This window comes from Onychostruthus taczanowskii, unplaced genomic scaffold (assembly GCF_017590055.1).
Source record: "Onychostruthus taczanowskii isolate IOZ18803 unplaced genomic scaffold, ASM1759005v1 scaffold64, whole genome shotgun sequence".
Classification (NCBI taxonomy): Eukaryota; Metazoa; Chordata; class Aves; order Passeriformes; family Passeridae; genus Onychostruthus; species Onychostruthus taczanowskii.
In genome coordinates, this window is record NW_024504122.1 from 4,351,035 (window position 1) to 4,492,077 (window position 141,043).

Below are 141,043 nucleotides of genomic sequence, written 5' to 3' on the forward strand. Positions count from 1 at the left end.
GAAAACATGTCCACAGGGCTGAAATTTTCCCAGATTGCCATGGGAAGAGACATAAATCCAGATGAGAGGGAAGAGGATTGGGAGTAATGCTTGTTTCAAAACGACGAGAGGTTTGAGCAGACAGCCCCTCTTCGAGAGGTGCCCAATCCTGGGAACAATTCCTGGTAAAACATTTCATGGCCCCAAATATTGTTCCCTGTGAGGGTGGGCAGACCCTGGCACAGGGTGCCCAGAGCAGCTGTGGCTACCCCTGGATCCCTGGCAGTGCCCAAGGCCAGGTTGGACAGGGCTGGAAGGAGGGTGGGACAGTGGGAGGTGTCCCTGCGCATGGCAGGGTGTGGGGTGGGATGAGCTTTAAGGTCCCTTCCTACCCAAACCATTCCAGGATTCCATGGACTGGCATCAATGGGTGATGTGCCAGGGTGTTCCTTGGCACAATCTCTGGCCTGTGATGTCACTGATGTGCCAACGCAATGCCACGTGCTCTGCTATGGGCAGGCTTTTCCCTGGGGCTGGCAGAGCTGTTTAGAGTTAGGAAGGGCTCAGGAAGTGCTGAGGATTTTCAGGTATTTCCATGCTCATTTGGGAATGAAATCTTTGCCATCCCCTGGAAATGGAAGCCTCTTTGATGCTGAGGACAACACGGATTCTCTGCCTCATTAAATCCTGGTACAAACCTGCCCCTGCTCTGTCTGGAGCTGACTCCCACTGAAATTCAGCCTGCCAAGGCCATCCATGGAACTGAGGTGCCCCCAGCCTGCCCTGCCCCCCAGCTCTATTTCCCAGGACCATTCCAGCAGGACAGGCGGGACAGCTCCCAGGGGAGTACACCTTGCCTGGTGCCTTTTTCCCCCACTAAGCTGCAGCATGCTGCAGGCACCCAATCAGAAATTGGAATTCTGTTGCTCTCCATCCCATGGGAATTCTCCTCCCTGCTGGATGAAAACAGCCCTTCTCAACCCCACCAGGATCTGAGGATTAGAGCAGAATAAAGGGCTGGAGAGACACAAGAGGAGGGGCTTTGGAGTTTATTTTCTTTGTCTGCCCCTCCAATTTCCAGCGGGTGATGCTGCCTTAAAAGGCAGAGTTTCTGATGCACTGGGGAGGGGAAAGGTTTATTTTGGGGTTTCCAGCACTGATGTGAATTTCAAATCTCATTCAGCAGCAGCTGACTCGCTCATTAATTGATTCTGCTGCAAGGCTCTCTTGTTATCCTTCACTGCCTTTTCCTCCTTTGCAGGAAGGAAAGGTGTCCCTAGTGGATTTTGCCATCATTTCCAAGGAGAAAAGCTCTGTCCTGGGACCCCAGAGCGTCCCCTGCTCCCCTTCTCCCTGCCCCTTCCTCAGCCTGTTCCTCTCTTCCCTGTTGTGTGTCACCCATGTCCTCCCCTGCGCCCATCCTGAGGTGCCACCTCTGCCTCGAGTCTCCCATTCCACTGCAGTCTCCGCTTTTCCCTCCATGAGTTTTCCCTCCCCTTGACTTCCCACCCTTTCCCCTGCACATCATAAATCCCTCAAACCCTCCTGGCTGCCCTGCATTGGGAGTTTAACAGCGCTGGCAGGTCAAAGAGCAGGTAAGACAAGAGAGGCAATAACCCAAATCATTGTCTGGTATCTCATAAACCCAGTTTATTTTGAGCTGCACTGCCCTGAAATGCCTCATTTTGTCCCTCCCTTGCTCACTTGTGAGGTCCATCCCGAGGCATAGAGCACCAGAGGTGCTGGAGTGATGCTGAATTCCAGAATACCAGTGTGGTTTGGGTTGGAAGGGTCCATTGTCATCTCTGCCATCTCAGGGTTATCCAGTGCTTCATCCCCACCTTTCCTGGAACAAGAGCCAAGTGGAGCATCCCCAAACCCACAGCTGAACCTCACATGTGCCCTTCCAGGTGCTGTTCATAGGGCTCCAGCCTTCCCTGCACAGCCTTTCCCTCCACATTCCTAAGGAAAAGCCCTGGGACTCCCAGCACCATGGTGTGTCCATCAGGGCCTGCCTGATCCCAGGATTTTGGGAGCTTGGGGAGCACGAGCTGTGTAAAAAAACAGAGCCTGAAGAGGCATCAGCAGCCAGGAAAATTTTGCTTTCAGGGCTGGGTTTTGTTAGAATGAAAATGTCTCTAGAAAATGATTTTAATATTTCCCTCAGCATTTTCTATTATTCATTAAAAAATTAAAGCCGAGGGTTTATCTGAAGTGGTTTTGTGAGAAGTTCAACAGCCTGCACTGGAAAAACTTGGGGGGAAAAAGGAGTAGTTTAGGAAAAAATATTCAATTCTCCATCAAAATAGGGCTTAACTGGGGAAATATTAAGCAGCTGTAACAATATTGGATCAGGAGGGAAATCGCTGCAGACAGAAGCTCATTTCTCAGAGCTGATTTTTCATCAAAGCTCTCCCTTTTCTTCTGCCTCAAAATTTTAGTTGAAAATATGAATTCATATCCCTACAGGAATCAGGAACTTTGTGAAATCAATTTGGTTTAGTCAAGAATCCAACTTTCCATCCAGGAAGAGTTTGGGCAGGAGATCCTTGCCCATGTCCACATTGCAAGTGACACCCTGTTCCCATCCCCCAGACCCCTCTCCTGCACATCCCAGGAATTGCTGGTGAATTTCTTCAGAAATACTGTGAGTCCCCAAAGAGGTTATTAAGCATTTCTTGGATTTTATTCCCTCCTCACTGTTCTCCTCTTTTTTTTCCTTGATTTTTTTCTCTTCTGAGCATGATGAAAGTTTCACCTGGCATCTGGACTTCCCGTTTTTATTGGGATTTGGGGACATAATGAGCATTATAGTCTCCCTCAAATATTGATCCTTATCCAGTGAGCTGCATATTCATGGGAGAGGCCCAGAGGAGCTGGTTTTGCCATAAATCCCTGAGCAGTGTGCTGTGTACGGAATAACTGATGGCACCTCATCAATTCTGCGTTGGTGCGGCTTTGGGACGGTGCATGGGGACACAGGAGTTGTGCTGGCTATTCCCAGGGAATGCCTGGGAATTACAGCATGGACATGCTGGGACAGCTGCATGAGTGGGGTGCAGGCTTTTCAGAGCTTTCCCTGCTCCCTGCATTTTCCCTGATCCTGGACACTCAGGATGAATTCCCAGCACTTGGAGGCAGCGGATGGCGAAGCCCTTAGCAGTCAGCAGGAAGAATCCCCACGGATTCTCCACATGCAGCATTCCAGCTTTCCTCAACATCAAAGGGCCTCTCTGCTCCATTCCTAATTTGGCTTTTTCCAACAGCAAAACCATCCCCATTTTCTGATAGGAAGGCAGGCAGGTGCTGCCGAGGAAAATGCTGACACTTCCGTGCTGAAGTGCAAGGTTTTTCGTGGAAGCTGTGCCAAAGGCAAGGGTTTGGTCAGCTGGGAACCCTTCGCTGGCACAGCCGGGTTTGGCCTCGGGCTCTGCGTGCAAGGGGGCTTCCAACAAATCCCTAATTGGAGAATTCGGTGCTGCCTGAGCAAAAAGCAAACAGCAACTGCCAATTTCTCCAGGTCTTAAAAGCACTGGAGAGGGAGATTCCTCTCAAGGATAATGAGCCATGGAATATTTGTCACAGAGCTGAGCAGCTGATGTGACACCGCCGAGGCTCAGGGCTGCTGCTGGGCCGGGCAATGTGCCCTGCTTGTTAATGAGATGCTGCAGCCGGGGGTTCCCAGGGATCCCCTGAGCTCAGGAGAGCTTGGAATGAGTGCCAGCCCCTGCCAGAGCCTGGCTCCTCCCAGGAGCAGCAGTCCCACAGGGAGCAGTGATGTGTTGTGGTGCTGTGTGCGCCACGGACACGGGGGCAGTGGGAATGTCACAACCTTATCACTCTCTGCAGCTCCTGAAAGGTGGCTGTGCTCAGCTGGGGCTGGGCTCTTTCTCCAGGAACTGACAGAACCAGAGGACACAGCCTCAAACTGCATCAAGGGAGATAGAGGTTGGATATTTGGAAAAAGTTTTTCATGGAAAGAGTGATAAAGTTCTGGAATGGCTGCTCGGGGAGGTGGTGGAGTCACCATCCCTGGATGTGTTTAACAAAGCCTGGATGTGGCACTGGGTGCCAGGGTTTAGTTGGGGTGCTAGGGCTGGGTTGGACTCAATCTTTAAGGTTTTTTCCAACCCAGTGATTCTGTGAATCTGTGAATGCTGTGAACCAGGACACCTCAGCATCTTCGTGGTGGGTCTGCCCAAGCTCTCAGGCTTGGATTGTTTTGGCTCCCAGAGCTGCCTTGGGGCTTGGAAAGAAGCGTTTGGGAAGTTGTTCCTCGGAGCTGAAGGATTGGCCATGGCTTTTGGGAAACTGCCTTTGGAAAACTGCCACTTCCAGGTGATCCACCAAGCCCAGGAGGTGAAGACACCTGGAAGAGCTGCTGGGGGTGGAGCTGAAGGGAGAACATGCCTAAAAAATATTCCAGAAAAATTGGAATTTGTCTTCAAGAAGCACTGCCAAATCCATGCAGCAGAAAGGCTCAGGAAGGGTCCTCCAGTCCCCAGGGAATCCAGGGCTGCATCCTCATCCTGCTTGGAGGAAGAACTGGGGACTCATTGGCTCAAGCCCAAGGGTTTTCCTGTGGTCCTGGATGGTCTGCACACAGGTGTCTGTACTGGAGCCATCTCCAGGTAGGGAACTGGATCCCACTTTGGTGCTTCTGTCTCTGGGAAGGTTTGGATTTGTCAGACTGGCAAACAGGACAGCTCCCAGAAACTCTGCCAAAGCAACACCAAAAACCCTCTGAAACAAAGAAACAAACAACATTCCCCAAACACCAACCAAATAAACATTAAAAAAAAAAAAAAAAAAAAAAAAAAAAAAAAAAAAAAAAAAAAAAAAAAAGGACACAAGCAAAAAAAGAAAGAAAAAAGTGACTCTAAATTGAAAGAGTGCAGAGATAGGTGGGATGTGCGGAAGGAATTGTTCCTTGGGAGGGTGGGCAGGCCCTGGCACAGGGTGCCCAGAGCAGCTGTGGCTGCCCCTGGATCTCTGGAAGTGTTCAAGGCCAGGCTGGACAGGGCTTGGAAAGGAGTTGGACAGGAGCAGCCTGGGACAGTGAAAGGTGTCGCTGTCCATGGCAGGGGGTGGGGATGGGATGGGCTTTAACAAACCTTTTCCAACCCAAAACATTCTATGATTCTGTAAAACAACTTCAAAAGAAAACTCTGACATCACCATTTTCAGTTTGGGCTGGCTCTGTCCCAAGAAACCTTGATGCCAGTGAATATTCCCAGTTCAGCTCCATCCCCACTCTCCACACAGACATGAAATCCCTTCCTTGGGAAGCTGGAGCACTCTCTGCCCTCTGAGAGTGGATTTGTGTCTTTGTTCATTCTCACCAGCCTTTTTTAACTGATTTTTTCCTGAATTGCCACATAATCCTGTTGAAATGAGACAACCAGGAAGGCCCTTGGCCTGCAGGGTGCAGATCCCTTCCTGCTGCTCTGCTCCTCGTTCCTCACCCTTCCAAGTTCCCTTTGCTTCCTGCTCATCAGAGCTCACCAAAGCCCTCACAGCCTTATCCAGCTCTTCCCCTTCCCAACCAGGAGTTTTTTGGAGCTCATTCCCCTACTCAGGTGGGAAAGTTTGGTGATTATTTCCCCATCTTCTTTATTTTGCTTTTATCAACCTTTATCCTGAGCAATAAACTCCAAGCCTGTGGTTGCTGTTGATTCCTGCTCCTTTTCCCACCAGCAGCCTCAGATTTGGCTGCTTTCTAACACACATCCCATGCAAATGGTGCCACCTTTTAATTTGCTCCTTTTCAGCTAGTTTAGGAATATTACACATCCCAAATCCCAGCAGAGACTTTTGAGGAACACTCCTGGCAACAACTTTCATTTATTGCTGCTCTTGATTCCTCTTCCTTAACCTGTGATGTGTTCCCACCAAAGCCAAGGTTCCTGAGGAGCTCCAAATGAGGGAACATACAGGAGGCCTTTGGGAAATCCATGATCACCCTCCTCTCCATGACTGCCAGCTCCTTCAAAGGGCTCACATGTCTGAGGCATTTCTCCCTGCTCTCATCCATGCTGCACTGCAGCTCTTCCCAGTGTTCCCAGGGCAGCAGTCAGACTACTCTGTGCCTCCCAACTTCCCTGGGAGCTCCTTTCAGACACTGGCATCCCCTCTGCCACCTCCCTTCCCTCTGGCACTGGGGCCAGAACCCCAGCAAAGGGTTCCCAGGCAGGGGAGAGCTCAGCAATTCCATATCTGGGCTCCTTGACAAGGCTGGGGCTCCAGCTGGGATGGACAGTTTGTCATTATTCCCTTGATAGATTCAGTCTAAAATCCCCTCTTCTGGCTCCTCAGCTTCTCTGATTTGTCTCTCCCACCACCCAAAGGCCCTGGCCAAGCATCATCTCCATGTTCCAGTGCAAAGAACCAACAGGAACAGGGATTTTCTGCTATCACTTTTCCATAACAATCCCTCCACCACCCTTGGGTCACCTTTGGCTCCTGAGGTCTTCATCAGGTTTCCTGAGCTCCTCTCCTTCCCAGGATCTGCTGGGGAAGGACTGACCAGAACTGAGGATGAGACAAGGCTTTGCCTTGTCCTGTTTTTTCTCCATGGTGGCTTTCCCCCAATGCCCATCCAAGGGATTGAATGTCCCAGTGAGGACCAAAACAGGCCCTTGGTGTGGCTTTGCAGCCACGTCTGGGAGGAGCAGAGCTCAGCACCTGCCTGGATTTCCTGCCAGTTCTTGGAAATGGAACATATGGCAGAGCTTTGGGAAGAGTTTAAGGAGTTCTGGGTATTTTCTTTTAATTTGTCATTTTTTCCCCCCATGAATTAAAAAACATTGGTGGTGAAAAGGAATTCTTCACTCACTGCTCCCTGCTCCCCTTGGCACCCTCCTGGGACCCTTCCAGCAGGGCCCGGAGTTGCTATAAACCCAAACCAGACCTTCTCAAAATAGAATCATGGAATCATGCAATGGTTTGGCTGGGAAGGGGTCCCAAAACCTGTGCCATTCCAAGCCCCTGGCATGGGCAGGGACACCTTCCACTGGCCCAGGTGCTCAGAACATGTGGCTCATCCAGAGCCAGCTGGGCTGAGGGACACAGGGGAGGGGAGGGAAATGGGAAAACAGCTTCCAACCATTATATACAACCCCAAGTCCAGGATGCCATCATCCTCTCCATCACAATAACCATAAAAATGGCCAAAGTCCTTTAAATGCTGGGAAATCCTTTCCCCTCTACCACTCTTGGAAAACCTTTCCCATCTGCCAGACTGGGAAAACCTTTCCCCCTTCCAGACTGCCTTTAAAACACAACAACAAAAAACCCCAAACCCTGAGCTTCTTTTTACCAGGCCCATGTGTAATTGGTGTTCCAAAATTCCACAACCCACCAGTAAATGTCCTTAGAGGAGCTCTGTGCCTGTTTCTGAGCTCTGAGGGTGGACAAGCAGAGCTCCCTGCGCACCACAGCTGTGATTTCCTGTTCTCCCCCATACAATCCCTGTCCCCCTGCCCACTGCCCAAATTCCTGGAATAAAGATTTGACTGTCACGAGCAGGGAGCTGCAAGGGCTGCTCCACGCTGGCACCACATGGCCCCCATTCCTCAGGCTGCTCATTAATGCTTAACAAAGAGCTCTAATGAAGCCTGAGGAATTGGAACTGGAAGGGCACCACCTGGACTGACAGACACCGTCGTGGCATTCCAACACTCCACTTCCAGAGAGCTCCCAGGGTGAGGGGGTGGAGCTCCAGAGGAGGACAAGGGGAGGATGTTCCCACATCCATTCACACATTCCCTTGGGGATGCAGCTTCAGGCAGAGCCAGGAGATTCTGGAAGTGGCGGTGGCAGAACATCTGCTCCCAGCGTCATGTGGCGAGCAAGGACCAGGGTGCTCCAGTGGCCTTTATAAAATCATGGAATGGTTTGAGTGGGAAGGGACCTTAAAGCTCATCTCATTCCACCCATGCCATGGCAGGGACACCTTCCACTGTCCCAGGCTGCTCCAAGCCCCATCCAACCTGGCCTTGGGCACTGCCAGGGATCCAGGGGCAGCCACAGCTGCTCTGGGCATTCTGTGCCAGGGCCGGCCCACCCTGCCAGTGAACAATTCCTTCCCAATATCCCACCTAAATCTACTCTCTTTCAGTTTAAAGCCATTCCCTATGTCCTGTTGTCACACCATGCCATGTCCCCAGTCCTTCTCCTGGAGCCCTTTCAGGCCCTGCAAGGGGCTCTGAGCTCTCCCTGGAGCCTTCTCCTCTCCAGCTGAGCACCCCCAGCTCTCCCAGCCTGGCTCCAGAGCAGAGGGGCTCCAGCCCTTGGAGCATCTCTGTGGCTCCTCTGGGCTCCTCCAGCAGCTCCAGGTCCCTCCAGGGCTGGGGCAGCTCTGCAGGTGGGGTCTCACCTGAGTGAGGCAGAGGAGCAGAATCCCCCTTCCCCTGCTGCCCACACTGGGGACTCAGCCCAGGCTTGGGGGGTTGCAGGGCTGGGGCAGGTCCAGCTCTCACCCACCAGCACCCCAAATCTTCTCCCAGAGCTTCTCTCCAGCCATTCCTGGCTCCTTGTGGATTGCCCCAGACAGGGGCAGGATTTGCTCTGTGGCAGAGCAGAAGGACAAATCCTCCCAGTGGAGAAGGGGCTGTGGGGCAGCCTCAGCTGCAGGTACAGAAATTTGCTGCCCTGGGATTGACCCAGCTGCTTTTTCTGCTTCTTGATTTTGGCCCAGAGAAGGACCTTTGGCTGGGCACAAGGGGGTCACTGCTGAGGACCCCATGGCTGGGTGATCAGTGCCTTCTGCCTCCTGCATGTCCATACTCTGGCTTTTCTTACCACCTCCATTTATTTGTGGGCTCAACTTCCCTTCCTGAGTTATTCCCCCAGAGCAGACCTCCCCCCACAGCATTTACTCCTCTGGACAAACCTGCCCCATCAAAGCAGCAGTGGGAGCACTGAGCGCAGCCCCGGCAGCGGGAGGAGCTCCACACAGATTCCAAAATGTCACTTTGGAAGTTCTCACTTCATCTTTTTTAGCTGTGGAGGGGAAAGATCCTCCTCAATGCAAATTAGCACTGCAGCAAAGATGCCAAAGCTTCTTTGCCTCCCCCAGTCGTGGTAAGATTCAAGATTGCTGCATGATTAAGCCCTGGCAGCTTTGCCTCCCCTCCTTTTTCTAAAACAAACATTAAATTATGAAAATAAATGTAAAAAATCCCTTCTGCTCCTGCAATCTGGATGTTATGGATCCAATGGACCGGAGTCAGAATATAGAAATTCAAAAGGTTACAGAGAAATATCAGCTCTTCATCCTTCATTTCACAGCCTTTAAATCAGGATTAAATGATTGCATTAAGGCAGCTGAATATTAGAGAGGGAATTGGCTGAAATTTTGCAGGAATATTTCTAGTCAGGGAAAATGGAAATATGGGGAAAACAAAATGTTTTGCAAATCCATATTTGTTTTGCAGCTTGTGCATTTATTAGAGACACTTGGGCAATGTCACATTCCTTGGGTTCCCATCATTGTGCTTTTGAGAGTTTGAGGTTAATTAAAAAAGGAGAGAGAGAAAAGAGGATGTCCCAGTTTTCAATAGAAATGTATATGGTTTGTCAAGCTAATTTTCACTTTAGCCGTAAGAAATTCTTCTTTGAGTTTGTGCTTTTCCAAAAATTTCAGTTTGGCTTTAGCTTGGAACTGAGTTCTGTGATTCTGTGAAAGATCTGGGTTTGTACAGAATTTGAGTTGCCACCAAATCCTCTCCTTTTGTGTTTTCCAGCTCCTCAATTTGCATCCCAAGTTTGGGGAGCTTTTGTCTTTAATTGCTCCAGTTTATTTTAATAAATACTCAGTCAGCAAATCAGTCAGAGGCTCTTCTCCTTCCTTTCTTCCTTTCATCTGCAAAACCCAGATGACATCTGCATCAGGGCTGGGAACTGAAGGACACAGGAAGGGACGTTCTCCACTCCCTGCTAATTTTTCCTGAGAAAAGCCCTGGAAAATTGTCATGTTTGACATTTTGGAATTTGCTGAGGATGAGCCATGTGTGGGTTGTTGTCCTCCCTCCCCAGAGGTGCTCAGCATCTCCCTGTGCTTGGAATGCTGCCCATAGATGGACCAGAGCTCCACTGGGAGACCCTCCATGGAGCCCCTCCTTGGAAAGCTGCAGGTGTGGAGGGATATCCCAGTGGAAAATGGGTGAAATCAGATGTTTTGGGGGAGGGGACCAAGGGGATGGACACCAAAATTCCCAGGAGGACTTTTCCAAGTAGTGTTCAGTGAGGGAATTCCACAGCCAGTCCATGGCAGAAGGTCAAGGCACTGGGACCATGGCACTGCTCCTCTGCCTCCCTCAGGTCTCCCTCCCAGGCCGGAAGGAAGGAGAGATCCCAGACTGTGGATCACAGCAGATGCCTCCCATCTCTTCTTAAAAGATTTCCATCACCCAGGAAGGCAGGGGAGTGTTTCCATTTCCTGGGCAGATCACAATGGGAAAGGAAAAAAAAAAAAAACAACAATGGAAAAAAGAAGGAAGGAAATGTGCAATGCCTGATTGGGTGAGTAAAGCTCCTGGGGCTTATCCTGCATTTATTGTGGAAATAAAGTAAATATTTCTCTTTCCCAGGAGCAGACAACCTTCTTTCATGCTCCCAACCCTCCTGACAAAGCTGGATTTCCAGTTGGGAAACCCAACAGCCATGGCTGGGATTTGGTGAATCAGCCACTGAGGGGTGGGGAAAGACAAAGAGCCCTCAAACCCTGGCTCCAGGTGGGAATTCCCAAAACCTGGCTCCAGGTGGGAATTCCCAAACCTTGGCTCCAGGTGGGAATTCCCAAACCCTGGCTCCACGTGTGGGCCCCCAAACCCTGGCTCCAGGGGTGAGCCCCCAAACCCCTCCCAAATTCCAGGTGGGATTGTTTTGGGATGGCAGCTGCTCAGCACCTTTGCTTTGTGCTCCCCACCCCTCTCTCAGCCCCAGCTTCACCTTGCAGAGACCAAGGACAGCCTGGGACAGCGGGTTTGTGACATGGACACCAAAGCCAGTGCAAGTATCGGCCTTCCCAAAAAAGATTCCCTTTCTCCTGACCTCCAGCTGTGCTCAATTCTTCTTGCTTCCCTCCTTTTCCAAGTTCAGCAATTCCCAAATGCCCAAGTGTTCAGTGATGTTGGCACAACCCCGTCCCTGTGGCTGCCCATGGTGGCCGTGTCCCAGCACTGGGGAAGCACCACAAAGCACGACCCAAATCTATGAATTGCAGTAGCTGAGGGAAAATCTGCTTCCAAACATGGATTCTGGAGCTACAGGTGCAAAGCTGGAGTGGGAGAAACTGGGCAAGGAGCAGCTCCTGCCTGTGTAGAGCAGCCCCCAGGGATGGAGTGACCGTGCCCCACCCCAGTGTTCCTCCAGCAGGAAACTGGGAGCTGGGGGAGCAGCAAGGAAAGGAGAAATTCATCAGCCCAAATTTATCCTTCAACAGCCTCAGCACATGGAGCCAAGTGGAAAAAAATCCAGGTTTCAGCAGGAAGATCACTGGTGTGGCTGCTTAGAGACCTCCCTGCTGGCAGCAGGGATGGATTGAGGGATTCCTGGCAGGGAGAATCCCTCATTGCTGATCATGATGGGACTCTGGATCATTTCTGGGATGGAGACTTCTCCATTTTGCCCCAGTGTCTGTGCAGATGGATCCTGCTGGGTACCTGATCCCTCTGGGACCCACGGACATCCAGAGGGAGCCCCATCCTCCCCCTGCTCTGAGGGTCACATCCCACCCTCCTTACTCTCCTACTCCCCATCCCTGTTCCTTGAGCAGCTGTGGCTGCCCCTGCATCCCTGGAAATGTCCAAGGCCAGGTTGGACACTGGGGCTTGGAGCAGCCTGGGACAGTGGGAGGTGTCCCTGCCATGGCAGGGGTGGCACTGGATGGGCTTTAATGTCCTTTCCAACCCAAACCTTTCCAGGATTCTGTGTCTCTTCCCCATTCTCAGTGTGAATTGTGTCCATGCAACCTCTGGGCTCCCATCCCAGCTCCAACACAAGCCAGGTGAGAAGCTGGGGATTAAAATTCTCCCTTTCCTACAAATCATAACAAAAACAACTGCCCCAACATAAACAACCCAATTCTTGTCAGAGAAAATGTTTCATTTGGCATTTTACCCCAAAAGGAGCAGTTTCACTTCACCAAAATCTCTGTAACGTTGTAGTTTTGGGTCAGCCTCAGGCTATTATTTTTTTCTGGCTCACTGGCCAAATCCAGGGAACAATTCCTTGCAGATCCCTGCTCCTGACAATCCGACAAAGCAGCCTTGCCCCTGATCTGCAAAGAGCAGAAGGAGGTGGAAGATCTGAGCTGTCACCACCACACCTGAAGTGCTGCCAGCTCCCCCCACAGGGCCCAGGAGCACAAGGGATTTTACAGGAAAGTGAATTATTCTCTGAGCTCCTTCGCTGGAGCAGTGAGGGCAGTGGGGCTGTGATTCAGAGAATGGATGTGGTTTGGAGATTCACGGAAAAGCCGGCGTTAGGGAAGGGAAATGAGATGCAGGCAGAGCCCACGTCAGCATTGATGTTTCCAGGAAAAGCAGAGCAGCCCTCAATGAGAGCCCAGCACCTCCATTCAGGGCTGTTCCCCATTAGACTGATTACAGAGGGGATCTAATCACCCCGGATCCTGGCCCAGAGCTATCGATAATTAAATATTTGCAGTTTCTTAGCGACATCCTGGGGATTTTTTTCCACTGCAGGACAGCTCTGTGCCTGTTGCTGCCATTGTTTCAACCAACAAGGGCACATAAATCTGAGAAATTCAGGAAACAGGGAGAAATTACATTGCCAGTTCAACGTAACAAAAGGAACAACATTTTCCAAGGATTTCAGCTGCAGGTCCCATCTTTTTCCTAGCAAATCCCACATCCCTCCTTCCATGGGGGGATTCCCAAGTGCAGAGAGCACAGAGGAAGCTCCGTGTCTGCTCAAGCCCTGGCACCTGTGCAGTGGTGATGGGGATGCAGTTTCCAGGCAGGATGGGTGGGAGGTGGGTTTTCCTTTTCATGGCTCATTCTGGGACTGATTTCCAGTGGTTTCCACTGTGTCTCCTGGGGTTTTTAGTGTCATTTCTGTCTCCATGGAAAGGGACTGTGTGAGGAACCAAATCACACCTTGGAAGGAAGGACTGACACCAGCATCTTCTCATTTTTATATCCACAATCAGGAGCTAATTGATCCTGGTTTGTGGAATGCTGGCAGCAGGATGTCCCCAGCGAGCAGAAAATATTTGGGATTCAGAGCTGGGGAAGCAGCCTGGCATCCCACACAGCATGACCTTGCTCCTTCTGCCTGAAATGGGAATTCATGGCACAATTCCCTCCTTCCCCTTCCTTGAGAAAATGGAAGGATTGGGGTCTGAAATGGTAATTTATGGCAGAATTCCCTCCTTCCTTGAGAAAACTGAAGGACTGGGGTCCACCAAAGCAACACCCAGGAACACGTGGGTGGCCCTGCCTTGGGCTATAATTCAGGAATATCCAAAATTTGCTAAAATGCCATCTCAGGTTGCTGCCTAAAAAATTTCTCACTTTGGGCTCTGTAGCCCCAGGGCTCTGGATTTCTCTGCGAGATCCAGCCCTTCCAGCCCGGGCCCCGTGGTGCAGAGTGTGTCTGGTTTTCAGAGGTTCTAACAACAGATCCTGAGCTTTTTAAAGAGCTCCTGTTATCAGGAACGGAGTCCCTGCGTCATTCCCAGCCTCAGCCTCCCATGTCTGCAATTTCCTACCCCTGGATCTTGATCTGTGCTTATCTGCAAAATTAGACATTGTTTTGCTATCGGGAATCTGCACCCTCTGGGGGGATTTTTGTGCTGTACTATTATTCACAAACTTCACTTTAATAAACTGAAGGATGGAGCTGCTTCTGTTTGGCACACTCGGTTTTCCAAGCCTTGACTCATCCTTGTGAGGCTTTGTCTCCTTTTTGCAGCATGACAACGTGTTTGAACAATGTGGATATCAACTCTGGGAGCACAGATTATCTCTCCCCATTGTTGGATGCAGAAATCACAGCACCTATTTCTCTCCACTTGGCATTTCCCTATGAATAAATTCCTGGCTCCTGTTCACTATCCCCATTTCCTTATCTCAGAGTGAGCTCCCATTAAGTTGTTATCTCTCCTCATCTCCCAGTCATTGGTGGGGTCATGGCTTTATCATTTCTCATATCACCAATCTGATCTGTGCTGTCTGTGCCTTGATTGAGGCTCTTGTGTCTGGTGGGTTTGGATGCACATCGATCATGGAATCACAGAATATCCTGAGCTGGAAGGACCCCCAGGATCATCCAGCCCAGCCCCTGTCCCTGCCGAGACCCCCAACAACCCCACCCTGGGCATCCCTGGCAGTGCTGTCCAAAGGCTCCTGGAGCTCTGGCAGCCTCGGGGTCGTGCCCATTCCCTGTGGAGCCTGGGCAGTGCCCAGCACCCTCTGGGGGAAGAACCTTTCCCTGATCTCCAGCCATTCCTGTCCCTGTCCCAGGGCAGGGATCAGAGCTGCCCTCGGGAGGAGCTGCAGCCACCGTGAAATCACCCCTCAGTCTTCTCCAGCTGAACATTCCAAGCTGCTCCATAAGGAATTGATCCTTCCTAGCTGACCTGGACTTCTCAGTGTTTTTCCTGTAGCTTCCTCCAGCTCATCTGGGAAGGAGTTGAAAGGTTTGGGGCTGGAAACATCCCCAAGGCAGCAGAGGGTGGGGGGCAGCTCCGAGCTGGGGCTAGGCAGCTCCGTGCGGATTTGCTTCCCATTTGGAATGACACCATGGGGAAAGAAGTGACTTCTCACCCTCTTCCTCAGTGGGAGGAGGATTTTGAGTGATTCCTGTGTGCATCTGGGGCTGGGCAGCTCCATGCGGATTTGCTTCCCATTTGGAATGACACCATGGGGAAAGAAGTGACTTCTCACCCTCTTCCTCAGTGGGAGGAGGATTTTGAGTGATTCCTGTGTGCTTTGAGAGGAAGCTGCCAGTTACTCATATCACACCTTTCTCCTGCCCTGCTCTGTGTTCTCCATCATGGCTTTTGCCAGGGTATTCCATTCCTCCCATGCCAGTTGGAAAAGAGCAAGTCCCAGAGCACCTGGCCACTTCCCTCACAGCATCCCAGGCTCCTGGGGGCGGGGGAATGAGCCACATGACAGCTCAGAAGTGACACCCAGGCCCTGGGGCTGCAACCTGGTGCCTGTGGGGCTCACAGGGAGCTGCTCTTTTCCGAGGATGAAGCCATGGGAGCCTCAGCTCCTCACCCACACCAGGCCATGGCTAGCTGCTGCACAGAAAATCCACCCAGCAGCTGCAGAAATCCCAGAGGAATTCCCAGCTTTGCTCCAGGTGGGATATCAAGACAGGCTGAGCAGCTTTGCTGAGAGCATCACCCCTGGGGTTTGGTCCATGCAGGCCCAGCTGGATGGACACGCACAGGGCTCAGGTGGTCACAAGAACATCCCAGCAGCGCCAGGAACTCCCCCAAAATCACCCAGACCTCCTGAATTACCACTTGGAAAGAGGACACAAAACAGCAGCTACCTGGGAGAGGATTTTGCAGGAACAAGCAAGGGGAGGAGAGATCTGTGGTCAGAGGTGCAGCTCTGTCCCCTCCAGCTGCAGCAGCCCTGCAAACCCAGCTCCTGACACCAAAACCACACTGGGACAATACTGAAATCATGATCCCATCACATTAGGGAAGAAATTTGCTTTTAAGAGTAATAATGCACTTTAAAATAGAAGAAAATTGGTTGGTAAAGGCCCCCGTGGGCAAGGCCAGGAGCAGCCCCTGGCCTGTGGGTGGGCAGGGCTGAAGGCACAATCCCAGGGGTTTGTCCCTGTCAGGAAAATTAACCCACAAACATCAGAGGTTTACGTCTAAAAAGGAGACAGAGGAGCCCTGTAACTTCATTCAAATAAAGGGAGAGGCCTTGGTGCCTTCCCCTGGGGTCTCTCCAATTTTTGGAGGATGCAGCCTCCTTTTTATCCTAGCCATGTGTCCCTTCTCTCTTTCCCCATTTCTGAGGCACTTGAGAGGTACAGACTTCCCAAAACACCTCGCACCTAAGACCCCTTCTAATGCATAATCCTCCCTTTTAATTTTTGATTCTTATGGAATTTAGGGGTTTCCCCAATTGTTTCCTTCATCTTTCAATATCTAATTTCATTTATCAGCAAACCAACAATTTATTTGTAAAAGCAAATCTTTTTTCCATTCATCAATCGGTGGAATCCTTCCCATTGTTTATCTGTCAGTGCTAGTTTTATCTATCAGCAGACCCACAGCTTGTTTGTACAGACAAATCTGTCACTCCTCTCAGTCCCTCATCCCAAGGCTGCTCCTGCCTGGGACCTGTGGTGGCAGTGCTGGTGCCCTGTCACACCCTCCTCCCCACAGGGGACACCAGGGCTGAACTTCTCCCATCTCCCTCTCTCACCGATGGCCATCCAGCCCCTTTTTATGGCTGAGGGAGAACAGCTGCTCCAGCAGGACATTAAATCCCCCAAATGCTCTGTCTGCATGGAACGCTGCACCTTTGGAGGCCGGGGATGAACTTTGCGCCACTTTAAAGGGGGCAGCTCCTCCTCTCCTGCTCTCTGCTGCTCTGAGGTTCTCTCTGTGCCCCCCCAGAGCCCTGCCCCAAGTGGCAGAGACACCCCAGCAGCCCCACAGCTCCTGTGCCCAGGAGAATGTGGTGGTGTGATCCATTCCCACCGGCCTTCCCTCACTTCCCATGGTTTCCAAGTGCTCTTCCCCCAAAGAACCCAGCCCAGGAAGTTTCCTGCTGCCTCCCTGCTCCCCATCCCTCCCCACACAAATGAGGCCTCCTGAGCACGTCTAATTCCCATGAATAATTTATGCAAAGGAATAAGTTCCTGATGGCAATAAACAGGATAAATACAACTCCCAGAGACCACATTACCGAGCAGAATTCATTTTTACACAGATATAAAACTGTTATGATCGAGTAAGGGGAGAAATAATCTCCATCAATAACATTCCCTTATTTCCTCATTGTTTTATTTGCACAGGGCTCTGTCTCCATGGAGTGCCCCATCCATCCAGCTGTCCTGGGGATGCCTAGGAAGCTATTTCAGCCAGGACTGGACTAATCATTTCTCATCAGCACCCAGACACTGGTGGGGGCTGTTCTTGTTTCCCTCTCAACACTAGATCACTTTGAGAACAAGCAGGGTGAGACCTAAACTTATTTTCCAGGTACTGAAAGCCAGCCTCATTTATAAAATTCCATATTTTCCTGGTTAATTCCACACTGGCACTCAGTGCACAGGACATAAAACGTCATTATTGGACACCAGGAGTGTTTGAATTCCGAGCTGAAAGTCCCTGGAAAGGCTCAGTGTCACTGGTGGCTTGATTAGATTTTTGCAGATGGCTTTTTCCATTTGGGTCCAGATTATCTTTTCCCATTATTTCCCAGCTTTTTCCATTTGATCATTCACTAAAGGGTTTGAGAGGCTCAACAGACACCTTTTGAGGCAGCATTTACTTAGCAGTGGCTGCATCCTCCCTTTCCATAATAACCATTCCCTTCCCATGGATGTGGGAAAAGAGGCCTTGCGTGGGTAACTGCTGCTTTTCCTCATTGCTCACCTGATTTTCGGAACTCCAAAAAGCACAGGCTGGGCAGCAATCACCTGAAATTTCTGTGCTTTCATATTTGGCAGGGATTTGGGACTGGCAGTAGATAAAAAAACAAAACCAATTTGATACTTTGCAACTTTTTATCCTGAGCTCATATTCCAGCAAGGACAACACTTCCTAATCAGCACAAATGAGCTCCCTCAGTGGGAATCTCTCCTGCTCAGCACGGAAAACATCAGGTCCCTTCGGAGGGGAAACACCTACCTCGGCAGCTCTTAATTGCCACTGTTAATTGCGGGGCTGGAAGCGCTGCCTGGCTGCCGTGATAAAGGCGAGATGAAAGGAGAACAAAGGCAGAGGCAAAGTGCAAAGGCGGGGACGTGGGGACAGAGCCGGGGACAGAGCCAGGGGACAGAGCCGGGGACAGAGCCGGGGATACAGCCGGGGACAGAGCTGGGGGCACAGCTGGGGACACAGCCGAGGCACACAGCTGGGGACACAGCTGGGGGCACAGCCGGGGACAGAGCCGGGGGCACAGCCGGGGCACACAGCAGCTCCCGGCAGAGCAGCCCGGCCCAGGAAGGTCCCGGTGCAGGGGCTGCGGTTGGGGCTGCACCCAAAGCATCCCTGGGGCTGCAGCTCTGGCCCCCGGCGCGTCCTTGGCTTCTCCTCCCGCTCTTCCGAGCAGCAGCTCCGGGATCAGCTCCAGCCAAGGCCGCTGTGGGAAGGTGAGGAGGAGCTTGGTGCCACAGCCCAGCTGGTTCTGACCTCACAAGGAATGGAATCACAGGATCATGGAGTCATTAAGGCTGGGAAGGATCTCCAAGGTCACCAAGCCCAATCTTCAGCCACTGAACCCTGTCCCCAGGTGCCACATCTGCTCCTTCTTTGGACACCTCCAGGGGTGGTGACTCCACCACCTCCCTGGGCAGCCCCTGCCAAGGTTTAACCACTCATTCAGGGAAGGAATTTTCCCAATGCCCACCCTGCGCCTGCCCTGGCCCAGCCTGAGGCCGTTCCCTCTCCTCCTGTCCCTGTTCCCTGGAGCACAGCCCAACCCCCCCGGCTGTCCCCTCCTGTCAGGAGCTGTGCAGAGCCACAAGGTCCCCCCTGAGGCTCCTTTTCTCCAGGCTGAGCCACAGGATTGCCCAGCTCTGCTCCCGCGGTTATCCCAGACCACCCTTCCCATGGTTTGATCCCATGTGGGAGATAAATGTCATTTAATGCCCACAGCTATGGTCCCAGAACAGGCTTTTCCCCAAAAGAAAGCATTCCATAGCAATTATCTGGGATGCCTAGCAGGATCAGTTTGCCACATTGTGCAGGTTTTGGGAATAAATTTTCCTTGGTTTGTCTCCACCAGCAGTCAGAGAAAAATCCTGGAAATAAACTGATAAGAAAACCAAGTTGGCCTCTGACTGGTTTTTTTTTTTTTTTTTTTTTTTTTTTTTCCCAATTACAGCATTTTCAGGAAGCAAAGAAATCTCTTTGCAGTTCCTTTCACAGGAGGGTTTAATTTTCCCCATGTGGAGTTTCCCTCTCATTTGAACTTTGTCCACTTCAAAACCATGGGCAAGCAGAGGACAGCTCCTCATGTTTAACAAGTGAAGTTTTGGTTTTAAATATTCATGATTTCATAAAGGTACCTTTGGAAAAAAGCTGATTTTATCAGGTGAGAGCCAATATCCACATGGGAGAAGCTCAGTTATCACCATTCTCATGGGGTTTTCAGTGGCCAAAGAGAAGAAAAAAAAACCCACTCAACAAAGTGCACTTTCAAAGTCTTGTGAAGTTTTCTTTTTGTTTCCTTAAAATAGAAGCAGAGAAGGGAAAAAAAAATTGAAAATTAGTGTCAGTCCCTCAAAGCAATTTCCTTCAGAGAAACACTGGCTCTTCAATTAAGAAAGACATTTATTTTGGGAGTTTTTTCATGTTCCTCCGATGAGCAGCGTCTAAACAAACACTTGTTTCTGAGAGCAGGACAAAGCAGGCAAATCCACAAACACTGGGTTTTTTACATTCCCACAGCACTGGTTCTCGTCCCTCTCTGTCCTCAGCCACTCTAAAAATCCCAAGGGCATTTTCGTGGGGGAAGAGTGTTTATGACCCACTTCAAACCAAAAAGTTCTGATCTTCTGGGACATTTCCTGATGCCACAACTTTTCCATGCAGAGCAGGGATGGATTTAACAGCCCCTGCCAGGAATCTGCTCTGACCCTTTGTTTTTCCTTCCCTCCCATTTTGTGGAGCTCATCTGGGCACTGGTTTTACCACCAAGGAAGCCTTAGCCACTTGGGCTCTTCCACACCAGGATTGGATTCTGGATGGTTTTATGTTAAAATAGAGCCTAAGGTGGTTGGTCTGTGTTGTCTTCTGGAGGTCCCTGCTGCTCTGGGCTCCTCTCTAGGAGCAGCTCAGGTTTGTGTGGCACCTTTAGTTCCTCACCTCGTTTGCAGCCCTTTGAGGGTGAGCCAGGCTGGGAGAGCTGGGGGGGCTCAGCTGGAGAGGAGAAGGCTCCAGGGAGAGCTCAGAGCCCCTTGCAGGGCCTGAAGGGGCTCCAGGAGAGCTGGAGAGGGACTGGGGACAAGGCATGGAGGGACAGGACACAGGGAATGGCTTCCCACTGCCAGAGGGCAGGGCTGGATGGGATATTGGGAATAAGGAATTGTTCCCTGGCAGGGTGAGCAGGCCCTGGCACAGGGTGCCCAGAGCAGCTGTGGCTGCCCTGGATCCCTGGCAGTGCCCAAGGCCAGGCTGGACACTGGGGCTTGGAGCAGCCTGAGATGGTGGGAGGTGTCCCTGGCCATGGCAGGGGGGGCACTGAATGGGCTTTAAGATCCCTCTTATTCCAAACAATTCCATAATTCTGTGGAGCTCTGAAGGCTCCTCTGCCCCTGCAGGTCTGTCTGAAGGGCAGGATGGGGACAGGAGCTGCTCCCTCTCCCCAGACAGCCCCACACCTGCCCAGGGCTGTGTCCCAGGGTGAGCATCCCTCCCACAGCCCCTCCAGGGACCTGCTTTGCAGCAGAATTCAAAGCAGCTTTTTCATTCTCCGAAAGGATGATCAAAGCCTCCCTCCCCTGAGCTGGTTCCAGCAATATTCCTCATCAAAAAGCAAGGGAAGAAAAAAGGACATATTTGCCTGTGGTTGTCTTCTAAATAAATCCCCCTCTCTCAGGAGGCTTGGGGCTGCTGTGTCACCCCCAATCAGCTCTGGGGCTGCTGGTAAAATTCTTCTTTTCTCTTCAGCACCTCCAGAAAAAGCATCCCGCTATTGTAGGAATTGGAGATGTTTACATCTGCTTAACTTCCCTCTGATCTCAGGACTCCTGTAACATTCCAGCTCCCTCTTTACATGTATCATTAGCTCTCTACAGATGACTGAGAAAAGCCTCCTTGCAGAGCTGAACCCAGCCCAGCATCCCAGAGCATCCCCACCTTCCTCTCCTCTGGCCTCAGCTCCCTTTATTTATTTCTCTGGACAGGCTGGGGAAGGATTCCCACCCTGGTTTGAGGGAGCAGCTCTTGTGGCAGTGGCTGCAGCCAGATCCTTCCCCTCCTCTGTAACCTCTAAGGCTGCATGGACAAATCCGGCAAAACGTGACATTCCTACTAAAATTCCTCTTCCAGGAGCACTTTGCTGTTTATTTTCCGGGCACCTGCCTGTTCTGGAGCCCTGCATCCATGGAAATGGCAGTTTCCTTCCATGCCTGTGCTGATCAGGCAGAGGGAAAGCCCAGCTCTGCCCTCAAAGCTGGACAAGCTGTGCCCAATGTCACATAAATGCCCTCACAGGACATTTGTAACCTGCCACGGAGCACAAACAGGTTTAAAATACAGAATTGCAGGAGCCCCTGGGACACAGCTTCAGCCAGGGCTGTTCCTACTCAGGTGTAAAATTGAAATGATTTAAATGCAACAGACCTGAGACAAAATACATCATGCAAAAGCCTTGTTCAGGTCCCTTGGACCCAAAGCCTTTCCATGATTTTATGGTGCACTGAGGGACATTTTTAGAGTCATCTGCATCCACACCACCAGGCTGGAATATTCCCAACTCCTGCTGCTCCTCAGGGATCCCACACTGGTGTGCACCAGGGTCCAACCTGGCACACATCCCTTGGGAAGAGAAAAGGAGCTGAAAAGTTGTGTTTGACTCTTTCCTCTGTTGGCCCAGGAGGTGCAGAGGGACCCCAGAGCTTGGTCCCACCGAGGGCTCTGTGTCACACCTGGCTGGGCTCTGGGAGAGCTGTCCTGGTGTATCCAAGCCTGGTGGAAACATCTCCAGCGATCCATATGGGGCACCCTGAGCGTTCCCTGGCACACAGCCCAGCACCCAACACCCCTCCAGGGATATCCTGCAGGAATTTGGGGACGGCATCTCCCTGTGATTCCTGCCTGAGGGGAGCTGCATCACCCCGAGAGCACGGGGAGCTGTCCAAAGCAGAGCTCCAGTTTGGCTGTGAGCTGACAGCACACTGCCCACCAGTAACACCAGTAACACCAGTTACAGCACCAGTTAACCCCATAGCATCAATATTCCTTGGAACTCACTAAGCAGAGAGTGTCAAAGGAAAAGCATCGTTCTACCACTCCCACCAGTGCCTCGTTGTCCTAGGGTGACGTTATGATGCTTGTATCCCCAGTCGTCGTTCTGTTTATGCTGGCTATTATGTTCTGTTCCTTCAAGACTGGCTCTGAAGAGACAAGTTTTGTCTTGGTTTGTCATCAGCCTGCTCCCCCACTGCTGGCAGGACACAGAGACGGGGCAGTACATAGTGTGGCTTTGGCTTTTTCTTGGCTTTTTCTTTGCTCTTGCTCTTGCTTCTGCTCATTAGTTAGTTTAGCTAGCCTGTTCGAATTTTCCCTGGGCTGTTTTTCTTTCTTTCTTGGAACCGCTCAAACCTGCTCTGGATGGGGACCTGGGAAACACCAAGAGTTTGCATCTTGTGGCTGCAGCAGCCATCCCCAACGCCGGAGGGAGCAACAACAGAGCGACCACTCCCAGGAGAGACTTTCTGAATTTGTCATCCTTTTCAGATCGGTGGAAGTGTTGTCATCTGGTATTGTTCATTTTGTGTGCTGGGGGTGTTTTGCCTGTTAAACAAACAGGTTCTTTCCACTTCTCTCCGAGGAATCCTTCCTGAACCAGTTGGGGGGAGGAGCTGTGTGGGTTTGCTTTCCGGAGAGGCCCCCTTTGGAGGTTTTCTCCCGAATTTCCCCTAAACCAAGACGCTCGTATAAAGCCCAAATAATCTTTTTTTCCCCTGTACTGGATGCTGTGAAATCCCACCCCAAGGTGCTGGCCTGGCAGTGACATCCAGCACCATCCCCTTCCCCTGCTCCCTGCCAGAGCTGGAGCCTCCAGCAGCTCCAGGTGCCCTGCCCCAAACCATCCAACACTCATCTGCTGGTGAGAAAACACATTTTAATGGAGCAGCCCCACTCTGCTCCTGGGAATTATCTCAGTCTGCAGAGCTGCCTGCTTTTATCTGTACATCCATCCTGCCAGGCTCGATGTTATCTGCAAATTCGCATTTATTTTTAGATAATTGATAGAAAAGTTGAAAAGTACAAAGGCTTCAGTGTTTCCTTGCAATCCCAGCAGAAATGTCCCCATTCAGTGACAGTTCTGTGTTGATTACTCATGTTCAGGAGTTTGTTGTCACTTCCCAACCCATTTCACATGGATTAGGTAATGCCCAAATATTAATGTTTAAAAACAGAGGATGATGTCAGGTCCCTTTCATGGTTATATCTGTCAGCTCCAAGCTGAGAGGGACTTCAGTGGCCTGGAGTCCAGTATTGTGTCACTGTGTCCTGCTTTAGTCACACCACACACAAAGGTCCTTGAACCTCACAGCAGCTCAGAAACAAAAACTGAGGTCCTGGAAGTGTCCTAGGCCAGGCTTGGAGTAACGTGGGATAGTGGAAGGTATTCCTGCCCTGAGACAGGGTTGGAACTGGATGAGATTTATGGCCCCTTCCGACCCAAACCACTTTGGGATTCTCTGATCCAAGTCCAGCCAGGAATTCCCTCTGCCTTGAGGACTGGAGCTGCATTCCCACTGCTCCTCCTGAGGCAATTCTCATGGTGCCCAAGCAGCAGCACAGCCTTTCTGCAAGTCCTTGCCCTGCCCCTGTGCTTTCTCCAGCACGGTGAGTGGATTATCCGTGGGGATCAGGGAGTGGAGTCCTGCAGGGATTGTGCTCGGCAGCTTCGCTGCTGCCCTGTCCCAAGAGCTGGGCTGTCCCTGTCCCCGGTGGCGCTGCAGCACCAAGGGATGCCTGGCACATGCCAGCCTCCCTGGAACGATCCCTCCCCATCCTGCCATCCTCCTTCTCCCCATCCTGCCCACCCAGCAGGGAGCAGGGATGAGGCAGCTCTGCCGGGCTTCCTCTGCCAGCCTCCTCTGCCTCACCGCAATTAACTCTGCCTCCTGTCCACCGGCTCCTGGAGGTGTAACAGGGGCTGTGCCAGCGCCTGGCAGCGCTCCAGGACCAGCTCCCAGTGTCAGGATGCAACAGGGAATTTTTAGGTTTTTTTCTTTATCGTCAAGCTCAGCTCCAAACAAACCTTTAATTAATTCCTCCACCAAGTTCTGCTGAGCTCGTGGCCTCCAGTTCCTCCGGGCTGCTAATTAACCTGATCTTCTCCCTCCCTGCTCCTTCCTCGTGACTGTCAGTTTGCACTTGTTGAATCCTAATGCCTTTCCCTGGTGCAACAATCTGCTCCTGTTCCCCAGACGCCTTCGCCCCCAGAGCACAGGCTCCACTTCTATTTTGCCTCTATGAGCTCATGCTCCAGCTGCCTGAGGAACAGCAACAGCTCCCACTCCTTTGCAGCAAAATTCCACTTTTTTCAACATTTCCCCTTAGTGTTGGGAAAGGAAATCACCCAGGGATTGCAGTTTTCCACTAAAATTTTCATTTTTTGAAGATGTTGTCTTTTGGGTTTTCTCAGTGACAGTTACAGTGCTGTGGATTCATGGAATCATGGCATGGTTTGGTTTGGAAAAGGCCTTAGAGCCCATCCAGTGCCACCCCTGCCATGGGCAGGGACACCTCCCACTGTCCCAGGCTGCTCCAAGCTCTGTCCTGCCTGGCCTTGGGCACTGCCAGGGATGCAGGGGCAGCCACAGCTGCTCTGGGCACCCTGTGCCAGGGCCTGCCCACCCTCACAGGGAAGGATTTCCTCCCAATATCCAATTTAAATCTCCTCTTCTCCAGCTTAAATCCATTCCCTGTGTCCTGTCACTCTGTGCCCCTGTGAGAAATCCATTAGCATGTTCCTGTTGCAAATGTTTCCTGCAAAAACTTGAGGAAAAGAAATCCAGACTCTTATCCAGACAGATTCACAGATGTCCACAGGCATTTTGGGCAAAAGCCCATTTTTTGGGGAGGATTTTCTTCCCTCAGCTCCATCTTGACCAAAAGCCCATTGATTTCAGGCAGGAGGCACCCAGGCTGTTTGCAACATGCAAAATATTTCTTGAGGCTGAAAAAAAAGAAGCTCCTGAAAGGAACTGAGATGTTTTGCAGACATTTTAGTCTTTGTGTGACTCAGTTCCCTGAAACTGATGTGGGAGCACTGAGCCTTCCAAGCTTCCATGTGTGGTGACTCTGGGCACAAAAATGATTACAAAGCTTCCAGCTTTCAGGGGAGGTTCAGGTTGGATATTTGGAAAATTTCTTCCCTGAAAGGGTGGTCAGGCATTGGCACAGGCTGGCAGGGCAGTGGTGGAGTCACCAACCCTGGAAGTGTCAAAAAAACGAGCAGAGGTGGTACCTGGGGGCTGCTGGGCATGGTCAAAGGTTGGACTTCATGGTCTTGGAGGTCTTTTCCAAACTCGGTGACTCTGTGATGGTTTCCATGATTCTGCAACACCCATGGGCACCATGTGGCCATGGGAATGCTGAGGGTGGTGCTGGGGGGGTGAGCTTGCACCCCAGGAGCAGGGAGTCCAGTGGGGGATGTGGCACCAGGGGGACACTGAGGCACAAACGCCGTCTTTGCTCCATGTGGGAAAGCAGGGCTCTGGACAAAGGGGAGGGAAGGCCAGGGTGCTGCTGAGGGCACATGGACAGGTAGGATTGCCCACCTGCATGCCCATGGGAAGGGCCTGGCACGGTGCTGCAGCTGGGGAAATGACCCCAAAGGAGAAGGGAGCTGGGGGATTTCACACCGAGCCCAACGTGCTTCACAAGAAGAAGCAAAGGGGATGCCCTGGGACCTGCCCTGGCCTCCAGTGTCCTCTCTGCTGCCTGGCACTGCTGAGATCACTCTCAGAGGGGCAGAAGCAGAGCAGGGAACAGGCCTGTGCTCCTTGCCCTTGGCAGAGCACCCAGGGCTGGCCTGGGGGACAGGAGGTGGCTTCCACCCACCTCTCTCAGGGACTGGCACCTCACTGCAGGCTGCTGTTACTGAGCTTCTGCTTCCAATGTCAAACCTGAAATAGAACCAATCACACAGCTTTTTTTTTTTTTTTTTTTTTTTTTCTGTTAAACACACAGTTTTTGTCTTGTCAGTCCTCCTGAGGCAAAAAAATTAAATTCGGAAAAATGCTGATATTTCCATTGGGTCCAACTCTTCTGACCTCAAGGATTACTGGGATGTTGGGTGGCTCAGCTCCCTTCTGAGACTGAGGCAGGAGCACTGAGACTTTCAATCTGCCCTGGGACATGGCACTGGGAGCAAAAAAATGCTGGAAAGGCTTCAAGACACTGATGTGGCCATGAAAATGCTGAGGGTTGGTGTGGGGTCCAAATTCAGGGAATGAACGTGCACCCCAAAACACTCTCATCAGAGACACCTGCGAAATCTGCCCAGAGCAGCTGTGGCTGCCCCTGGATCCCTGGCAGTGCCCAAGGCCAGGCTGGACAGGGCTTGGAGCAGCCTGGGGCAGTGGGAGGTGTCCCTGCCACGGGAGGGGTGGGAGCAGATGTCCTTTAAAGCCCCCTCCCAACCCAAACCATGCCATGATTTTATAAATGCTGCCTGTTAGCTGAATGTTTGGAATGGAAATAATAGAAATGTCACAATTTTGAGGGTTTTTTTGTTGTTGTTGTTATTCTTGTGGCTTTTGGGTTTGGTTGTTTTTTTTTTTTGTTTTTTTTTGTTTTTTTTTTTTTAACTTCTATGTCATCCTCAGAGCAGTCCAATCATGGATATTTTGTTTGCTGAAAAGGAGGAGTTTGGGAGCAGCTTCCTGGCACTTTGCTGCTCTAACAACCCAACAACCCAGGTGCATTTTGGGCAGCTGAGAGGTCACCAACCCCAACCCTGGTCTCCAAGCATCTGGAAAAAAACACTGCCTACAATGCTGATAAAATAACTTCCCTATTTCCCAACGTTTACAAACCTTCCTGGCTGGCGAGGAAGCACTGGGCAATGAGCAGCAGCCCATTTTTAGTGCTGTATCCAGAGCAGAGCTGGGGGAAATAGGCCACACATGAAATGGTGCCTGTGGGAAGCAGAACAGAGCTGCTCTTCCACCCCCGGTGCTCTCCAGGTCGAGTGAGGTGAGGCCACGGGGGAAAACAATGAGATCATTTCATTCCTTGTCTGAAGGAATGTTTGCCAGGAGTCTGACCCCAGGCAGGGCAGCCCTGGAATTCCTGCCTCATCCCACCACAAGGTCGCTCCCCAAGCCAGGCTTTCCAGCTCCAGCTGCCTATCCCGAGGGGGGAAACATCTCCAAAATCCACTCAGACCTGATGTATTCCTCTGGTGGTAAGACATGGAAGGAAACACAAAGGAGAAACCATACACGAGTGAATGTATATATTTGGGAAAGATGCTGATTGTCACTTAATTCAGAATTTAAATTGTGAATATCGTGTGAGCCAATTTAAATTGTGAATATCGTGTGAGCCCTGGATGCAAACACATTTTGTGCCCAAACCCCACTTCTGCTCTCACCCTTTGAGGCCACCTGGGACATTTCACTCCTGAGACCCTCCGTTGTTCTCTGAGCAGTGACAACACATGGCTGAGCCCTTCCTGGAGGGAGTGGGGTGAGGAAGAGCAGCTCTGCCTGTCTCTGTGACACTCCTGTCACTGGGGGCTATGGTGACCCTGCTTTGGCTGCATTTCGCTCTTGCAGGGGGAAGGAAAGGTCCCGGGAGCCCTAAAGGAACAGCTTCCCAGGGTGCAAACGCCTTCCCGGGGCTGCCCCCGTGCTCTGGGGAACCTCTTGTGCCCAGCACAGCACCTGGGCTCCATCCCCGGGCAGAGGCAGCACCCCGGGGGCAGCTCTGACATCTCCAGTGGGCAACGATAGGCAAAGCAGACCTGGAGCAGGGGAGAGGGGGAGGACAGCTTTAAAATAAGGTTCTTGGGGAAAGAAAAAAAAAATAATAAAAGGCAAAAAAAACCCACCCCACCACGCCCCCTCTCCAGCTGAAATGCTTTGGAAATGTGAGAGTTTTTCTGAGGCTGAGGGATGACAAAGAAAGAGCCCGAGGGAGAGGGGCTCGGTGGGAAGGAGAGAGCCCCGTGGAGCAGCAGGGCTTGGCCACGGCCCGGGGGTGCAGAGGGATGCCCTTATCCCATCACAGCCCACTGTGCCCTTTCTTTCCGTGTTATTGTCTCCTGTTCTACAGCCATTAAACCCAGCCTGTAAATAGCTCGGCGTGGTGATTTCCTAATTGAGTTAACTTGGCTGCAGTGGCGGTGCTGCTGAAGGATGGGGCTGGTGATTAGATAAGAGCCTTGCCCCTTGCAGAACGAACACCACATTAAGGGGTTTTTCTAGGTCAGGCCGGGCTGCTCAGCACAGCTCTGGCAGAGCCCAGAGCCCGTGGCCCCAGCCCAAGACAGACACTCATTACAGCTAATGAAGGGCTCTGCTCTCCTTCCCCGGGGAGCCAGAGTGGAAAACAGCAGCATCCTCAAGCTGGAATAAGTGTCCTCTGCCACAGAGTCCAGGCTGGACACCTCAGGGTGCTGGGGCTTGCCAGGCAGGTGGGGAGTGAGGGGTCCCTGGGCTCTCCGGGTCTCTGAACTCCCTACAGGATCGGTCCCTGGTCATGGACCTCGGAGCACAACAGCTCTGGGGTGTGATTGTCCCTCAGGGCAAGCCCCGCTGGTGCCTTTCCTGCAGACCCTCTGTTTCTCCCCAGAGGTGCCAGCCCCACACTGACCCCAGCCAAACCTTATTCCAGGAGTAGAGAACACTGGATCAGATTGTTCTGCCCTGAGTCACATCTCAGATGCATCTCCAAGTTTGCTGAGATCCAGACCCACATCAGGAGGACCCACAGCTCCAGGTGCAGGCCTTGGTGCCCAGATTCCCTGGGATGCCCACAGGAGAGCTGATGGAGTTGGTAAATCATGGAATCACAGAATCAAGTAATGGTTTGGATTGGAAGGGACCTTAAAGCCCATCCAGTGCCACTCCCGCCATGGCGGGGACACCTTCCACTGTCCCAGGCTGCTCCAAGCCCCAGTTCCAACCTGGCCTTGGTCTCTCCACTCCCACAGCCAGGAATTTCTTCCCAATATCCCACCTAACCCTGGGCTCAGTCACAGCACCAGCAGCCCAGGCGAGACATGAAATGGGGGATGCTGTGGTGTCACTGACCCAAGAGGTTCACCCCTCCACAGTCAGCCCAGAAGGACAGTGGGGTGGCAGCAAGCCCTGGGGTTTCTCAGTCCCTCATGTTCTCCAGCTCAGAGTGACAAAGAGCTGGAGGCAAACCCTTCATCTCTGACATCACAGAACTCAGAACAAAGGCATTCTTGTTCCCTTGGTGGTGCTGAGGCACCTAAACCTGCACTATACCCCAAAGGAGTGGCCAAGGGAACAGCAGGGCTGGGGACAAGCCACGAGGAAGGACTACCACAGCAACATTCCTGGATTCACTCCTCCACTGAAGTGCTTCCAACCTGGAGGAGATGTCCCACAGCAGAGCAGCTCCATGTCACACCCCAACACCTGCACTGCTCCAGGGCTGAATCCAGAGCCTGCTTCTGCCTGGCTGAAAGCACAGAGGGAGCTGCAGGACATCTCAGCTCTCCCTGGAGCCTTCTCCTCTCCAGGCGAGCACGCCCTGCTCTCCCAGCCTGGCTCCAGAGCAGAGGGGCTCCAGCCCTTGGAGCATCTCTGTGGCTCCTCTGGGCCCCTCCAGCAGCTCCAGGTCCCTCCTGTGGTGGGCCCCAGGGCTGGGGCAGCTCTGCAGGTGGGGTCTCACCTGAGTGGGCAGAGGGACAGGATCCCCCCTCCCCTGCTGCCCTCGCAGGCGATCAGCCCAGGTTTGGGGGGTTTCAGGGCTGGGGCAGAGCTGCCCCCTCACACTCAAACACTGGCTGGGCAGGGAACATGAAATAAACCCCTTTTAACAAGAACTGAACGTTTTAAAGAGTGAAATCGTGTTTTCCCTGCAGGCGATCAGCCCAGGCTTGGGGGGTTTCAGGGCTGGGGCAGAGCTGCCCCTCACACTCAAACACTGACTGGGCAGGGAACATGAAATAAACCCCTTTTAACAAGAACTGAACGTTTTAAAGAGTGAAATCGTGTTTTCCCTGTCAGCCCAGAGCTGGAATTGGCAGCACACGAGCACCTGCCAGGGCTGGGCTGGAGTCATTAGCAGGATCAGAGCCCTGGCAGAGCAGCAGGAGCCTGGACTCGCTGACCTAATTTGCGTCCCTTCCAGCTCCGAGAGGCCTGTGATGTATTTTTAATGAAGCACACACAATAAACTGCTAACATAATATTAGAGGCTCACTTCAAAGCTCCACCAGGCAGGGAAATCAAGGTGAAAGTTTCTGGATTCATCATTATTATGTGTCACTCATCTTCACTATGACAACCCCTGGGCACACCAGATGCTTCCTCTCCAGCCTTTGGAAGGTGGTTTAGAGACCACTCTCCTCCTCATTTTTTTTCTAAGCAAACCAAAAATAACTGGAAAGTAGAAATCTTGCCTAGACTCTCCTTATACACACATGCATTGTTCCAGCACCACAAAAGGTTTTGCAAGCAGCAGAATTTAGCAGCTCTGGAGAAAGATAAGGCCCCTTCAGACCAGTTTTTGGCCACCTTGGTGGCTTTTTGTTCTGCTCACCCATTCTGAGCTGGAGTCTATGAGGTTTGGGATGTCAGGGAGCAGCAGGAGCAGCTGCTCCCTCAGGGAAGGCCAGGATTAGAATGCCACAACTTGAAAAGGCCCCTCCAGCCACACCTTTTCCCACAGGACCTGGATGAGATAGCAAATCAAGGGATGGTGGCCAGGTCAAACCAGAAGCCCACAGAGTCCATGGGAAGCCATGAAATGAGTCCATGGAGAAGCCAGGAGGGAGACAGCAATGGCCAGTGCAGAGCAGCACTCCCCAGTATGGCCTGGAGGCACCAGCCTGACAAAACTGGAGCTCCTGGGCCCAGGGTTTGGGTGGAGACACCGAACCAGGCTGGGCAGGACCAGGAGCACCCAGAGTTAGAGCAGGGCCCTGGCAAGGTGGGAGCTGCACCACCAACACAACAGAATGCAGGGCTGTTGAAGGTCACTTTGCTCCTTCCCTGAACTCTCTGGCCACTTTTCCTCCCAAATATTTTCTCCCAGAAAGCCAGGCCCAGCCTGGGGTTGTTGGGGTGTCTGTGCAGGGCCAGGAGTTGGACTGATGATCCTTGTGGGTGGCTTTCAGTTCAGGATATTCCATGATTCTACAAAACCTTCATTCCTTCTAGGATGGCTCTTCTTCCCCCAGTGGCTGGAAATCATCTCATAGGTTGTTTAAAGCCTACAAGTCTGCTGGAAATAAAGAATATATTCCAAGGGAGGGAGCAAATCAAAAACTGAAGGGTCCTCTGACGTCACCTAAATATTCCTGCCCCTCCAGCTGACAAGAGTTGGCCAAGAGCAAAAAGTCCAAAGCACCTCTCAGGTCCTACCAAACCAACAATTTAGAACTTACCCTCATGGAGCATGGAGAAAGCTGGCATTGAACACCACTGGTAAGCTGGAATTGTTGGAAAATTCCTAAAAGTGACTAAAATATTAAAACAGAGAAAAGTTAAACATCCTGGGTTTTTTTTCCACTCCCACCCCTCATTCACAGAGATAGGGGGTGTGTGGGAATGCACTCCCAGACTTCAAGTTGCTTCTTCTTCGTCCCCACATGCCAGCAAGGTCATCCTGGCAGCAAGGCAGGAAAAGAGCAAAGAAAAGGCATTTAGTGAAATACAGAATGTAACAGTCTGGCTTGGAAACCTCGTTAGAATTCCAGCTTTTACTGCCCAAAGCCAACGGGAACATTTAGTCCTGGAGTCCTGAAGTGAGCCGGGAACGGTGCGAGCGCCTGGCGGGGTGAGGAGCTGCGGCTGCTGCCCAGCCTCCTGCACTCCTGGGAGCCCTCCCAGGCAGGCAGAGCCCCCAGGCCCCAGTGCTGGCTGGGGAGAGCGTGGGGATGCTCATGGTGGAGCGATGGTGATCGATTCCTGTCTCGGTGTGAGGACACGGGAATGTCACAGGGGTTTGTAAAGCCCTTGTAACCATTCCACACAGCACTCGGAGCAAGAATCACACAGGGTAAGCCTCCCAGCCTGCTGCTCCAAGAGGGTGTTCGTACAACTGCTGGCTCTTCTTGACATTTCTGCAAACAGCTCATAAATATTCCATTGTTGTTGTGGTTTGAATGGAAACACGGGGAGAAAAGAGCAGCTCTGCCCTTATTTAGCAGCGTGCAGCTCAATCCAGTCCTCAGGCAGCCACTCCAGGGCTGGGCTCCCGTGACAGCAGCGAGCAGCCTAGCATCCTGCCCTTCTCCTGCTGCTTGGATGTGTCTGGAGAGCCAGCCCACGCACCCAGCCGGGCTCTGGGAAAGGACTGAAGGACGCGCCCGTGGTGTCACCTTGCGCAGGTGACACTGACGGGGGCTGCAGCACCTCCCCAGCTGCGCCCCAGGGCTCAGAGGGTCTGGGGGCACTGCCCACAGTACGTGCTGTGGAAAGAAGGTGCTGGGCCACTCCTGGCAGCCACGGGCACAGGAGAGCCCAGCACAGCCCCTGCCCAGGGCAGCAGGAGGGTCCCCAGCCTGTGGGTGCTCGTGACACACAGAAAGGTTCCCTATGTCACTGCTGTGCTCCTGCTGCCAGTGCCAGGAAACTCCTACTCCTCCTGCAGAAGTGCTGGGTTAACCTGCACTGGAGAGGCTGGAGCAGAAAGCAGAGCAGGATGTCCCAGCTCAGCAGGGAGCTGCAGGAATTCCAGCTTAAACACCAGCAACCACCATCACCCCAGAGGTGCAGCCTCACTGCTTCAAAAACATGAGCTACCCACTCCCACAGAAAAGTCCAGCCCTCCTTCCTCACACCAGACTCTGCAGTTGTTCCCTTCCTCTTTGAAATTCCAGGGATAACCCTCCAGGCCAGCCACAGAACAACAAATACAGGTGGGACCCAGCCCCAACTGCGGCAGCAAAGAGGAGCTGAGCAGTCAGCAAAGCACTGCCCACAGCCAGAGCCAGAGCTAACCACTGCGGGTGGGTCCTGGTTCAGATACACCCCTGAGGGTGAAACCTGGCACAAATAAACCCCTGAGGGTGGAACTGGGCACATATAAATCCCTGCAGGAGGACCCTGACACCAGTAACACCCTGCAGGAGGACCATGACTCCAGTAACACCCTGCAGGAGGACCATGACTCCAGTAACACCCTGCAGATGGACCCTGACACCAGTAACACTCTGCAGGAGGACCATGACCCCAGTAAGGCCCTGCAGGAGGACCATGACCCCAGTAAGGCCCTGCAGGAGGACCATGACACCAGTAAATCTGTGCAGATGGAGCCGCCCACCCGCGAGAGGCTGCGAAGGAGCCCAGCCCGTGAGTCATGCAAGCAGTGCCCGTGTCGCTGCCATGTGGAGTGCAGCAGGCTATCAAAAGCGATGATTTCATCCCAAAAAACGGCCCTGTTTTTGTGCTTGATGACAGCTGGGCCATTTTGGTACCTGCTGACCTAGAACAAGTCTCTCCACCGGCACGGAAGGTGGGTCACTCTGAGATTTGAAGTGCCTCGTCCTTCAGTGAGTGGGCAGGGTGCACCGTTATTCTCATTGTGCCTCTTTTTGCCCAGCCTCTGTTATCCCTATTTATAGATACCCTGGGATGCAATTCCAATAAGTCTCACCTGCCTCAGCAGTTCCCCCTGCAGTGTCCTACTTATGGCACAAATCAAGGGGGCTCTAATTAGAGTTTCTGGCCCAAGCCAGACTCAAATGTTTGACTTTGGATTTATAAGAAAGGTTTTCACAAATTCCTTGCCCTCACCATGGTAGTAGGCAGAATTTCTGCTGTCTCCAGAGCTTCCCACCAGCAATCATACACTGGTCCGATATCATCCCTAAAAAAACTCCTGTCTCTCCTGCCTGCTCTCTGCTCTCCAGCCCACCCCCAGTTCTCAATGACTCCGGGATTTTTTATCCTTTCTTGATTTTGAGAAGGAGGCAGAACAGCAAAAACTCTACTCCCTGACTGCCTAATGATGGGGAACTAATCCAGAAACACAGCTTGGAATTAAACACCCTTCCAGCCTTTATTATTTCTATGCATCCTGTTTGTTTGGAGCAAAACTCAGCAGCTCGGATAATCTGCTCCATGTCAGAGCAGAGATGTGGAAACACAGCTTGTTCACAGGGTTATGGGGAATCTCTTTAGGAGCAGAGAGCTCATCCCTGTGGAGTGACAGCCAGCTGGGAATTTGCCCCAGGATCTTCTTTTGGGGAAGGATGGAGCAGCGATGCCACCTGCCTGTAGCCCAGGTGTCCCCATGAGGTGAGGACAGGAGCTCCCTGACATAGCTCTCAGTGCTCTCCTCATTCTTGTGCGATTTGGGGTTTTTCCTTTGGTTCCCCAACTCCAAGGAGGAGTGGGGAAACTCCAACCTCAGATGAAAAAAGCCTGGGAAAAGGGTTTCCAGACCCTTTTGCAGCTAAGCAGAACTCAGGTGAGCTTCCTTAAGGAGCTGATTTCAGCTCAGGAAGCTGAGCTGAGCCTAGTGCTGTTGTTGGGGGAAACAGCTTGGAAATGGGAGCTCCCTGTCCCAGGGGAAGGGCAGGAGAGGCAAAGGCAGCACCTCCCACATCCAATGGAAGAGAGGGAAGTGGGAAACAAACACATTTGAGGCAACTGTGGATTCCTCGAGTCGGAAGATAAGAGACACCACCAGAACAGGCACCGAGGGGAGCAGGACAGGAGCCAGAGAACAGCTGGAGCTGGGCCAGGGCAGGCAGGCTGAGCTCAGGGAAAGGCTCTTCCCCCAGAGGGTGCTGGCACTGCCCAGGCTCCCCAGGGAATGGGCACAGCCCCGAGGCTGCCAGAGCTCCAGGAGCCTTTGGACAGCGCTGCCAGGGATGCCCAGGGTGGGGTTGTTTGGGGGTCTCGGCAGGGCCAGGGTGGGACTCCATGGTCCTTGTCCTATCCAGCTCAGCATATTCTGTGATTCTACGATTCTGCATGGAGCAAAATGCCTGGAACACTCCTGGGGACACAGCCTGCTGTGGGCAGTGGACAGAGGCTGTGCCTCGTTGCCTGCCCGTGATTCCTCTGGCTGCCCCTGTCCTGCTCCTGGTCTCTCCCAGTCACCTGCTGGGTGTTCCAGCAGGGCTGACTCAGCAGCTGCAGCCACGAGCTCCTGCCCCATGGTGCCCTGTCACTGCCCAGACTCAGAGTGTTCATATTCCAAAGGTTTGGAGGGGCTCTGGACAGGATCAGGGAGGGATCCTCAGGAGAACACAGCTTGTGCTCAAACTGCCTGAGCCACAGGGATCAGAGCAGCTCAGTCCTTCCTGATCCATGGCCAGGATATTTTCCTAATCCATGGCCAGGACATCTGCTGAACCAGGCCATCAGGTGGTTTCTTTCACGTTGCATTATCCCTCTCTTGCCTCCAGCTTTGATGGGAAAGGTCTTGCTGATGGAAATTACATCAGACCCACAGCATCCCTCCATGAAGGTTTCATCCTGGTGAATCACAGTTATCCATTAGCAAAAGAAAAGAAAATCTTTCAAAACCAGCTGGATGAAATTCCTCTCCATAAAATCTGTCCACATTAGGTGTTGTAGCTTGGCTGCAGAGATAGGGTCCTCTGGAGTGGGGGGCCACCACACCTGTGTGCCAGGGACCCCATTCAGGATGGGACAAATCCCCACCTGCACAGGCCTTTGGAATCCACTTCTCCATCCCCAGGCAGAGGAACAGCCCCATCCCCTGTGCCCGAGGATGGGAAGGAGGAAGGAGGGACAGAGGATAAACACCTTTCCATGTGACCAGGACAAGGAGGGGTACAATCATCTTGGCAGCTTGGGTTGTCCCTCCAGATGGACCTGAAAACCTGGAAGCAGGGTTTCTCTTCTGGTTCTGCTCCTGCTTGGAACTACCAGCCAACAATCCACGGAGACAAATTCTGGAGAATTAAGGATGAACACAGTGTGTTCCCACCACTGCTGGAGGGCCTGTGATGTGGCTGCCTCTTCAGCAGTGCCAGGGGTCTGGTGGAGACAGTGCCAAGGGACAGTGGGTGCTGAGTGCTGTAGCTCTCTGGTGATGATGGGGAGCCCATTCTTCCCAGGGCTCCCATCCCTCATCCCTCCTGGTCCTTACTGCTGCCTTTGTCTCTTTGATTTCATTGCTGGCATCAGTGACAGGAGCAGAAAATCGAGTGTGCGTTGCACTGTGAGAAAGGAAGGGAGAGGAAGGATCCTGAGATGGGGAACAGCCAACAAGGTCCTGAGCCCTACTGGGTGCATCCCACTCAACTCAGAGACATCAGAGTGTAAAATAAGTCTGGGAGTATCTGAAAGAATTGTGCCAAGCCCAGCAAAGCACAAAGCAGGGGTGAAACTCCCTTCATTTGAACTCCTTTCCTACCTCACCAATACCAGAGCTCAGCCTCTGGAAGACCAAGCTTCTACGGGAATTCCTACTGCCCACTGCATCCCCTTCTCCAATATTTGTCATTCTAATGGCTGTAAACACAGGAATTGGCATCTGGACAGCAGGAAATCTAGGAAATTAGCACGAGGGACTCTCCTGGGCTTGTGGCCAATGTATAGTCCTAGGAGCCACTGAAAGCACAGCAGAGCCGAGCTCTGGAAAGCAGAAATGGTGTCACTGGGTTGGCAGAGAACAGCTCCTGCTCAGGATAAGTGACAGGAATTCCTTGTCTGTTTTGCACTGTCCACAGGGAGCCAAACTCCCCAAGACCCTGCTTTGGGCAGGGCAAGCCCAGCTCCCAGCTCTGCCCTTCAGCTGCTGAGGGAAATGCCACAATGGTCTCTTTTTACTCATTTTTTTCTTTTCGAGTTTATCCTGAATTTTTCCATCTGGTCTGGCTTCCTCATTCCCAAGAAGCAGGAATTTGGACCACAAGACTCACTAATTGCTGTACAAGGCAGTCACACTGAGCCTACGACCCAAACAGCAGGTTCCATGTCACAGCATCCAGCAAATCTTCCAGCTTTTCCATGGGCTTTGGGGCACTGCTGACCCAGCTGCTCTCTGCTCCTGAGCTTCAGATTCCAGTGTGGGTTTGAATCCTTCAAGAGTCTCGATGGTGCTTTTTTGGGATAAGGCAGAGAATTCAGGACCTTGGGAAATCCTTCTGTGCTGGCATGATGGGACAGATCTGAGCAGGAATGGCAGGAAGTGGCTGGGGAGGTCCCAGTCAGTGGCCTGTGAGTGTGGACAAGTGCACCCCAAACGGGGCACACAGAGCAGGGCTGGCAGGGCTGGCCAGCTCACCCCAGCACTGTCCCAGCACAGGCATTGATTTCCTGCTCCGTCCTTCTGGCACGACAATGAATTTGCACCCAAACACATCTGGAGCCTCTGCAGAGGCTCATGGAGCTGGGCTGGCAGGAATGGGATCTGCTGGAATCCCAGGGCTGTCCTGCACAGCAGCTCCTACCCAGCTGGCAGAGACAGGCCTGTCCCCATCGTGGTGGCACGAAGGAAGTGTTCACTCCCAGGGGTCTGTGCCACACCTTTTTGGCAGCCCCAGGGATGGATTTGGAGACAGATCACAACTGCAGCACTTTGGGCACTCCCTGTCACTCAGGTGGGAACTGGCTGTGGCAGAGGAGGGAAGAGCCAGCAGCTCCCCAGAGTGGGGCACAGACCCTGCCCCACAGCATCCCAGGGTGGGACATCGGCCATCCAAGAATCCTCCTGCTCCTCCCCATGGTCTCTGCTCCCTCCTCCTGAGCCATCAGGCCTAGGACAAGGCTGGAAGGAAGCCATGGCCCTGCTGATGGCCTTCACTCGTGGCTGGCAGTGCCTCACTCCTTCTGGGAAGCTCAGCACCAGTCCCAGGGCTGGGAACCCCAAGGGATGGTGCAACCTGAAGCCCCCCAGTCTGACTTCCACATATAACCCTGGAGTTCTCTTGGCACTGTGCCACTGCCCTTCTCTGGCCCCCACCCCCTGGCAGCTGTGTGTGCCAGGCTGCTCCTACCTTCAGAGACCTCCAAACCCCAGCAGGAGAGAGGGGCACAGGAGAATCTCTGTGCTTTGATAAGGAAAAATAGCCTCCTGATAAGCTCTGTGCCCAACCCTTCCTAGCCTGGCCCAGGGAGTGGCTGCAGTGCCAGGGGCCACAGCCAGCTCCACTTTATGGCCCACTGGGTCCCATGGGGTGACATCCCCTGCACGTGGACAGCAATGGTTTATTTTCTCAGCATCCCAAGGTTACCCTGGAGATGAAGCCAGTGGCACAGTGACTCCAGGGATGGGCACCTGAGCTGCCAGGCCCCGTGTTTCTGGGAAGAACCCCCCTATTTCATAAATCCCAGTACTGCTCCACTCGGGACCTACTACAGAGCTGAGCCCATCTGTGCACAGCAGGAGAAAAATGGCCCTGCCCAAAGCTTAGGATTGTTTCTGACATTCCTCTACCCCAGCTCCGAGGGGCTGGGCTAGCATTTTCTGCACTTCTGATCATTCTGGAACCCGAATGATGCCAGGAGGAGGTGGGACAGTTTGCAGGGAAACAGGAGCATGAGCAGGGCATGTTTCACACAAGCAAACCCTTTGCTGGCACCAGTTATATGTTGCATAACCATCCAAAAATGCCTTATTTATCACTGTGGTGTTAAATGCTCAGATCACACTCCACATCCTTTTAAATCTTCAGCTTTTCAGCTGCTCTGAGTCCTTCACCCCTCGCAGATGACAACCACTTAGGAAAAAGAAATCTTTATTTTATAGTTTTTTTGTATACTTGTACACAAGTAAAATAAAATGCATATCTATATATACTGCAATCTTGTGAAGGGGCAGGCAGCATTCTTTAACAAATGCTGCCCGTAAACGTGGTGTGAAGGATGGAATGGAGACGGGAAAACTGCAAGAGTCATCAACATAGGATTAAAACAGCATCAAATCCATTACCTCTGCAAATGGGAACCTGCAACATTGTTCAGTGAGATGGTGAGTTACAAACAGATTTTAGACATTCTTTTCAGAGCATTTCTTACACTTTTTTTTTTTTTTTCCTGTAAATAAACCATATTTCTTTACCATCTGCTGTAGCAAAAGCTGCTTTGTGGGCAAGTGCAGTTCCGAAGACCAAAGGTATAATTCACAGGTTTCAGGACAAATAAATTATGTACATCTCAGTATTTGTCTTTTTTTTTGTTTTGTTTTTTGTTTGTTTGTTTTAATAAAGGCATCCAGTTAAGTTTTGTGTAACAAAGCTTTCTCAGGGTGGATGGGAGTCCTGCTTTTGTTTGCAACATTTATGGAGGTCAGCAAAAGTCGAGTATTAAAGTGTCACCAACCCAGGAAAAGAGTTAATTTTAGCAGAATAACAGTAAGCTCCACACCAAGGGGGGGATCAAAAGGCTTAGGCTGAGCTGTAACGTGGAGCTGTTCCCCTGCTGGGTGAGGCGGCACTGGGCCTTTGATCTGTTCTTTTTAGAGCAGCCCTGCCTCTTTTTGGTTGGGACTGTGGAAGGTTCAATGGGCTCTAGAAATTCAGGTCTCAACTTGGTCAAAGGAGGGTCTACAATGCTGGGGAAGGTCCCAAAGGGGGAATCGTTTATCTGCTTGTTGCTGCCGTTTTTGGAAGGGTCCGTCTCCATGTACTTGGGCCTGGACATGTTCTCCTTCTCCTTGAGGTGGTTGTTGGATGAGCGGCTGCTGTGGGAGGAGGGCCCTGCCTTGCCCTTGGCCTCGTAAATAAAGGACTTGTCCATTTCTGGCTGGCAGCACTTGGAGGAGCCGTCACGGGAGCCCAGCGGGGGCAGCCCCGTCGGGAGCTTCCCCGACCTGGTTTTGGTGCTGAAAACACTGGTGCGGATCTGGTTGAAGGAGTCCACGCAGGTGTCCAGCTCAGAGCTCTGCAGCCGCTTGAGGTCCCGCCCTGCCAGGCGAGGGGGCAGGTGGCACTCCAGCTCTGAGGAGGAGCCCTTGAACTGCTTAAACCAATTCCAGAGCGAGCGGGCCTGGCAGTCGCAGATCCACTGGTTGCCGTTGAGGCGCAGGTACTGCAGGGACACCAGGGGGGCCATGGTGTCCCCCGTGAGCACGGTCAGGTTGTTGTTGAACAGGTACAAGGTCATCACCTTGCCCAGGTCATGGAAGGCGCGCCGGTGCACGACGCTCACCCTGTTCTGGTGCAGCAGCAGCCGGTCCAGGTTGATCAGTCCGCGGAAGACGTTCTCCGACAAGCTCTTGATCTTGTTCCCATGCAAAAACAGGTACGTGAGGTTCGCCAGGTCAATGAAGGTGTCGTCCAGCAGGATCTGGAGGTTATTATCCTGAAGGTAGAGGTACTGCAAGGAGAACAACCCTCGGAAAAGCCCTGTGGAGAGCTCCAGGAGCCCGCAGCGATCCAGGTGGAGGGTGTGGAGGTGTACAAGCCCCCGGAAGGTGACAGGGTTGATGGATTTCAGGTTCGTGTTGTCGCTGAGGTCCAGCTCCTCCAGCTTGGTGAGCCCGTAGAAGGCCCCGGGCTCTATGAGGCTGATGTTGTTGGAGTGGATCCACAGGATGGTCATGTTGCGGCAGGAGGTGAAGCTGGTGGCCCTCACCAGGGTTATCCTGTTGTTGTGCAGGAAGATGCGCTGGCTCTGGATGGGGATCTCCGTGGGGATGGCTGTCAGCCCCTGCTGCTGGCAGCTGATGGTGATCTTGGGTTCACTGTAGCATACACACGCCCCGGGGCACGAGTCCACTTCTGATGGGATGTTCAAGCAAAGCACCAAAATCAGCAGTTTGCTTCCTGAGGAAGGACAGAAATAGGGTGGGAATTAGGCAGGGTCATGGAGAGCGCTTTTCTCTGCAGAGGAACCTGAAATTCCCCCTCCAAGTGTGGCGCCACCAACCACAAACAGATGCCAGGGCAGCCAGCGATTAAAATGTGGGATTAAAAATGGGATTCTGCCACTCAGCTCAAGAGCTGAAATCAATGTACACTTGTAGAGATGGAGTCCCAGTGCCTCCTCTGCCATGCACCCTCAGGAGGTGAGAGAGAGGGATCAGCGCTTTGGATTTGCACATCCAACACCAGCCCTGTTCCCAAGATTTTACCTGTGAGCAAAGGGACCAAATTCTGGGGCATTTCCCTCTGCCATGGGCACACCTGGCACATCTCAGCCACTGGAAAAGCACCTGGGATGTGCCAGGAAACTCCAAATCCCATCCCAGCAGTGCCACCAACTCCTCACTTTGCAGGGTCATGGAACAGCTCTTCCAAACAAGCAGGTGTCCCCACACTGCTCTCAAAACATGACTGTGACTTTCCACAAATAATTTTGCACTGATTTGATCTCCTGGGAGAAATAACTGTGAGACATTCTCAGAATAACTTTCAGGTCAGACCTGCCTCGAGAAGTCTCAGGGCCAAAAGGATCCTTTCCTTCTCCGGCTCAAAATTTTAAGCCACATATTCCTGCTTCCTCTCTCCCCATATTTTTTTCCTTTGAACCTGTGCAGCCACCGAGGAAGAGGAGGAAACAGCAGGATTTTCCATCGTGCTGTTGTAGGAGAAAGTCACGTGCAAGACTTCATTCAGGGATCCCCCCAAGTGTGCAAGGCACGTGTCCAAACATGCTGGCAGCACCATGGGGCTGGAAAACCCCAGAGAGGAACAATTTTTTTCCTGGTGATGCCCACCCACTTCCCCAGGAGCTGGGCTGCACTGGAATCCCAAGGAAGCATGTTGGGTCACCAAATTCCCCAGCTGGGGAGCTGGGAATAAGCCTGGAGGGAGAGAGCAGCACCTTCTCCAAAGGGACTTTGAGGGTTGCTGAAGGTCCTGCTGAGGGACCTGAGGAGAGCCAGGCTGTTCCCTGCTACTAGTGGGAAGGGAGGCAGTGCCAGCAGTGCTTTCCCAGCAATTAGCAGCCAGTAATTAGTCTGATTCCTTCAAACGGGAGATAAAATGAATGGACAGCAGCCAGAGCAGCAGGAGGCTCTATTTGGGAATGCCACATGTGAGTAGGGACACTGTGACTCCTTCCCAGCTCGTCACAGCACCTCTGGCCCAAGGACACATCCTCCCCATCGCTGGGAATCTCCAATCCAGGGACAAGAGCAGCTGTGCCTCTTTTGTGGGAGGGTTTTGCCTCTGTTGTGGGAGGGTTTTTCCTTTGAAAAACTCAAAACATTGTTCCGGAATGCTGATACCTCATTACAAAGTAAGGTGGAAAAGCAGAGTGCACAAAGCCAGACAGGAAAAGCCCAGTGGAGCAGAATGGGATGAACTGGGGAGACTGGAGCCAAATCCAGCCTTGCAAATTCCCAGGGGGAATCTGAAGGCAGTGGCTGCACCTCCCTTAGAGCCTGGCAGGTGCTGACGTGGCCAGTGAAACCATGTCAAACACCAACAATAACATATTTAATCACACAGAAACCTCACCAAATCTTTACTGAAGGAATAACAATTGGAATAGCCGAGGTGGGAAAGTCTCCTTCCTGCAAGAACAGGCCAGGATCCCAGCTTTGGGTGTCAGGCTGGTCAGAACGATTCACCATGTGTGGTAAATAAATCTGATATGATCCAATAGTCCAATACAGGCAGGAGACTCCCATATATCATATTCCACAAGGGATAAAAACCCCAGCTCAGCATGCAGAGATAATTGGAGCCTGATGCTATCAGCTGCTGAGCAACCCTGCAAGGCAGAGTTTGAGTGCAGTGTTGTGACACATTTTGGCTGCCTTGTCATGTTTTGACGTGTCACGTCCCATTGCATGAAGCACAGTAAAACGAGACAGCTGAGACTCGTCGCTGCAGCCATGGCACACTAAGAGCAGCCTCCTGGGAAATTAAAACAGTGCTGGCGACTCTCTGGCCATCCCTCTGCAGCTGATAATGAGACCCTGTGGGCAGAGAAACGGGACTTTCTGGAGCCTCCCTTGTCAGCTCTGTGATTCGGGTGATGGGGCTGGGGGTGACACCGGAGCAGCAGGAGTCACCTCCTCATGCAACACCTTCCACTCCAGTAAAACAGCTCAGACTGGGACACTGGGGCAGCATCCAGCTGTCCCCAGGCTGCTCCTGCCTGCCACGGCCTGGGGACAATCCAGACACAGCCCAGGTGCATCCCACAGGCTTTAGGAATAAATGGGAAACAGCTGAGGGAATGCAAAAACCCATTCCCAAGCGAGAGGGGTCACAGTGACACCATCCCTGGCCCAACTCCTGCTAAGGACACGGTAAATCCATGTAAATCCATGTGTACACGGGGAGAGAGCTGCTGGCAGAGGTGAGCCATGAGCATCACCCTGCCCTGTGCCACCCCTCCCGACAGCTGAGCGGGCACATGCGACCCACAGGATCTCTCTTCCCCTGGGAAGCTCCTGGGCCAGGCAGCAGGGTCCTGCCCAGCTCCTGGCTGTGCCCAGGGCTGGAGCACGGCGGCTCCAGGAGGGAAGGGGCACATCCTGCTCCCAGGCTCGGCCCCCCTGTCCCACCCCGATGCCCGAGGCTACCAGCAGCGCTGAGTCAGTGGCACTGAGAGCGCTGCCAGCCAGCAGCACTGGGAAATTAATTACAGCAGGGCCAGGCTGTGCGCTTTAATTAGGGACCTGGTGTTCATGAGCTGCTCGGATTAGCTCCTTCCAGCGAGACAGCTCCTGTCAATCATCCCCTAAAGCCTTTTTCCAGTGGCTTTCCCACCGTGCAGCCCAGGCGTGTCCTGGCTGATCCATGGCACAGCCCAGCCGCTGTCAGTCCCAGCCGGGGCAGGGCCAGGGGGAAGGGTAGGAATGGATGAAGCCCTGGGAAGCCAAGGTGACCCTTCTGTCCCCAGCCAGGCTAGTTGTGCCATGACAGAGACCCCAGGGAATCTGCCACGGCTTTCCCTGCTCCTCCAAACCCTTCTCCAGTGACTGGTGTCCAGCCAGCAGCTATGCCTGGTCTCAGTGTGTCCCAGGGGACACCAAGTGCCATCAGCCACCCAGACCTTGCACAGGGATATTTTAATTTGTTTTCCTGGAGCACTGGGTTCAGCTCTGGCTGTGAGCTCCTTACTTTTCCAGGAAAAACACCCCCTGCCCTTAGGTCAGAAGGACAGGAGACAATCAAGGCCAGGTTGGATGGGGCTTGGGGCAACCTGGGGTGGTGGAAGATGTCAGGGCATGGAACAAGATAAGTTTAAGGATCTTTCCCAACCCAAAGCATTCTAGGATTCTGTGATTCAGGGCTGTCAGGGAGGAGGGAGGTCAGCAGGTTCCTTGTCTGCCCATTCCCAGAACATGCCACACTCAGCTCCCAGTTGGGAACAGCATCCTCCCTTCACCTTCCAGATAAATCCATCCCGACTGCTGTGTCTGCAGTGAGCTCCCACCAGAGGATGTGGATCCTCCACCTCCAGCTGGACTCTTCCACCTCAGCAGCCACCTCAGTGCCCATCCCTGAGGAAAGGGCTCCTGGAATGACACCCGTCCCCTCCTCTCTTAGCTGAGAAACCATCCCTCCCTCTTTCAGAACATGATTAAAACTTAACTCGAGAGTTCCTGTCAAAAGCAAAACATGAAAGAAATTCCAGAACCTGGAACCTTCAGTCCCTCCAAGACTTTGGCTTTGAGTTTAGCATTTGTTCCTCCAGAGCTTTCTTGAAAGCCAGAAAGCTCCTTCAGTGAAGCTGCAGCGCTTCCCCTTTGCCATTCCCGAGTGTTCTGACTCATGGAACTGGAAGCAATTAAAGTGGGTCCATTATCTGCCTTTCCGCCGCTCCCCCCGGGCCATCGCCTTGTCAAACGTGGCAATTAGAAAGAAAAGGCTCCGGGGGCCTCCAACAGATGCTTTGCAAACTTTTTTTCAGGAGGCCAGAGCGAGCTGCAATGTGATGCCCTTTGCAGAGCCCGCTGCTCTGCTCTGCGATTGATTTGGAGATATTCTAATGTGCCTTTCCTGCAGAGCAGGGTCAATAATCATCAGAATTCTCTGCTACTCGGACATAAAGGGAACATTTTACAATACAAAGCCTTTTGCTGATGCACACAGCGTTTTGCCTTTGTTTATAGTAGGGACACACTGGAGCTGCCGAATTCCCCACTCGGAGTGCACATCGTTTGAAATTCCGTGGGCATCGTTTGAAATTCCGCCCTTGGCTGCTCCTGGTGCCTCCTGCCTCGTCCTGTGGCCAGAGATGGGGCTGTGCCTGTGCCACGGGGAAGAGGGCAGCGCTTTGATGCATTTCAAGTGGCGGTGGATCGAGAGGTCGGTGAGGAAGGACAATCGGCTCGGAGTAGTCTGGAATTTCCCTCCCTTCTGCTGCGGAGAGGAAGGATGGAGCATGAAGGTGCAGCTGGAGCAGCTCCAGCTGGGAGCAGAGGATGGGGGTGAAGCTTTGCCACCATGAAACACCTGGGACAGGCACCAGAGTCCCAGAGCAGGTCCTGCCACCCTCAGGCAGCTGCAGCACAACATTTTGGGGCTGAAGCAGGTCCTGGGACACCTCTGTATCTCCATGGCGATTTTGGGGTGTCAGACACCCCTCTCAGGTGGGACAGTCAGCGGGGTCACTGGGGTGGGTGAGCTCTGGGATTCTGAATTGCTCTCCAGGCCCTGCTGGGGCTCCTCCAGGTCCAAGGGCTGGAGCTCGAGAACAGAACACCGGTGATGAATCCTAGCAGCCTGAAAATAGGGAGGTAATTCCCTTTTGGGCACCCTTGGAGCCTGAGGCAGCCGGAGTGCTGCTGGCAGGTTTGGTGCAGCCCTGTGTGAGACCTGTGCCAGCCCTGCCTGGCGCTGCTGGGACGGGAGCAGCAGTAGGGGCAGCAATTTAGGCACCTGAACCCCACCCCTGGCTTGTCCCTGATCCCACATCCTCTGGGACTGCAGACCCATTAACAGACCCATTAACCTTGGGATTGAGGTGCTTTTCCTTGTCTTTGGCAGCACGGCCCCTCCGGAACATCCTGAGCAGGGTTTGAGCAGGAAAATTCCCAGCTGTGGCCAGGGCTGAAAGGTCATTTCCGTAATGCATCCCGGCAGGGAGGCAGGCAGTGCATGTGCCATCTCCTCACTTCGGGTGTTCACCTTCCCCTCTTAAATCACACTCCCTTAATGTGGTTTTTAGAGTTAATATTGCAGGGATATTTTGAAGGGAAGAAGGTAAAAATGAGTTATATCTTGTGCAATTCTTCCACTCCATCCTCCCAAAGCTCCAGGGGGGTTTGAATGCTGGTTCTTCAGCATCACTTGGGGCTGATCCACAGCTCATTCCAGGAGCTCAGGGCTCCCTTCCTGGGACAGCTCTATCCTTCCCTGGGATGTGCCAAAGCAGCTCCCACTTGTGGGGCTCCCCATCCCTGCCAGTGGCTCGCCCTCACTCCCAAAATTTTGGCAGCAGCCTGGGTTTAGCCTAAGAACGTTTGGTCAGGGTTATGCTTTTGGTGCTTTGCCGGCATTTCCCTGGGCAGCAGCAGGGAGAGGAAGGAGGAGGGCAGAGTGAAAAGTTTGTATTTCAGCCCATTTGAATGAGAGCACAACAAGGAGCCAAAAATTAAAGTTTTTTTCTGTAGCCAGAGGATTTCCACCCTGCTGAATTCCCAAGGCTTGCTGCAAGGTATGGAGATGTGAGAGGTGCTCAGAGAAAAGGTCACAGAACCCTTCTGAGGGAAACATCAAGGGAGTCATCAGGTCCCTGGTTAACAATAACAATTATCAATTATTACAGCTCAGGAGTGCCCTAGGAGGTCAGGAGGTGGGAAAAGCCCTGATTCCAATAAAAGAAGGTGAGAAGAGTTGCAGGGAGCCAGGCCTGGGACATTTCGGCTGGGCTGAGGTGGGATCCAGGAGCACACAGGGGTGGGAATGCAGCTCTAAATTGTGGGAGCATTTCCCTGGCACCTTCTCCAAGCCCTGGGCAAACAGTGGCCTGAGGCAGAGCTTCTCTGGCTCCCTACCAGAGAGAAAACCTTCTTTCCCCTCTTGGGGATTCTTCCAAGCCCCAGGTCCCTATAGGAATGCTGCTCCAGACGTTTTTGCTGTGCTCCACAGGGCAATACCTGGGGTGCAGGGGCAGCTTGGACCATGGCAGACGTGAAGATGGAATTGGGCAGAGATTGAGAGGGAATTTTGCAGAAGTTCAGATGGAAAGTTGCAGAGGATCAGATGGAGTTTTGTAGAGGTTCAGAGGGACCATGGCAGAGGTTTAGATGGAATTTTCCAGGTGTTCAGGTGGACAATTGCAGAGGTTCAGATGGAGCTTTGCAGAGATTCAGATGGAGTTTTGCAGAGATTTAGATAGACTTTGCAGAGCTTTGAATGGACAATTGCAGAGATTCTGATGGAATTTTGCACAGATTTAGATGGACAGAGGTTTAAATAAACTTATGCAGGGGTTCAGATGGACTTTTACAGAAAGTTCCACAGTTTCTCTGGAAATTCCATTTTAGCACCTCCCCTCCCTCACAGGGAACAATAAATAAGGACTTGGCCAACCCCACCCAGGTTAAAGATGGTATTTAAAATTATTTTCATGAAATCAGGAATAATCTTTAAGGTTCTTAAGCACTGAAAACCTGACCTAGTTATTCCTGTTTCCTATGGATAGCCACTGGGAAATCTAATGGATACACCAGCCCATTTTGCAGTCAGTGCTCCTGACACTGCTCTGCCAGGTCCATCAGCACAAGCAGAATTTTCAGTTGTTCTCATGTAGCACAAAATAAATTTGCATGGTTGCCACCTGACCTCTTTCCATTGTGGCACATCTGGAAGGGGAAAGCTCCTGACCTTTTAAAAGGAGAAAATTATGAGCTTAAAGTAAACCATGGAGAATTCCTGTGGAAAAGGCCTCTCAGGTGGGTTTATTCCAGTCCTGGGCTTGACACAGGTCAACCCTGCTCCTTCCTGTGCAGACACTGCAGCTCTCAGATGCTGCTGGCCCATCCAAACTCCCAGTGTTCCCATTTCCTTCCTCAGAGCTGGTTTCCCCACTGCATGCAGGAGTGTGGCCGTTTTCAGGAAGGGATCATGTCTGGAGCTGGAATAACCATGGATGTGTCCAGCTCTCCTGAACACACGATGCAAAGCCTTGTCCTGGTCTCCTCTCCACCAGTGGGACACCACAGAGCCCCTGCAGCACAGCAGCAGGCTCTGGGCTCTGGGAGCACATGGGATTTGTGGGGATTTGGCTTAGAGGAGGTGAGTCTGACTTTTGCCAGGTACCAAATTCTACAGCAACAGTGGGAGGAGAGGGCAAAATCTCCTGCAGGTGTACAGAGCAGGGGCCAGCTGTCCCAAAGGCAGAGACCCAGTGCTGTGGGAGCTGGGGAAGGTGAAAGCACATGTCCTGGAACGTGCGTTTGGAAAACTTGAGGCACTCCTGAGAAAAATGGGCACCAAAAGGGGAAGGGAATGAGCAGGAATGCTGCAGGACAGAGGGACACCCCTAAAAGGCTGCAGGCACCTGCTGAGCTCTCCAAATCCCACTGGATTCATCTTGGAGAGCAGCTCTCAGTAGCTGCTGTGATACTGATCCACCTCCCAGGGCTGCACTGGGCACCTGCCAGGCTGGGCCCAGCCACACTGAGCACAGGGAGCCAAGGAGGAGGAGGAGGAGGAGGAGGGAGGGGTCATTCGTCAGCCTGGGAGAACCAGAGGGGTTGGAATGAGTTCATCTTTAAGGTGTCTTCCCACCCAAACCATCCCAGGGTTACATGAAATGTCACAGCTGCACTTTCTCCCAGTGACAGCCACCAATGGCCATGGTATTGTCACTGCTGTCACAGGATTATGGGATGGTTTGGGTGGGAAGGGATCATAAATCCCATCTCACTCCCACCCCTGCCATGGCAGGGACACCTTCCACTGTCCCAGGCTGCTCCAAGCCCCAGTTTCCAACCTGGCCTTGGGCACTGCCAGGGATCCAGGGGCAGCCACAGCTGCTCTGGGCACCCTGTGCCAGGGCCTGCCCACTCTCACAGTTAAGGAGTTTTTCCCCAAATCTGTCCCTGTCACGCTGCCTTTTGCCAAGAGTCCCATGACCAAAACTGACACCCAGCCCAGTAAAGCCAAACCCAGCAGATCCCTAAGAATGAGACCAGAAAAGCTGTTCCTGGTTCCAGCACTCTGCTGAGGGCACCCTAAGTCACCCCAGTCCTCATTCCCATCCTATCCAGATGGGATGCATCCAGCACACTGCACGAGCAGGATCATGTGTGATCCTGCCACCATTCCATCCCCACGCTGGAAAGAAGGAAGTGACAAAATATTCACCGTGAATCACAAGCAGTTCCTCCACAAGTTTGGATTATCTGTGCCATGTCTGTAAAAAATCAGTGACAAACAGGTGTCTAAAGGAAGGAAATGCAGGTTCCTGAGATGATTTAGGTCTCCCATGGGGCACAAAGTACCTCAGGAATGTTTCAAAACCTTCTCAGGAAGAAGGAGAGTTTCCTGCAGCTCCAAACCTGGCGTTGGTGGCTGCTCTGTGTGTGAGTGACTCAGGGAGAGGAGAGGTGAAGCTCCAGATGGAATTTACACCTGCTCTCCCCCAGCCATCTGGGACTGCACCTCCTGCCAGCTGCAAATCCCACCCCCACAGCTTCTGGAAGAGCCCCCTTGCCCAAGGCAGCATTTTCCTCGGTTTTTCTCTGAAATAACATTATCTCAGTTTTTGCTCACAGCCCCAGCATCTGCATCATGTGGAGTGCAGGGATGAAGTTCACAAAAGAGCCTGGAAGGGAAAGTTGTTCCAAACATCTCCCACAGCCTCAGTTTGGTTGTGTGTGGGGATGCAGAGTGAGCAAACAGCCCCAGGCAGCTCAGGCAGGACAGAGAGGGGGAGAACATTCCAACTCCAACCTTGGACACAGCCAGCTCCCAGAGAACAGCAGGATGACCACAGGAGAGAGCAGGCACAGGGGACTGGAGATCAGATTTCTCTGCCCTGCTCACAACTTGTTGCTCCCCTTGCAGAGCCTGGAGGACCAGAGCTCTACAGATGTCCCCAGGTTTGTCACCTGGAGCAGGGGAGGAGCAGAGCTGTGGTCTGTGAGGTCTCCACCTCAACGTGGCCTTCAGCAGACTCAGGCCATCCCTCATCCCCCCCAGGACACCGCCCCTCCAGCCTGGCCATGCTGCCCCTCTCCCTCCTTTCCTCTTTCACCCAGCATCTCTCCCAGCTCCTGGCACACATCCCTGGCTCATCCTTTCATTCCCAGATCAAGCTGGGACTGGTTTTTGGTAAGTATGTGTGTCTCAGGTGAGTGCAGCTCACTCAGCCACGCTCCCCAGGTGAGGAGCACGACACCCACGGCTCTATAAATAAACATATTCCTCTGAAACGTGCAGCTCTGCACAGCCAAGCTGAACAAGGACACAACAGGCTGCTAATTACACAGCTCCCTGTTTTCCTGGGAATCAGGATGTGAGCGATGGGGAAAGGAGCCCAGCAGGGTTTGAGCCCCCGGTGCTGGGCTGAGCTGCCCTCACCTCACACACCCTGAGATCCCACAGAATTCCACCAGAAATTCACACCGGGCTTCCATGCCCAAAGCCCTCAGTTCAAGGTCTCATTGCAGGCACAGAAATGAGAGCCCCTCCTGCTTTTCACTCCAAGTGGATAAAGCTCCTGTTCCACCTGCAGCCTCCCCTGTTCCCTGTGTCCATCCATTTCCCCACTACAGGGCAGTAAATGTCCATAATCACCTGCTCTCCAATGGGGCCTTAAATCAGTTTTGGGCCCTGCAGCTCCCAGGCTGCTGGAGAAGCCCCCATTCCCTGCTCCCAGGCCGAGCACCTGCTGGATTTAGATTCCCTGTTCCCTGCTGCCACTCTCCCAGGCAGCTGCAGTTGCTCTGCATTAGAGCCCTGCCTCCAACTTTATTTAGCAGGGCAAAATCCCAGCCAGCTGCCAACTGCACGGGCAGTAATTTATAAATATTTTCTGGATCATTCATGAAAATAGGGAAATACAGCAGGGTGGAAGCTGAATCCTGCAAAGCTCCTGTGCAAGCGGCTTGTTCTGCACTGATCCTCCACCAACAATCGCATTTTGAGGGCTTTAAGCTGCCTGTTTCTTAATCCATTTAATAACTGTCCATTGATTCCACAGACAGGATATTCTCCACCGTGGAAATTGAGTGCCTGACATAAATCTGAATTTATTATGATAATCCAGATCCATGAGCAGAGGCTGGTGGAGTTTGTGCACATTTCATCCACTAGGACATTGGTCCAAGCCTGGAACTTGCTGGCATAAAGGTGATGCCCTCAATAAACAGTTGTGATAGCAACACCTTTAAAAACTACATTAAAAAACCCAAAAAAAACAAACAAACAAAAAAAAACTGGGTTTAGAAAAAAATACTGGGAAATATAGTAATGGAAATTATTGGTGTTTCATGACACTGTAGAATCAATAAGGTTGGTAAAGCCCTCTAAGATTTCCAAGTCCAGGTGTCAGCCCAGTGCTGTTGAACCAAATCCCCAAGTGTCACAGGGACACGTTTCTGGAGCACTCCCAGGGATGGTGACTCCCTGGACAGCCTGGTCCAATGCTTTTCCAGGTATTTTTCTCTGGATTTCTGTGCCTTTGATCCTTAGCTCTGTTAATGTCTCCCCTTTCTCCACAGCACAGCTCCTGAGCTGAGCAGCCTCTCCTTACCTCCAGAGCTTTCACACTTGCTGTTTCCAACCTTCCCTGGCCTTCCCTGCCTCTGGAAATCCTCTTGTTTTCAGGTTTATAAGGCATTTGAGCCAGGATCTTGTCAGCAAGTTCTGGCCATGCTCCCTCACACAGTCCTTGGAAAGGGTTGGAGCATTCAGGATCATTGCAGAGGAAAGTAAATATTTCATTGAATAAGAACATTATTTTCTCCTTCCCATGGGAGCTGGTTGTCCCCAGGACTGGGTGTTGCTGTCACCCCTCCAGTGCTGGTGGCAGGGCCACCTGTCCTTCCCCTTCCACCCCAAGCACACAGGGTCAGCCTGTCCCTGAGCTCAGCCCCTGGGGCTCATTCCTCAATTGAAAGAACCAAACCACAAATTGGATTGAAGACAATCACCATCCCATAGCCAGGCCCTGCAAGTGTCCAGGGGGACAGAATTCCCACCCTGCAGGTCCCTCCCTCCCTCCAGCAGAGCCCTTCCAGAGCAGCAGGGCTCACTTCCCATAAGTGCCTGTTAATATTTCATGGGACTAAGTGAATTTCTTTCCATTTCATTTGCCATCTTTGTTTAATTCACCTCCTGCAGCACGAAAGGGAGACCAAAGACCAACTGCTGATGTGGGGGAAATATGAATAATCTTGTCAAAGGAATGACTCAAGTGAAAGAAAGGAAGAAATTGGTCAAATTATGAATAGAATAGAAATTACAGCAGAATCATGGGAATGCCACTGGAAAGCTCAAACCTGAAGGAGCAATAACATCAGGCACCCAAATGGTGCCTCATGGGTAATATATTCATTTCCAAGCAGAATATCCCATCTATTCCAGCCTGGAAAAGCCTCATCCCAGCATATTCACAAGTTTTTTTGGGGGGATTTCTCATATAATGCAAGGCAAGGAAAAAGAAGGGTAAATCTTGCGGACTTGAAGACAGAAAACCACACATCTCATGTTCTCCTGCTCTTTTTTTTCCTGGCAAAGTGAAAGCCAACTCTCCTTTCCCCGGGGAAATAATTTGTGCAGCTTCTGACAAGAGCAAGGACAAGGAGCACAAATCCTGCTGGTTTCAGCAGCAGCTCTCCAGACATCACTTCCCAAAATGTTCCTGGTGCCAGCCTGAGTTCCCAGACCTGCTCAGTATTGCCACCTCTCAGCCCCAAAACTCCACAAAAAGTGTCCAGCAAATCCCCTCCCAGCCTCATGGGGGACATCATGAGACCTCTCACAGGAAAAGCAGGAATGCTTTGGAGTGAAGCTGGGAATTCCAAATTGTCACTACTTCTGATGCCTCCATCTCTGCCTTCCCTTCCTTGAGGACTTTTCCAGAGCAAACTCAGCCAATCTCCCCTCAGTTCCAGAGCCCAAATCCTAAATTGCTACTTGTGGAAATGTTTCCTCCCAGGATGTGATGCCGCTGGTTCTGCCTCACCACCTGTGGCCTCTTCCTTCCTACTTTCCTCCTTAGGTGTTATTTGGGGTGACAGCCCCTTACACAGCCCTTTTTCTGGGAAAACAGCCCAAACCCTCTTCCCCTGTGCACAGCCTGCTCAGACCCACACGGGGCTCTGCAGGAAGATGACAGCAAATCAGGGTGACAAAGGAACCAGGGACAAATCCTGCTCTGTTTTGTGCATGTCCTGGTCTGATCCCACAGAGTGGGGACCAAGGAAGGGGATCCTGTCCCTCTGCCCACTCAGGTGAGACCCCACCTGCAGAGCATTTAAAAGGTCCCTTCCAACCCAGACTGTTCTGTGGTTCCATGAGTGAAGCAGCAGCAGTGACCTGTCCTTGGGACAAGGGGGCCAATGTCCCCAGGAGCTGCCAGTACCTGAACTGCAGCTGCCACTGACCTCTCCAACTCATCCCAGCTCCTGGGAAGTTTATGTGTGAAATTTAGACGAAATTCCAGGCACTTTTCTGGCACATGAATTCTCTTGCCACCCAGCAGTGTGAGGGTGCACGTTTCCCTCCCCAGGTGCCGGTGGAGCATGCAAGGTCTGCTTGGCCAGCTGGGCATGGCGAGGCTTCCAGAGAGTCCAGGGCTGTGCCACCGTTCCTTAACCATTCCTAAGGCACCCAGGAGCACAAGGGAGGGAGATCTGTTTGTTTTATCCTTCCAAAGCCTGGCCTGAGGGAGAGCCCTGCGCCCTCACCCCCCAGCCAGGAGCACACCAAGCTGCAGGACCAGCAGCTCCTTCCTGACAGCTCTGCTGGACTGGGGGAACCACTGGTCTGTTGTTCTTGTATTAAGGGTGGATGAATGAAGTGATAGAAATTCTTAGGTTTTTACAAGGTAAAATGTTGAGTTTATTAGATATTGCACATTTTTTTTTATAGACAATTCTGAAAAAGCTGGATGTGATTAGTTCTTAATTAATACTTCTTGTGCTATTGGTTAATTAGGAATAACACTTTTTTTGTATACATCTTACAAGTAAACAACACGTTTAAAGCACTAGTTTAAAGATTAAGGATTGTTTTAAATTTTTCTCTGAACTTTCTCAAAAGTTCCCAGAGTAATGCCTGGCAAAGTTCATCTGACTCTTTCTCTGGCCAGACTGTCAGCATCCACCCTGGTCCACATCACCCCATGGAGGAATCCCTGCCTCTGCCCGGGAGATCCAGCTCAGTGTTCAGTGGCTGAGGATGGAGAGGAGGACACGTGCTGTGAGAGGCCACCGGGACCACCATCACACCCAGCTCATTAGGACTCTCGTTAATGATCTAATGAGAAAGGCGGGAAATAGCAGGTTAATTAAATCTGCCCCTCCTGACCTGGGGCAGATTTCAGCTTTAGTAGGGACAGATAAATGACTGTGGCAAGAGCTGGCAGATTGTTCCAGGCTGCAAAACTGCTCCTTGTGGGGGAAATGAGCCTCCTTCCAGCTCATCAGGAAGAGGAAAGGCTGCAGATAAAGGAATTGTGTGTGAGGAGCTGCCAGGAGCTGAGAGGTGATACCTGATAATGAGAGAGGGAAGAGCTGGGGGACTCAGGAGGGAATTTTTGCTCTGAGCTTGTATTGCCAAATGTTATTCCTTGCCTGGGGCTGCTGGAGCCGATCAGAAAGAATCCAATTGTTATTGATCCCTGTTCCAGCAGCTCTTAGGGTTTGATGTTCTTCCTCAACCAAAACACCAAGAAACTCAGAGAAGGGGGGAGAGAAAGAGCTTTATCTACAGATGAACTTGGAGCAGCACAGGTGGAAATGTCTTAAATGTGTGTCCGAAGAGCTGCAGGATCCTGGAAATACGGGATGGAGCAGCGTGGGACAGTGAATTAACTGAGCTGGAGGAGGAGCTCCAGGACTTCCAGGGCTCATCGGAGAGGAGAGGAGAGGAGAGGAGAGGAGAGGATGTTGTGTGACCTCTCCAGTTCAAATTTACTTCCTAACTGAGCTGTGCCATGACAGGGTAGCCCATGTGGGATGGTGCCACATGGACACAGCAAAGGCACACCAGGACAACCCCTGGCTTGTCTTTGCAACCCCCAGCTTGCAAAGAACCAAAAAACCCCAGGAAATTGTGGGCAAAATAGTCCCAGCTTGAAGTCTGTGTCACAATGGCACTCAACAACTGGCAGTGTCCAAGGCCTGGCTGGACACTGAGGCTTGGAGCAGCCTGGGACAGTGGAAGGTGTCCCTGCCCATGGCAGGGGTGGAATTCCATGGTCTTAAAGGTCCCTTCCCACCCAGACCATTCTGGGATTCTGTGATTTGGCAGCTTGCAAAGAGCTGGGAAACCAAAAAACCCCAGGAAATTGTGGGCAAAATAGTCCCAGCTTGAAGTCTGTGTCACAATGGCACTCAACAACTGGCAGTGTCCAAGGCCTGGCTGGACACTGAGGCTTGGAGCAGCCTGGGACAGTGGAAGGTGTCCCTGCCCATGGCAGGGGTGGAATTCCATGGTCTTAAAGGTCCCTTCCCACCCAGACCATTCTGGGATTCTGTGATTTGGCCGTAAGATCATCCCTCAGACCAGCACAGCACCACAGGTCAGCCTGTTATTGGCTATTTGGCCTCCTTTTTGTCATCCCTATCCAAGGGAAAGAAAGGAAAGGACGTTTGGTGCTCCACAAGAATAAATATTTCAGGAGAAAAATCTTGGAGAAAAGGGGACAACAAAATGTCACCTTTCCAAGGCAGAAATGTGGGCAGAGAGTGTCTGTCCCAAGTTCTGCCCTCACAAGAGTCAGAACTTCCCTGGAATCCTCCAACTTAAACCAGCTGCAGTCCAACTGCTCTCTGAAACCACAGCAGTGAAAGACTAAATGACTTAAACCCTTTTCTAAAGGCAGGGACTTCAAACAAGAGGGAGAAGATATTCAAGGCAAATGTGGAAGTCTGACTACTTAAAACAGCTCCTGAAGAGCAGAGAGGAGGCAATAAAGCAAGTTTTGAGGGGAAAAAAAAAAAGGTGTTAAGGCTTGAGAGCAGCATTAATGCACAAAATCAAAGCAATTTCTCTAAGCTGTCAAAATAATCCCTGGATGTTGGGAGGAGCAGCCCCACAACTGGAGAAGGAAGGGATCCCTCCTGCCTGGGGGTGGGAATTCAGCCATTCCTGACAATCACAATAGGAGCAAAGCCCATGGCTGAGTGGCATTTACAGGAGACTGAGAAGAAAATCTAAATGAGAAAGAGAGAATTGAAAAGCCCCAGCAAGCAGGGACACAAAAGGTTTCTATTGAAATGCTCGTAAGCCTTGGTGCATCTGAGAGGTGCAAAAATTAATAAATCAGTGGTGTAGGGCTCTGATTAAAAAAATAAACCCATATATAAATAAGAGGTTGTCCGCTCCCAGGCACCTGTTTGAATCCACGTTGTCAGCACTGATCAGCTCTCACCCAGCACGAGCAACTCAGCACCACAGTGAAATTAAAGACAAAAGGCAAGAAATCTGCATTTCTGAATTCCGAGCTTTTTATAAACCCCCAATCTGAAAGGAGAAACCTGCCAGGGTAAGAGGGACAGACCAAAGGGCTTCAGCTGAGTTTGGGTTGGGCTGGAGCCCCTGGAGCTGAGCAAGGGCCTGGAGCAGGAAAGGCTGAGGGAGCTGGGGCTGCTCAGCCTGGAGAGGAGCCCCAGTGAGAGGGGCCTCAGCCCTGGCTGTGCCTGGCTTGTGATTTTAGAGATTCTGAGAATGTGTGGCACTTTAAAGAATGTCTGAATGGGCTCTGATGGAGCAGAGGGTGCCATCAGCTTTCTGGAGAATGGGATATCAGCTGGAAGGGCACAGCCCCACTTCTGCCTTTTCTGCATTTTCCTGCCTACCTGAGGTGTGGAGCTGGAGCCCAGGATGAGTTTTCCATCCCTCACCCTGTCCCTGGAACTGTCTGGAATGACAGCAGGGGCAGGGAAGGGGCCACAGCTCTGCCTGAGATCATTACCAACATTTGCATGAAGGCCCAACCTTTAAAGGAATGGTCGGAGCTGACCTTCAGCTGCAATCCCTGCCCCGATGTCCCCCGGAGGAAGCACAAACAATGTGACATTTCAGAGCATGGCCTCTGCGGCCACTCTGACATTACAGGGAGAGAAAACAACTTCAGACTGCAAGGGAAGCTTGCATCAGCTGCAGACACCTCGGCTGGAGAGAGCACCCAGGGCTGGAGCCCCAGGCTGGGGAATGTGGATATTGACAGGCTGGTCAGAGAGAGAGAAAGCCAGATAAACTTTCCCAGGAACTGTTCTGGAGAATTTTGAGAAAGCTCAGAGAAAGATTGAAAACAATATTGCAGCTGGTTCTTTGAACAGTTGTTTCTCACAAGATTCACCCTTTACCAAAGGTTGTCTTTGTAATTAGCCAATGGTGACAGGGTGTTGATTAAATGACCAATCAAGTCCATCTGTATTGGAAAGGTGAATAAAAAGAAATGGGTTTCTAATAAACCCTGATTAGCCTTCTGCGAGACCTAGAGTCTGTGTGTCACCTTCAGTCCCATTCCTGCCTCAGTGGTGACAGAGGAGGGGCTGAGCTGGGCACAGCTGCCAAGCACAGCACAAACAATCCCAGATGCTGATGGGCTCTGTCCCTAAGCAAAAATGAAGATGTAAATGGAGAAAGTCTTGCTTATGAAGAGATCTTAACATTTCAGACACTGTTAACAGCAGCACAGGACAAATCCTAGGAAAATGGGAAGGTGAATTAAAAGGGTGGAAAGCAAAGCCCCTGTGTGTAAATCATGATTTTTTAACAACCAAGCCCCTCTTGGACAATCAGCTGCAGCTCTGTCCCAGCACCACAGGATAAAGCTCTGCACACACACTCTCACAACTGCTGGATGAGAGGAGCCATCCTTCAGGTGCTCTCCAAGGCACATAAATCCTGGGATCAGAGCTGTCAGATCCCATGGGCAGGTTAAAAATCACCAGTTTCTGGCAAAAGACAGCCCCCTGCACTGATTCACAGTGATAATGTTGGTGCAGAAGCATTACAGCATGAGGAGGGACTCCTGCACAGCCCTGGTGTCCTGTGAAACTCTGTGTCTACCTGCACTTCCCAGGCAAATCCCCAAGCTTAAAGCTGTGCCTGTGCATCCCTGAGCTTGGTGGGAGGCTGCAGAGAAAGGGGGGGGCACTGAGCATGGAACTCTCCAGCTCACAGCCACATCCAAGTGGATTTGAGAGCAGCAAATGGGTTGAGTCAGGAACCTTGTCAAGGAGGACTGGAAATGGAAACAGTTCTGCCATGACAAATACAACCAGAGCTTGCAGAAAACGAGGTAGGAGATGAACCTGAGAGCAGGACAGAGAGCAGAAGGAGAAGCTTTATTCCAGGCCCTGCTCTGAGGACTTTTCCTGTATCTGACATGACACAGCTGGGAATTAAAAACCAGAAATGCTCCACTGAAAAGCGTAGGGGAAAAGGGTTCCTTGCCCTCCTGCATGCTCCTGCTGTCCTCTGCTTTCTCCCTCGGGATCTCTGTACTGCTGGATGCATCTGGGAAGGGAAGGAAGAGCTGCAGAGCACCATTCTCCCTTCCCAACTGTCCATCACTTGGGGTGGCCTCTGGCAGCAGCCTGACCACAGATCTCCGTCCTCTGCCTTGGCTCGCCCACTTCTGAGCCTGATGGCCAAGCACAGGGAGGTGTCACTGTCAAGCTGTCATCAATTATTTGGAGTTCATTCTTTTCTGAGCTCTGGCCCACCTGGAGCACTGCCTCCAACCCTGGGTCCAACAGCAGGAGGATTCCGAGCTGCTGGAGCCAGGCCAGAGGAAGCCACTGAGAAGCTGCAAGGGCTGGAGCCCATCTGCTCTGGAGCCAGGCTGGGAGAGCTGGGGGTGCTCAGCTGGAGAGGAGAAGGCTCCAAGGACACCTCAGAGCCCCTTGCAGGGCCTAGGAGTTGGGGTTGGTTAGGTGACCGTGACCAGGTTTGGGCAGCCAAGAGGGCACATTTGGTGTGGAAAAAAGAATAAATACTTCAGTGAAAAGTGCCAGGTCCTGGAGAGAGCGAGGTCACCAAGGGTTTCTCATCCTCAGACAGCTGCCACTCAGCTCTGCTCTCTCACTGCTCCTGCAGCCTCTCCCTGTGCTGAACTCCAGCTCCTGCTCCCCTTTCTGCACCCCAAAACCACCCCCGCCTGTCAGAAACCCACAGCTGGCTGCAGGTATGATATCCTGGGGGATAAATGCCATTTATCACCACTCCCCTGACATTACAGACAACAGGGAACTCTGAAATGCTTTTAAAGCAGGAGAATTCAGAGAAGGAACTCCAAACATCCTGTGGTTTCCTTGGCAGAGGCTGACCCACAGGATGACTTCCCCCAGGGAGATGACAGAGCTGTCACTCACTGCCAGCACGGGCAGGGAAATTATGGGATCAGGCTTCTGGGGAGTGTCCATGTTTCTGTTAAACACAGGCTGCTCCATCCCTGCTCCTCAGGTTCAGGAGGAGAGGCAGGGAGGGAGCAGGAGTCCCATGAGCTCAGCCCCAAGACAGGGGGTACCATGCTGCAGCTCTCGCCACATTTCAGGGTTTGCCACTGATCTCAGGGTACTGAGCACATTTTCTGAGGTGCCAGCTTCTGGATTCAGGGGCTCCTCACAACTTTATGATGCTATTTTATTTTTCTGGCAAAGAAGATGAAACATGAACTCTACCTGAACCTCAGAGAGAAGGAGGGGCATGGAATATGCCAAACTGTGTTCTCTGGGAATCTCCTTCCCTGTTCATGAGGTTTGCAGCTGTTTGCAAACAGGGTGGATGAGGAAGGGCTCAGGGATAGGCTCCCAAATCACACCAGCCCTGCAGAGAGCAACACCCTTTCCTCAGGAACAGGGCACCATTTTCCATGATTTTCTGATTTTGTGTGGGCTCCAAGCAGGACAGTGTGGAAAGAGGAGGAGAAGGGCTCAAAACCAGAGCCTGAGCACTGAAGAGAATGGTGTGAAAGGACAGGGGATGGCTTGGAAGGACAGAGAGGATGGTGTGGTAGGACAGGGGATGGTGTCAAAGGACAGGGGATGCCTTGGAAGGACAGGGGATGGTGTGAATGGACAGGGCATGATGTGGAAGGACAGAGGGTGGTTTGAAAAGCCAGCAGGGAGGGAGGGCAATGCCGACAATCCTCCAGCACAGGCTGAGCTCCAGGCTCGGCCCGCGGGCTCTGATTTACAGGGCTGTGCCTTCTGGAGTGCAGATGACCAATAAGTGCTCGTCGCTTTTAAGAAAGCCCTTGTGCCTCGCAATAACTCAGCGCTGATTGCCCGCATTTCCTTAAAAGAGCTCATTTAGGGTTGATTTAAGCACTCCTGGGGAGGGCAGGCGGGCGGGGGGCGGTGATTTACAGAGCTGGAGTAGCCGCAGAGGCAGCTCAGGCGTTCCTGCCTGAAATGCGGGACTGGCTGGAGAACGGGAGAGCCGGGGACTCCCCTGAACGGCTCCACGGAAGGATCCATGGAAGGATGAATTCCCCTCCCCCTTTTCAAGGGCCGGCTGTGGCTGAAGCACGGATTTGCTGTGCCCCACAGACGCCAGAGGTCGGGGGGTGTTTGTAGCTGCATTTCACCACTGGGATCACTCTGGGCTCAGACTCTGGGACACTGCTGCTCAGGAGGAAACACCACACCCTGGACTCCACTGAGGACAAAGGTGACCTGCAGGGACTTTCAAACGATCAAATAAATGTCACTGGACAAGGAGATTGGATGTACACATCCCCATGGGGCTCATCCCTCTTTTTTTTTCAGTGACACCTGTTATAGACACATATTATATTGGGTTTTTGCAAATATTAAAATGCATGTTATATGTGTAGTGTTAAAGTAACTTTGATATAGTTTTTATTTCTGCTGTTAATTAAGCTTAGATATAGTAGTGAAATAGCTGATATCAGTGTGCTTGTGTTAAAGTGCCTGCTGGGATGGGATAGCATCCTGTGAACACAGGATGAGGACACCTGGACAGATCTGCCAGCCATCAGCACCCACAGTCTGAAGGCAGTGTGGAGCAAGGCCCAAAAACTGGAGGTGGTAAAAAGGGACTAAAACCACAACCAAGGAATGTGCATGCTCTAAAAAGGTGGAACTGAGGAGGAGCCAGGCTAAGCAGCTCTTGGAACTGTGAACTAGTCTGGGGAAAAGTTTGCTATGCATGAGGGTCTATGAATATGCAACAGGCTGATGTAATTAAAAGGTATTTAAGGGGTACCCGAAGATAACAGGGTGCTCTTGGCTGAGTGCCAAGGTGGACCTGGCTGTAATAACCTTTGCTCTGTGGTCCTTGTCCCCTGTTGTCCTTTACTGAACTTTTTAAGTGTTCCCAGGAGAGTGAAGGTGTTTTTCACACACCCCTCGAGAGCCCCCATCGAGGCCCTGAGGGCCCTGAGGCGAGGAGGTTTTGCCCCCTGTTTTACAGAGCCTCCTCCCTGTCTCTCCTGGCTCTGCAGAGCTGCTCCACTCGGGACAGCCCGGGCAGCAGAGGCTGGCAGTGTGGGCAGGCAAAGCTCCATGGGTTCCCCCATTCCTGGGCATTGCAGGGCATTCCTGCCATGCCAGAGGTGTCCGAGAATGACAGGAAAATGATCCCCAGGGCTGGCCAGCTCCCCCTCTCAGACACAGCCTCCGACATTCCCAGGAGCTGCCTGGCAGGTCCCTGCCACACTCCTGGCAAAAGCAGAAAAGCAGGAATAATCCATACTTTTAATGACACATCTCCTAGTTTGTAAGTGTCCTCCTCTTTAAAACACTGCCTGATATTTCTGTGCACCCCTGTCTGGAGGGACTGGAAAGAGAAACAATGAGGAGAAAAGGATCAGTTTAGAAATGAGCAGAATGGGGAGATTTCTGCTGTTCTGGCCTCCCTTTGCCCAGGCCCCCTCTGTACTCCTGCCCTCCCAAATTGGGAGCAAGGAAAGGCAGGGAGCTGCCCTACGTGTGCCCCGGTGAGTGCAGCAGAGGCTCAGAGTCTCTCTGGGGTTTGTTGTGGCCCACCCTGGACCTTGTCTCTGGTTCCTCACTGCTGAGGGCTGAGCTGTCAGAGCAGGGCCTGGTTTCCATAGCAAACGTGTGCAGAGGGAGAGGCTCAGCTCAGCAGAGCTGAGAAGAAAAGCCTTTATTCCCCACAAGCATGAAGGGCACGGAGAGCTCCCATGCCACATGTGGCTCAGATTCCATGAGCTCCCTCTCAGCAGGGAGAACCTGGCAGCCAGAGCCTGCTGGCAGCTTTTGCCTCCTGCTCAATCCAGGGCTTGAAGCCTTTGTGGTTCTGAGCTGGGGTTTGCTCCCAATTTAGGGATTCGCTGTTCTCCCAAAGGAGCTGAGGCTGTGCCCAGGGGGAGGATGGGCTGCTTCTGCCCCACCTAGCACAGAGGAAACCTGCCCAGGTGCACGTCCTGGCAGGAGTGGGAGGACCAAGGGGAGATGGAGATGGCCAAAAGCACTGAGTCCTGAGGGAGGCAGGACTCCCAGGCACCTGGGATGAAGGCCCTGGAAAACCCCCAGGGAGGGGCTGGGCGTTGCCAGGGCCACAAAAGGTGAGACCCCCGGATCAGGGGTGGGGGGACATTCCCCTCATGGCTCTGCTCTGTCCCACCCCGCTCCCAGGGACCCTCGGGCTGCACCCAGGGTGTTCTCCCCCCAGCAGCTGGGAAAGCAGCACAGGGGCCACACTGTGCTCCCCCAGCACTGCAGGGTCACTGCCACCCAGCAGCACCTCTGCTGCTGGTGCCAAGCTGCCTGCACAGGGACACAGCCGGGGTTTGGCTCTGGCTGCATGGAAACCAGGAGAGGACATTTCCCACATCCACCTCCTGGGCACCACCCAGCCGATGGCATCTCCTGCAGCTCACCAGAGCTGGGGGCTTCTGAGCTGTGCTTCTGTGTGAGTCCAAAGGGCCGGGCTATCCGATCTCATCTCATCCCATCTCATCTCTCTGCACTGCCATCAGGACACAAACTGCTTCCACAGTCACAGCCCTGTTCCCAGCAGCTCCGTTTTCCACAAGGAGCGGGCTCCAGAGGGCTGGGAGGAGACACTTGTTTAGCTGACAGAAGAGAGGAAGGGGGATCCAAGGCCACAAAGGGTCACAGAACCCTTCATGGGAATTATTTCTCTCTGCCCTGTGGCTGGGGATCCCCAGGTCACTTGGCACAGGCTGTGCCAGGCAGGCCCTGCAGTGTCCCCAGTGAGCCTTTGGGGACTGGGAAGGGCTGCAGGGTGCTGGGGACATCAGTGCCTGCACAGGGGCTGGTTCCACATTCCCAGGGTCACATCCTCCCCTGGACTGGTCCTTGGCAGTCCCCCAGGAGCAGAGGGGTCACCCAGCCCACCCTGCACCAGGGCAGCTGTGACAGTCCTGTCCTGTCCCCTGCGCAGGACCTGAGGGCTGTGTCCATGTCCTCCTGAGGGGCTCCTGAGCAGAGCAGGCAGAGCAGCCTCCACCCCTTCTCCAGATGCAGAGATCTGCATTTGCAGTGGACATTAAATCCACAGCAATGATAAAAAAGAAAAACTGTGCTGCAGCCATAAAGCTCCTTCCTTCAGGCAGAGCCCAGGCAGTGCCTGCAGTGGCAGGGACACTGTCCAGGCCAGGAGAGGCAGGAGGGGACACGGGTGACCTCTGAGGTATCACCTTTCTCACAGCTACCCAAGGGCAGGACAAGCATCCAGTTCTGCCCGTGGTGGATTCCTGTGCAGGAGTGCACCAGAACACTGGAGTGTGCTGGCAAGAATTCCCTGGGTGGGGGCTTTTCCCTGGCCCTGGAATGCTGGGGCACAGCTGGGGTGAGCACTCTGCAGGTGAAGGGAACACTCCCAGCTGGATGTGGACACATGCTCTCCCTGTTCCCTCTGGCCCATGCCTTCCCCTTCCTGAGGTGGGAAGAGCCCATCCTGCAGCCCTGTCCTACTCCAGGGCTGGGCACAGACCCCCAGCCATGGTGCAGAAGGAGAATTCCAAACTTGTTTCCAAATGGATGGTCAAAGAAAGGCAGTGAAGGAGGAAAGATGCTCTTTTATGTATTAATTACACATTAACTAATTTGGTCTAGAGCTACACCGGGAGCACATGAAGAATTACTGCATTAATTAGGGAGTAAATGACCCCAAACTCATCCCTGACAGGCTCCTAGCCCTGGCAGCTGTTTGTTACCAGCAAGGAAAAGCCCCAGATTTCACTGCAGAGCAGAACAAGGAGTGACCACACACTCAGCACTTCAGCATTCCCCTGCCAGAGCACTGGGAACTGTCTGTCCCCCTGGGACCAGCCAGAGCTGCTCCATATAACGCTCCCAGCATCTCACACCTTTGATTTTGGGACCAAGAGATTTTTCCTCCAGCTGAAAATCTCTGCAGCAGCACATCAGAGCAATGACCAGGGGCAGCTTTCACTCCTGCACGGCTCATCCCCCGCCAGAACCCCAGCAGCCTGTGCATTCTTAATTGACAGAATTAGGAAGCTTATTTGAAGAATACTTGAGTCCTCAGAGTCTAATTTCCTGCTGTATAAATAATACATCAGCAACAGCAGGCTCTGGGAAAACCAAATAAATAAATAAATAAAAATAAAGAACCAAAGGAGCCCAGATGAGTATTCCAGCTTCCATCACACTGTGAGAAATCCTTTGCAGAGGCTTTTCACAATAGCCCCCAACTGCATTGTACCATTTCTCGCCTTGTCTGCTGGAAACAAGGGGATGGGAGCTGAAAATTATTCTTGGGGGCCTCTCTCTGCAGGCGTGATCACACCTTGAGATGAGCACAGCTGGGCTGGCCAAAATAAACATTCCAGCCCCCCAGAGGCCAGTCTGCAGCTCTCCATCCAGGGAAAGCTCCCCAGCATTCCCAGGAGACCTGTCAGCCCCACTGCCATGGCCACAAGGGCCATAAAAAAACCACCATGAATTTCCCAGCCAGTGCCAACTCCCAGTGCTCCCAGTTCAGCTGATCCCAGACTGGTTTGGGTTGGAGGGGACCTTAAAGCTCATCTCATTTCACCTCCCTGCCCTGGGCAGGGACACCTCCTGCTGTCCCAGGCTGCTCCAAGCCCTGTCCAACCTTGGACACCTTCAGGGATGAGATATTCCTGCCCATGGCAGCCCTGGGGCTGGCACAGCCCAGGAGCTCACAGAACAACTGCTGGTGGTATTGAATCTTTATTCCCAGGCAGGGAGGGATGAGAACTGCACAGGCACCTGGAATTTGGGCACACTGCACTTCTTAGGGCTGAGATTGAAGCTGCCAACTCCCTCAGCAGGTCCAGCTCCAGCCCCAGGTGGACAGGGCAGTCTGGGCTGTCGGGATGGAAAGTGCCACTCTGGTGTCCCTGGAGCACTCCATGTGCCAACATCATCCCCTGCTCCCCTGATCCATCCCAGGATCTGCACCCCTGCCCAGCAAAGCTGCACTCAGCAGCTGCCACCCAGATTTACCTGGAATTACTCAGCCCTGGGCCTGAGTTCTGATTTCATTCTTGCTTCATCTCCACACTGCTCTGCAAATACCACTGAGAGATTCAGGGAACCAGAGAAATCATGGAATGATTTCGGTTGGAAGGGACCTTAAAGCCCATCCAGTGCCACCCCTGCCATGGGCAGGGACACCTTCCACTGTCCCAGGCTGCTCCAAGCCCTGTCCAGCCTGGCCTTGGGCACTGCCAGGGATGCAGGGGCAGCCACAGCTGCTCTGGGCACCCTGTGCCAGGGCCTGTCCAGCCTCCCAGGGAACAATTCCTTCTTAACAACTAATTTAAATCTCTCCTATTTAAATTCAAAACCATTTCCCCCTTTTCCTGTCCTTGCAAAAGCAGGTCCATGTCCCACAGCCCAGGAAGTACAACAGGCCAGTGAAAGACTTGGACAAATTGAGCAGGGCAGCTCCACGAGTTCATGGGAAGTGTTTCTGCAGCACAAATATTTGTATTCCTCTGCTGTGGGATTTACAAGCACACACTCGACTCCAGCAGGGAGAGCCTGCAAACACAGGCAAGGTTTCTGTGTACTCACCACTTGCTCCTGCCTTTCTCCCTCCCTCTGGCTTCTCCCTCATATTATCTCCATTTTTTTCCTGTGCCTGACCCAGGGAATTGTGGTTTCTGGAAAGAGAAAGCCATCACTGGGTGCTCTCACCAGAGGCAAAGCAGCCCCTGAGATTGGGAGCACACAGGGTCAGAGTGACCACTCAGACCGTCCCTTTCCTTCCCACAGCCATGGAATTCCTGAGGCTGGAAAAGCCCTCTAAGACCATTGAGTCCAACTGTCAGCTCAGCACTACCACAGCCACCACTGACCCTGTCCCCAAGTGCCACATCCACGTGGCTGTTGAAAACCTCCAGGGATGGGGACTTCAACCCTGCCCTGGGCAGCCCCTGCCAAGGCCTGACCACCTTTTCTATAAAGAAATTTTCCCAAAATCCACCCTGAGCCTCTCCGGGCCCATCCTGAGGCCGTTCCCTCTCCTCCTGTCCCTGTTCCCTGGAGCACAGCCCGACCCCCCTGGCTGTCCCCTCCTGTCAGGAGCTGTGCAGAGCCACAAGGTCCCCCCTGAGCCTCCTTTTCTCCAGGCTGAGCCCCTTTCCAGCTGCCTCAGCCTCTCCTGGGGCTGCAGCCCCTTCCCAGCTCCGTTCCCTGGCCTGGACACGCTCCAGCCCCTCCAGGTCTCTCCTGTCAGGAGGGTCCCAGAGCTGCCCCAGCACTGGAGGTGTCCCAGCAGTGCCAGCTCAGGGGACATGGATGAGCATTCCCAGCCCTCAGGTCCCATGCAGGGACAGAGTGGGACATGGGACAGAAGTGCCAGGCACCTTGAGCTGATGATGAACCCAAGGTCTGAAGCAGTGTGGGGACAACCCTGGGGCTGCCCTGCTGCAAACACCTCCATCTCCACAGAAAACTCAATCACAGGATCCCTGCTGCTGGAAAAGAGCTCCAGGATCATCGAGTCCAGCCTTGGACCAAACACCTTCAGTCCCCTCTGCACTGGCAGCCCCACAGCTTCCAGGAATTCCTGTTGTTCCCACTGGGCAGAGTGGAACAGCAGGGATGTGGGACATGGAGCTGTTCCTGTCCCCAGATCTGCCTCGGGGGAGCCTCCTGGGGCAGAGTTGTTGTTCCTGAAGCAGAGTGGAACAGCAGGGTTGTGGGACATGGAGCTGTTCCTGTCCCCAGATCTGCCTCGGGGGAGCCTCCTCATCTCCACCTGGGAGCTCTGAAATGTGGAGCAAAGGCGCAGACAAAGGGCCCTGTTAGAACCAGCACTGCCGATAAATAATTCATGGGAGAGAAGTGGGGAGTCTCCAGGGAGCCAGCGCAGGGATCTGTGAATCTGGATGAGTTTGCAGTGCTTTAATTATGCAAATTGACAAATGTCTCCACACTGAGAAATTCTGCTAGCCCTGCAAAAGAGCAAGAGCTGAAAAATAGCAAGAATTTCCCAAGGCCGCATGCCCAGCCAGCTGCCAGCCACAGCTGGCACGGGGAGCCTCCCCCAGGCCCCTCTGGAGCTGGCTCTGCTCCTGGGAAGGGCAGCCGGGAGCATCCCCGTGCAGGAACAGGGGGCAGTGCCTCGGCAGCTGCAGCTGCCCTGCACGGCCATGGCCTCAGACCTTCTCTGGCTCCAGCGCCTTTGTTCCCCTCCGGCTCAGGGAAAGGGGATGAACACCCAGCTCAGGGCTGCTGGATCACAGGTTACTGGGTCACAGAATGATGGAATCTCCTAAGCTGGAGGGATCCACAAAGACCATCCAGTTCCACTCCTGTCCCTGCCCAGACCCCCAACAACCCCACCCTGTCCATCCCTGGCAGCGCTGTCCAAAGGCTCCTGGAGCTCTGGCAGCCTCGGGGCCGTGCCCATTCCCTGGGGAGCCTGGGCATGGGATCACAGGTTACGGGGTCACAGAATGATGGAATCTCCTAAGCTGGAGGGATCCACAAAGACCATCCAGTTCCACTCCTGTCCCTGCCCAGACTCCCAACAACCGCACCCTGGGCATCCCTGGCAGCGCTGTCCAAAGGCTCCTGGAGCTCTGGCACCCTCGGGGCCGTGCCCATTCCCTGGGGAGCCTGGGCAGTGCCAGCACCCTCTGGGGGAAGAGCCTTTCCCTGAGCTCAGCCTGAGCTGCCCTGGCCCTGCAGCCATTCCCTGGCTCCTGTCCCTGTCCCAGAGCAGAGATCAGAGCTGCCCTCGGGAGGAGCTGCAGCCCCTGGTGAGCTCTGAGCTCAGTGTCCTCTGCTCCAGCTGAACATTCCAAGTGCCCCTGGAGTCCCCCAGTCTGGCCCTGAGCCCCACGCCAGGGAATCCCAGCACCCAGAAGATGCGGAATATGCAGGTGATGCTCTCTGGTTCCCAGGCACAGCCAGATATGATCCATTATGGCTCAGAGAAACAAAGTCTTTGCCTGTGGAATACTTTTGGAAAGCTGAGCACTTCGATGTGCCAGGTAGAAATAGGGTAGAGGAAGCTGAATCCAGGGCACCAGGGGCTGGCATGGCCCCAGCAGCAGCCAGCCCACGTGGGACCTGTGAGAATCTGGGAGCCAGTGTCCCCAGGGACCAGAACGGTTCCTCCTCCCTCCTGTGCCATCAGAGTGGATTAAGTAGGTACCTTAATTAGGTGCCTCATCCAGCCTCCTTAAGCTCAAACCAAGGACTGAGCAGAGAGCAGGAGATGGGCACAGAGAATCCGGGCACATCGTGGGCTCTGGGTCATGAGGAGGAGGACGGACCCGAGGGCAGGGACACTGCTGTCCCCTCCCCATGCTCAGGACTGCTGTGGGACACAGCATCCCCCATTCCTCTCTGCAAACCCTTCCCCAGATCGTTCTGATACCCCCACTCCATTACCAGTTCATGGTTTCATTTCTGAAAACTCACTTTTCCTCAGTTTGGAGGGAAAATATTTGATTTTCTCTCAAAATATGCAGTCCTCTGTTACCCAAATCCAGACACTTTCACTGAAAAATTAACACTGCCTCTGAATTATTTTTGGGCTTGTCTCTTTGGAAGAAAGTGGGAGAAGGAAGGAAGAGAAGTGTATCATTGAGAAAAAATGGGGAAATGTCAATGTAAATAATATTTCATGCAGAAACGCTTGCTTTGATTGAAAACCCATTTTCTTGCAAAATAAATTTTTCATGAAAGCTGTGTCAGTGCCAGCTCCAAAGAGGGACAACCTGGAGTGGAGACAAGTCACCTTGTTCCTCTACTGCTCATTTATGCCAGGTTGGGAGCAGGAGCTGGTGGCAGCTGCCTTGGCCTGTCACATGCTGAAAAAGTGCTTGAACCTCCCAATGCCAAGGCTCTGGATTTTGTTCAGCCTCTTCCCAGCACCCTGGCATTGCATTGCTGGCTGCACTGATACCTCCTAAACAGCTCATCCTCTTCCCTCACGTTTTTGGGATGCTGCTGGTGGGGCAGCATGAGGGCAGTGAGATGCAAAGTCTGTACAAGTGATCTGCTCTGGACTGGTGGGGCACAGCCCTGCTCCTCATGGTCCCCATTGTCCCTCAGAGGGCTCGGGGAGACATGGAAAAGGTGGTACCCCAAAATTATCGTGCTGCATGTGGCTGCAGAGTGATTCCTCTGTGCTTGGTCAAGTTCCCGATGCTCCCATCTCAGTGGGGATGGAAAAAGCGGCTCCTGACGTGCCCTCAGGGCTGCAGCAGCAGCAGCGTGTGACACTGGAACCGTTCAATCCCAGCAGGAGGGCAGCAGGGCACCCGAGGGCACCGGGATGATGCTCTGGGATCAGCTCCGTGCTGGAGGCAGGGTGCTGGCAGCTGGAATCTCCATTTCCAGACACTGCCCTGGGGGCTTTTCCAGCAGCTGCTGCTGCTGCAGATCCATCTCTCCCTGCAGGCTGGGCTCACAGCGGCACCCGGTCACGGGATGGGCTTGGGAGGGGTTTGGAGGAGTTCTGGAGGAGTTTTGCAGGAGCAGGATCTGCCGGCTGCCCTGGCCCTGGCCGGGGACACAAACCCCAGCCCTGCAGCCGTGCTCATTGGAGCTGCTGGCACACAGGGAATGAGGATCCTGGGGCACTGCTGAGCCCCCGAGGTCTGGGGACAGTTCTGGGCCCCGCAATTCGAGAAGGAGCTTGAGGAGCTGAAGCATGTCCAGGGAAGGGAACAGAGCTGGGAAGGGGCTGGAGCCCCAGGAGAGGCTGAGGGAGCTGGAAAGGGGCTCAGCCTGGAGAAAAGGAGGCTCAGGGGGGACCTTGTGGCTCTGCACACCTCCTGACAGGAGGGGACAGCCAGGGGGGTCGGGCTGTGCTCCAGGGAACAGGGACAGGAGGAGAGGGAACAGCCTCAGGCTGGGCCAGGGCAGGCTCACGGTGGATTTTGGGAAAATTCCTCTTGGAAAGGGTAGCCAGGCATTGGCAGGGGCTGCCCAGGGAGGTTTGGAGTCCCCATCCCTGGAGGTGCCCAAGGAAGGCCTGGATGTGGCACTCAGTGCTCTGGGCTGGGGATTGGGCACAGCTGGGACTTGATGGTCTGGGGGATTTTTCAGCCTCAGTGATCCTGGGATTCTGTGACCAAGAACTTCATGTGAGAAAGGTGATGTGGCCACAGCCCCTGCCTGGTGACCAGCTGCCATGCCCAGGCTATTCCCTGCACCTCCAGATGTATGCTGAGAGTTGGACACTGGTTATTCCCTGAGCTCCAAGCAGAGGTTCAGATACCACAGCGTGCCACCAGCCCTGGGACAGACTGCAGGAGCCTTGACTGGATTGGGGCAGCTCCTGGATGAATTTTGGGAGTGTGTTCAGGTCTCTGCACGGCCATTCATCAGCCACAGCCACCAGATCTGGGAATGCACCAGCTCCAGCCACCTTCCTGCTTGGGAAGGGATCCCTTGGGCAGGGATCTGGGAGCTCCCCTTGTGCCAGCAGGGGACACACACAGCCCGGTGTCCCCCAGAGCACAGAGGGACCAGAGCTTCTCCCCAGGACCTGCCATGAGAGTGGAGGACACAGCATGGTCCTACTGAAGAACCAGCAGGTCCTCTGCAGGACAGGGCTGTTCCAGAGAGGCTCCTGACCCCTTGCATCAGCTCCATGGAACCACAAAACCACAGAATGGCTTGGGTGGGAAGGGACCTTAAAGCTCATCCGGTGCCACCCCTGCCATGGCAGGGACACCTTCCACTGTCCCAGGCTGCTCCAAGCCCTGTCCAGCCTGGCCTTGGGCACTGCCAGGGATGCAGGGGCAGCCACAGCTGCTCTGGGTACCCTGCGCCAGGGCCTGTCCACCCTGCCAGGGAACAATTCCTAATTCCCAATATCCCATCTAAATCTACTCCATCCCAGTTACAGCCACTGCCTCTGTCCCATCACTACATGCCCTTGTGAGAAGTCAGTGTGTCCTGGATTGCAAGGCAATGTGTGAATTCTATTTCCATCAGTCAGAGCTGGGGCAGTTCTCTGCTGTTCACAGGGCAGTTTTCTTTATCTCTCCCACAGCCAATCCTCCCTCCAGGAGATCTCTGCTGTCCATGGCCACTGAGTGTCCCTGCATGGCTGATCAAATTCCATCATCCCATGGGGAGATGCTCCGCCCAGGGCAGGAGCCAAGCATTCCTACCTGGATACAATCTGAGCCTGGAACACCACAGCAGCCTTTGCCCACTGCATTCCCAGAGGAGCAGCTTTCTCCTGCCCTGCATTCCCAGAGGGAGAGCAGGCCCATCTCCAGCAGCCCTGGAGCTCCAGAGGAAAACTGCAGCCTTGTGCAGGATCCCTGCTCCAGCAGAACCACAGCTGGCACTGCAGGAGGGCTGAGCCACCGTGGGATGGGACTGTGCCACCACCCTGACCCACAGGGGGTCAGGGCATGTTCTGACTCTGGCAGTGGTGTTTTGTGTTGCTGCATTATATTTTATTTTTATTTTCTTCCCTATTAAAGAACTGTAATTCCTATTCCCATATCTTTGCCTGAGAGCCCCTTAATTTTAAAATTATAACAATTCAGAGGGAGGGTGTTTGCATTTTCCATTTCAGGGAGGTTCCTGCATTCCTTAGCAGACACCTGTCTTTTCAAACCAAGACACAGTGCCACATTTCTTGGGGTCCACTGAAGCCTTTGCAGGGCTGCACTGGCAGCTCTGGCTCCTCTGCCTGTTCCCTGCTCCTCCTCCCAGGGGACAGCCCGCAGGGTTCCATGGGGTCAGCACAGCCTCATTTTGCAGTTCTGCCTGGGCAGCCTGGCCAGGTGCACACGGGGGGATTGGGGTCACTGCACCCTGCCCCATTGGCCACGGCCAAAGAGAAGGAGGGCCCGTTATTTTCAGCCTCAGCACTGGAGACAGACAGCAGCGCCTTAAAACAGGATCCTCTCATCAATCATTTATTGGATTTATGCAGCTTCACTTAGGAACCTGATTTATATTTCCTCTCAATTTACTGCATTTGAATTGTTTGCAAATAGGCACGTGAATCATCGGCTGGAGAGGGGGGGAAAAAAGCTATTTTCAAGCTTCATTTAGGCCTTTCCAAGCATTAATTTTTAGTTGCAAAGGCTATTTTTTGCTAAATTGGTTTTTAGATCTTGTCTTCCTTGTGCTGGCTTATAAATTTAGTGCAGCTGGAGCAAAAATGAGCAGAATTGGATATTTTCCAGCCTTTTGAAGCAGGTGCAAGGACCCAACCCTGTGCTGGGTTGTGCTGTGGGATGAGAGGAGAGAATTTGACAGAAATACCCACCTTGCCCCCAGCACAATTCAGCAGAAGAGCTTCAGGACAAGGCCTGTGCACACTCCCTTGTGTTTCCTTGGTATCAGGGTTGGATCTTTCCTTCGAGAAGATTACACATCCTTCAGCTGCACTCCAAGGGTGCCTTTGCTCCAGGAGCATCACCGCCGAATGCAGCAGCAGAAAAGCCTCCAGCTCAGCTGTTTTAAAGGTGAACTCGTTCCAGGGCCACAGCCTCCAGCAGCTTTTGTGGGTGGCTGGTGGCTGATGTTTTATTTAAACACAAAGCCATGAGATTCCAGCTCAGTTAAACAAATCCTTCGCTGGGAAAATATGCACATATTTTTGACACAAATCTGTCCGCGGCTCCATTAATTCTCCACCAAAGTGCTTTACCTGCTGGAGCAGATGATAATTCAGCAATGTAAACAGAGCCTTTTAATTTCATTTTGGGATCACGAAGGGAAACAAACTGATTAACAAAAGCAGGGTAAACAATGGTTCTGCCTCCTCCTGTTAGGATTAGTATTCACCTGGAACTGACGCTGCTCTCCCAGGAGCCATACGATGCCATGCCCTGCTCAGGGCCCATCCAAGGACATGGGACAGGGCCAGCAGCGGGGTTTGGCTGCCTGGACACAGGGACAGAGGGATGGGGCCTTCTCAACACTGGGATCCACCAGCACCAAGGGAATGCATCCCCCTGGCATCTGCAGTGCCCCAGGGAGCTCTGTCCTGGCCACCAGGGCTGCCCCACCACCCACAGGGTCAGCTCATGGAGTCAGCACAGAATCCCAGAATGGTTTGGGTTGGAAGAGACCTTAAAGCCCATCCAGTGCCACCCCTGCCATGTTAAGGACCACCTTCTACTGTCCCCGGCTGCTCCAAGCCCCAGTGTCCAACCTGACCTTGGGCACTGCCAGGGATCCAGGGGCAGCCACAGCTGCCAGGGCCTTCCCACCCTGCCAGGGAACAATTCCTAATTCCCAATATCCCATCCAACCCTACTCTTTATCAGTGTGAATCACTTCCCCCTTGTCCTGGCTCTGCTGGCCCTTTAAATTGTCTCCCTTCACCTTCCTGGTCATCTCCTCCAGGCACTTCCCTGCACACCTACCCAACGGCAAACACTGCCCCGGAGGGACTTGAGCTGGGACAGGGAAATGCAGGGTGGGATTGTTGGGATGCCTGGGCAGGGCCAGGAGCTGGGCTGGATGATCCTGCTGGGGCCTTCCAGCTCAAGAGATTCCATGCTTATATGATTTACTTGGCAGGGGAGCCCAGAAGGGTTTAGTTCAGGAGCAAGGGGAAGGGATACCCACAGAGGTTTTGTTCCTGACAGCAGGAGGGGTGGCAGCCCCAACCCCAGCCCTGCCTCATCTGGGAGTGCTCTGGGGCTGAAGGAAGGGCTGGGAGTGTCACAGCTTCTCTCCAGGTGTCAGGAATGCCTCTAGGATCGGTGTAAGCAAGAGGGAGGGACAAAACATTATCCCACCTGGAGCAAGGGCACAGGGAGGAGCTCAGAGCTCTTGTTCCTGACACCTCATCCCACACTGCAAACCCAGCCTCCAGAGAAGAGCTGGGAACCCCAGGGATCCCAGAGTGGGGCTGGGAACATGGACATCACAGCTGCTCCTTCTCCACAACACCCGAGCAATAAAAAGCAGCTCAAGGAATAAAAGAGAGCAAGAGGTGGCTCCTGGGTGGACAACAGCTCCATTCCATCCAGCTGACTGGAGCTGATCCATGCTGAGATGCAGGCAGGGAGGCAGATGGAGAAGGGAAAGGGCTGCAGGACAAGTACAGAGATCATGCTCAAGCCACAAGCTGAATTAAATCTTGATGATCTCATTCGTGTTGCAGCTGCCAGAGGAGGAAAACCCAGAAGGCACCAAAGTTTTGGTGCTACAAATACAGGATTTTCTTGATTGATTTTGGTGCTGCTGTTTGAGTCTTTGCTTTGGAGAATGCCAGGCTGGGCCTCTGCAAGGCAGAGCACGGGAGCATCTCCTAACAGAGCTGTGAGCCCAGAGTGAGGCACGGGCACCCCGGTGGCAGAGCTGGGCAGGAGAGCACAGCCCCGGGCACCAGGGAGTGCCCTGTCCATGGGGAAGGGATCCCTTGGGAAGCTCCAGGGGAAGAGTTTGTGTGTGTGCACAAGGAGAGGAGGAAGAGAAGCCAGCTGGGCTCCTAAGAGGTGCTCACAGGAGACCTGGGAGGTAAAGGGAAGGCAGAGCACCCACACCTGGCTTTGCTGGGCCTGGGCTTACAGAGGGGATGTCCAAACCAAGAACTCACTGGGACAGCTTACACAGATAGCCTAAACCTCTGGATGCAAATAGCACATTTCCCTGGCTGTGGCACAGTGGTTATCTCATCCTGGGCACTCCAAGGATAGAGATGTCTCGTAAGAAACCTGGGATTGACCAACAGGACATCCCAGTGCTCCAAGGGCTGGAGCCCCTCTGCTCTGGAGCCAGGCTGGGAGAGCTGGGGGTGCTCACCTGGAGAGGAGAAGGCTCCAGGGAGAGCTCAGAGCCCCTTGCAGGGCCTGAAGGGGCTCCAGGAGAGCTGCAGAGGGACTGGGGACAAGGGATGGAGGGACAGGACACAGGGAATGGCTTCCCACTGCCAGAGGGCAGGGATGGATGGGATATTTGGAATAAGGAATTGTTCCCTGTGAGGGTGGGCAGGCCCTGGCACAGGGTGCCCAGAGCAGCTGTGGCTGCCCCTGGATCCCTGGCAGTGCCCAAGGCCAGGCTGGACACTGGGGCTTGGAGCAGCGTGGGACAGTGGAAGGTGTCCCTGCCACGGCAGGGGGTGACACTGGATGGGCTTTAAGGCATTCTATTGTCTTCCTTCTCAAACTGTGTTAATTCCAGATCAGGGGGACACCTCCCCGTCCTGGTGGAGGACTTGAGGACAGGGATGGAAGGAAATTCACAAAGAGTGGTGAAGTACAGAGCTCCCAGGCACCATCAGAGCGTTGCAAGGAAACCACGGAAATCAGGGCTCCAGGAGGGTAATTCAGGAATTGTGTGGGAGCAAAGCACCCACCTGTGTGCTTGTTTGTTATAACTTAATTTGCATTCCAAGGTTGTCATAAATATTGAATAAACAATGATTTCGGAAATGCTCTTATTGCAAGTTCTTTGTGAAGGAATGAAAAGGTTCCTGTGGAAAGGGAAGGAGAAAAATGAGCTCAAATGAGTGGGGACAGCAAGAGCCTGGTGTAGTGTGTGAGCTGTAAAGTGCTGCAAAACCTTCTTCCCACTGCAGTTCAACTGCCTCTTGCAAGAAGAGGCAACTGGGCAGAAAATCAGCACTTGAGGGTCTCTTTTTCTTATCCAAGAGATTCCTTCTCGAATTGACTGAAGAGCGTTTCCTCAGCAGGCCCTCAGCTGCTCGAGGGGCAGCAGCAGGATGCCAATGTAAGGAAGCTCCAGCAGTAGAATAAAAAGCTCCTAGAGATGGTGTCTGGGATGGGCGTGGATGGGATTCCAGAGGCCCCAGGACATGTCTGGATGCTTTTAGTGAGCTCTGAGTTCTCCCTGCCAAGGGCATACATGAGAGTCACAGAACCACAGAATCATGGAATGGTTTGGGTTGAAAGGACCCTAAAGCCCATCCAGTGCCACCCCTGCCATGGCAGGGACACCTCCCACTGTCCCAGGCTGCTCCCAGCCCTGTCCAGCCTGGCCTTGGGCACTGCCAGGGATCCAGGGGCAGCCACAGCTGCTCTGGGCACCCTGAGCCAGGGCCTGCCCACCCTCACAGGGAGCAATTCCTAATTCCCAATATCCCATTTATCCCTGCCCTCTGGCAGTGGGAAGCCATTCCCTGTGTCCTGTCCCTCCATCCCTTGTCCCCAGTCCCTCTCCAGCTCACCTGCAGCCCCTTCAGGCACTGAACAATCACAGAGCTAAGGGTGGAAAAGACCTCCAAGGCCATGGAGCCAAGCACTGACCTCATTAACCAGACACTGCCCAGGCCAGCACTGAGCACTGTCCCTCCATCACCACATCTGCACGTGCAGGGATGGTGACTTCCCCCCTCCCCTGGGTCCTACCCCAAGCAGGACCTTCTGGGGTGCGGGACATCCCTCTGGCCAGTGTGAGTCAGCTCTCCTGGCCACCTTCCATCCTAGCTCACTGCCAGAGCCTGGCATACTGAGGACTCCTGGATCTGGAGTGAGCACAGCTTGGCACCAACCACAAGCTCAGGGTGTTCTCAGCATTATCCTCACACCAAATCCAGAACACAGCCCTGCACCAGCTCCAGGAAGGAAGGGATCCTGTCCCAGAGCAGAGCAGGACAGCAGGACAGCAGTGACAGTGGTGACAGACAGCAGGACAGCAGTGACAGCATCTTGCTGAAGGTGCCACGTGGTCCAGCCATAGTGACTCTGACCCTAGCACACACAGAGAGGGGATGGAAAGCTGGGGCAGATTTGTCACCACTCTGCATTTGTGGACTGGTGACATCAGGTGTCCTGAGCACAGAAACATCCTCGGGAGGTGACACCAGGCCCTGGCTCAGAGCAGGCTTGGGAGGAAGGGGAGTTCTTGTTCTCACCCACTCCCAGCAAAACTTCCAGCTGAGAGAGCAGAGTGTGGAGAACTGGCAAAAAGTCAATGAAGTTATTTGGAGCTTCCATTTAAAAGGGTTCTGACTATTTCAGAACACCTGCAATGATTTAGGATATTTGTGCTGGCCATGTGATCCATGACTGGCTGTGGCTGCCCCTGGATCCCTGGCAGTGCCCAAGGCCAGGTTGGACATTGGGGCTTGGAGCAGCCTGGGACGGTGGAAAGTGTCTCTGCCATGGCAGGGGTGGGATGGGATGAGCTTTAAGGTCCCTTCCCACCCAGCCCATCCCACAGTTCTGTGATATTCATTTCACCAATCAGCTGCAGGATCTGTGTGTCTCTGGAGACCAAGAAGTGAGCACAAACATGCTGTGGATTTTCACACTCACGCACAATAAACCAATCAGAACTCCACCATCTGTGGGTGCTTTTTGGTAATTTTAGAAAACTATTAAAAAAAAAAAAAAAAAAAAGAAGAAGAAATAAAAAGACAGACGTGAGCCAGGATGAAATCTGCAGCTTCTAAAAGTTAAATCCCTGTTTCTGCAGCACCGAAGCGGCTTGGAATCTGGGTCCTGGCTGCTCCCATGAACCCTTTTAAAACTCTTTTTTTTTTGGTACAAGCACTGGAATATTGAAGCACTACAAAGATCATGGGGCTTTCATCCTGCCCTGGCACAGCAGAGGCTCCACGTGGGCCCAAGCAGGTGAGGCAGGGCAGAGTGTGGCAGCCCTGCCCTGGCACAGGGAACAGGCAGAGCTTTGGAGAGCTCCAGATTTGGGATTATTCACAAGCACCACCTGCTCCACGGTCACAGTGGATCCCAGAAAGCCACTTTGCCTTTCCTCTCTTCAAACTCAGTCTGTCCTTTGGCTCCCACATCCTGGGGCAAAGCCCTCCACAAGTGATGGATGTGTGGTGAGGCTCCAGCCTCACCTGTTCCCCCAGTGCCACCAGGTTAGAAATGTGGCCAGTTCCTCAGTGCCCCCCTGCCCTGCCCTGGTCACCTCTGGCAAAAAGGTGTAAAACCTCTTTGTGGGTCCTTGCCCACCCCAGCCATCTGCTCACCCTGGCTGCCCTTCTCAGCAACTTTTCCTTTACTCCAGCATCTTTTCCGAAGCAGGACAATGAGAAATCCATGGATTATTCAAACCATGGACATAGCATAAGGCTTATTATATCCATATTAAAAACCCTTCTCTCTTAGTGGCATAAAATCTTTGCACATTCAAAACAAATTGATTCCTTGTTAGCATTAAAAAGTGATCTCGGCTTGCAAGGCACAAGGTGGCTGTAGAATTCCTGAGCACAGGGGCTGACATTTCCCAAGGGAGCAGGATAAAATCAGCCCTGTGCTCCAGCCAAAGGGAACAGGGAAGGGCTTGCGGAAGAATTTCAATGCTTGAGGTGCCCACGTACCAAAAAGTCCAACCGGGAAACTCTGATTTGATATAAAATAATGGAATTGTTTGGGTGGGAAGGGACCTTAGATCCCACCCAGTACCACCCCTGCCATGGCAGGGACACCTTCCACTGTCCCAGGCTGCTCCAAGCCCCAGTGTCCAACCTGGCCTTGGGCACTGCCAGGGATCCAGGGGCAGCCACAGCTGCTCTGGGCACCCTGTGCCAGGGCCTGCCCACCCTCCCAGGGAACAATTCCTAATTCCCAATATCCCATCCAGCCCTGCCCTCTGGCAGTGGGAAGCCATTCCCTGTGTCCTGTCCCTCCACGCCTTGTCCCCAGTCCCTCTCCAGCTCTCTTGGAGCCCTTTTAGGCTCTGGAAGGGACTCTGAGTTCTCTCCAGAGCTTTCTCTTATCCAGGCTAATTCCAATCTCTCAGCCCTTCCTAACAGGAAAAGTGCTTCAGTCCTCTGACCATTTGTGTGGTGATTGATGATTGATGATGATCAATCTTTGTGACCTGTAAGGTCAAATCCCAGCCCCTGGATCTCTCCCAGTGCATCAGAACTGGACACTGAGGCCCAGCAAATGTGTCTGCATCATTCCTGCAGCCTGGCTTTCCCTTTCACTTCATGTCTTTCCGTATGGATGAGCTTTTTTAAGCCTAACCTTAAGAAATCAACTTCAGAAGAAGAACAAGTCTCCATAGGAAAGCTGGGAAGCTGCTAAGAAACTAATTAAAGGAACAAGCACAAAACAACCACTTCAGCAGTACCAGCCTCTAAGAAGAACGGAAAATGAGGGAAAGAAAATGCAGCCTTGCAACATGAAAGAAATAAAACTCATTTAAATTTTAAAAACTTTAAAAAAATTATTTATTTTTAATTTTTTGTTCCCCAGTTGCTTTGTGCTTACCCTGGTTTCTCTGAACAAAACAGCCCTGGGCCACAGCTCAGCCATTGCCACCTCCCACCCAGGGAATTCTGTGCAAAGCTGGATTTTGCAGCTGGTTTGGATCACTGGATGCCCCAACAGGGCCAGGAGCAGTGGCCAGGGCAAGGTGTGTGCCTCTGGGGAGATGTTCCTCCTCTGGGCACCATCATGGAGTCTGCTTGGAAAAGCCCTCTAAGACCAGCAGCTCCAACACTTCCCATTCCCATGCCCATGCCCATTCCCATGCCCAGCCTCGCAGGGATGGAGCTGTGGCCTGGGCACTGTCCTGCAGCCCCTGTGTGTGCCAGGGTGAGCAGGGAATGCTGGCCACAGCAGCCTGTCCCGTTCCTGCTTGGAACCACTGCACAGCCCCAGGAGAGTTGTTCTTCTGACCTCCTCCAAAGCAGACATAGCAGAACTCCCTGGACTGAATTCTCTCTCACAGCTGGTCAGAAGGGAAATGCCAACTCTGTCCTCTGAGCCGGCTGCCCCAGACCCCACCTTGTCCCAGCAGGCATCTCCTGCTCCTCAAACAGGGATTTTAGCTCCAGCTGCTGACAGCAAGCCCTGCCTGACCAAAGGAGCTCCCCGCACTCCAGTGTCTCAGTGCTTGAGCCACTCCAAATCCTTGCAGCTCCAAGGTGGAAGCTGAGCTGGAGCTGCTGTCCCACAGCTCTGCCCCACACTGCCCCTGTCTCTGCACCGTGCTGCTGGGAGCTGCTCCTGCCATGTGGAATGGGAATCACAGAATCATGGAAACATTCAGGCTGGAAAAGAGCTCCAGGGTCACTGAACCAAATCTGTGCTGATCCCACCTTGTCCCCAGCCCAGAGCACAGTGCCGCATCCAGAACACCTCCAGGGATGGGCACTCCAAACCTCCCTATGCAGCCCCTGCCAAAGCCTGACTGCCCTTTCCATGCAGAAATTCCTCCTGGTGTCCACCCTGAGCCTGCCCTGGCCCAGCCTGAGGCCATTCCCTCTGCTCCTGTCCCTGTTCCCTGGAGCACAGCCTGACCCCCCGGCTGTCCCCTCCTGTCAGGAGTTGTGGAGTTCCCAGCAGGGATCCCAGGGGCCTCCTCCAGCTCCCAGTGCCACACTCCTGGGATCACTGGGCTCCCCTGACTTCATCCAGGGAAACTTAGAGACCAAAACCAGCAGCACCACCCAGTATGACCATGCACAACACAGTACAACCCAGTATAAACCCAAATAACCCAGTATGACCCTGCACAACCCAGTACAACCCCACATGACGCAGCATGACCCAGTATGACCCAGCACGACTCAGTATAACCCAGTATGACCCTGCACAACCCAGCACAACCCAGTATGACCCAGTACAACCCACCTCTCTCTCTCCCCAGGGCAGTGCCCGTGGCAGAGCCATGTGTGCACATACATCTGCCAGCACCTTTCACCAGCCCTGCAGAGGGTGGCCCAGGTGTCCCCAGCAGCAGCAGCTGGGGGTGGCAGAGCAGTCCCTCTGTCCAGCTGCTGCTCTGCTCTCTGCCAAGCACAGGCTGGGGGGGGGGGGGGGGGGGAAGGGGGGGGGTCAGAAGTGTCCCCAGGCACTTCCCAGCCTGAACCTGGCACTTAGGAGCTGCAGGGAGATGGGAAAGGTTGAGCAGTAAGAGCCCTTGACGTGATTCCTTGCTGAAGCACTCTGGAAACTGGAAACACTCAGCCTGCTATTTCCAGAAGGGGTTTGCCCGGGGGAGGGCCTGGAGCAGGCAGTGGGAGAGGGTGGAGTCACCACCCTCCCTGCACTGCATCCAGGAGAGCTTTCCTGGCCCCAAACCCATGGGGACACCCAAAATGGATGTTACAGGACCAATGGGGGAGGGGATTCCTGCAGGAAACATGGCCAAGCACGGAAAAGGAGGGAGCAAGCAGTGCCTGCTTGGAGGTTTGTGCAGACCTGAGTGTCCCTGCCTGTCCATGTCCCCTGGGTGAGGACAAGCCCCTGGCTGAGGGAGATTTGATGTGATCATCTCCATCATCTCTACCCTCAGATGTGGAGCTCCCTGCAGCTGAGGGAATTCTCCTCACTGCTGGGGACAGACCATCCATGGAGAGGAACCGGGAACAGGGGACGTGAAGCTCAGAGTGACCAAGGGCACAGACCCCAAACAGCTCTGCACAGCAGGACACAGGACCAGGCACACTTGGGTGGACCAGTGGGTGCTGTCCCTCCTGGGATGGAGGATTTGTAGGATTTGAGACCATTCTGACTAAAATCAGACTGTCCTGCCAGCTGCCAGGGCTTTGTGTCCTTTCAGACATGTGCCCAGCTCTGCTCCCTCCCTGCAGCCCATCCCAGCCCAGCTGCTGGGGGACAGGGGCAGCAGGAGGACAGCTCAGGGATTCTGGGATTCAGGGCTGTCCTGGCTGTCCTGGAAGCCCCAAGGAAAGCCACCCAATGTCTCAAGTCTGCCCCAGGCAGTGCTGGCAGCTTCAGGAAAGGGTCCTGGGCCAAAGAAGAGGGTCTGGCTCCTATTCCCAAGGATCACCATCCCACCAGCCTGGGCTGCAGAAGCAGTTCCCTGCTTTGGCCATGGTCCCCAGCTCTCTGGGGTGGGCAAAGGACCTGGAATATCTTCTCTCTCCAGCTGAGCCAGCATTTCTGGCTCCTCCAGGGGAATGACATTTCTCTCCCTTCCCCTGGGAAGCCTTGGGATGCAGCTCCCTCCAGCTGCACAAACAGGCTGGGATGCAGCTCATCGCTTTGGGCCTCGGGGACACTGGCAGCCACTCCTTGGGGCAGGGGTGGGCATGGAGCTCAGCCCTGCCTCTGCCACCCAGCACTGGATATTCCTGGATGAGCCTTGAGCCAAGATTCAGCTCCACAGAGAGGGGAATAAAGTAAAATAAAGCTTCATTTTCCTGTCCAAACACAGCAGATCCAGCTCTTCCCACCCATCCATGAGTCTGTCATGGTTGGTCCAAAACCAGCAACTGCTGATGAGAAGTGCAGCTTGCAGCCAATGTCAGCTCAAGGCGCAGTGCTGGGACTGAGCTCCACCATTAATCCCACCTGGGTGGCCTTCTGCAAGTCCAGAAGGAATTGGCCCACCTCCCCCCCGAGGCGAGGGGGGGGGGGGGGGGGGGGGTCAGAAGTGTCCCCAGGCACTTCCCAGCCTGAACCTGGCACTTAGGAGCTGCAGGGAGATGGGAAAGGTTGAGCAGTAAGAGCCCTTGACGTGATTCCTTGCTGAAGCACTCTGGAAACTGGAAACACTCAGCCTGCTATTTCCAGAAGGGGTTTGCCCGGGGGAGGGCCTGGAGCAGGCAGTGGGAGAGGGTGGAGTCACCACCCTCCCTGCACTGCATCCAGGAGAGCTTTCCTGGCCCCAAACCCATGGGGACACCCAAAATGGATGTTACAGGACCAATGGGGGAGGGGATTCCTGCAGGAAACATGGCCAAGCACGGAAAAGGAGGGAGCAAGCAGTGCCTGCTTGGAGGTTTGTGCAGACCTGAGTGTCCCTGCCTGTCCATGTCCCCTGGGTGAGGACAAGCCCCTGGCTGAGGGAGATTTGATGTGATCATCTCCATCATCTCTACCCTCAGATGTGGAGCTCCCTGCAGCTGAGGGAATTCTCCTCACTGCTGGGGACAGACCATCCATGGAGAGGAACCGGGAACAGGGGACGTGAAGCTCAGAGTGACCAAGGGCACAGACCCCAAACAGCTCTGCACAGCAGGACACAGGACCAGGCACACTTGGGTGGACCAGTGGGTGCTGTCCCTCCTGGGATGGAGGATTTGTAGGATTTGAGACCATTCTGACTAAAATCAGACTGTCCTGCCAGCTGCCAGGGCTTTGTGTCCTTTCAGACATGAGCACAGCTCTGCTCCCTCCCTGCAGCCCATCCCAGCCCAGCTGCTGGGGGACAGGGGCAGCAGGAGGACAGCTCAGGGATTCTGGGATTCAGGGCTGTCCTGGCTGTCCTGGAAGCCCCAAGGAAAGCCACCCAATGTCTCAAGTCTGCCCCAGGCAGTGCTGGCAGCTTCAGGAAAGGGTCCTGGGCCAAAGAAGAGGGTCTGGCTCCTATTCCCAAGGATCACCATCCCACCAGCCTGGGCTGCAGAAGCAGTTCCCTGCTTTGGCCATGGTCCCCAGCTCTCTGGGGTGGGCAAAGGACCTGGAATATCTTCTCTCTCCAGCTGAGCCAGCATTTCTGGCTCCTCCAGGGGAATGACATTTCTCTCCCTTCCCCTGGGAAGCCTTGGGATGCAGCTCCCTCCAGCTGCACAAACAGGCTGGGATGCAGCTCATCGCTTTGGGCCTCGGGGACACTGGCAGCCACTCCTTGGGGCAGGGGTGGGCATGGAGCTCAGCCCTGCCTCTGCCACCCAGCACTGGATATTCCTGGATGAGCCTTGAGCCAAGATTCAGCTCCACAGAGAGGGGAATAAAGTAAAATAAAGCTTCATTTTCCTGTCCAAACACAGCAGATCCAGCTCTTCCCACCCATCCATGAGTCTGTCATGGTTGGTCCAAAACCAGCAACTGCTGATGAGAAGTGCAGCTTGCAGCCAATGTCAGCTCAAGGCGCAGTGCTGGGACTGAGCTCCACCATTAATCCCACCTGGGTGGCCTTCTGCAAGTCCAGAAGGAATTGGCCCACATTGCACCAGATGGAAGGCAGGATTAGAATATTGCTCAAGTGGAAATCTGTCCCAAGGGAGTTCAGAGAAAGGCACAAGACTAGAGCAGTTGTGAAGAAGAGCCTAAAATGATGTCAAGAGCCAGGACAAATGGTGTGAAGTAAAGACACCTGATCTGGCTGTGCCCTGAAGAAAAGCTAAAAGGTGACCTGATAACAGCCCTTGAGCACTTCCAGGAGAGGAACCCAGTGGACACAAAAAGGCTCTTTAATCCTGCAGAAGATGGCAGAGCAAGACCCAGGTTCCAGCTGGGAATTCAGTTCAGGCAAAGTCACAGGGATCAACCCAAGCCACAAAGGCTCCATCAACCGGGACCTTCCAAGGCATTGTCCAAAACCCAGCCTGCATTCCTGCATCCAGTGGCTGCAGCTGTGCCTGCTGAGCCTCAATCCTGGCCCTGCTCCTGAGCCTGGTCAGTGGGAACCAGGCAGCCCTGCCCCCCCAGACAGTGTCTGCAATGCACAGCCCAGGCACAGAGGCAGGGGAGGCTCTGGGCCTGCCTTTGTAAGAGTCTTCCCATTCCCCCTGGCACTGAATGCCAGAATGGTTTGGGAGGGAAGGGACCTTAGATCCCATTCAGTGCCACCCCTGCCATGGGCAGGGACACCTCCCACTGTCCCAGGCTGCTCCAAGCCCCAGTGTCCAGCCTGGCCTTGGGCACTGCCAGGGATGAAGGGGCAGCCACAGCTGCTCTGGGCACCCTGTGCCAGGGCCTGCCCACCCTGCCAGGGAACAATTCCTTCCCAATATCCCATCCATCCTGCCCTCTGGCAGTGGGAAGCCATTCCCTGTGTCCTGTCCCTCTCCTGGGACACTCCACAGCTGAGTCTCTGCTCCATCCCCCTCCCAGCAGAGCCCCTCAGGGGCCATGAGAGGCCCAGCCTGGACACAGCACCTGCAGCTCCCTGGTCAGGGCTCCCTGCTCTGGGTCCTTGAGGGGATGTCACAGCTCTGTTTCCATTCCAGCCAGTGCCTGACACCCCAAAATGGCCCCTTTCAAGGTGGAACTCGCAATATTCCTAAAAGCAGCAGTGGGGCAGGCAGCACTGCCCACAGCTCCTTGTGGAGTGACGGGACCAGGGCCCTGCTCAGCTTGGTGCCTTCTCCACCCCCAGGTTTCCAGGGGTTTGCTGGAATTCCAGTGCAGCCAGTGCCAGTGACCCTAGGGGTGTGCAGCTCATGGATCAAAGGAGCCCTGCACCAGGAGCACACACAGCACCAAGTCGCATGGCCAGTTTGCCCCGGGCCATTTGTTGCCGAGCTGAGCACGATCCCGGAGGCTCCTGTTGCAGCCTCTCCCGGGGCTCCAGAACCACGGAGCTGTCACAACACCTTTCAGTCTGTGCCACCTTTCAGCCCCGTGCCACCTCTCAGCTCCTGCCCCCCACGGTGCCACCTGGCTAATGAAGCTGTTAATGAGAGCATTGCCCAGCTGTTAATGAGAGCACTGCCCAGCTGTTAATGAGAGCATTGCCCAGCACATCCCCCTGCCCGCAGCCCCCCGAGCAGTCTCTGCTCGCTGTGACAGAGCTTCCAAACTCATCACGAGACAAAGGTTCCCTAAGAATCTGCTCCCAATGCTTTGGAAAACTCCACCTTGCCCGGTCTCTTCACTTTGCGATTCCCGTCCCAAGGGTGGAGCCAGGGGAGGGGCTTTGGACAGGCCCTTTGGAAGGGCACACACTGAGGGATCTCATCTCTTCTGGCAGAGCTTCCCAAACAAACACCTCACCCCAATTTGCTTCACTTTCCTGGTTTCCTGAGCATCAATTCCAAAATGGATCCTGTGGCTGTGTTTCTATTGGTGCAAAGCCTGCTTGGGAAGCACAGAGAGAGAGATGCTCCCATGTTTGCAAAGCAGCCGAGATCACATTTCCATGGAAAATCTTCAGAGTTATTTTTGTTCTTTCTTGGGAAATCTGGGGCGGGGAGAAGAGGGGCTAACACTGGAATCTCACAAGGAATACAAATGCTGGGTTTTCAGAGTCTCTCCTGAACAGTAATCCCATTTTCTAAGCAGGATTAATTCCTGATAATCCTGGAGTCAGGTTTGTCCTGGGATCACCTCTTTGCTCAGCCCTTGTTCCCGAGTTTGCAGGGTCAGAGCAGTGGTGCCATGGGATGTCCCTGCATGCCAGAGCTCTTCTTCTCCCCCTATCCCACGTCTGCCAGAGCTGCTGCCCAGGGAAGGGGCCCATTCCTGCTGGGAGGAGCACACACCTGGGCTCCAGTGAGCTGAGCTGCAGACTGCATGCTTCCCTCTCCCACAGAATTGCTGGGAGGAGGCTCCAGCTCCAGAGCTGGACCAACAGGGCAGTGTCCAGCGGGCTCAGGGAGGACAGACCCCTTGTGTCCCCAGGACAGCTCTCTGTTCCAAGGACACGGCTCTGCCCTCCCACCCCCAGGAATCACTCAGGGAATTTGGGTCTTGGCTCCCCCAGAGGAGCTCCAAGCTCCACTGCAGGAAGTGTCCCCTGGGACCTCGTGCCACCATCCACGTTTGGCATGGAGCAGCTCCATGCTGGGACACAGCTGGGACACAGCTGCCTAGGGCCCAGCACACCCCAGTTCTGGTCCCCAGGGGTGGGAGTTGGCACCACTGCTGCCCTTGGACACCCTGGGTACCTGGCCAGACCAGCAGCACTTTCTCCTGCCCCAGCCCAGGGGGATGTCCCCATCAGGAAAGGTTCATCACCTTCACCTGAGCACAGCCAAGTGACAGGGCAGGTAAAAACACACCTGGGGCTGAGGAGCCATCCTGGCTCCCTGCTGGGTGAGCAGGGAAAGGGGATCCTGCGGTTTTCTCCATGGCCAGGGCTCTGCAGGGCTAAGGACATGGAGGTCCAGGACTGGCCGTGGGCAGCTCGGGTTCCTGGCCTGGGGGAGCTCCAGGACACAACCAGGGAGGATCTCTGTGCCTGGAGAGGGAAGGTGAATTCACAGCTCAGCAGAACACAACAGCATCCAACTGACTGGAGCACATCTTCTGTTTGTCAAAATAAAATGTAGATGCTTAATTATTAATCAGCTCATATGCAAAATAGGTATCATAGCAGAAGGGGGGAGGGGGGAACGCATTGTTCCTTTAGAATAAATATTTAACATGATACAGAACAGCATGAATTTTTAAAGACAAGTTTTTGTAACTGCTGAGGCTCTGTTAAAGAAGCAGAACATCTTCAAGCAGCACTGCCAACTTCTCGAGTGGGCACAGCCATTTCCACAGAGGGACTGCAGGGATGGAGGAGGAGGAAGGACAGAGCCTGGGCCCCAAGAATAGCAGATTTTCAACCCCCCTCCTCCTACAGCCACAGCAAAGCAGCTCTGAAAGTGCAGCTCCAGCTGGAGGGGGCGGCAGGATGGGAACGGGCTCAGCCTGCCCTGGTGGGTCTGTGAAGAAATCCAAGGAATTCCTGCTGATTTCAGGCTTTTCAGGATGTCAGTGGGAGCAAATGCTCGGGGAGCAGCGATACTCCAGCCATTTCTGCTTTCTGGGATGCGAGGAAGGTTTGTGTTCTGCCTGTGTGGGGCCGGCGGGTGCAGCAACCGGCGCCTGGGACCCGCCTACCCCCGCCCGTGCTCTCACCTTCCTTTCCCTTTCCCCGCACCTCCCAGTGCCTCTGCACCATCAGCTGCTCCCGGCCCTGCCTGCAGCATCGGCAATGAGTCACAAAGGGATGTATCCTGCAGGGAACGCAGGCCAGCTCAGTCCCCAGCGCTCCCAGCACCGAGCCCCGCAGAGCCTTTGCCAGCCCTGGGCTGCTCCAGGCTCACCCAGCAGCTCCCACTGGGTCCTGCTGAGGTCTCCAGCAGCAGCTGGGATCCTCTGCTCCCAGAGGAATTCCAGCTTTCCTGACCTGCTGGCTGCCCCCGGATCCTGTTCCACAGATGGTTCCAGCACCCCCAGCTCAGCTCTCCTGCCCGGGCACCTCCCCAGCCAGGGCGGCCCCTGGGCCATCCCTCAGTGGGGGGACAGTGGGGCACAGCAGCACAGCGCAGGGAGAGGACAGAGATCCCCACAGCTCCATCCCCACCCTCCCAAGGGCTGCTCACAGGGGCTTTGGGAATGGGAAGTGAGAGAGGAGCCAATCTGCCCCTCCAGCTTTCTGCCTGTTCCACCAAGCAAAGGACACTGAGGGCGTTTCCACAGGCAGGAGCAGCAGGAGGTGACGCTGCCTGAAGGGACACCTTGGGGCAGATCCCAGGGCCAGGAGGCAGAGAGAGCCCGAGAACTGCACCAGCAGCTCTGGGTATGAGCAGGGAGGGACAGGAAGGACAAACTGCCCCTGGTGGGGGCAGGGGCATGCAGAGGGGGTGGGCACAGACAGGGCACTGCAGGAAAGTCCTGCAGGAAGGATTGGGTGGGTCGAGCTTTGGGAAATCTCCCCTTCTTAAGTTTCCCATTCACTGCCAGAAGCCAGAGGGCTTTGGATCCCACTGCCAGCTTCCTCCCAGCACCGGCTGGGCACTTTGGGCAGTGGGGGGCAGTGGCAGGAGTGTCCCTTCCCTGCTGCTGAGCTGAAGGAGTTAAAGAAGTGCCCTGTGTGTTCCCACAGCTGTCCCTGCTCCCAGAGATTCCAGGATGTCCCCCCAGGAGACGGGCCACAGGAAAGCTATTACACTGTGCCTGATATATACCTCCCATAAATCCAGGGCCCATAAATTAGGGTAACCTTCTGCTTTAAGAGCTGTCTGAGTCTGCAAAGACATCCCAAAGTCAGGCACATCCTCGCTGGAGACACAGGAACTCTGTCCTCACTTCCCTTGTGAGCACAGCCCTGGGACAAGGGACAAACACGCTCCAGCCCAGGGGGCAGAGGAGCTGTGCCAGAAGCTCAGGGCCTGGGGAAACCCCCAGTTTCTGTCCCCAGAGGGGACCAGGGCTGGTGTCCAAGCTATTCCTGTGTCCTCAGGGTCTGTCACCCCTCAGGATGCAGCTCCTCTGTCCCTGTGCCCCTGGTTTGCTCTCACTGAGTGCACAGAACGAGCTCTGGGTCCTCACTGATCTCTCAGAGGTCAAGGAAAGGGCCGTGAAAAGGATGCAGCACTTCCCTGCTCTTCTCTGCAAGCACCTCACCCTGCAATGTCACTGCCCTGTGTCACTGCACTGCTCCTGGCAGGAGCAGAGGCAGCACTGGGCCAGCACAGACCCTCTGCTCCTCCTCCTCCTCCAGAGCTGAGTGGTCACTGTGGCCCTGTGCCGTGTCCAAGCTCAGGTTGCAGCCCCAGGCTGACCCTCACTGCACCAAGGCTGCCTGGGCTCCCTCTGCTCTGTGCCATCCTCTCCTCCACCCCCCATCCCAAACACCATCCCAGGCTGTGCTGGGAGCCCCAGGGATGAGAGCAAGACCAATGGAAATGGACCCGATCTGGGATTTACCCTCCTGGATCCAGCTCCAGGCTGATGGCAGGAATAACAACCCTGTCCACAGCCCCAGGGGAAGGGGATCCAACAGTCCTCCAGTGCCCTGAGGCAGCTGAAACCCCTCAGGGAGTTACAGCCATTCTGTTTCCACCTCATTCCTTCCCACTCTTTCTTGCCTCTCCTTGGGAATTTCTCCTGCCCAAGCAATTTGTCCTAGAATCGTGGATTTTGGGCTGGAAGGGACCTTAAAGGTTCCAGGCCCCCTGCCAGGGACAGGGACCCCTTCCACCATGCCAGCAGGAGCTTGAGGTGACAGCCAGCAGCGTGAGAACATTGCCATCTGTGCTCCAGCTTCCATCCCTGAGGAAATCCTGCTTTCCCAGCACCAGGATCCTGCAGGGCTCCAAGCACAGGAGAGCACAGCCAGGGCACGAGGGAGCAGATCCCCTCCACCAGGGGCTGCCAGGAGCTCACAGGGTGCAAGGCAGTCCCCCAGACCCCTGTGGGATCGACCCCTTCGCAGTCCCAGGCTGTGAGGGATGTCCACCCCCTGTCCCAGGGGTGCAGAGGACAGGCCCCACACCTGGAGCACCCCAGTGTGAACTGCTGCATGTCCCAGCATGGCCCTGGAGTTGGCACCCGGCCTGGCAGCATTTCCACATACCAACATTCAAAGCTGGAACTAAACAGGATCAGCTTCCCAGCAGAAACCACCCCCCAAACCCAGCCTGCTCATCTGCTCGGGGATGAGGAATCTAATAAAGCCATCGAGGTGACTTCAGGCTGGGCACCATTATTCTGCCCCAATTTGAGCTGTCAGCCCCTTGTAAAACATGACATATGGCCCTGAAAATTCATCTTGGGCACCAAACTGGATTTATTCTGCTGTAAAAAAGAAAGAGACAGTGAGCAGTGGCCCAGGGACCTCCACACCACTGCAAACACACCCGCAGTGATCTCAGCAAACAATTTATTTGATTCCCCACTGCCGCCATCCGTCTCCGCTCCATCCACTGCCTGCCCGGCTGGCAGCAGAAGATGAGTTTTAAAGGTCACTACTTAATGATGTTAAGGAGCCATCCTCCCTCCCAGATAAAATACAGATCAATCTATAATATTTCTGACAGACCCTGTTTGTGGAGAAGATTCAGGGGGATTCTGTTCTCCTTTGTGCTCCCTATGAACTCCAAGTCTTTGCTGGCACCAGGCTGGGGCCAGACCCAGCTGGAAGTGGCAGGAGGGGGATGGAGCTGGGACTGCTCTGCAGCATCAAGTGCTGTTAAATCCCAGCATAATTTAATGTACAAACCTTTGGCTCTTGCCTCTCCTGTCACCTGTGGGGAATCAGAACAGTTGGAACAGCTCTGGACCCACTTTTCCCCTCTTTGAGTACCCAGAAGAAGCTCACCCCCAGCTCAGAGGTGCTCAGCAGCCCTGGAGCATCAGCTCATGGATTTGGGATGTCTGGGATGCTGAGCAGGCTTAGGGACAGAGACAGCAGGGACAGCAGGGACAGCAGCATCCCCCTCCGAGTGTGGCATCCCAGGGACCTCCTGTCCCTGAGACAGGGCTGGGCTCCCTCAGTGCGGCTCCCTGGGCTCCACTCTGGCAAGACCTTCCCAGACCTTTGCTGGGCCAATTCTGGCTGCTCCCAAAGCCCAGCAGCCACCAGGGGTGGTGTGACACCAGGGGTTTGTGTGACACCAGGGGTTTGTGTGACACCAGGGGTGGTGTGACACCGGGGGTGGTGTGACACCAGGTGTTTGTGTGACACCAGGGGTGGTGTGACACTGGGGGTGCTGTGACACCGGGGGTTTGTGTGACACCAGGGGTGGTGTGACACCAGGGGTGGTGTGACACCAGGGGTTTGTGTGACACCAGGGGTGGTGTGACACCGGGGGTTTGTGTGACACCAGGGGTGCTGTGACACCAGGGGTTTGTGTGACACCAGGGGTGGTGTGACACCGGGGGTTTGTGTGACACCGGGGGTGCTGTGACACCAGGGGTTTGTGTGACACCAGGGGTTTGTGTGACACCAGGGGTGGTGTGACACCAGGGGTGCTGTGACACCGGGGGTTTGTGTGACACCGGGGGTTTGTGTGACACCAGGGGTGGTGTGACACCGGGGGTTTGTGTGACACCGGGGGTGCTGTGACACCAGGGGTTTGTGTGACAGCTCTGGCCCCCTATAGCCAATCCCTGCTCCGAGGAGACCCAGCAGCATCCCTGGCCCCATCCCGAGGGATGCCCAGGGCTGCCCTCTGCCAGCCCAGCCCTGGCACTCGGCTCCCCTGGCTCTGAGTGGTTCCTGAGCCCTCTCTGGAGAGCATCACACCCCCTGCCCCACCCACCCCTCCCCAGCCGGCCTCCCAGGCAGAGATTCCCCTCCTGAGCAAAGGGTAAGTACTCCGAATGCACAATCCTCAAACTGAAGCAAACATCTCCATTCGATATTGCACTGAAGAGGATTTAATTTGCTTTTGGCTGTGCAGCCTATGCCTGAGGATGGGGTTTATAATTTATTCAGCAGCCACAGCATTTCCGAGTCTGTCAGAAGTTCCTCACAAAGAAAGCCACGGGGGCGGGGTTGTGCAGCAGAATTTTATTTATATTTTAAATTTTTTTTTAAACAAAGCAAGCAGGGTCAGCTCTGAATTTCTAAAGCGTCTGCGAGATGTGCAGACTTTTAAAGCTCTCCTGAGAGAGCACTCACATCTTCCATCCTGGCTCGTTCTGCTCGGCAAAGTCGATCCCTGAAACTTTGTTTTGCAAACAAACCAACACAAACCTGCCTGCCTTGCTCACCGAGCCGCCAGGCTCCAACCCCCCGCGGCTCCTTTAGCGAAAACAAAGAGCAAATTAACACCCCAGACCTCTCTTCACTCTCAAACAATTCCACAGGAAAACAATTTAGCTTTCACTAATCGAGGCCAGGAGTTTAAAGCAGCCTGGGCTGTGCACAGCAAACAAAAGCGGGTCAGGTTTTTGCCTTTCCCTCGGGCTGGGTTTCAGAGGAGCTCCCAGGGGCTGGTGCTGCTCCAGCTGACGCTGCAAGATGCTGTGTCAGAGAGGGCTGCAAAGATCCCGAGCCCCAGAAGGCTCTGTGGGTGTCCCGGGAGGGTGGCATGTGTGGCACAGGCTCCTGAACCCGCTGCCCCCCGTGTCCTTGGCAGAACTGCCGGAGCCACCCGGGGACAGCCCAACCTCCCAGCCCCACCTTCCTCCGCCCCGGCAGCGGCAAAAACGAGAGAGCCTTTGGGGATGCCGAACTCAGGGGTGCCCCAAAGGGATTTCCCAGGAGTGGTTGGCAGGGCCGTGGGACTCTTGCAGCCTGGGAGCTGTTGGAGTGCAGCTGAGCTCGCTGTGAGCTCCCTCAGGCACTGCCAGGGCTCCTTCTTTAACCCCTCAGCAGGGACTGGGACAGGGGGATCCTGTCCCTCTGCCCACTCAGGTGAGACGCCACCTGCAGAGCTGCCCCAGCCCTGGGCCCAGCACAGGAGGGACCTGGAGCTGCTGGAGAGAGCCCAGAGGAGCCACAGAGATGCTCCAAGGGCTGGAGCCCCTCTGCCCTGGAGCCAGGCTGGGAGAGCTGGGGGGGCTCACCTGGAGAGGAGAAGGCTCCAGAGGGAGCTCAGAGCCCCTTGCAGGGCCTGAAGGGGCTCCAGGAGAGCTGGAGAGGGACGGGGGACAAGGGATGGAGGGACAGGACACAGGGAATGGCTTCCCACTGCCAGAGGGCAGGGATGGATGGTGAAAGGAATGAGGTGTCTTTAAAACAAGCTGTGGGCCTGCTGGTAGATAAAGCCAGATACTGAGAGGTAAAAGATGCAGTGGGAGGAACCATAAATTCCAGAGGAGTCCCACTAATTGACACAGACTGTTGCTCCCCCAAGGCTGTGCTAAATCCCTGGGCTTAGAGAAAAAGAGCAGAGACACAAAGAGAAGGGAGAGGATGCACATTAGAAGGGGATCTGTACCAGGCCATTTGGGAAGTCTGTACCTTGCAGGTACCTCAACCAGTGGGGAAAGGGAGGGAAATGCAGTGGGGAAATTGGGATGGAAAGGAGGCTGCAATGTGAGAGACCCAGGGGAATGACCCATGGCCTTGCCCTTTATTCATATAAAGTTACAGGCTCCTCTGTCTCCTTTTTGGACATAAACCTCTGGTTGGTATTTGTGGATTAATTTTCCTGGCAATGGGATATTGTGAAATACTGTGAGGGTGGGCAGGCCCTGGCACAGGGTGCCCAGAGCAGCTGTGGCTGCCCCTGGATCCCTGGCAGTGCCCAAGGCCAGGCTAGACACTGGGGCTTGGAGCACCTGGGACAGTGGAAGGTGTCCCTGCCCACGGCAGGGGTGGCACTGGGTTGGATTTGATGTCCATCCCAATCCAAAGCAGTCCATGACTTTATGATTTTACGAGCAGATGGAATCCCACAGTCAGATCCCATCCCAGGGCTCCTGCAGGCGCAGTTGCTGTGGGAAGGGCTGGAGCAGTGCAGGGTGAGGGGTGTGCAGCCAGCCCAGCGCTGCCCCACAACAACACCCCAGGGCAGCTGAGTGACAGCTCGGTGACACAGGGCTGCGGCTGCCCCGCTGGCACAGACACAAGGCCTGAGCTTTGGGAGTGAGCAGGAACTGAATTCCTGTCTGTGTTACACGGAACAGCCTGCAGGGACACGGCCCTGCACTCTGCTGGAACAAAGCCTCAGCTGAGCAGAGCCCAACACTGGCTGCAGGTGGGCACAGAACCACACAGGGACTGCCTGAGCACCCAGGGGAATCCCTGAGGGATCTCCTGAGGGAGAGCTGGGGTGGTCTTGGGATTTGTAAAGGGAAAAAATCCCGCAGATAAGTCCAGGACCCAAACCCACAAATGCATAGGGCATCCACCTGCCAGCCATGGGGCCTGCTGGGCTTCAGCAGCAGTGGGATTCCTGCAGCTGGGCAGCAGTGGGATTCCTGCAGCTGGACACTTGGAGTGTTTCCACACCGGGAATTTGTCACTCAGGCAGGAAAGGGCCCCCGTGGGGGTGAGACAGGCACAGACACTGCTGCCACACCTGGGGGTGGGGGGGCACAAACCAAACACTCATGGAGTCAGAAAGGCTGGAAAAACCCTCTGAGATCCCCAATTCCAACTGCTCCCCCAGCCCTGCCCAGGGCATCACACCCCACATCCACATGGATGGGGACTCCACCAGCCCTGGGCAGCTGGGCCAGGGTTGGATTTCCCCTTCTTCAGGTGTTTCCCCAGATCCTCCCCAAACTCAGGGCCCAGTACCCCTGGCTGCAGCCCAGACCCCAAATAATCAGGACAAGCAGCAGCTGTGGCTGCTGAGGTTGCTGGATCCCAGCACAGGCACTGAGCACCCTCCTCTCCGTGGGGACCCCCCTGCTGCCCAGCTGGCCAGGAGAGCAGCTCAGGGGTCAGCAGGGAGCTGGGCCAGGACTGCCCAAAGGACAGGGGACTGCACACTGCAGCTGGCCTGGGAGCACACAGCCCTGGGGGGGCACGGGGGGGCTGCCCGGGAGCAGGAAGAAGGGAAAAGTCAGGGGTGGGCAGGATGGGCAAGAGAAAGTGACCTGAGGCTGCAGCCCCTGTCCCCAGGAAGGGCTGTCCCTGCTCAGGCTGCTCCATTCCCAAGGAGCTGTCCCAGCCCTGCTCCACTCTCCTCAGAAATCCAGGACAGAGCACAGGATGTGAGCAGGAAAAGGTGCTCAGGCTGTGGCCCAGGAGCAGAACAGGAGATCCAGGCAGACATGGAAGAGCTGCATTTCCCAGCAATATCCCAACTCTGGAGCAGTGTGAACAGAAAAGAAATAAAGGCCTTAAATATGACAGATTAATGGGCTAGAGCTGAAATATGAGATTAGAAATTTCAGAATATGCCTGCATATTCCAGGTGCTCTTTAAATTTGTACAATCCAGTTACTCTATTATGTGCAATTTAATTGCCTAAGAAATCCATATCACTGTGTGCTCTCAGCAGCCTGAGTGGGGGCTCCTTACTTCTGCAATCTTTATTCAGGTTGGATTTAAAGATTGAAATGTGAGCTCTCCTGGGTGCAAGGAGTTTAGTAAATCAAGTGCCAGCCTTAGGCTGGAGCACAAAAGGAGGGTCCAGCAGCAGAGGGAGGCAGGGTCTGCATGGCCAGGCTGCCCAGCAGCCCCTGGGGTTAACAAAATCCATGGAATCACAGAATCGTGAAATTGTTTGAGTTGGAAGAGACCTTAGATCCCACCCAGTGCCACCCCTGCCATGGGCAGGGACCCCTTCCACTGTCCCAGGCTGCTCCAAGCCCCAGTGTCCAGCCTGGCCTTGGGCACTGCCAGGGATCCAGGGGCAGCCACAGCTGCTCTGGGCACCCTGTGCCAGGGCCTGCCCACCCTCCCAGGGAACAATTCCTTATTCCAAATATCCCATCCACCCCTGCTCTCTGGCACTGGGAAGCCATTCCCTGTGTCCTGTCCCTCCATCCCTTGTCCCCAGTCCCTCTCCAGCTCTCCTGGAGCCCCTTCAGGCCCTGCAAGGGGCTCTGAGCTCTCCCTGGAGCCTTCTCCTCTCCAGGTGAGCACCCCCATCTCTCCCAGCCTGGCTCCAGCTCTTGGAGCAGATCCATGGCCTACCCTGAACCCAGACTGGGAGGGCTGGGCACAGCCTGGGCAGCAGAGTGGGGCTGGCACTGCAGCAGGACTCTGAACACAGGAGGGCTCAGGGGCTTCTGCTGCCCATCTTTGGGGGATGCTGAGCAGACACTGCGGGGGCAGAGCCAGACCCCAGAGACTCCAGGGCAGGGCCAGCACCACCCACCCCCCATCAGCTCTGCCCCTGTGAGCAGAGGGATGGAGAGAGGGCTCAGAGCCACTGCAGTCACCAACTCCCTGAGCTCTGGCAGCCCTTTCTGAGAAAATCCCAGCTCCTGTGCCTGATCTGGCAGAATGGGAGGATCAGGGCTGATCCTGACTGGGCAGGGAGCCCATGGGGATGGGCAGGAGCCTCAGCAGGGGCTGAATGCATCGTGAGCCTTGTCCAGGGGCAGCAACCACCCCGGAATCTCACCCACAGCCTCCTTCTCTGGGGCTCAGCATGTCTGCCTGGACTGGGGACCAGGGATGGAGAGACAGGACACAGGGAATGGCTTCCCACTGCCAGAGGATGGATGGGATATTGGGAATTAGGAATTGTTCCCTGTGAGGGTGGGCAGGCCCTGGCACAGGGTGCCCAGAGCACCTGTGGCTGCCCCTGGATCCCTGGCAGTGCCCAAGGCCAGGCTGGGTAGAGTTGAACACTCTCTCTTCTTGTCCCTGCCCATGGCATCCTGTGGTTCTGGGGGATATCAGGCACTGAACAGCAATCCCTGAGCTGCAAATCTCACCTGCAAGTCCACTCAGGCCCCTCTTGGAGGCCCTGGGCAGAGGCAGGCCCTGTGCAGAGAGATCTCTGTGAATAATCCTCTCTCAGACACTCAGCCTTGCATAGGCAGAGCAACCAGCTGAGGGATATTTAAGGTTGCTCCTGAGCACTTAATATAGTTTATATTTACAGCTTAATGGCTTTTCAGCATCACTAACTTCCACTCCAGCAAAAAGACTTCTACTGTATTGCCTCGGCTTAAGTGCTAACGACATCTTCACATTAATAAATATTTTAAACCAGTGCAACTCTAAACTCCTCTGGCACGGAGCCAGCATCCGCTCAGCTGGAGACATCTGCACTCGGGGAGCAGACAGGGGAAAACCCCTTCCGGAGCAGCCCTGCCTGCCAGGCTGCCTCCTTCCCTCCCCACATCCCAAGGCACGGCCACAGCCATCCCTGGCCCTGCTCCCAGCTCTGGTCCTGATCCAGACTGCCTCGGCTGCTCCAGGCTCTGCTCACGCCTCGCTTCACTTCCCAGGGCTTTGCTGGGCTTCACTCCTGGAGGATGGGGCCAGGCCTCAGCTCTGTCCCCCACTGCTCCTCAGAATCCCCCTTCCCTCTCCTACAGCCACTCATCCCTTTCATGGCTGAGCCCTGGCTGCTGGGAACAGCAGGAGGGGCCTCTGTGTGTTCTCCCACACCTCACAGACACCCCAAAGCTTCCATGTGTGCCCCAAACATCCCACATGAACCCCAAGGGCCCCATATGTACCCCAAGCCCCCACACCTACCCCAAACCTCCACTCACACCTCAGAGCCCCCATAGAGACCCCAAACCTCCACACAGACCCCAAAGCCCCCATGCACCCCCCAAACCTCCATGTACACCCCAAAGCCCCCATACACACCCCAAAGCCTCCATGTACACCCCAAGTCCCTCCCAAAGCCCCAGAAGCCACGGAGCCTTCTCCTGGCAGCCCCAGCTGCTGCTGCCTCCAGTGCCAGGGCCTGTGCAGGGGTGTCCCCAGACTGTCCCCAGGGTCTGAGGTATCCCCAAAATCCAACCAGAGCCATGGAGAAGTGCAGATGTCCAGGCTGGCTGAGCTGAGCCCTGAGCTCAGCAGCTCCCAGGACATCCCTTGACCCGTGGCTCTCCCCCAGGGATGGAGCTGCCATGGAGCAGGCCAAGAACCAGGAGAGCTCCTGGCACACAGAGGGCTCTGCTGCTCCGCAGAATCCAGCCCTGCTGCAATGGGGGTGCCCTGCTGCTGCAGAGGCCCTGGACCATCCACCCTCTGCCAGAGCAGGTGCTGAGGCCCACGGGGCTGGGCAGTGCTGGGAGTTCCCTGTCCTTGCTGGAACCCCAGTCCTGCCCAGCCCTGGGCCTGCAGGAGGCTGCCCCGTGCTAGCCACAGCAGCCTTCCCAAACCACAAGCTCCATCTGCAAACTCCCCTTGGCATCAACCCTGGGGACCCCTCTGCCAAGGGAAGGGATGGCACGGGGAATGGGGGGTTTTTGTGTCCCCTCAAGGGAGACGGTGGCACCAGAGCCTCGCCTCTGCCACTCCAACCAGCAAAGCCAGGGCTGAGAGCAGCAAACACATCAAGCACACGCTGGGCCAGCTCTGCTTTGCGTTCTCAGGATGGTTTCCCAAGAAAAAGAGAAAAAACTCACCCCACCTGGCTGTGAAGGATCCAGCTCTGAAGCAGTGTTTGGATTGTACAGGAAATTTTACAAGGCTCAGCTGAAGGAGAGCCTTGCCTTGTACAGGGAGAGATAAAAATCCTCATGCTCACAAATGAATGTTCACATCTGCTGTGCACAGCATTATCTTCTCAAAGAGGGGAGAAAAGAAAGAAAGGGGAAAGGGAAAAAAAAAGGAAGTGAATGGAACTTAGGATGCTTTTCATTTCCCAACAATGTGCAGCAAACTGTGATTCCTATTCATTAAGAGAGAAGATTGACATTCATTAGAGTGAGCATTAAATTCCTCATTCTTCTTCTCTCCTCAAAATTAATCCACAGAGGGTCCTACCCAGTGCTTTCGATATTGAATTTCTAGGAACTACAGTGGGTTTTTTTCCCAATAAGCCAGGCAATTACAACAGGACGTGCTTCTCCCTGGGTGGGAGAACAGGCAGTGCCTCTGAACCCTTGGTGCCTCCCTCTCCAGGGGCAGCTCCACATCTGCACCAGCAGCCCACGTTTGCTCCTGAAGGAATTTGAGAAGCAACAGCTCTGCCCCAGAGCTCAGAATCCCAGAATCCCAGACTGGTTTGGGTTGGGAGGGACCTTAAAGCCCATCCAGTGCCACCCCTGCCATGGGCAGGGGCATCTTCCACTGTCCCAGGGTGCTCCAAGCCCCAGTGTCCAGCCTGGCCTTGGGCACTGCCAGGGATGCAGGGGCAGCCACAGCTGCTCTGGGCACCCTGTGCCAGGGCCTGCCCACCCTCTGAGTAAAGAATAAATAAATCAGGCCTTGGCCATTCCCACCCGCCAGCACAGCTCAAAGATGCTCCTTAAAATGGTTCACATGAAAAAAGGGATAAATTTTGCTCTCATCTTTGAGATGAGGCTCTTCTCTCAGGCATTAAAAAGCTCGTCTGGTTCTCATTGTTTCCTATGGATATCACCAGAAAATCCTGTGGATATCACAGGCCTTGCTCCCCTGAGTGCTGGGCAGGGAATGTTCCCCACCAGCCACTGCTGTGAGCTGGGGATGCTCCGGTCCCCAGCTGCCTTTGGGGCTGTTCCCTCGGGTGTAAATAATCCCACACCTTGCAGAGCCTGCCTGGCAGGGCTGTCCCTGCTCTGCTCCGTCCCTTGTGTCCCCAGGAGCCTGTCCCAGTGTCCGCTGGCACCACCCCTGGCCAGGTGCTCTGGGGTTGCCCAGCAATGGAAACCCATCCCTGCCCTGCTCCCACCTTCCCATCCCCAGCCCCAGGACAAAGCCTAGGGAGCTCTCCCAGCCCAGCAGCCCCAGGGCTGGGCTCAGCTGGTGCTGGCAGCACTGAGATTCAGTCCCAGGATGGCCCTTCACTCCAGAGCCACCCAGTGATCCCTGTGGATCCCCTCCAGCTCAGGATATTCCACGATCTGGCAGATCCAAGGGCTCTGGAAGTTGCTCATGCACTGTGGGAGCAGCAGCTCTCCCGTGTGGATCCTGCCCTGTTCCCTCTGTTTCCCTGCATTGCTCCTGGGGGTGAGGACCAGCAGCACCCCCCTCTCACTGGCCCATGACTCCATCCCTGTCCTGCAGCTGTCTCCAGCACTCCAGCCCTTCTGCCAGGGACTGCTGAGGTTATTGGTTATTGATTAAGGAGGTTTGGATACACCTCGTGGTGGGTTTGTAACTGCTCTTCTCTGAGTGTGCAGATCTGCAGCACACACAGCACAGCTCCCACCTCATGAGCAGCCAAAATCCAGGAGCACAGCAGATCTGGGGATCCACAGGGCCCCCCAGTGCTCCCAGAGCCCCTGGAGGTGTGAGTGCAATCCCAAACAGCTCAGGCTGCTGCAAGGGCACCTCCAAGGCATCTGTCATGCTTCCAAACCCACTGCTTCCCCAACCCCTCTGGGAACTGGGAGATGAATCTGTTCTCCTGTGGCACCCACCATGTGGACATCCTGCCTTGCTCACGTTGGGCTGCTTGTGAATGCTCCTGCTGTGCTTTCCCCGGGTCCTGTTGGCCCAGAGCTGTCCCTGCTGCTCCTGGAGGAGAGCCTTGCCTGTCCTTGGAGAGCTCCTGCGCTGCTGACCCCGAGCACTTGTCCCACACAGACAGACACAAAGTGGCAGCTGAGGTCAATCTGCGAGGACACAGCACCAGGGCCACCCCCTCGAGCTGCTCACGGGGCTCTCCAGGTGTGCTCTGCCTGCTCAAAGCAGGGCACAGCCCAAGGGAATCACAGAACCCACAGCTGGGGCTGGCACAGCCCAAGGGAATCACAGAACCCGCAGCTGGGGCTGGCACAGCCCAAGGGAATCACAGAACCCACAGCTGGGGCCGGCACAGCCCAAGGGAATCACAGAATCGTCTGGGTTGGACAAAACCCCTGAGATTGTTGAGCCCAACCCGTGAGCCAGCAGCACCCTGTTCACCACTAAGCCATGTCCCAGTGCCACACCCACACAGCTTTCTGAGCTTTTCCAGGAATGGGGATCCAGCCCTGCCCTGGGCAGCTGTGCCAGTGCCTGACCACTCTTTCCATGAAGAAATTTTCCCAAAATCCACTGTGAGCCTCCCCTGGCCCAGCCTGAGGCTGTTCCCTCTCCTCCTGTCCCTGTTCCCTGGAGCACAGCCCGACCCCCCCGGCTGTCCCCTCCTGTCAGGAGCTGTGCAGAGCCACAAGGTCCCCCCTGAGGCTCCTTTTCTCCAGGCTGAGCCCCTTTCCAGCATCTTCAGCTGCTTCTCAGTGGAATTATGGAATTATTCCATGAGAATGGTGCAGAGATCAGCACATCCACCCTGGCAGGCGCTGCCAAAAGCCACAAAGCCAATGTGGCAGCACCTTCAGGGGTGTTAATAGAGGCTTTGGTTATTGTGGTGCTGAAGTTCCTCTCCCTCCTACAGTCAGTCCTGCCCCCACTGCATGCCCCTCTTGTTTGTCCTACAGGTGCTTCCCAGGAATCCCAGCCCTTCACCTCAGTCTGGGCTGAGCTGGGACAGTCCCATCAGCCACTGCCAGCTCTGCCAGCTGGCACCCCTTCCTCTCTCCAGGCAAACAGGGAGCTCCCTCCTGCCGCAGCAGCAGCCTCTGGATCCATCCCTGGAGCATGGCACTGGCTCCCAAGCCTCTCCCAGCATCAGGAGATGTGTCACTGCTGGCAGCTCCCCCAGGCACGGGGACACAAGGGACACAACCCTCCCTGTCACTCAGGAGCTGGCTCCAATCACTCATCCCATCCCATCCCATCCCATCCCATCCCATCCCATCCCATCCCATCCCATCCCATCCCATCCCTGCAGACAGCAGAGCAGGGCAGGGCAGGGCAGGGCAGCTCCCAGAGCACTTCCAGAGCCCTCCCTGGAGGAGCCAGCTCCATGCTGGATCATCCCCAGGAGCCATGCACACACCACTGGTGCTCTTTCCCCCAGTCCCAGGAGCAGGCAATCCCAGCTTGGTGCCCCCAGTGACATTTCCCGGGAAAAGAACAGCACAGTAAATGCAAAGGTTAAATTTGCATATTCCCTGTGCTGCTCCAGAGAGCCAGGCAGGCATCCAGGAGGAGCTGCTGCCAGCCTGGGACACGGCAGCACCAGCAGCCTCTGCCAGCAGGGCTCAGGGACCTGCTCAGGTGGCACCAGGCACCTTCCGGGACAAGTGGGAAATGGAAAACAGCCTCAAGCTGCAAGGGAGCTTCAGGCTGGAAATTAGGGACAATTTCTTCACTCAAAGAGTGGTCAGGCCCTGGAACAGGCTGGAGTCACCATCCCTAGAGGTGTCCAAAAAGTGAGCAGACGTGGCACTTCACAATACAGTTTGATGGCTAGGGGTGTTGGTCGGAGGTTGGATTTGATGATACCATAGATCTTTTCCAGCCCTAATGATTCCATGGTTCTGTGACTCTCCACCATGGCCTTTGGTCCTGGGAGGGAGCAAAGCAAAGGACCACAGGCAGTGGAGGGGACACCACTGTGGCCCTGCCTCTGCAGAGCAGCCCAGGGCAGGGAGGAGGAAACCAGCACCACCTCCTTGTCCCCTGGGAGGGACAGCTGGATGCTCCCTGGGAAGGGCCATGGAGCCACCTCTGCATTTACTAACACAACATCTGCTCCAACAGTGCCCTTGGGACTGCAGCTCTCCAGGGAGGCCCCCAAACCCACAAAACCCTGCCCTGCAGAGCTCCAAAGGGCCCAGATGAGCACAGTGCTCCCATGGCACCTCGTGGGGTGGTTACACACCCAAGGGACCGGCCCAGGAGGGAATCACCCCGCAGGGAAGGGCTGGCTCTGGCTCTCTGGGACAGCACTCAGGCTCAGCCTAAGGCTCCCAAAGCACAGAGAGAGCCCCTGGGGCAGCTCATGGTGGGCAGGAACAGAGGGGCCCCTCAAGGGTGGCACAGGAACCCCAGCACAGCACCAGCTACAGAACCCTGGGGGCCCTGAGGTTGGAGAAGACCTCCAGGTTTATGAAGTCCATCATTCATCCTCTGGCACCAGTAAATTGCTAAAAGAGCATTCCTGATCCATCAATTCCTTTCCTGCTTCCCAAGCCTTGGCTGCTCTTCCGGTGTTTGTGCTGTACCCTGAGGGATCCCTGTTCCTGGTCTCACTCCTTCAAAGCTCCTCTGGAACACAACCTGAGGTGGCACTGCTCGAGAGGGAGCAAAGGTCAGGGATGCCCCTGAGCCCAGAACTGTCACCTGAGCAGAACACAGGGTCCCCAGAGGGGCAGCGGGCACCAGCTGCTGGGTTTGCAGGAGGAGCTGCTCTGGTGGGCACTGGTGGTGACCCTTCCCTGCATTCCCACAGGCAGCAGGGCTCTCTCCAAGCCTTGGCTCTCCTGCAGCCCTGCCAGGGGTGGGAGAGTTGCAGGCTGCAGAATGGATGGTCTCCTGAAAATACAGACATGGCCCTTGCTGCACCTGCCCTGGACTTGAAGTCCAGGAGGCCTCTCCTGGCTAGGAACCTTCTCCTGTGCCATTTGTCACCACCCTGTCTCCTGTACACTGTCCCCCTGTTCCATCTCCCTCTGCAGCTGCCGCCCCTTGAGCCCTGTCCATGCCAAAGCCTCGGTGTGTCCTCAGCATTTTGGGTCTTTGAGGAGAGAAGGGGATAAGGGAACTGCCATTCCCCAAGGGAGGAGACACCGACTTACATCTGCACTTTCAATTTCCTCCTCACCCAGGGCTTATCCCCCTTCCCACTTCCTCCCAGAGAGGGGGGAGAGAAGGATAAGGATAAGGAGAAGGAGAAGGAGAAGGAGAAGGAGAAGGAGAAGGAGAAGGAGAAGGAGAAAAGGAGAAGGAGAAGGAGAAGGAGAAGGAGAAGGAGGAGAAGGAGAAGGAGAAGGAGAAGGAGAAGGAGAAGGAGAAGGAGAAGGAGAAGGAGAAGGAGAAGGAGAAGGAGAAGGAGAAGGAGAAGGATCCTTTCACCAGCTCCAGACCCATGGGCTTACACACTGCCCATGCAGTGCTGACCCCAGCCCAGATGCCTGGCAGAGCCTGTCCTTACCCTGTGTTCAACACAACCATTTTGTTTCATTGTTTTTTATTCATGTCCCTGATTTTTGTGTCCCTCCTGGGTGACAAACAAGCCATGGCCCATTCACCTTCATGAGCTGTGTGCCCATCCCACACTGAATTTCAGCCCTGGCCCATGACAGATCAAGGGCAGCCCCCGGTGCAGCTGTCCCCACGCCCTGCCTGCTCCCCACGTGTGTGCAGTGTCCCACAGCCAGCCCCAGTGTCCCACAGCCAGTCCCAGTGTCACACAATGAATCCCGGTGTCCCACAGCAAGGGCACTGTGCAGCTCTGTGCACAGTGTCACACAGCCAGCCCCAGTGTCACATACCCAATCCCAGTGTCACGCAGCCAGCCCCACATGTGCAGCGTCCCCCAGCCAGGCATGTCCCTGCTCTGTGATTTTGGCCCTCCAGCCCCACGACCCACGCTGGGTGCCACAGGCTGTGCCTGGCCTGACCAGGGGTTGTGCCCATCCCTGCTCCTTCCAGGGCACGAGGGCAGCTGCCCTGGCAGGGTGGCCCCACAGCTGGCTTGGGCTCTTTCCCAGGAGCTGTGGGAGCCCTTGCCAACCCTGCTCACTCCTCATCCTCTCTGCACACCCAGGCAGGTTCTGGCTCCCAGCACGGTGAGAATTGCTGTGCCATCAAAGCCCTGTCTCCACCATCCCTTCCCACCTCTCCCCATGCCAAGTGCTGGGCTCAGGCCTTTCATGCACAGATCTCTCTGGATTAGAGACCCCAGCAAACACCAGCCCTGGGAGCAGGGAGGGCTCCCTGGGCTTTTTCAGCTGCAGCCCCTGTCTAGTGCAGCTGCTTCAGTCCCTGCAGTGCTACAGGGCATCAGGTCACCCCTGGGGACATTCAGCATGTGCAGGGGGCGTGGGGACAGGCGGGGGCATCAGACCCTGGTGTCCCCTCCTCAGCAGGCAGACAGGCTGGGATAAGCTGGGATTTATAGGGAGGGCTTTGTGCTCTGTCACATGCAGGGAGGGGAGGGCTGCTGGCCCTCTGTCACTAAATCACGGTCTGGACAGCAGGGCTGGCCCTCCCCCCTGTCCTGGTGACCCCAGGGCCAGCACAGCCCCACTGCACACATCCCACACCTGCAGAGGGGTGGGACACACCCAGGCATCCCACAGAGCTTTAGGGGCTCTCACACCAGTGCTCCCACCCCGAGCCTTAGGGGTGGCTTCAGGAGCAGCACTCGGGGCACAGAGGTCACAGCAAGGGAGTCGTGCTCACAGGGGCCACGGTGAGACCTCGTTTTGGGAGGACAGGAGCAAGTTAGAGCACTCAGGAATGCAGGGGAAACCAGCAGAGCCCCATCCTTCCAGAGGAGAGGGCTCAGCACCCAGGAGCTGCCCTGGGTGGCACCTAAAGCTGGGAGGGGGCAGGGCTGGAGCAGACACAGGCTGAGCGGGGGGCTCTCATGACTACAAAAACAGGATCACAGAATCCTGGGATGGTTTGGATTGGAAGGCACCTTAAAGCTCATCCAGTGCCACCCCTGCCATGGGCAGGGACACAGCCCCTGGCCCAGCTGTCTCTCCATGCAAAGCACTCTGCACATGCCCCAGCTGTCCCCAGGTTAAACTTTTCCAAGCTCCCAGTAAACCCAAGCTCCCCAGGAAATGGCCAAACCCAGTGTTCTGAGGCAGACTCTGTCCCTGTAGCCCAGCTGGCCACCCCAAAGCTCAGGATTAATTGTAAGCCTTGAGAAACTCTAGGAAAGCCAAAAATAAACACAGAGAAAGCAAAGCATTTCCCATGAAACACCGTGGCCAAGGAAAGGCTCTCCTGGGCTGGCTCCCCAAGGCAGCTTGGGGTCATTTATTGTGCCACTGGTACAAATGTCTCTCCTTGGCTGGGCTGTCCCCTGGAGCTCCCTTCCAGCCTGGGAGAGAAAGGGGAAAGGGACTGGACATGATCCCGGGCCAGCAGCACCCCCAGCCCCTCCCAGAACCCCTTCCCAGGGCTTTGGGACCACACTGCACCCAGCAGAGGACACAGCCTCAGGAAAACAGGAATAGTGCTTGAGTGGTAGGAATGGTATTTAAACAACCACTGTCTGATCTCCAGACATACATTGCCCCCAGTGCCTCAGCAGCAAAATTTGTGTCGTGGTAGAAGCTGGGTCTTGGTAAAACCTTGGGAGAAATGGCTCCTTGGGCTTGTGGGTGACAGCAAACCCAAGGGTGTGGCCTTGGAGGTCACCTGAAGGTGAAGCGGCACTCCTCAGCCAGGCTCTGCCTCCAAGACCTGCTGGAGTCTCCTCTCACTTCACCCCTGATGTCAGAAATGAAAGTTCAAACCTGGAACATCAATCCTGCAGGGGCTGAGCCTGATCCCTCTGCCATGCCCAGGGCGGCTGGGGGGGCACAATTCCTTTGCTTCCCACCCAGGAGGGCTAAAATCCATTTTTTGGGCTGGAATGGAGCCAGCCAAGTGGGGGATCCAGCAGCTCTGGACAGGGCTGTGTAAATGTGGGGTGGGGAGCAGGGTGGGGGGAGACATGCAGCCCATGAACCCAGCCTGGGCAGCTGCCCCAGCCCTGGCAGTGCCCAAGGCCAGGCTGGACAGGGCTTGGAGCAGCCTGGGGCAGTGGAAGGTGTCCCTGCCATGGCAGGGGTGGCACTGGATGGGCTGCAGGGTCCCTCCCAAGCCAAGCCATCCCATTCCATGTTTCTGTGGTTCCTGAGCTGCCCTGTTGGCTGGCACACGGGCAGGGCACAGCAGCTCTGTGCCAGCAGGGCCAGCTGGGGCCTCCTGCCTGCCCACAGCTGCCAGCTGTGCCCTGGGTGACAGGACAGGGACAGCAGGCATTGCTGCCTGCAGCAGTGACCCTGAGCAGCAAAGGGAACCTCGGCTTGGGGACATCCCTGTCCTGAGCCCAGGGACAGCAGGGCCCCTGCTCTGCTCCTGTCCCAGCCGAGGGGGGATGGATGCAGGGCAGGTCCCACACCTGGTCCCCATGGCCCAGCGGTGTCCCCCCACCATCTCTGGGGTCAGTGCCACCACTCAGAGCTCAGCATCACCATCATTAACCCCTGCCCCCGCTCAGGACACATCAGGGACAAACTGAGGGAGGGAGAGAAGTGCCTGGAGCTCATAAACCAACTTGTGCCAAAGAACCAACCTCTGTACTTGAGTGTGTGCTGGGCACAGCCCCAGAGTGCTCCAGTGCCCCCTCACCTGCTCCTGGCCATCCCAGCTCATTCCCCATTCCCCATTCCCTGCAGCCCTGCTCACCGTGGGGGAGTGGGGGATGAGCTGGGATGGCCAGGAGCCTTGGGCAGGCCCCAGGGACTTGGCTGCTCTCAGTTACCACCCCTTTTGCCCAAACTGAGCCAAACCTTGACTGCCCAGGCATCCAGGAACAGGAAAAAGCAGTGCCACAACTGCATGGCATGAGCACACAGGAGGCACTGAGGGGCTGTGTTTGGGGCTGAAATTCTCCAGGCAGGACTGAATTCAAGCCATGTCTGCCAGGCAAAGGCAAGCTTTAGCTGGTTCTGTCTTTAGCTGGGTTAAAGGTGAGTGGGGACAGAATTAAACAAATCAATTCAATTCAGCCAGCAGGAAGCTGGGCCAGGGCAGCTCAGGCTGAGCTCAGGGAAAGGTTCTTCCCCCAGAGGGTGCTGGCACTGCCCAGGCTCCCCAGGGAATGGGCACGGCCCCGAGGCTGCCAGAGCTCCAGGAGCCTTTGGACAGCGCTGCCAGGGATGGACAGGGTGGGGTTGTTGGGGGTCTGGGCAGGGACAGGGCTGGGCTGGATGATCCTGTGGATCCCAGCTCAGGATATTCTGTGATTCCCTGAAACAAAGGCAGCAGTGGACTAAAGCAACCAGGCTTCATGGTGGCAATGTCCCCAGAGGTCCCAGCCCTGCAGGTGACAGGAGAGCCAGAGGAGCTGTCTCAGCTGAACTTTCAGGCAGAAGCTGGTAATCTCTTTCAGGCCTGGGACACTGAAGGCTCCTCCAGCCCCCAGAGCCATTTCCAAAGCAATTCCTGTCTGTCACCCCACAACTGGATGTGCAGATGTTCAGGGCTGCAGATCCTCACCAGGGCAGGGCAGCAGCAGGAAATGCCCCACTCCTGGAACCCCAGAGCATCCCTGTGCTACCAGAGTGCTCTACTCCTGACAGCAAAAGGGGCCTGGAAAAACAGGAGGAGAAGGAATCCTCTGTGGAAACTGCTGCTTCCTGCTGAGCTGGACAGGGGGCAGAGCCAGAGAGCTCCACTTCACCAGAAACAGCTCCAAAGGGCCTCCAGCCCAGGGCAGGGCTGCTCTGAGCAGCACAGAGCAGAGCTGAGCACCAAGCACCAGCCTGCAGCACTCCCCACCCCACAGGATCAGACTGGGATCCTGCCACAGGAACTCCCGGCACACGGGCTGCTCTCAGAAGGGAAAGGGACAGACAGCCCTCTAGTGTAAAGCCAATGCTAACCGTGTTTGCACGGCCACAGAGCATTGATCAGGGCCACATCTGTCAGGATGTGTGCTTGGGAAGGAACCTGGGCACAGGGAGAGGGACACCACAGCTCCCACTGCTCCTGAAAACATGCCAGTGGCACAGGGACGTGCAATCCCAGAGTCCCAGACTGGTTTGGGATGGAAGTGACATCAAAGCTCATCCACCCCTGCCATGGCAGGGACCCCTTCCACTGTCCCAGGCTGCTCCCAGCCCCAGTGTCCAACCTGGCCTTGGGCACTGCCAGGGATGCAGGGGCAGCCACAGCTGCTCTGGGCACCCTCCCAGGGAAGGATCTTTCCTGATATCCAGTCTAGACCCCCTCTCTGTCAGTTTGAAGCCATTCCCTGTGTCCTGTCCCTCCAGATCTTTGTAGTGCAAGTGCTACAGGTCCTGGTGCCTCCCAGGTGACCATTTCTCTCTGCACAGACAAATCCCACATTCCTAAACTCTGGATTTGCTCTTAGGCTTTCCAATGACCCCTCTGGACAGGGGAAAGTGTGGAGCCCTCCCAGCCTTACCCCAGCAACCCCAAAGGGCTTCTGAGAGCCCAGCTTGGCCAGCAGCTCATGGCACATCCCTGCAAAGCCCCCATGGGAGCAGGGAAAGCTGAGTTTGGTGGCTCCAGAGGTATTTTCCTTTCTCCCCCTCTCCTGTGCTGAGAGCCAGGCTGAGTGCTGAGTTCCCACCTCCCAGTGCACATGGCTGTGTTGTGCTCAGGGATTATTGTCCATGGCTCCCACCATCACTCACAGCCTTAAGAAAGAGGCACAATTAAAATCAATATTTAAAGTCATCAAGCAAGCAGAGGCAAATTTGAGCAGCCCCACAATTCACTGTGACATAACAACCCAGGGTGCAGGGCTGAGCACTGAGCTGCAGTGCCGAGAGCACACTTCTGCCCATAGTCTTCAAAATTTAATGAAAACGCACCAGTTTTAAACACTTCCCCAAATCCTGCTCGCAAAATCTGTCACTTTGATGTGAATGGTCCCAGTCTCAGACTAATCAGTCACTTTTACTTCCTCTTTAGTAGCTAAAGACGCAAATGAACTCCCAGCAAACCGCACAGCTCCGGGAGGAGAATTTAGCAGCCAGATGGTTCTTGCAAAAGATTGGTTTTTAACAAAAAAATAAAAGTGAACCCGCTTCCCCCAAGAGCAGCTCACGGGAGATGAGGTGACACATCACGAGTGTGACACTAGAGCATCACTTCTGCCACAGAAATGCCCCTTCCTAAAGCACCACGTAAATCACAATTATCACTAATAAGGGATCAATTAGTGCAAGGCACTGTAATTATCCCCTGCACTCAGGGAAGAAAGGGAAGCATCACGCTGGAATGCAAACATCCCTTTGTTTCCAGCAGAAGGTGCAGCACGGAGAGAGAAAACAAAGCACAGAGTGCTGGAAAGGCACCAGGATTCCCAGAGCCAGGGAGGAACGTGTCCAGCTCCAGCGGGACCGAGAAAAGCCAGGATGGGCTGGGAACTCTCACGCAGGCACTGAGCCTCCCTCTACTGCTGGATCCGGCTGCTTTCTTGTGGAATTGCAGCTGGGGGTGGGATCGGAGCACAGCTGACAATAAAGGCTCTCCAGACCATGGATCAAGGACAGAAATGCTGGACAAGGAGGTTTCTGTGAGTCAGCTCCAGTCAATAAGCACCTTGGGGCAAAAGAGTTTGCATCCTCTCAGGATGCAGCTCCTGGAAGGAAGAAGGAGCCGATGTCCAGTCCTTGTCGTCCTTGGCTGGCTGGGCTGGCTGGGCTGGAACTCCCCAGTCCCAGGCTGCTCCCAGCCCTGTCCAGCCTGGCCTTGGGCACTGCCAGGGATCCAGGGCCTGCCCACCCTCTCAGGGAACAATTCCTTCCTAAGATATGTCCTAGGATGTCCTACAAGGTCAGGTGGAGGGAATTATGATGATTTGGCTTGGCAAAGCGAAGGTGAAGGGAGATTTAATTCCAGCCTCCACCTACTCCAGGGCAGTTGAAAGGATGGCAGACCAAACCACAACTTTGTGTGGCCAGGTGACATAGCAGGGAGCCACAGCCAAGAACTGCAACTTGGGAGCTTCAGTTCAGACATCAGGAAAAGCTTTTCAATCAGCTCCAGTAGTGGGAAAGGCCTGCAAGGCTCCATCACTGGAGCTTTCCACAGCTTGGACAGAGAAATCCACAGCAGACCTGAGCTGAGGTGCAATAGTTCCGTTCTGGACCCTCCCCGCAGCACCTCCAGGATTCTGGGATTTGGCCACGTTTGTGTGTCCTCAGAGAGGTTCCTGTCCCTGCAGGGTGTCAGGAAAGGCTCCCAGCTCAGGGTGCATCTGAGGACTGCAGAGCTGCAGGGGAGCTCTGTTTAATTACCATTGATGTGGGACAGCAGGCTGGGGCAGCTGGAACTGGGCCACATCCAACTGGCCAGGGGCTTCTCCCCAGGCTTCTCCCCAGCCACCAAAGCAAACACAGGCACAGGACAACGTCTGCAAGGGCCTGCTGCCACCCTGAGTGTCCCTGCTGCCACCCTGAGTGTCCCTGCTGCCACCCTGAGTGTTCCTGCTGCCACCCTGAGTGTCCCTGCTGCCACCCTGAGTGTCCCTGCTGCCACCCTGAGTGTTTCTGCTGCCCCCCTGATTGTCTCTGTTGCTATCACGAATGTCCCTGCTGCCACCCTGAGTGTCCTGCTGCCACCCTGAGTACCCCTTCCACGGTACCTGGCTGTGACCCCTGCTTTTACCCCTCTTTGATACCTCCCCAGCACCTGCTCTGACCTCACAGGGAGCCAGCACGAAGTTCACCAACGCTCCTGCCCCAGCCCTGCCATGCCCAGGGACAGAGCCAGGCACCCCCAGCTCACCAAAGGGGCAGGGAGCACCCATGGTGCTGACCCAGGCCAGGTGACAAAGGGCTTGGGCTGCCTCAGCCAGACAGTCTGTGGAGGAGGACAGGGCATCTCCACCCTTGGAAGACATCCATGGTAGACAGGACAAGTCCCTGAGCAGCCAGATCTGGCTTTGAAATCAGCTGTGCCTTGGGCAAGAGCACAGAGGTGCTCCAGGTGTACCCAGATTATGATATCCAACATATTCCTTGATTTCATGAAATATTCTGAGGCTGGCCTTGCCTGAGCCATGCAGACAGGACCCAACACTGCTACTTGAGAGTCATCAGGGTGATGCCTCAAACTGCTGAGCTCTCCAGAGACTGATCTAAAAATCCCAGCACGGGAGTGTTTGTGTTTCCTTGTTTCCAGTCTCCTTGATGCTTTGCATGTGCTTGTGGAGTGTTTCTGCTTTCCTTGACAACCAGGGAGGATTCCAAATAAAACTCAAGTGCTTTTCTAATCTCCTGGTTCCAGGAGAGGGACAATAAATGCTGTAAAATCTGCAGTGTGAAGGCTGGGAGGAAGGTGGGCCAGCCCAGAGACACAAACCCGCTGTGGATGCAGCAACAGCCCTCAGGAGATCATCAGTCTTGTCACCTGCCACTGTGGCAGTGCTAAGGAGGTGATCAGTGACTGCTCAGCCTCCACACCTCAGCTCTGGGCTGAATTTAAGCATATCCTGGGTCCCTTGGGACGTAACTCAGCATCACTCTCCAAGGGACAGTGCTGTAAAAGCTGAGACTACATCACAGAAAGGCTCATTGACCTGCTCAAGGATACAAAGAAGGCAGAAGCAGGGCCAAGACCAGACTCCAGAGGCCTTCTAGGAGCACTCCAAAAGCAAAGCAGGCACGGTCAGGGGCTGTGCCACACCACGAGGTGTGCTCTGCCCACACAGGCAGGGCCTGGCCATGTCTGCGCACAGCCCAGGGGAACAGCCGTGTCACCTGCCCTGAGCCCACACACCTCTCTGAGCACCTCATAAAGGGTGACCAGCCACCCCAGACTCCCACTCCTGTGTGTCCTAGCTGTCCCACACAGACACAGCACAGGCTGAGGTGAGTTTGCACATTTGAGCAAACTCTGCACTAATTCCTCCAGCATCTCTGCGCAAGCACGGCAGGATCCACCCTCAGCCTCTTTCAGCTGATTAAGACTTTTCAGTACAATTGTCCCCTTTTCCCTCAGCCTCTGGAAACCTCCAAGAGTTGCAGCCACAGCAGGAAAGGGGAGGAGAAGGTGGGCTTTGTGTCTCACCAGCCTCACTCCTCCCTCCCACACCGCTGGGTGTCTGTGATGGAGAAGCCCTGACACGCTGCTACTCGCAAACCCCAGACAGATCCATCTGGCTCTGGGACACAGAACAGAGCTTTCCACATGGCCACGAGGGACAAGCCCTCCCAGAAAGTCCCAGCCCTTGCAGGCCCCACGCTGAGCTGCTGCCTCTGACAGCCCCTCCGTGCAGTGCTGCAGGCTGCTCGCTCCTGTTCCACGGGGCTGTGCCTCCTGCATAAAGAGAAAACCTCTTCAGGAACATCAAAAGAGCCGCCTGGCACTCGGAGGTCTGTCTAACTGAAGGTGACAGCAGCAGACAGCATTGCAAATCCAAGGGGAAGAGGACGCACACCTGAGTGAGCGGCTCCTTGCTGGTCCTGCAGGGGAATCCCGGCTGCAGCTCCCCCCGTGCCGGGGATGGGCTCCAGCACGGCGGGGCTGAGCCGCCCGAGCCAGCGGGGCAGGCTCAGAGCAGAAACCAGAGCTCAGCTCTGCGCAGTCTGCCTCGTCCTGCTCTGTAGGCAGGCTCTGGCTCAGGCCATTTCCCCTCTCCTTGTGCATGGCTCAGGAGGATGGGCAGAGAAGGGAAGGTGCCCCAGTGCCCTCAGCCAGCAGGGCTGGGCAGGGCTGGGCAGGGCTGGGCAGAGGTGCAGCAGCCTCGAAGCATCCTCCCCTTCCCTGCCCCCAGCTCACAGGCTCCTTGCTGCTTCTGAGACGAAAAATGTGGAAAATTCCCATCTGTGCCGCTGGATTCTGGTAATTCCTTTGGAAGGCTGAGGCCCAAGTCCTTGTTGGGGTCAGAAGAAGATTACAGAGCACAGGGCCTGTGTCAGCAGGCACAGCCTGGCACAGGGAATGTGGGATCTCAGCTGTGCATCCCCGTGGCCCTTGCCAGCTTCCAGCTCCACAGGATGAGCGGGTGGAGCAGCAGCCACTTTCCTGCCCTTGTATTCCTGGCCCCTGGAGCAGGGCAGGGAGTGGGGCAGAGCAGAGAGAGATGCTGTGTGACAAACTGTCCCCTTGCTCCTTCCCACCAGCCACTCCCTCTCCTTCCCACTCCTTTATGGACACACCAGGCTCCCAGGAGGTTTTCCCATGGCAAGCCGGGAGCTCCTGAGCTGGGGATTGAGGGAATTCATAAGGGACCCGGCTGGTTCAGCACATGCTGCCCGCAGCCCTCCACTCTTTCTCAGTGCTTCTCATTAACTCCTCCTCTGGCCCAGCTTTGTCTGGGAAAACATCCCAGATCCAGCAGGGAACAACGGATGTCTGCACCAGTTCAACGCCCAGGCACCAAGTGGTGCAACAGCACCTCCACCTTTGTGCCCTAAAATTCCTCTTTAAGCACATTCCTCCTTAGAAAACCTCTCCAACCACAGCCTTTGATGGGTCCATGGAATACAGGTCTGAGGTCTGTGCGCCGGCTGGGAAAGGGGAGACAAAGCCCAGAAAATGCAGCGGGCACTTGATAAAAAATTTACATTATAAAGACAGGAAATACAGAATAATGCAATGAATGGTGTCTTCTCTCAAGGGGAAAAAAAAAGAGCTGCTACCACATCGGTGATGTTGATGTAGGTTCTCCTATTCCAGGGGTTTGTATTCGGGTTAAAAAAAAAAAAAAAAAAAAAAAAAGAAAAAATAATAAGCATAGAAAGCCCTTTTTCAGTAAAAAATGAATCGTGTTAATAAGGCAGCAAGTGCTGAGAACAGGGAAAGCTCTGCCTGTCCAACTGCCCCTGGTGGCTATTTCTGGCTTACAAGGCACTTGAAGCATCCTGGCAGCCCACAGTGGGAAATGTAGTCCAGATCCAGCAGGACGGACACTCAGCTAAACTGAATCCCCCAGGTTCGTAAGGACTTTCCAGCCAAACCTGCCAGCAAGCCAGGCTCTCACAGGAGCAATTCATAAACTGCAGCAAAAAAAGCAAATAATTCAACCCCAAACTCCTCCAAGCCTCGTTCTATAAATAAAGCCGTTGTAACACAGTTTTTATATTTCATTATCCCCTGTGTTGTTCCACACGACGCTGGCGGCAGCCGGGAGTGTCACTGCGTGGGGAGAGCAGCGCTGCAGCAGCAGCGGGGATGGAGCAGAGGGGATCGGGGCACACCCAGCACCTGCACTGCTCTGCCGGCACCGCGGGGGACAAAGAGCCCCCGGCACAGCCCGGCACCGGCGGGCCGAGCGGGGCACCGAGCCGCCGGGCTCGGATCCATGGCAGCCCCGGCGCCGGGCACGGCCCCGGCAAATGGAGGCTCGGCTATCAGCATCCCCTCCGGGCCCGGGGAGAAGCTGGCAGCCGAGCCTGCTCCCAAGGTGTTCCCCAAACAGGAATAAATTGGCCATTTCACGTTTCAGATGGACACAAAGCCTCTCGAGGAGGCAATGTGCGGTGTGGATCACAGCTTGGATGTGTCCTTTGATCGGCACAAATAAATCAACCAGAGTGCCCTCCAAAATAGAAAGGAAAAGAGAATTATATCTATGTCGTTGACGGGAATGGGAAGCGAGCTGGAGACAGCACAGCCGGGAGCAGAGTCAGAGCAGGCAGAGGCTCCGCATGCCCAAACCTCCCCTGCCCAGCACCTGGCCAGCCCGGGAGCTCCCACGATGGGCTGATCCCTCCAGTTCAAAACTGCAATCCGTGGGCTGGGTTCCCAGCGAGCACACCTGGGCGGCACACGCTTCTCGAGCGGGCTGAGCCCGCAGCCCGGCAGCGAGTGTCCCTCCGAGCTGGGGCCGCGTCCCGGTGCCCCCGGAGCCCCAGCAAGCGGCCACGGCACGGCGGGATCGGGGGACTCCGGGAGCCGCCGCAGCCCCCGGCCCCTGTGCCAGCCCTGCCCCAGCCCCAGCCCGCACACCGGGGCCGGGAAGCAAAGATTATCGCCAAAGTCCATGGAAAAGGTTCAGGCAGAGCCCGGCCGTGCCAGGCTGCGAGCTCCGTGCCTCTCCCCCGGCGCTGCAAGCGAGTGGAAAGGGGGTCCAGCCCTGCACCCCCAGCCCTTCCCAGCCTCCGGCTTCCGAACACGAAGTGGCGGGACCTTAAGGGAGCGCTCTGCGGGGAGCCCCCACCGCACCCCGGGATCCGCTGTCCCTGCGGGGCGCCCGGACTCTCCGGGAACTTCCGCGAGCGGGACGGGCTCGGGGAGTGGGGCCGGAGCTCCTCCGGCAGCCGGACTGCGAGCGGGAGAAGCCGGGCTGCCCCATCCCCTCTCCCGCCCGTCCCGGCCCCTTCGCCGCGGGATGCGGGATGCGGGATGCAGGATCGCAGCTGGGGACGCACTTCCCCCGGAGGCACCAACTTCGCTCGGTCACCCCAAGGCCGATCTGAGCCAAGCCGAGGCTGGGCAGCGGCTGGAGGGGGCTCAGCCCTCTGCTCTCCCTCCACCCCGCTGCTCCCTTTCCATCATCCCTCTGTCCTCCTTCCATCCCGCTGCCGTGCTCCGCGGCTGGAGCCGAGCCGTGCCCGGTGCTCGCTCCCCCTCCGGCCTCGCCTCCGCTCCGCTCCCGCAGCCGCGGCGCTCCCGCTCCCCCCGCGCCCTCCCCGCCGCCTCTCCCGGCCCCAGCGCCCGCTCCCGGCCCGGCCCCCGGTCCCTCTTCTCCTCGTGGGACCTTGGCCGCTCCCGAAGACCCCACGGGGGAAAAAAGTTGCAGCGAGGGAAGTTCCCGGCGCCGGGCGAAGTTGGGGCCGCGGCCGCCGTGCCCTGCCCGGGGGAGCCGCGGCGGCGGAGGGGGAGCGGGGCGCACCTACCTTCAGCTATCGCCCTCTTCATCTTAGGGGTCGGGGAAGGCACGTCTGGAGGCGCAAAGTGGAGCGGCAGCAGTACAATCCCTGGGAAAGCGGGGCAGATCCCGGAGCCAAACTTCAGCCCGAGCGGGGAGCGGCGGCGCACGGGGAGGGGGGGGCGCTCCCGGTGCCCTCGCTCATCGGGGGAATGAGCAGCCCCCGAGCTGGAGTCAGCATCCAGGCGAGGCTCCCCCTCCCTGCCTCGCCTCGCCTCGCCTCGCCTCGTCTCGCCTCGCCTCGCCTCGCCTGCCTCCTCCTCCCTCCGCCCGCCCGCCCGCCGCACGCACGGGGCCGGGGCTGCGGCGGATCCCGCGGCGGGGAGCGGAGCCGGCTGCGCTGTATCCCGGGAGCGAGCGGCGAGCGAGCGGGGATGGAGAGGCGATGAATGTTTTATGGGATCATGTGGTTTGACGTGAGAGGAATCAACCTAGATCGGATTTACTGGCTGGAGGAGTGAGCGGGAGGACGGGGGAGCCGGGCACGGGCTGGCGAGGGGAGGAGGGGCCGCTCCGACGGCGGCGGCTCCGCGGCGGAGCCCCCGCGGTGCGCGGCCGCGGCCCGGGCAGGGCTGCGCGGGGCCGGGAGCCTCATTCCTGGAGGAGAGGTGCCACCTAAAGGAAGCGGCGGAGAGGGACGCCCGGGCGGCGGCGGGCGCCGGGCCCGCTCCCTCCTCCCCACCTCCCGCCGCAGCCGCGCCCGCACCGCCCCGGGGACCGCGGCTCGGAGCCCCTCGGGAGGCACCGGAGACCTCGGCGGGTATTTTCCCCTGCTCTGGATCTGCACGCCGGGGAGGCGGCGAGAGACATCCGAACTCGCGGTGCCTCCTCTTCCTCACCAGATTCATCTGCTGCGGGTGCGGAGCCGCTGCTTTCACGAGGGAAGGATATGAGAGAGCCCTTTGGGTACAGCCCGAAGGAGACCTCCTCCCTGTGGCTGAGCCCTCTCGCCATCCCTGCCCTTTGGGATCACTCTCCCGCGGGCACGAAGGACAGCAGCTTGCCTCAGTTTACCCAAAGAGCATGAGGGTTACACTGTAGCTGGACCAGGGTGAAGCTGGATTTCCACCCTGCTGAGCCCTCCGGCCCCCTTCCCTGGCCTGGAGGGACAAGGGCTCCTGCACAGGCAGATCCCATCTGCAGCCGTCCCATCTGGGAAGCAGAAAGATGGATTTTTATTAAGTGAACTCATTTGCTCAGGGAGGAAAGGATTGTGCCAGGGAAAGCTGAACATCCACGATATAGGGAGGTGGTGGCTCTGTCCATGCTAGGCAGAGGTTCAGCTGCCCCCAGAGCCACGGACAATGTGTGGACATGTGTGTATCCATGTGAAACCCCACTTGGAACTCTGCATACAGTCCTGGCGCCCCCAACATACGGCACATGGAACTCTGGGAACAGGTCTGGACTGGAGCCCCTCCCCTGTGGAGCCAGGCTGGGAGCTGGGATTGTTCAGCCTGGAGAAGATTGTGCTGAGACCTCACAGCACCTTCCAGGGTCTGAAAGGACTGCAAGGAAGCCAGGGAGGGACTTTTCATCAAGAACTGGAGTGCCATGACACAGGGAATGGCTTCCCACTGCTAGAGGGCAGGGATGGATGGGATATTGGGCAGGAATTGTTCCCTGGGAGGGTGGGCAGGCCCTGGCACAGGGTGCCCAGAGCAGCTGTGGCCAGGTTGGACACTGAGGCTTTGAGCAGCCTGGGACAGTGGAAGGTGTCCCTGCCATGGCAGGGGTGGGAATGAATGAGATGGTCCCTTCCAGCCCAATCCATACTGACATTCTACAATGTGTGTAATTATCTTTACCTGTGTACACCAGGAATAGAAATGCTACTGAGCCTTCCTTCCTCACTGGGTTTGCCACCCCAATATTGGCCATCTCTTCCAGCTTGCCCTCAGGGTTGTTGTCACAACCATACCCCGCCAAGGCCTGCCCAGTTTCCACCTTTCCATGTAGGCATCACTGCAAGGTGAGCCAGGGTTCAGTTTCTCCTGTGTGCAGCACCCTCTCACCACACCCAGAGGCTGAGGGTGCCTCAACTGACCCAGCCCACAATCATCTATGGAAAAAAGAAAATCAACCAAAGGCACGCAGCTGGACACTTGGGGCAGATGGGGGTGATTTACGCAGTGTGGGCCTTATTTGTGCCAACAGCCTCAGCTAGCCCAAGGTGCTGGGCTCAGAATCACAGAATCACAGGATTTGTTGGGTTAGAAGAGGCCTTAAAACTCAGCTGGTTCCAATCCCTGCTGTGGGCAGGGATACCTGCATTAGCTCCTTGAAACCCCATCTGAAAATCATCCAGGGGAGCTGTCCAGACACCCTCTAACTACAGATGTGAAGTTCTGTGCAGCCCAGGGCCTGCAGCCCCTTCATCCAGCCCCCTGGAGAGGGCAGGTAGCATCTGGGGAGGGCAGGGTGCTCTCTCTGGCCACTCTCTTTCTGCCCCTGCAGAGTGCAAAGGTGCAGAGATGATTCCCTAATCCTCTTCCTTCCCACACCTCCAGCCCAGCCCAGGCATCCGCCGATCTTCTCTGCCCCTTCTGCCTTGCCTGCCCCTTTCCCTCTGTTTGCTCTGGGTGATTCCCAGCTGCATCCTGCCCATCCAGGATTTTCCAGGAGTCCTGTACACACTTAATGAACAGGAGAGCTCTTAATGAACGTGCTGCCAGAGGAGCAGTGGCCACAGGGCCACAGCTGGGCCACATCTGGAACACTTTGGTCACTCTTGGGTGCTTGGGCCAGTCCACGGCAAGTCTGCTCTGAAGGAACAGAAGGGTTTCCTGGGAATGCCAGGATAGATGAGGTCTGGGAAGAGACCAGGAACATTCCTGTGCAATCTGCTGCAGCACACTGTTGTTGGTTTATGGACATCTTCTGGGAGGGAGGATGATCCCACCCTGCCTGCTATTGCTGCAGTGGCAGGCCAGCTAGCACAGGTTAGGAATGTGCTGCTCCTCCCTTTTGAACACACCTGCAAGCACTCCTGTTTCAGCAGTGCCCTTTGACTCCACCATCCCGAGTGGTGCAGCAGGGGAGAGAGGTCACCGACGTGTGAGGCATCAAAATAGCTGCAGAAGAAAGGACCCTGGAGCTGACATTTCCTGGGAGAAGGCTGGAAGGTTAGCAGGAGCACTGAAGGAGTTAATTGAAGCTCTGGTCACAGGCCCAAAAATTCCAGGTTGCACCAGGGAGGCAGAGGTTGTTTGGCTGACATTTCTGAAAGGTTAATCTGGAAATGGAGAGAGCACATCTGTACAGGGCTGGGGCTGACTCCTGCTGCAGATTCCTGCCCCTCCTTGGGCTGTTTGATCCAGCAGTTGTGACAGAGGTCACCATGAGCCAGCGTGGGGCTGTGACCTTGGCATGCAGTCATGCTCCACAGCATCCTCGTGCTGGCCCTTTCTCCAGGCCCGTGTGACAAGGCACAGGGAACTGGCTCTGCTGTGTGACCCGTGCTGGACAGCTGTGCTTCCCATTTCTCTGTGTGACATCTGTGCTTCCCATTTCTCTCTGTGGCATCTGTGCTTCCCCTTTCTCTTTATGGCAAGGGGTTGCCCAGCAAGAGCTGGGTGAAGGAGAGGAGTCCCAAGCAGGAGATCTCCTGGGGGAGCCAGGGTGCTCACAATTACAGTGGGAGTCACTCTGGAGAGGAGCCAGCCTCCTTGAGATGAAGCCACCTTGCTTTGACTGGATAATTATATGTTCATCTCTACCTGATGCTTAATCACACCAGGATCAATTCTCTTCCTGCACATTGGGAGTCTTGTTTGCAAAGTGTCATCCATCCCTGCTCTCTTCAGCTGTGAGCACAAGACTCCCAAAGGATTTAGGGCACATTCCTGGGCCTGTGGGCACCGAGAGAGGTGGATGTGGGGAAATAGAGAGGGCACATGAAATGGGAATTCATTGCCCTTTGCTGTGCTTGCACCCACCTCTTTCTTTTTTAACAGAGCCTAAAGGAATAGACACCTGAATCCCAATATTGAATAAAGTTTATCTTGTTCTGGTCCAGTAAAGGCTTTTCACCTTTCTTCCCCATGGCCTTGTGGCTACACCTGTCCTGTGTCTGATGTGGCTGGGACCACCTGGAAACATCTCTGAGAGGAGCAAGGAGGCAGAAAAGGGCACTAAAAGACCACGGGTTTGTTTTCTCTTTCTTGTGGAAGGGGGACCAGATGCTCTTTTAAGGCCCATTCCAGACCAGAACATCCTGGGACTCTGTACTGCGTCTCTGCCAAGTTCTGGCACTGCCTGTGCTCACAGGAGACAGGAGAAGATGGGCAAGCAGCAGCTGGGGGAATGTCACCTGCTCCAGTGGTAACCATCCCTCTGGAAGAGTCACCCTGCAGAGACACAAGATCTTTTTATAGGAGTCTCCCCCTGCTCTGAGGACAGACTTGGGCACACCATGGGGCAGACTCTCACCTACAGAGAAAAGGGCTCCCCAGAGCCACCACCGCTGTACTACTGACGAAGTTTGTTTGACACCTTCTACCTGTTGTGAAGGGCACCAAGACCATGGCTCTTTCCTGGGCATTTCCAGCAGCTGGAACATGGCCCCTGCAGACTGGGAGGCACTGGGAGGCACTGGGAGGCTCCATATCAGCAGGGCTCCTGGGCCAGGGGTGCACTTGGGGAGGATCTGACAGGATTTATCCAGGCACCCAGAGCAGCTCCTGCTCCATTTTCAGTGCCTGAACTGATGCACTGCTGTGGGCAGAGAAGTTCTGTGCTGGCAGAATGCCTCTTCCAGCAGAACAGAGTACCAAGACTGAACCATCCTACTTGTACACCAAACATTTACAATATAAAACAGGTATTTTGCACATAACTGTATGAGCAGTTGATGTGAAGTTGTGGCAGGTGGGACCTTGTTCTGGGATCATTCTCCAGAACTCCTCAGCTCCCACAGGAAGTGTGCCACAGAGAGAAGGAGCCCAGGTGTCCACAGAAGGAATTTCCTGGGGAAGAGGAGGGGCAGGCACTGATCTCTGCTCTGGGACAGGAGCCAGGGAACAGCTGGAGCTGGGCCAGGGCAGGCTCAGGCTGGATATCAGGGAAAGGTTCTTCCCCCAGAGGGTGCTGGCACTGCCCAGGCTCCCCAGGGAATGGGCACGGCCCCGAGGCTGCCAGAGCTCCAGGAGCCTTTGGACAGCACTGCCAGGGATGGACAGGGTGGGGTTGTTGGTGGGTCTGGGCAGGGCAGGGCCATGGTCCTGTGGCTCCCTCCAGCACACACAGGTGGTGCCAGGCCTGGTTTCTCCCCTGTAGTCAGTGAGCTCTGGGTACCAGAGCACCTCAGAGGCTGCCCAGGGCCAGCACTGGCAGGGCCAGCCCAGTGCCCAGAGGACAGAGGCATGGCTGACCACCCCTGGGTGCTGTGCAGGGACACAGGACATGGCAGGAGCTGCTGGCTGGCCCTGGGCCTGGTGTGAGCTCTGCCTGGCTCCAGCCCTGGCGGGCAGGGCGCTCCATCCCTGCTCAGCTCAGCAGCTCAGGGAGAGGCACCGAGTGTCCGTGCTGTTCCCTGGCCTCCTTTGCTCCTCCTGCCATGAAACACTGCACCAGAGCCAGGCTGGGCAGGGCAGGGCAGGGAGAGAAAGGCTCCCCTCTGTCAGTTCATGGCAGCTCTGCTCTGAAGGAACAGAAGGGCTTTCTGGGAATGCCAGGATAGGTGAGGTCTGGGAAGAGACCAGGAACATTCCTGTGCAGAGTGCACCTCTGTCAGTGCACCCAGCCCTGCCTCTCCAGCGATCCCCAGGCTGCTGCTGCTCCCAGCAGTGAGTGATGGCCCTGGCAGCTCCTGCTCCGTGATTTCCCTCACATTTCAGCCTCTCCTGCCTGAGCAATGGGGTCGGCGTGGACGAGTTGTTCCTGTAAATCATCCCCGCACCGCTCCAGCCTGACACATCAATCCCCTCTGTAAAAGGTTCCCACCTGGTCCTGGCGGTGCTGCTGAGATTGGGATGTGCCAGGAATCCTTCAGAAGGCTGTGCAAGAAGGACTGCTGATTTATGCAGGTGTCTCTTGCAGAAAGCTGCTCCCTTTCCAGCCTTGGGGAGACTCACCGGCCTGAGGGGACCCACTGGGCTTGGGACTGCCCTGAGCTCGCCCTGCACTCACTGTGAACAGCTGGGAACATGCAGGGAATCCCAGAATGGTTTGGGGGACACCTTCCACTATCTCAGGCTGCTCCACGCCCCATCCAGCCTGGCTTTGGACACTGCCAGGGATCCAGGGGCAGCCACAGCTGCTCTGGGCCCCCTGTGCCAGGGCCTGCCCACCCTCCCAGGGAACAATTCCTTATTCCCAATATCCCATCCATCCCTGCCCTCTGGCAGTGGGAGCCATTCCCTGTGTCCTGTCCCTCCATCCCTTGTCCCCAGTCCCTCTCCAGGTCTCCTGGAGCCCCTTCAGGCCCTGCAAGGGGCTCTGAACTCTCCCTGGAGCCTTCTCCTCTCCAGGTGAACACCCCCAGCTCTCCCAGCCTGGCTCCAGAGCAGAGAGAACAGGAAGGAGGAAGAGGTGGGGGAAAGCTTTTTTTAAGATTAATTTTATTCTCATTGTCCAGCTCTGATTTTTTGGTAATAAATTCACTCACTATCCCCAGGTTCAGGCTGTTGTGCCTGTGATGGTGACCAGGGAGGGATCTCTCCCAGTGTTTGCATCTCCCTTTATTTTCTCTCCCCTTTCCAGTTGCAGAGGGCACTGATAAAGCATCTTTGGTGGGCACCCAACATCCAGCTGGGGCCAGCCCACCCCAGAGATTCTGCACATGCAGGGGGTGCCAAGGGGAGGGGGAGATGTGCAGCAAAATCTGAACAAAGACCTGACAGAAAAAGCTGCTCCTCCACAGAGCTGGGCCAGGGGAGCCCTATGCATTCCACAGTCTCTGGGGCTGGGCTGAACTGGGAGTGCTGGGTGTCCCCCAGGCCAGCCCAGGGAGCCCAGCACAGCCACAGCCTCTCAATTCTGCACCAGCTGCTCCTAGCCCCACCCCAAAGCCAAACCTCCAGGTGGACATGGCATCCACACCCAGCAGGTTGTTGGGGTGCAAAGCCCTCCCAGCAGCCTCCAGGCCCAGCTGGTGAGCACACCTTGCAGTCTGGGTGTGCATTGGACACACAGGCTGGTGAGCACACCTTGCAGTCTGGGTGTGTTGGACACACAGGCTGGTGAGCACACTTGCAGTCTGGGTGTGTGCTGGACACACGCCAAGGAGTGGGAAGAGTCCTGGGAGCAGCAGCTGAAGAATGGCTGCTCCAGCCCAGTTGATGCCTGAACATTTTTGCTTTTTCTGTATTTTTCATGTATTTGTGACTTTGTTCACCATTAAAATGTGTTTATACAGCTCCTGGTATTTTTCCTATCCTTTCTCTTAGATTTCAGAGTAAAAAGCTAACCTTCTAACACATTCCTGGAATACTGTTTAGTCTTATTTTCAAGTAGAGGACCAACAAGAAGAACATTCCATTTTCTAATCAGAATTTGAGAAGACATAACAAGAAGTGAGGTAAAGAAGCCCTGGACCAACTCCAGCAGGGCAGTACCTGGGGGGAAAATTACCTAACCAACTGCTCTTCTAATTGGACAATATTTGTTAAATATGCTAATTTGTTAAACCTCTAAAAATTGTAAAAATACAATACTGGGTGTGCCCATGACCACTGGGACCCCTGGAAGCTTCCAAAGAGAGGTCTGCTTTTAATTTACTATTTTAGCACTGTTACAAGAGTTTCCTCTGTTGTTTCCAGGCAGCACATTCTCACCTACGGGACCCAGCTGGGGTCGCTGCTCTGAGCTCTGCGTTCCAGGGGCTCTGCAGTTCCCCGGGGCAGCACTTGGTGGGGTGGGCTGTAATCCATGCGTTATCTGTCTGTTATCTGAGCGCTCAGCTTCGTGTTTTCCTCCACTCCAGCGGTGGGATGGACATCGCTTCCCAGACTTCCTCTGCCTCGAGGCACTGGGATGTGCCTCCTCCTCCTCCTCACTTTGTTTGTTTGTTTGTTTGTTTGTTTTCCGTTTCCTTGTGTATTTTTCAGGCTGACCCCTCCTCTCCCAAGGCCCCTGGCTGTCGTGGCAGCTGCAGGGACTTGCAGGAAGGCTGCTGGAGAGCCCTGGCAGAAAATGAGCATGGGATTTGTGCTGGGGAGCAGCCACCCTTGCAGCCCCATCCTGAGCGTCAGAGATGTCACAGAGGAATGAGAGCATGGCAGCACCACCTGACCAGTCACAGCAGCTCTGATTTCAGATCTGCAGTGCTCCCAGCAGAGTTAGCAAATGAGTTGCAGACCGGGAACTATCTGCAAATAGTTTCCAATAATGAATTGAGGTGTGAAAGCTGCAATCTGCTCTGAGACAATCTGTAAACAGAGGGAAGGAAAATTCACCAAAATAAATTATTCATTTTGGATTACTCCTCTAGCTCATGTCTTAACTTGAAAATTTCTAGGGCCTGCAGAGACTTCCGGGGACGCTCCTGTACCTTGAGCAGAGCTGTGCTGGGGCAGACACAGCGGTGTGAGACACATCAGGGTGTCCTATCCACACCTGGGCAGCTCTTCTGCCCCCACGGATGGGGATCTGCCACCAAACATGGACCAGCTCCAGGGGCTGGCCAGGGGCACTGATGGTAAATCTATTCCAGGCCAAAAATTGGATTCTTCTCCTTTCGCTGCTGCTATCAACAAAGAGCAAAGGGAACCACCCTGGAGCAGGAACCAAAGCAGAGGGAGGATGGGGAATGGGGGAAGGAGAGGACACAGGGATAGGGGAGCAGGGTAGGCTGGAGGCAAATCACAACTTCAAGCTGGACCAGACCGCATGGGACACACAGATGTGCCACCATGGTGTGATGGTCCTGGGTAGGGGCACTGGAGGGGCTGGGTGTGGTGTGATGCACCAGGAACTGTGCCCAGCCACCCTTTAAAACCTTCCAAACAGCCTGAGGAGGAGAAATCAGCTCTGAGGAAGAACAAGATCCCCAAGAACAGCCTGGAGGTCCCTGGAGCACAACAGGAGGAACCCCCCTGGCCCAGGCAAGGGGAGCCACGAGCAGGCTGTGCCCGAGGGATGTGAGGGACTCAGTGTGCCATCCCCTGCACAGCTCCCTGATGAGTCTGGGACTGGCATGGCACTTGGCATGGCTTGGTGCTGGAGAAGCTGGCTAAAGAGCAGCAAAACTGCTCATGGAAAACAGAAACTATGGAGCTGGAGGAAGGTGCAAGATGGGAAGCTGGGGTAGAGCAGGGATTACTTGTTCAATTATCTGCAAAGATTGGCTTGAGCTGCTCCTGGGGCCCCCTAGGTAGGATCTTCAGAGGGGGGCAAGGCAGTGTTGTCTTCTTTAGTTAGAATTAAACAAGTAAATACAATTCTAGTGTGTGTTTTCCTGAAAGTGTAATGTGTGGGACTGCAGGGAAGGGCAAAGTTCAGAGCAGAATTCTCCAGTACTGACTGTGCCAAACTGGGCAGAAGATCGGAGAACCAAAGTATTGCTCCCACTCCAAAGAGATTTTAGACTGGACCTGACCCCAGACAGCACCTGGAGAGAGCCTGTGGTAAGCTGGATTTTTTCAAACCTTTTTTTCTGCATTGAAACTTGCTCTATATTCAAGGGAGTGCAGGAATACTTGAACAGCTAAAATCTGGCGGATTTGTCTTTGATCCCGTTTGGCAATTATTGTCCCAAACTGCCATGATCCCAGCAAATGGAAGGTTTGGCCTTGTGGAGCTGCTGTGTTAGAGCCCAGCTCACCCTGCTCACCAGGCACAGAATTACTGCGCATTGTTGCTGCTCTGGACCACAGAGGTTTTCCAGGGGATGTGCTGGAACCTTCAAGGCTTTACAAGAACTATTTCAGCTTTAAGAAATAACCCCAAGAAAATACTGTCAGCACTGTTGAACCAGCTCTTAATGAAGGCTTGAGAAACATCCCTGTGAAGGCCATGGCTTTGCTCTGCTGGCAAAGGGCAGGGGAACATCTGGGTACCCAATTCCACAGGGGAAGTGGCAAATGAAAGTCATGGAACTGAGTGCTTTGGCAAAAAACCACTGAGTACAGTGAGAAGGAGGTATGGTTTTGGCAGCAACCTGAGCCTAGAAGGGCTCCTGGGATCAAGCCACCTCCTGAACTCCCCTGGTCTGGTGGCCCCTCCATCGCCCATCCTTGCCCAGAGCAGTGCAGACACTGAAGTGACAGCTGAGAATTGCTCCTGCAGAGTGCCCCAGGAAAAGCCAAGTGCCCACATAGCTTCCTAAAGCGAGTGGTTTTCAGGAAAAGCCAGAAGGCTGCAGGAAAGCAGAATGCAGCTCTGTGGGAAGGCTCAGCAGCCCATGGAAATCAGCTCCTCTCATTGCAACTTGACTCTGCAGAGCAGCTGCTGGTTCAGAGCCCTGGCAGCAGCACCAGGGGCTGGGAATCCAATGCCATGGCTCCATGTCCTGCAGGACCAGCACTCCTGAGGCTGTGCTGGCCAGGTCCTGAGCAGGGGACAGCACTCAGGACACTCAGGACATGCTGCAGAGTGAATGTCATAAATGTGTGCAGCTGAGGTGCCACCAGGAGTGGCTGTGACAACGACACACAAACCACATCTCCAGCAAACCCTTCCACATCCCTGGACTGGAGGAACCTCTATGATATTCCTCTTGCCCTGGGGCTGCTGTTTGTGCCGCCTCATGGCTAAGGATGTAAAATGCGCAGCACAAAGATGCTGGTTTGGGTTTTTTGTGTTCCAGAGACCTCAGAGCTCTGAAGAGCACCTGAGAATTCCCCCAGTGCAGGCTCAGGAGCTCAGGGAGCTGGTGGAGGTGTTACAGAGGTGCCTGAGCATGAGCTGGAGGGGTTTCTGTCACTGCAGGTGCTGCTTGGACCGGGTCTGACGGGGCTGTGCTGCTGCCCACCTGAGCAGGGTCCCTGTTAGTGGGACCTCAAAGCCATCAGAGGCTGCTGGCACCAGGGCTGTGCTCAGGTGTAAGCTCGGGTTTGACCCGTGGTGCCAAACGGGGCAGGGCCAGCACTGCCCATCCTTCCCAATGAAATCATTCTCTGTTTCCTGGCTGTTTGCAATTAGCCTCCCGCAGCAGATGAATAATCTGTTCTTGTTGATTCGACAGAGCCGCTTGGAAAGGGGACAAACAGCGCGTTCCGCCTCGCCCGGCAGTCGCAGGCAGGAAGGGAGGGAGGAAAACACGGACACACCGCTAATTCCCAGCAACAATCCCGTAAATTTAGCAGTGCTGGCACAAGCAGGCGACAAATGCAACAAGCAGGGATTGGAGGAGCCGCAGAACTGCTGCCAGCAGGCAGAGAGGAGCGTGGCTGGAGAGAGGGGTCGGGAGGGCAGGGGCAGCCCCCGGCCCGGGCTGCTCGGAGCGGGGGGCGCCAGCCCACGGCCCAAACCCCCGTGGGAGAGCTGCTTTCTCGCCGTCAGAAAATCAAAGCCATTTTCAGAAGGAGAACAGATTTTGGTTGGGAGGTGAGGGAAGCGGAGGGCCAAGAATAGAAGGGAACAGTGGGCGGAATTCTGACTCCCTGCTGCATTCAAAGTAAAGTACAGGACAAGTTTCAAGGAAGCAGCGGGGCAGCCCTCGGGGGAGCTGGCAGGGACCGAGGAGCCTGGCAGGGACTGGAGGCCGGCCCTGCTGCCCGGGGGACACGGGAAGGCAGCGGTGCAAGCACAGCACCGAGCAGAGCTGCAGCTCCGGTGCAGGGACTGCACAAAACGGAGCTGCAGCACCGGTGCAGGGACAGCGCCGAGCAGAGCTGCAGCACCGGTGCAGGGACAGCGCCGAGCAGAGCTGCAGCACCGCGCCCATCTCAGGCAGCCCCAGAGGCAGCAGCCACAGCCCCCTCACGGGGATTTCAAGGCCGGGATTTTACAGCAGGAGATGATGCTGCGTGGCAGCGCTGATGTGGATTTTAAGAGTGACAGCGCTGAGCACGAAACGGAGAGAAATCTCCCAGGTCACCGAGCGCTGTCCAAAGCCGGCATTTTGCGGGGTTTGTGTCTGTGTGAGGCCCGGCCGGCCCTGCAGAGCCGCGCTCACACGGCCGGGCTCGACGCCATCTGTGCGGCCACGGCTGGAACTGCACTGGGCCGGCCGGGAACTCGGGATGGTGGGTTAAGAAGCAGGAATTGCACTGTACGGACCGTGAGCTGGGGAATGAGGAATGAGGCATGGGGGAGGCAGGAATTGCACTGTGAGCTGGGGAATGGCAGGCTGAGGAGAGGGCATCACTTTGAGCCCCGCTGTCACCTCTGTCCCCTCCAAGGGTAGCGCTGCCAGGGCCTGGCACAGGGCTGCTGCCACGGGCTCTGAGTGTTGATCCATGAGATTCTGGGAACATCAGGCAAAGCCAGCACAAAGCTGAGACTGCTGCAGCTGCCAGGCAAGACAGCCCTGAGCATTTCCATGCTGCAGGAACTGCAATTTTGGCTTCTTTTTCCATGAGAGATTCCTGCAGGGCTGGAGGCTTTGCCCAGAGTCTGCTGGAAGTGAGAATCTTGGCTTTATTCACAGAATCCCAGAATCACTGAGGCTGGAAAAGCCCTCCAAGGTCATTGATTCCAGCCTGTTCCAAATCCCCACCTTGTCACCAGGCCTGAGCACTGAGTGCCACATCCAGGCCTTCCTTGAACACCTCCAGGGATGGGGACTCCAAACCTCCCTGGGCAACCCCTGCGAAGCCCTGGCCCCCCTTTCCATGAGGAAATTTTTCCTAGTGTCCAGCCAGACATTTTTGCTGGGTACTGCAGCTCTGGGTTGTTTGCAGATGGGCTGGAGGCAGAGGCAGTGTGGAAGATGTGCTGCTGCCCTGGGCATCCCGAGGAGGATGGGCAGGTCTGAAAGGGGCTTTTCCCTGTGGAATGGGGCTGAGGCCATCTCCCAGCTCCATCTCTACGTCAGGAGTGATGCTCGGGGAGCAGTGCAGGAACAGGGCAGGTGTGAGGAGACAACTGCTGGCAGCCCCTGCTAGATTGGATGCTGGCATGGCAAGGACAGGAGGGATTCCTTATCCTTCCTCCTGAGATTTTTCCAAGCCCAGAGCCCAGCTGGCCCTTTGGCTAACCCCCCCCCCCCCCCCCCCCCCCCCCCCCGCCCCCACCCCCCCCCCCCCCCCCCGCCGCCGGCCCCCCCCTTCACAGTTCTGCTGTTCCTCTCCTGCCATTTCTTTGTTCCCCTGGGCTGCAGTCCCAAGGACAGGGAGCCAAGGAAGCCATCACACCATGCAGAAGCCTGCCTGAGGCTCAATCCCATCCAGCCTCAGCTTCTTATGGGCCATTCCTCACCTCAGAACGGGCAGAGGGCAGAAAAATGGGACTGAGCAGGTGGCCAGGTGTGTGTCTGGTTGGTCCCACGGTGGCTGTCTGAGTTCCCAGCACAGCAGCAAGAGGAGGCCCCTGGTAACTCCTCCATCTCCCTCAACTGTTGCAGGGACCACACTCAGCTCTGGTCCAACAGAGCCAGACAGGGTCTGTGCCCTGGAAAACTGCAGCCTGGGAAGCTCTTGCACTACTGCCTGAGAGTGGAAGGACTTTTGGTGTCTGGGGCTGCTCTTCCTCCAGCTCCAGAGGCTCTGTGAATCATGTGAACAGCTTGATGTCACCCTAAAGCAACAGAGAAGCCACCTGTGAAGGGCACCTTCCTGTGTACGTGTGACAAAGTGCTCTGAAATACATAAAACATTCTCGCAGTGGGGAAGATCACTGAAAGCTTTACCAAAACTGACTTGAGAAGCTGTTTCAAAGCACTCCAAATGGAGCTTGCAAATATCTGGCCATGCCATGCTTGCTGTTCCCTGGCAGGAGTGGGCGGTGGTGCCTTCTGCAGTGCTCCCAAGGAGCTGCTGGGAACATCCCAGCTCTGCAAACCACGCTGCTGCAGGCTCCCTGCGATGGCAGCACTGGAAAGGGAAGATGGGCTCCTGGCTGAGCATGCCAGCAGCCCTTCAGCTCATGGTGGAAGCACTCCTTCCCCTTTAAAGTGCATGGAATATCTGCTGCTCATGGCTGGGTTGGCCCCAGACCAGATGGCGATCCACTGGAAAATAAAAAACCAAGAGGGAACGGTCACTCAAACTGCAGTTTCAGGATCTTGTGGCAGTGCCCTGGGGCCGTTCCCCTTCCTAGGGAGGTAGGCAATACCGAGGGGGTTTTCCTGTTGAACCGGGGCTGAGCTGAGCTCCTCTGAAGGAGGAGTGGGGCTGGGGAAGTTCCCAAAGGTGCTAAGCCACCAGCTCGTGGTGTCCCCTGTCCCCTGGGGTTTCCCTGGCAGTCCTGTCCAGGTGTTTCAACTGTAGCAGGTCCTGAAGTGGGCTCTGATCACTCAGGATTTTGGAGAGCCCTGCAGCATGTCCAGAACATCTCCCAGCGTGTTCCCCGCCCCACATGGGTGGAGAGCAGCCTGCCAGCCTCGCAGCTCCTGGCAAACACAGCTCCCCACTCACTGCTGATAACAACAGCCTGAAAAAAAAGGAAAGAAAATGGATTTTCCCCCTTCCTTTTTCAGGAATTCTGGCAAGATGTCAAAATGCTCCGCTGCCACTCAGAGTGGAGAGCGTTGCCCAGCTCTTCCCCGTGCTCGTCTGCCAGGCCTGGAGCGATTGCAGAGCTTATTTTCGGCAGCTGAAGCGGCAGCAGGAGCGGGAGGGGAAGGCTGGGCTATCAGTCACCGGGAGATGCTGCTCACTCCCACGGAGGTGTTTACAGGAGGGGCGTGAGTGTGAGCTGAGCCAGCTGCCATTAGCATTGCAGATCGGGCACTTGTTAGCAGAGTGCTTCGCCCCTGCTTTACAATTTGCTAATAATAAAGCATTTGTTCCCGGCAAACAAACGCCCAGATTTATGTCTTGCTCACAAAGGACTTCAATAGATATATTGATACTTTGTGAAGATGCAGCGGGGAGAGGGATGGAAAAGCTGCTGTTTGCTTGACTCCATCCAGCTCCTCTATTGATGACTGGGAGGCATTTATTTCACCGAGGATAGAGCACTCAGAACTGCGAACTCTCTGTTGCCAATAGTGCCATATTTAGGGTTATTATATCACCATAAAACAGCTTTATGGGGCCATGAATATCGGGGCACGTCGATACCAGCACTGTACACGGCTGTGCCTCCTGCCTGGCGGGGCTGGCAGAGCCCAGGCAGCCCTGCAGCCCAGAGAACAGGGAAGAACAGCTTCCAGGGGAGAAACAGGCCCAGGAAGAGCTCCTGGAGCCATCACCGGCCCTGCTGCTGAGCCCGGTGAGGACAGCCAGTGTGCAGACCTGTGCTGGCACTGGGCACTGGGTTTCCCAGCACATCGGGCCAATGCAGGGATGCCAGGCCCTGGGAATGGCTGGGAATGTGCCAGGCACTGCACATTCTAGTGCTCCTCCCCAGCCTCGGCTGAGGGGTCACAGGGAGGGCTGGAGGGTGCTCTGGTGCTGCCACGGGTGGGAGTTGGCAGAGCAGCATGCCCTGTTCTCCAGTTTGACAGGTGGCACCTTGTCCTGGGCTCATTCTCCAGGACTCCTCAGCTCCCGGGGGCAGCACAGCACCGAGGGAAGGAGCTCAGGTGTCCACAGGAGAAATCTCTTGGGGAAAAGGAGGGGCAGGCACTGAGCTCTGCTCTGTGGTGAGCAGGACAGGACCCAGGAGCTGCACCAGGGCTGGAGCTCAGGGAAAGGCTCTTCCCCCAGAGGGTGCTGGCACTGCCCAGGCTCCCCAGGGAATGGGCACGGCCCAGAGGCTGCCAGAGCTCCAGGAGCCTTTGGACAGCGCTGCCAGGGATGGACAGGGTGGGGTTGTTGGGGGTCTGGGCAGGGACAGGGCTGGGCTGGATGATCCTGTGGCTCTCTTCCAGCTCAGGATATTCCATGATCCTCTGATTCTTCTGTGGGAGGAGTTGCAGCCCCAGGAAGGACAAACAAGCCCTGCTGGTATCCCCCTGGAGGGGTTGTGTGTTCCACAGCCCAAACACCCCCATGGGTCTGGGCTGTCCCTTCCCACCCCATTCCTGAGTTCAACCGCTGCATCCACCCCCGGTGAGCCCTCCATCCTGTGATCCATCAAACCTGGAGTGAGCTCTGCGGCTGCAGGAGAAGCACAGCCCTGTAAGCACTCCAGAACAGGCTCTGCCTGTCAGCTCCCATCCTCTCTTACATTTTAGCTGCTAAATAATGCACTAATGGAAAAGGAAACCTTAGCCAGAGCAGAGAGATTAAGATGCAGAGCAACCACAGCTTTTAGCTTTCATTTTTCTAGCTCCAAATGCTGCATTTCTTAGCTTTATTTCTATGCATTGTGTTGGTGGTGGGGTTTTTTTTGCAAGGGCTTTCCAAGAAGAGGAGACAGATTTTGACTGCAACACTTGAACTTTTGTTACCAACATTCTCTTTGCAATAAATTTTGTATGTGACAGGAAGCTGCTGGTTCTAAGAAATCACAAACTGAGGAAACAAAACACAGAAAAGACTGAGAGGTGCCTTCAGCCTTTTGTTAAGATGCTCTAACTCTTGGGTTGTATTTTAGCCTACCTTTGTGTTCACTGCTCTGTTCACCTTCAAGGGGGAGTGGCCTTTGTCTTTACAACCTGAGAGAGTTTTATTCTGACTATTAAATTAGTAATTAGCACTTCATTTAGCTGGGATCTTCAGTGCCCAGACAGTATTGATTTGTCAGAGATGGAAAGATGGAGCCTCTTTCACCATGGTTTTAGGCACCGAGTCAAGGGGGCTTCTCAGCTATTTAAAGGTGCATTTCCCATGCAGAGGACAGGCAGGGTGGGGCAGAGGGGCCAGGGAGGGTTTGTCACTGAATGTGTCTCATCCCTGCACTGTTCTGCCCAAATCACACCTGGCAAACCCTGGGCAGGACGCAGGAGCTGGAGGCTCCCCAAGGCTGCAGGGGACAGCCCATTCCCAGCAAGGCACAGTCACCCTTGTCCTGCTCTGTCAGTCTCCACAGACAGGCCATTCTCAGCATCCCTGGGATGTAAAAACCTTTCCTGTGAGGCTGTGCTGCCTACAGGGACTCCAGGCTCAGGGCTCACCTCAGCTGGGCCAGCAATTGCCAAAGTCACCCGTGTGTTCTAACAAGAGCTTGTGATTCCTCTGCAGAGCTCTCAGCTGGGTCTGGAGAGAGGAATGAGTGCAGGAGCTTGGCTAAGTAAAGCCAGGGCAGTGGTGGTGTCCCCATCCCTGGAAATGGGGAAAGAATGAGAAGTGGCAACTGGGACATGGTTTAGTGACCATGGTGGTGTTCAGTTGAAGGTTGGACTTGATCTTGTCCAAGTTAATGGCCTTTTCCAAGTTAATGGATATAGGGAAGGAGCCTCACTGATGTTTGGTGTGTCATATTCAGTCTTCTTTCATCTGAGCCTAATTCAGCACCACCCCAAAGCTGACTCCAATCCCAGGCGTTCAGCAAATGTTTCACTTGACGCAGCCATTGATGAACTGATAAAGCATCACTGAGGAACCCTGGCAAACTCAGGGGAAAAGATTCCAGAGACCAGGGCAGAGACAGGAGGTCACAGAGCTCCCCTGAGCATCTGTAAACCAGCACAGGAGAGCTTCTGGCACAGGGAATGGGCACGGCCCCGAGGCTGCCAGAGCTCCAGGAGCCTTTGGACAGCGCTGCCAGGAATGCCCAGGGTGGGGTTGTTGGGGGGTCTGGGCAGGGACAGGAGCTGGGCTGGATGATCCTGGGGGTCCTTCCAGCTCAGGATATCCTGTGATTGTGTGAATTCCTTTTGGAGTCAGGTTACAGAATCACAGAATGTCCTCACTGGAAAGACCCACAGGGATCATCCAGCCCAGCTCCTGTCCCTGCCCAGACCCCCCAACAACCCCACCCTGGGCATTCCTGGCAGCGCTGTCCAAAGGCTCCTGGAGCTCTGGCAGCCCTGGGGCCAGAGGAGCCTGGGCAGTGCCCAGCACCCTCTGGGGGAAGAGCCCCAAGGCACCTGGGGCACACCTGGAGTCCAAGCCCATGGGCATGGAAATGCTGCAGGCTCAGCAGGAGACTCTGCTGGATTTTAAGGAGGATGCTCTGGACTGCCAGGGCTGCCCAGCCTGGCAGGAGCAGCACATCAGCCTGCACAGCTGTGCAGGGGATTAGCAGCTCCGAGAGGCTTTGCCCACAGCTGTGCAGCACAAGGGCAAACATATGTAAAGAAAAAGCCTTTACAAATAATCTTAATCTAATCTGGGGCTGCAGACTCTCTACATTTACCCACAATCACACATCACATCAGGCAAGCAAAGTGTGTTCCGGGGCTCTGTGCTGCTCACAGGCCGGCTAGGGCCTTGTCCAGTGCCACAGCCACGTCCCCTTGGGTCACAGGAACTGGCCATTGTCACACTGGGCATCTGCCTCTCACCTGCAGCATCACCCACCCCTGGCACTGCCCAAGAGCAGTTTAGTGAAGATCCAAACAGCACAAATTTACAAGATGCCATCTCGAGATAAAGCCTGGAGACACTTAAGGGATTAAGGGACTTAATTTATCTGCAACAGCCGATGATCTTTGCATGGCAGAGCAGTTCCCTTGGTCCAGAGGAGTACAGGGAGGTGAGAAACTGCTCTGGGCTCTCCAGGTTTGTGGGGTTTTTAATTTTACAGAATCACAGAAAAGTTTGGATGAGAAGGGACCTTTAAGCCCATCCAGTGCCACCCCTGCCATGGCAGGGACACCTTCCACTGTCCCAGGCTGCTCCAAGCCCTGTCCAACCTGGCCTTGGGCACTGCCAGGGATCCAGGGGCAGCCACAGCTGCTCTGTGCCAGGGCCTCATCACCCTTCTCCCATCAGAGGATTCCCATTCCCACAGCTCGCAGCAGGGGAGGGTTTCTGCTCCCGCCCTGCCTGAAGGCTTCTATCACACCTGGATCTAGAAATGTATTATAACAATTCCTGCTGCTATTACTTCCAGCAGCAGTGGGTGAGATACCTGGATTTTCCATCCTGCCCCTCAGAGACACCTTGTGGGCCTGGATTCCCAGCCAGGAGAGGATCCTGTTTTCCCCTGCTGGGCTCCCCGACTTCACCAGGTCTCAGCTCTGCCCTGCCAATCCACCCTACACCCTGAATCCGACCAGCTGGGGCATCCTGAGCAGGAGGAGAGGAGGGATCAGCTGGCTCTGGGAACAAACAGCCCCTGGGAGGTCACCCAGAACACACAGCAGGACCAGGGCTGGCTTTGGGGCAGCTCCAGGCACTGGAGTCATGGAATGTCACCTGCAGCTCACCTACAACTTTTGGGGGAGGTTGCTGTATGGAGCAAGGCTTGAAACCCTGGAGACCATCAGATGGCCAAAGGCAGAGGGCAAGGACACAGAGCTCCTGGCCAGCAGCAGGAAGAGCCAAACCCAGGGGACGCTGGGGTGGCCATCAGCAGTGTTTGTCAGCCATGGGCAGGATGGGCCTGGCAGCTCAGGGGCACCTGGCAGGGCTGAGAGCAGTGCTCAGTCTGGAGTGGACACCAGGAGCTGGGGAGGTGTCCTTTGCTGGGCTCTGCTGCTCTCCTGGGCCCTCCAAGCCCAGTCCTGGTGCTGCAAGCCCTGGCAGGGCTTTCCCTGGCACTGGGCTGAGTGGGGCTCTCCTGAGGCTGTCACTGGGCAGTGCAGGGGAGGAGGGCACTGATTGCACCCCCCAGAGCCTCCCAGGACTTCAGAGAGTCGTGGCAAACTGTGCCACTGGGAATTCATTAAAAACCCACAAAATGACAGAAAACACCCCCCCCCCCCTTTTTTTTTGAGCCAAATTTGCAAACACAGGCCCAGTCCCCATCTCCTGCCCTTGGGGGGCTGCTGGGATGCAAGAAGGAGCAAGGAGTTCCCTGCAATGGGGGTGGGCTGTGCAGCAGCCGGGATGGGCTCCAGGCAGGATGATTTATGGTCTGGTCTTGGCATCCCAGATGGAGTCAGGACCTCCCCAGGCTCCCACAGAAGCTGCTCCCCAGCTGGTGCGTGGTGCTCACAGGCTGCTCCTTTCCTGCTCAGGGCCCCTGGCTGCTGCCATCAGCAGAGGCAACAGGAGCCCTACAAATAGTTCAAACAGCTTGGAGTTAAATTTGTGGGTATTTGTGGTTACTGGGAAGTGGCTTTATCTTTAGCAGGGCTCAGGAGCAGGGGAGGAAGGAGGGAAAGAGGGCAAAAGGAAAAAAAAAATCTGTAAAATTCAAGGACATTTGGGAAAATCTCAGAAAAAAAACCCTGGTTATTTTTAATCAAAAAAAATCATCAAAAATGAGGACTTTTAAAAAAGTAATTTTTGAACTTTCACGTTGCCTGGGCTTTCACAGAAGAAACAAAAAAACCTTGGTATTATGGGTAAGTAGGAAAGAAAAACTGGAGTTATCCATTAAAATCTGCACATCTTCTTTCTCAGTGCAAGCACCTAAAAGTAGGTACTAAAAGTGATCCTGCTAATGCTGCTCGCCTTAGTAGAGGGAAATTTGCCAGAAAATGCCAGATTTCACAAAAAAAGTTCAGTAAGGAGAATCCCAGAATGCCCTAAATTGGGAGGTACCCACAGGGATCATCCAGCCCAGCCCCTGGCCCTGCCCAGACACCCCAACAACCCCACCCTGTCCATCCCTGGCAGCGCTGTCCAAAGGCTCCTGGAGCTCTGGCAGCCTCGGGGCCGTGCCCATTCCCTGGGGAGCCTGGGCAGTGCCAGCACCCTCTGGGGGAAGAGCCTTTCCCCTGAGCTCAGCCTGAGCTGCCCTGGCCCTGCAGCCATTCCCTGGCTCCTGTCCCTGTCCCAGAGCAGAGATCAGAGCTGCCCTCGGGAGGAGCTGTCCCTGCCTGGGGCAGCTGTCACTGAATGTGGGACATGACCTGGTGTGCAGTCACAGCTGTGGGGGTGAGGTGGAATGAGACCTGCTGAGAAGAGCTGGGGGGTTTCTGGAGAGGATGTCCCAGGCTGAGGTCAGTGGGTGATATCTGATCCCTTTAAGGACAAGACGCAAGTCCCAGGGACATGGGGGACACTGGGTGGGACACTGGCACTGGCTGAGGGCTCTTGTCAGACCCTGCCATGGCACAAGAGCAGGGATGGGCTCTGGAGGCCACGCAGTTGCCAGGCTGAGTTAGGGTTTGGTCATGGACCTAGAAGGAGAAGGATGGAGGTGGAAGTTCTCTGGCTTGGTCATCTATGAGGTGATATTCTGTGAATCCACACCAAATTGCTGCTGAAAACCCAGGCTTTAAAACCAAGGCAATTTCCTCAAATAAATCCCTCAGATGTCTCTGACATTGGCCTTTTCCTCCTGGATGGGCTCAGTGTGTTGGGTGCTCACAGACATTTTCCAGAATCCCAGAATCCCTGAGGTAGGAAAAGTGCTCCCAGCCTGTTGAGTCCCAGCTGTGCCCCTTCCCCACCAGCCCTGAGTGTCACCTCCAGGCCTTCCTTGGACACCTCCAGAGATGGGGACTCCAGACCTCCCTAGGCAGTTCCAAGGCCTAAGCACCCTTTCCATGGGGAAATTCCTCCTGATGTCCACCGTGAGCCTCCCCTGGCCCAGCCTGAGGCCATTCCCTCTCCTCCTGTCCCTGTTCCCTGGAGCACAGCCCGACCCCCCCGGCTGTCCCCTCCTGTCAGGAGTTGTGCAGAGCCACAAGGTCCCCCCTGAGCCTCCTTTTCTCCAGGCTGAGCCCCTGTCCAGCTCCCTCAGCCTCTCCTGGGGCTCCAGCCCCTATTTTGTAATGTGGAGTTTGAGGAAATCCAGGCACAGCCCAGAATCTGGGGCTGAACTTCCCTCAGCTGAGCTGTCTTCACTACATGAGTCATGTCCCAGTGGCTCTGCAGGTTTGCAGTGACACAAACCAGGAGTGTTTGGCTCATTCAGATCAGTTCCTGGAGGGATTCCACGGGATATATGATCCTCAAAAGGAAATCTTTGTGAATACACCTGCCTGGAGCGGGTGAGTGCTGCTGTCAGCACTCTGGGGAACGAAGCAGTTAAGGACATTGAAAATAAATGTCAAGAAATTGCAAGGAGAGTCAGCTGCTCATTATTTTTATCAGACCTTGCTGAAAGAATGCAGCTCTAGGTAGCACACAACGGTGCCATGAGAAGCTTTAAATGTCACATCTGTTTTCCTTAATTCACAGCAGTCAAAGGCAGCTGCCCGTTACAAGTTCCTGCCAAAGAAGGAAACCTGTAAGAGTGGCCACCCAGAGCCCTGCTCAACATGCTCAGACTTGCCCAGGCATCCATCACATCCATGCTGCCTGCTGCAGGCTCCTCCAGCCCACTGCTGCTCTGCTGCTGCTTTGGGGCATGGAGCCAGCAGAGCTCTGCTCCTGGAGGGGGCACACAGTACTGCGGGCACTTGGGCACGTCTCACATGGGCTGGGGCAGGAGGGAGGGCTGCAAGCAGTGCCATGTGTCTGGGCTGGGGAAACAGAGGGAAGAGCATCCCATGGGCCTGATTCCTGCGGCTCCCAGTGCCCAGTTCCTGCAGTGCCCAGTTCCTGCAGCTCCCAGTGCCCAGTTCCTGCAATGCCCAGTTCCTGAAGCTCCCAGTGCCCAATTCCTGCAGTTCCCAGGGCTCTGTTCATGCAGTGCCCAATTCCTGCAGCTCCCAGTTCCTGCAGTGCCCAGTTCCTGCAGTGCCCAGTTCCTGCAGGCTGGATGGGGCACTGGGAAATATGTGGTGCCCTTTTGCTCTAAGCGTAATGAAGCCTGTCCCAGCTTTGTGAGCAGCCAGGCAGGGAGGAGGGAGCTTGGGTGTGCAGGGAAAGGGGGATCAAGAGCTGTGTCACAAAATCACAGAATTCCAGACTGGTTTGGGTTGGGAGGGGCCTTAAAGCTCATCCCAGTGCCACACCTGCCACGGGCAGGGACACCTTCCACTGCCCCAGGCTGCTCCAAGCCCCAGTGTCCAGCCTGGCCTTGGGCACTGCCAGGGATCCAGGGGCAGCCACAGCTGCTCTGGGCACCCTGTGCCAGGGCCTGCCCACCCTGCTCATCACCCTGCCATAGCCCCACAGCTCCTCTACTCTCTGCCACCCTGTAAGCTCCTTATATCCTTCACCTGTCTGATCTGATCTCCATCCTTCAGGTCACCAAGGTTATGTTTGCCCCTGGATTGCCTGGACACACGATGATTCCTAGAGGAGCTGGAATGGAAAATTTCCCTTGTCCTGGGGGGTTGCAGGACTGGCATGTCAGGCCCAAGGCCTGTGTGGTGTGTGGAAATTCTAGACTTGTCTGTTTATTCCTCTCTATGTAGCCAGGGTGGGAGAGCTGGGGCTTTTCTGAGAGACCCCAGAGCTCCTTCCAGTACCTAAAGGCTGCAGAGCTGAGCAAGGGCCTGGAGCAGCTCGGTGCCCAGGAAAGGCTGAGGGAGCTGGGGCTGCTCAGCCTGGAGAGGAGCCCCAGTGAGAGGGGCCTCGGCTCTGGCTGTGCCTGGCTGTTCCAGTGTGTCCCTGTGTGTCCCAGTCTGCCCCAGTGTGTCCCAGTGTGTCCCAGTCTGTCCCTGTCTGTCCCAGTGTGTCCCAGTCTGTCCCTGTCTGTCCCAGTGTGTCCCAGTGTGTCCCAGTGTGTCCCAGTCTGTCCCAGTGTGCCCCAGCCTGTCCCAGTCTGTCCCAGTGTGTCCCAGTCTGTCCCAGCGTGTCCCAGTCTGTCCCAGCGTGTCCCTGTGTGCAGGGTCAGGGCAGGCCCAGCTCTGCTCCAGGCCCAGCCATGGCCCCAGAGCCACGGGCAGGGCTGAGCCCAGGAGCTGCCCCTGCCCAGGAGGCAGAACTGCTGCCCTGGGCAGTGCCAGCCCTGAGCAGAGCCCAGAGAGGCTGTGGGGTCTCCTCCCTGGGGCCATGGCAGAGCTGTGAGCACAGCCTGCTGTGCCCTGAGCTCTGGGATGGCCCTGCTGGAGCAGGGAGGTGACACCAGGTGACTCCCAGAGGTCCTTTCCCAGCTGGCCCCTCTGGGGATGCTGCCATCCCAAGTGGCTGAAGCTCTGAAGTGTCCCTGTGTCTGCTCTGGCTCCTGCTGGATCCTGCCTGGGACATTCCCACACCGAAGTGCCTCCAGCAGTGTCCCAAGCCCGGCTCCCTGCCCCTTTCAAGCAGGAATTGTCTCTTGGGGATGACAGCAGGGGAGAAGCCAAGGGGGGGTTTCCTGTTCATCCAGCTCCTTCTCTTGCAGCAGCAGCCATGTGTCATTGCCTGCATCCCTGGGATGGAGCCTGGAGGTGGGAAAACATTCTGTGGGCAGAAGGACTCCCACAGTGTCTTTTTTTTTCCAGCAGAAAACACCAACAGCTGCAGCTCTGCTGCCTCCTGACACTGCCAGTGCTCACTTGCTTTGAGGCCTCTGTCTGATTTCATAGCTGGGGA

General features: G+C 54.9%; 1 protein-coding gene across 1 annotated transcript; it reads right to left on the reverse strand.

Annotated features, from left to right (window-relative positions):
• Positions 1-38,846: 38,846 nt before the first annotated feature.
• RTN4R (reticulon 4 receptor) lies at positions 38,847-116,928 on the reverse strand. Its single transcript, XM_041420459.1, has 2 exons — positions 116,671-116,928; positions 38,847-40,799 (listed from the first exon to the last, which is right to left on the reverse strand). The coding sequence occupies exons 1-2, from the start codon at positions 116,690-116,692 to the stop codon at positions 39,373-39,375; spliced, it is 1,449 nt and encodes a 482-aa protein (XP_041276393.1). The 5' UTR covers positions 116,693-116,928; the 3' UTR covers positions 38,847-39,372.
• Between the last annotated feature and the right edge of the window lie 24,115 nt (positions 116,929-141,043).

Coding starts and splice junctions, on each gene's coding strand:
- RTN4R (XM_041420459.1), bottom strand. CDS start 116,692: ATGAAGAGGGCGATAGCTGAAG. Junction 40,800..116,670: donor GAAGAGGGCGATAGCTGAAG/GTAGGTGCGCCC, acceptor GTCCTTCCTCAG/GAAGCAAACTGCTGATTTTG.